The sequence below is a fragment of the Grampus griseus genome (assembly GCF_964374135.1).
Source record: "Grampus griseus genome assembly, chromosome: 8".
Taxonomy (NCBI): domain Eukaryota; kingdom Metazoa; phylum Chordata; class Mammalia; order Artiodactyla; family Delphinidae; genus Grampus; species Grampus griseus.
In genome coordinates, this window is record NC_139002.1 from 21,745,141 (window position 1) to 21,889,319 (window position 144,179).

Genomic DNA, 144,179 nt, shown 5'->3' on the forward strand with positions numbered 1-144,179 from the left:
AGGATGATCCAACCATAACACATTCCTGCAAAGGAAGAGCAAAGTCCTGCAGTGGAAAGTCCTTGGCCTTGGAACAGACTTGTGTCTCTCAAATAAGCAAAAGCTGTAAAATTAACATTAAACATAATTCCAACCAGTAGAAACTGGGCTGATATCTAGAAATAAAACCAAGCCTCAGGCAGCAGCTAAGCCAGAATAGAAAACCAGGGTGGCTGCAAAGAGGGGCCGATTCCGGACTTGCCTTTTTGGCTGCTCGTCACGGACATCTAGGGTGGGTCAGACTTAGTGCGCAGCTGACAGATAGCTGTTGTTGCACTGAATTGGATACAGTTTCTCTTCATTGTCTGCATCTTGTTTAGTATTTCTTGGGCTAAAGCTTTTTCATCTCAGCTTGAGATGCATTACATAATTTTCACCGATGCAAATGATTTCACAATTTTCTATGGGAAAACTCTGTTGTTTTTCTTTTGTTGTTTTCTTTTCCCCCCATTCTTTTAATCAAAGTTACATGCATACATGGTTTGAAGAGTCAAATAAGTCTATAAAGTTTCTTATAAGAAACAACCATCCTCCATGAGCAGCTTCCTCACACTCACATCCACCTATCCCAGAAGCACTTGAACCTCTTTTACTTGATTATTTGGCCTTTTGCCTTCATGTCTTTAAATAACAGACATTGCTACTTCTTGATTTGCCATTTTTGGATATTTTATATTGATTCCTCACAACTGACTATGAGAATTTAATTTTCTTTCTTCCCTCCTCTCCCATGAAATACATATATCTATTCTATCACCTTTTCCTCTCAGTATAATGCTATGGTAATTCTACTTACATCAGCTTTCAGTATTTACATTATCATTTATAGAAATGCTTTTAACAGGTAAATCATACAATAAAAAGTAATTACTTTTCTTTTCTGCCTCTAAGATGGTCCCCAATGATCCCTGCCTACTAGTATTCAAGGCTTTACATATTCCCCTCCCTTGAGTGAGAGCTGGGCTTATATTTGTTGCTTCTAACAAATAGAAGATGGCAGAAGCAATGAGATGTCACTTATGAGATGAGGTGACATAAAGACAGCTTCCATTTGGGGCACTGTCTTTTGTTCACACACTCTAAGTGTGATAAAGATCTAAAGATGTCCCCCCAAATTCCCATTCCCTAGTTATTCAATCAAACACTAATCTCAGTACTGCTGTGAAGGGATTTTACAGATGGAATTAAGGTTCCTAATTAGCTAACCCTAAAATAGGAAGTATTATGAACTAAGTGTTTGTGTTCCCCCAGATTCATATGTTGAAATCCTAATACCCAATGTGATTGTATTAAGAGGTAGGCCTTTGGGAAGTAATTAGGTCTTGAGGGTGAAACGCTCATGAATGGGATTAGTAGTGTTATGAAAGGGACCCCAGACAGCTTTCTCAGCCCTTCTGTCATGTGAGCACCCAGTGAGAAGACTGCTGTCTATGAAGAAGGAAGCAGGTCCTCCTCATATACAGAATCTCTCAATGTCTTGATCTTGAACTTCCTAGCCTCCAGAAATGTGAGAAATAAATGTCTGTCGTTCAAGCCAGCCAGTTTATGGGAGTTTTGTTATAGCAGCCCAAACAGATTGCAACAGGGAAATTATTCTGGGTCATCCAAATAGGCCACTGTAATCACATGAACCCTTGAAGGCAGAAGAGCCAGGTAGAGATGAGGCAAAAGAAACAGGAGATATGTGACAGAAGGGGAAACCAAAGAGATTCAAAATGTTAGAAGGACTCAGTTCCCCATCACTGGCTCTGAAGATGAAGGGGGTCATGAGCCAGGGAATGTGGGCTTTAGAAGCTGAGTGTGACTCCTGGTCAACAGCCAAAAGGAAATGACAGCCCAGTCCTACTACCACATGGGACTGAATTCTGCCAACCACATGAAGAGTCTGGAAGTGGATTCTCCCCCAGAGCTCCAGACAAGACCCCGGTCTGGCTGACAGATTTTATTCAGCTTTTGAGACTCAGATCAGAGGCTCTGAGCCTACCTGGACTTCTGACCCACAGAGCTTCAGATAATAAGTGGGTGTATTTTTTTTGGGTTTTTTTTTGCTGTACGCGGGCCTCTCACTGTTGTGGCCTCTCCCATTGCGGAGCAACAGGCTCCAGACACGCAGGCTTAGCGGCCATGGCTCACGGGCCCAGCCACTCCACAGCATGTGGGATCTTCCTGGACCCGGGCACGAATCCGTGTCCCCTGCATCGGCAGGCGGACTCTCGACAACTGCACCACCAGGGAAGCCCTAAGTGGGTGTTTTTTAAGTTGCTAAATTTGTAGTAATTGTTACAGCATCAATAGAAAACAAAAACACGGCAGAAACCACTGGTCAAGTTGTGAGCATACAAAGGGAATTGGGGAAGTGGTAGTGTCAAGGATCCATCATGATAAGGCTACTTTATTAAATAAAATTTTCTCAAAAGATTACTCGAGAGAGGTCATGCATTTACTCAACAAATGCTTATTGAGTGCATGCTGGCAACACTACCATGAATAAGACAACGGTTCTGTTTTTGTGACTTTCACAATTCTAATCAGAAAAAAGGGTGTGTGGCTATTGATTACTTTTGTGTTCTGTTCTTCCAAGTCTACTCATAACCAGGGGAGAATTCATCATACTTATTTTGATACTTTTTAGGAAAATCTAAAATTATTTGACAAACATTTAATAAACACTGACTAAACTCTCAGATTGTTCCAGGTCCCATGTGGTAAAAAATGATTCCTGGCCTCACAACTCTTATGTAAGGAGAAGGCAGATGTGGAAGTGTATTGCTACTGCACAGTGCAATGCTCTTAAGAGGAGAAGGGAAGGGGGCCCAAGGAGGAGCAAGGTTAGGTTTCTAGAGCACTGATCGAGATGCACACTAGTTAGATATTTTTAATTTAGCAAGAACTGACTTTTTCACTTTGTCTTTCAGAATAACAAGGAAGACAGCATTTCCTTCTCATCCTCTTATTTCTGATTCTAGTACAGATCCCAGAGAAAGGTAAGAATGCATTGCCCTTGAGCATTGCCTAAATTTTTACTTCTGCTCATAAAAAGTAGGGGTCTATTAGATATTTGGCCTTGAGCTAGACAGATGTGTTTGTGCAATAGCAGATTAGGATTTCCTGAAAGGCTTGGTTGCTTGTTTCATGCTCATGAGCACTACGATGTTTTGACATGTGCTTTTCCCAGAGTAATCTCATTACCATTACTCATTTACTAATTTAGTAAGAGACTGTTTGCTTGGGGGAGCCCTGTGTGTATTTAAAAAATAGTTACACTTTCAGGTTTCCTTGATCTTGTAAAAAGAACAAAAAGAAGCTGTTGGTTTTCCACACAGAAATAACTGATTTGAAATCAATCTGTTTTCTTCTATATACAAACATGGGTACAGATGTGTGTAACCTGCACTGAAAGAGTTTTATATAAGTTTGCATATATAGGTCTCTGTGTTCTTTTTATTGAATATTGCTCTGTTTGGTTTTCTCATTAAGAACCAAAGAGATCAGAGGCACAGCTTTACATTTGTAACCCTCCTCTATTGTTTACTAATTCCACCAATAATTACCTGCTATGTGCCTAGCACTGTGATAGGTCTTAGGGATATAAACATGAGCAGGAAAGAGTCCCAGGCTTTAAGTAACTCAGTTTGACTGAGGAGCTGACATCTAAATTAATTTCTGGAGAAGAAGAATAAGTAAGAAATGCTCTCCCCTTGAGAGAAGTTGGACCAGTGACAAGATGATACACCAACCTTGGTGACAAAAATAATTCAAGGTAGAAGAAAAGCTTTCTGCCTAGGAGAGTCCCTCCCTAGGAGATAGAATTGTGGGAAATAGAATTCCATTAGAATGAATCAGGTAGGAATTAGAAGTGAAAATTTGATGGGGAGCCCTATTTTAAAAAAACTGTATTAGTTAAGACAATGTTAACTATTACTAAAAAAAATAAAAGCAAAATGTGTAATTGTTTAAATAGGATAAAAACATATTTCCCAATCATGTGAAGTCCAAAATAAACATGCCTAATTGGTGGAAACTTTCCTCCATGTAGTGACTCAGGGATCAAGGCTCCCTCCATCTTGCGGCTTTACTACATTGAGCCCTGGTTTCCAAGGTCACTGCAATCTGCACCAAGTCCAAAGATAGTGAAAGAGTACAGATGCATGGGGAGGTTGTTTATGGTCCAGGCTTCAAAGTGGCACACAGAGTTCCATGCTATTGGCTAGAATTTAGTCATGTGAACTCACCCAACTAGAAGAAAAGTTGAGAAATAATAGTTTAGCTATGTAGATAGAGGGAAGAAAGAGACAAACAGTTAATTTCTGTCACAAAATCCTTAAGCTGAATCATAATACTTTAGGGTTGGAAAGTACTAGAGGGTTTTGCATCTATTTATTCTCTTCTTCCCTGGCTGGAGAACCCTTCAACTATTTCTTAAATGATGTATGTTCTAGGCTACTTTACATTTTTTGTCGCCTGAATCTGAACTCTCTGTAATTTGTCAACATCCAACTTTAAATAGTGGTGTCCAGAAAGATCATATTATTCCAGATATGGTTAGCCAGAAAGAAGCTTAGTGGGGCAACATTTTTCCTCATCAACTTGAAGACTGATGAAGAAAAATGTTGCCCAAGACAACCAAATAGCCCAAGATTAGATAACCAGATAGTTCTTCTTACTTTTTATCATATAATTTATTCACTTAATTTGTAGGTGTCATGGATTAGAAACGTATGAACCACATTTTGGTGAAGTCACAATAAATGGCTTGAGTAAATGTTACTCTTTCTTGTTCACTATTGTGTTCCCATGTCTAGCATAATACCTGGTACATAGTAAGTATTTAACAAATATTTAATGAATGAAAAGAGTTTACCAGCATCTTACAAGTTTCCTTGAATTTAATAGACAAATTTCATATTTTCCATTTCTTATCTTTCTGGGCTGCATTCCAGGTGATTTCTGCATATCAGTTTTCTAATTTAGTCCTTATTCTCTTTAACTGTGTGTTGTTGAGTGGGTCATCAGTTGAATCACTTTTTTTTTTTTTAATTTCGGTGTCTGTACTTTTAATTTCTAGAATTAATTTTGCTCAGTTTGCTTTTTGGATTTTGTCCCTTCCTTTATTTCTCTGACTAACATCTTTATCTTAAAGTCTCTTTCAGTATGCTCCAAGTTTGTAAGGCTCTGGCATTTGGAAGTTCTTATCTTGATCATCCTCACTGCGCATGAGCGCCATCTCTGGCTGATACTGCTGACCACAGGCACCTCAGGTACACCAAGCCGGGGACAACAGTGGTGTGTTTTTGGATGTGCCTCGGTTGAGGTTCTGTCCATAAAGTGACTTTTGGATCAATTTTTATGTTAATATCTCATTTTAGGGTTCTTTCATCTTGATGATAGTACAGATTTCGGCCACACGCTCCAGACAGGAGTTCACAGTTCTTGTTTCTGGTGGATGACTGGGAATGGAGCCCAAAGCCTTCATTTCCTCCTCGCTGGGCTTAAAACCATATTCCCCTAGGGCATATATCTGGTTCTTATGCTTTGCCTGTCAGTTCCTTCTTCACTTTTGGCACTGTTTCTTGCTGTTTTATGCTTGACCATGTATTAAAAACATTAAAAGAATACATTCTCTCCAGCATTTCTATGGGCTTGGAGCAGGCACTGGGGTTTCCCACTGCGGTGGACACTGTGATACATGGCCCAGAAACCCCCTCCCTGAAGGATTTGTTGACCCAGCTGCTGGCAGTGCTGTCCGTGGAGAGTCTTCAGCTGTCAGCCCCTTCAGGGATTGCCTCAGCTGTGGAGAGTCGCCTCGTCCAAGGTCATGTCCTTTTCCCTGGGCGGCCCACATCCAGTGATGGATTCATGTGGGAGTATAAGGCTGGACCATCATGGCCCAACTTGGCACTCTTCAAAGAGCCATTCTAGTTTTAAAGCTCCCCATGAGTTTTGTCAAGGCAGTTACTGGACCTGCCTCAGGTCAGCTGTTCCCTTTGCCAGCTCCTGCTCCCTTCCTTGCCCCTCCACAGGTGTTGATCACAAGGTCACTGCTGGTACACAACCTGTCCTCTAAATGCCACTTCACTGTCTGCTTCCTGGGAGCCAACCTGTGACACCACATCCGGCCACTGTATATGGACCACAAGTCTCACATCTGAAGGCATCTAGAGAATGTTGTTGTGATGGTGTTGATGATAAACAGCTGCCAAGCCAGTGGCCTCTTCTCCCATACTAGGTAATAGGATCTCACCCATTTTTCTGAGATTTAAAATTCTCTTTAAAGAGTTTTACCTTATGTTTCAAGCCATCAAGATTGTTTAATATTTTGATTTCGTTTTTTCGCCATTTGATTTCTTCTGTTTTGCAGCTTTATAACATATTGTAGTGTGATATGCATACCCCTTATATCGTCATCTGAATAACTGATAAAAATATTTAATAGGAAGGATTAAGAACCTTTCCTGATAATTCCTCCTAGGAGCACAGATCACTATTCAGACTCTAATTTCAAATAGCTGCAAATCTACACTACAATCTGTCTTTCATCATCTTTCCTAGAAGAACATCTAGAGAGGCTCGACTAAATAAATGAATTCATGAAATCCAGGTTTACTCTCTCTACTGAGTACCCCTCATTTAATAACTTTATAAAACATATAATCTGACATGTCTTATTCTCAGTGAATATATATTGGCTGTTGCTGATGCCTTGTTTTTTCCTAAATGTTCACAAGTGCTGAAAATGTTAGCTGTGATTACTATGATTATGGAATTTAAAAAAATCGATCATGTCTCCTATTCTAAAAACTGAACATATATACAACTGTAGTGATTAGGAGTTTTATTGGTCCATTTATTAGTTCTATATGTGCCTTAAAAATCTGTAAGATCTGACAATATTTTATATCTTTATTTCTGGCAAAACATAAGCATGTAGACTTAATTCATAATATAAAGTTTAAATTATGCATAAATAAGAGTGTTTAAACACTGGAAAGAGCTGCTACTTGGGGTGTTGAAATGTCTTTCACTGGAGGCCTTTAAATATCTTTAACTGAAGGTCTTTAAAAAAAAGTTTAGATATCCGTTCTTGACCTAATTTTTATAAAACTAGGAGTAACATTTTAATTCCTTAACACACAAAGGACATCTTTCTAAAGACAATAGCCAGCATCATTCTCAAGATTGCATAAGCTACTTTGGTAACAGAAAAGATTCCAGTTAAAATAAAGAACAAGACCTACCCAATGTATATCACCATTGATGACGCAGTAGAACACAGCAGTAGAACACAAAGCAGAAACAAAAGCAATAAAATGCGGAAACATACATATGATTATTTGCAGATAGTTTAACTGCAAACCTATGAAATGGGAAGATAACTGACTACAGTTTTTCTTAAAATTAATAAAAAATTTAGTAGAGTGGTTGATTACAATTTAAAAACACAAATTCCTATATTTAATTTAAAACTCAATAACCAGTTTTAAGACACAAAAGAAAAAATATTGCATTCATAGTAGCAATAATAGAAACATCAATTAAACAAATCATAAAATTTATTGAATTGAAACCAACAATAATTGTGTAGAATATAATGAGGATGACTATTATTAAACTTTATTTGTATCCAAAAATAGTTGGATAAAAGGAGAGGCACCATATTCTAGATGGTAACATGTATATTGGAGAAAAGTAAATTCCCTCCAAATTGAAGGTCCAGGACTATTCCAATAAAAATCCTAATTAGGAATTTTATAAGAAATTTAAAGTTAGTCTAGAAAAAGAAACAGATTAGAACAGCTAAGAGCTTTTTTTTAAAAAAAAAAAGAGGAGAGAAATAACTGGGGTCCTTCTTCTGCCAGATATTTGACTGAGTTCAACTTGATAAGGTATAGGCAGAAAATAACCTTGTTCTTCCTCACTGTTGACCCTTGACCCCTGGCTTTGTGGACTATTTCTTTCTCATCAGATGAAAACATGGGAGACTTTTGTAAGTTTCCAGTTACTTGAATGATAAGAACAGTCTCATTTCAGTGATTATAATGTCCAGTCTAGGTTAAAACTCTAAATTTCATTTAAAATTATATCTTCTCGGCCATAGGATTCATGACTGTTAAGGATACTGCTCATCTGCTCTTTGATTTACTGCAGGCTCTGGCTCTTCCAGTGGTGAAGAGAGAGATGGAGGAGAGATGAGGGACCGAAAATGTCTTGCTGGCTGGCACAGGGACGATTACCCATCATGACGCCATCTAGATGTACTGGTTCTTTGTCTCTACTGCTGATTGTTCCTTTCAGGGGGCTCTCAGATGGTAAGTTCTTAACATGCACTGTGGTTTTCCTCTATGAACCACTTCTAATTCTTCCATCAGCTCCCAGGCATCTGGCCACCACCCCCACCACCTTCCACTGGCTGCACCACCTCTCCAAGTGCGCATCTTTGGCAGGAGTCAGGACATCTTCCAGTGGTCCCATCTGATTGGTGAGATTCACTGTCCCTCCCAATAGGGGGTAGTGTGGTCAAGCTGAGGGTGTTCCCCTCTCTTCTGTCTCCTCAGGCAGCTTGTAGGCTCAGCTTCTCATAATCTGTTCCCCAAATTTCAGGGGACAGATTTAAACTCTCTGAGTGGTGTTCATGGAACCCTCACTCTCGGTTAAAAGTGAGAAAACTTTTTCTGTCCCCATCCCTCCACAGGGGTGGTGGGATGGGGAGAACAAAGTGTCTTGACAACTCTCTAAAAAGAAATCCTCCTTCTGGGCTTTTAAAATTTCAGTACTTTTATGCCCTTGAGCCAGGTGAGACTAAAGTCTCAAAGTCATTTTGAGCTGGTTGTGACAGACAGACTTGAAGGTGGACCCAGGACCCCTGCTTCCTGGTGTCCATGCCTTTGTGTAGTCCTCTCCTGCATAGGAAAAAAAATCAGCAAAAGCCATTAATTCACAAAAGAATAAATGTAAATGACCACTAAATGTAAGTATATATATATATAAGAACAAAATAAGATATTAATTTCCAACAACAAATTATACTTAAAAAAATAAAATGTCAACAAAAATGACAATACACTATATTAATTAAGATGCAGTGTGACAGATATTGCCATAACCTACTATGGAAATGTAAATTATTACCAATGTTTGTGAAAGCACTTTGATAATAACTATTAAGAAATTTAATGGAATTCATAACTTTTGGTTAAATAACTCTGCTTTTAGGAATCTATCTTAAAGAAATCTGAAAAATGAGCAAAGCATTATGTAAAAGCATTTCCCAACAGCATTGTTTAAACTAGCTAAAAATTAGGAAAGAATTAAATCCTTAATAATGGTAGACTAGATAAAAATAGACAAATGATTTAATAATACATATATGTGATGAAATAGTAATCAAACATTAAAACATTTTTAACAACGTGAAAATACTCATATGAAATATTCATTGAAAAACTGGATATAAAATGGAATATGCTCATCCACTCATTAAAATTCTTTATTAAGTGTAAATGTCTACTATTTTTTAGGCATTGCGTTAAATCCTGAGTATGCAGTGATCCTAATTTTGTTATATATCTCTATAGAAATAAATATCATCATAGTTACCATTGTTTTGAGTCATGGAATTATATTTTTTTATTAATTGCCTAATATTTCTCTTTATTTTCCAAAATTTCTCCATGTAGATGGAAAGCAATAAATGAAAAGCTTTAATATGTCATTTCTTGTAGTACTTTCACCGAGGCTCTGCCTGAAGATTAGGCGGCCTCAAGCCCTCAGTGAGGCAGGAAATTTGGTAACACAAATCTTCTCCTGGTTTATCACTGGTTAATGGGGTGTGGGAGTGGTGGGTAGTTAAAAACAAACAAACAAGAGAAGCTTACATTTCTGGATGCAGTAGAAGATCGCAAGAGTTGCATAAGGAGAGCTTTTTAAAGAGGACAGTGGCTTCCTGCTGAGATTCTGCAAAGCTTCATGAGTGTTTGAGCTCCCTGAGAGCCTGGCTGCCTAGCAACCACCACATAAAGTCATCTTTCTCTACTTTACAAAAAATTCCAGGCTATGCATGACTTATATGAAGATGTTCTAATTCACTGGAGCTTGGAGAGCAATTACTTGTAGCTGTCTTTGGCATTTGTGCCAGGCACATCAGAAAATAAAATGAAGATGCTGTGCACGCCCCGTGTCTTCATCTCCAGCATGCAGAAAGGGGTGAAATGAAAGGGCCAGCTGTTCTCCCGAGGCCTTATTTCTTCTCTCCTGCAGACTGAAACTCTCAGAAAGTGCAGAGCCGCAGTTTTAGACCCAGTGGGCCTGGCAAACTTTGCGTTCTAAAGGCAAAGAGTGGGGGGGAGGGTGGGGGCAGAGTGGGGCGCACTTGAGTTTACTAAGAGACCCTTCAGCTCCAGGCTCATTTTTCTGCCTTCTTCAAGGGCAATACCCTAGAGACACTTTCTAAGAGCGAGATTAAATAAGGCATTCTTTTCCCTGAAGTCACTCCATCCCTCTTATCCATGTCCTATAGAAACTTAACATGGCCCTAGAGCCTTCCCCATTCAAATTTTGCCCTGCTGTCCACACACCCACACATGTTATGTTTTAAAACTCTTCACTGGACATTCCTGGATGATCCTGATCAACACCTTCTCCAAAGTGACTGATGTACTTCTTCCCGTGTCACTCAGGTCTCCAAGGCCCCTTCATTTGCTGACTCCACTCTTGCTTCTGGGTTGTCTGCAGAATAGCACCTCAGTTATGAAGCCATCTTTTCTGTTACCAAAGTAGCTTATGCAATAGGGTGTTTAAAAACAGCAACAGTGATGGCAAGGAGGGACAGATGAGGGAGAGGAATGGCCTCTGTGACAAATTGGCTCTCCTCTTTTCTTTGTGAAGGTAACAAGTATTAATGACTTCATATGCCTGCACTGCCTCTCTATGTAAAATTAAAATTAATTTTAATTAGTGACTGTCTATTATTTGTAAGGGGTATTTAAAAAGAATTACGATATCCTGCTCTCCAAATTGCTTACAGGCTAACGCGAAAGACATACTAGTAAACAAATAATACAAAGGACAAAGAAAGAAGGGATGGAGGGGAGAGTGTTTAATGCAAACAGTGGCCTGGGGAGAACCGCCTCTGTGTCTCAGGCAGGGAGGCTGATATCATGGCACAGAAGGGTTCTGGTGGAACAGCTAAATGAAATGTTCCCCCTGGAGCTGGGGGCTGAGGAACAGGCCACACGGAGGGCTGAGAAGCTGAAGACCAGAAGAAAGATTCTTCAGGGATCAGAAATGGATGGTACTAAACATAATGGTAGGACATCTAACATGTGAAGCCTGAAAACCTACTGGAGGGCAAGGATCCTGCAGAGTGGAGGAAACTTGAGGGATCAAAGAAGCAGAAGCCTTCCTTAACTAGAAGAACCCAAAGGACCAGCCTGCAGAGCAGGGAGGAGAGAAACGGACCACACTGAGAGGCCACCTAGGATGTGGGCCCTAGAAACAACAGACCCTGCTGCTGCTTGCAGGAGGGCGACCTATGTGAGGAAACCAACATTTACTCAGCAACCTCTGTATACCAGCCACTGTGCTGTTGCCAAGAATTGTGAAAGGTCTGAGATTTTACCCTAACAAGTTAGCCTGCCAGTTTCAGGGATGCCTGCCAGAAGACATGGAACTCCTGGGTTAGAGAAGACACAGCCTGTGGCCTGAGCATCTGCATATTTGCATCAGTTCCCTGCTCAAGTTCCATGAGAATGATGCAGATGGGACCAAACGGCCACCTGTGCATGTAGTAGGTTTCATTACAGGGGAGGAACCTGGAGCTAAGGGGCCATATCTGTTTTTTTTTCTTTTCAATAATATAAGTGCTTTAAAGATACAGCATGTGAATTACAAAAAATTGCAAAATGCAGGCTCAGAAAAAAGCCCCCCCTCCTTGTGTTATGACTCTTTCATGCCCTCACTCCACTGGGGTCACGTGGAGCTCTAACGGTTCTTCTGAAGAGTTTTTCTCAACTAACCTCCTAGAGGATTTTCTTTTTGAGGTATAATTGACATAAACATCATGTTAGTTTCAGGTGTACAACATAATTATTAGGTATTTGTATATATTGCAAAATGATCATCAAATAAATCTAGTTAATATTTTTCACCATACAGAGGTACAAAAATGTATATTTTTAAATGAACAGTATCTTTTTTTTTTATTTTAACATCTTTATTGGAGTATAATTGCTTTACAATGGTATGTTACTTTCAGCTTCACAACAAAATGAATCAGTTATATATATACATATGTTCCCATATCTCTTCCCGCTTGCGTGGCCCTCCCTCCCACCCTCCCTATCCCACCCCTCCAGGCGGTCACACAGCACCGAGCTGATCTCCCTGTGCTATGCGGCTGCTTCCCACTAGCTATCTACCTTACGTTTGGTAGTGTATACATGTCCATGCCTCTTTATTGCTTTGTCACCATTTACCCTTCCCCCTCCCCATAGCCTCAAGTCCATTCTCTAGTAAGTCTGTGTCTTTATTCCTGTTTCACCCCTAGGTTTTTCATGACATTTTTTTTTCTTAAATTCCATATATATGTGTTAGCATACGGTATTTGTCTCTCTCTTTCTGACTTACTTCACTCTGTATGACAGACTCTAGGTCTATCCACCTCATTACAAATAGCTCAATTTCGTCTCTTTTTATGGCTGAGTAATATTCCATTGTGTATATGTGCCACATCTTCTTTATCCATTCATCCGATGATGGACACTTAGGTTGTTTCCATCTCTGGGCTATTGTAAATAGAGCTGCAACGAACATTTTGGTACATGACTCTTTTTGAATTTTGGTTTTCTCAGGGTATATGCCCAGTAGTGGGATTGCTGGGTCATATGGTAGTTCTATTTGTAGCTTTTTAAGGAACCTCCATACTGTTCTCCACAGTGGCTGTATCAATTTACATTCCCACCAACAGTGTAAGAGGGTTCCCTTTTCTCCACACCCTCTCCAGCATTTATTGTTTCTAGATTTTTTGATGATGGCCATTCTGACTGGTGTGAGATGATATCTCATTGTAGTTTTGATTTGCATTTCTCTAATGATTAGTGATGTTGAGCATTCTTTCATGTGTTTGTTGGCACTCTGTATATCTTCTTTGGAGAAATGTCTATTTAGGTCTTCTGTCCATTTTTGGATTGGGTTGTTTGTTTTTTTGTTATTAAGCTGCATGAGCTGCTTATAAAGTTTGGAGATTAATCCTTTGTCAGTTGCTTCATTTGCAAATATTTTCTCCCATTCTGAGGGTTGTCTTTTAGTCTTCTTTATGGTTTCCTTTGCTGTGCAAAAGCTTTGAAGTTTCATTAGGTCCCATTTGTTTACTTTTGTTTTTATTTCCATTTCTCTAGGAGGTGGGTCAAAAAGGACCTTGCTGTGATTTATGTCATAGAGTGTTCTGCCTATGTTTTCCTCTAAGAGTTGGATAGTTTCTGGCCTTACATTTAGGTCTTTAATCCATTTTGAGCTTATTTTTGTGTATGGCGTTAGGGAGTGATCTAATCTCATACTTTTACATGTAGCTGTCCAGTTTTCCCAGCACCACTTATTGAAGAGGCTGTCCTTTCTCCACTGTACATTTCTGCCTCCTTTGTCAAAGATAAGGTGACCATATGTGCGTGGGTTTATCTCTGGGCTTTCTATCCTGTTCCATTGATCTATATTTCTGTTTTTGTGCCAGTACCATACTGTCTTGATTACTGTAGCTTTGTAGTATAGTCTGAAGTCAGGAAGCCTGATTCCTCCAGTTCCATTTTTCGTTCTCAAGATTGCTTTGGCTATTCGGGGTCTTTTGTGTTTCCATACAAATTGTGAAATTTTTTGTTCTAGTTCTGTGAAAAATGCCAGTGGTAGTTTCATAGGGATTGCATTGAATCTGTAGATTGCTTTGGGTAGTAGAGTCATTTTCACAATGTTGATTCTTCCAATCCAAGAACATGGTATATTTCTCCATCTATTTGTATCATCTTTAATTTCTTTCATCAGTGTCTTATAATTTTCTGCATACAGGTCTTTTGTCTCCTTAGGTAGGTTTATTCCTAGGTATTTTATTCTTTTTGTTGCAATGGTAAATGGGAGTGTTTTCTTGATTTCACTTTCAGATTTTTCATCCTTAGTGTATAGGAATGCCAGAGATTTCTGTGCATTAATTTTGTATCCTGCTACTTTACCAAATTCATTGATTAGCTCTAGTAGTTTTCTGGTAGCATCTTTAGGATTCTCTATGTATAGTATCATGTCATCTGCAAACAGTGACAGCTTTACTTCTTCTTTTCCGATTTGGATTCCTTTTATTTCCTTTTCTTCTCTGATTGCTGTGGCTAAAACTTCCAAAACTATGTTGAATAAGAGTGGTGAGAGTGGGCAACCTTGTCTTGTTCCTGATCTTAGTGGAAATGCTTTCAGTTTTTCACCATTGAGGACGATGTTGGCTGTGGGTTTGTCATATATGGCCTTTATTATGTTGAGGAAAGTTCCCTCTATGCCTACTTTCTGCAGGGTTTTTATCATAAATTGGTGTTGAATTTTGTTGAAAGCTTTCTCTGCATCTATTTAGATGATCATATGGTTTTTCTCCTTCAATTTGTTAATATGGTGTATCACGTTGATTGATTTGCGTATATTGAAGAATCCTTGCATTCCTGGGATACACCCCACTTGATCATGGTGTATGATCCGTTTAATGTGCTGTTGGATTCTGTTTGCTAGTATTTTGTTGAGGATCTTTGCATCTATGTTCATCAGTGATATTGGCCTGTAGTTTTCTTTCTTTGTGACATCCTTGTCTGGTTTTGGTATCAGGGTGATGGTGGCCTCGTAGAATGAGTTGGGGAGTGGTCCTCCCTCTGCTATATTTTGGAAGAGTTTGAGAAGGATAGGTGATAGCTCTTCTCTAAATGTTTGATAGAATTCGCCTGTGAAGCCATCTGGTCCTGGGCTTTTGCTTGTTGGAAGATTTTTAATCACAGTTTCAATTTCAGTGCTTGTGATTGGTCTGTTCATATTTTCTATTTCTTCCTGATTCAGTCTTGGTAGTTTGTGCCTTTCTAAGAATTTGTCCATTTCTTCCAGGTTGTCCATTTTATTGGCATAGAGTTGCTTGTAGTAATGTCTCATGATCTTTTGTATTTCTGCAGTGTCAGTTGTTACTTCTCCTTTTTCATTTCTAATTCTATTGATTTGAGTCTTCTCCCTTTTTTTCTTGATGAGTCTGGCTAATGGTTTATCAATTTTGTTTATCCTTTCAAAGAACCAGCTTTTAGTTTTATTGATCTTTGCTATCGTTTCCTTCATTTCTTTTTCATTTATTTCTGATCTGATTTTTATGATTTCTTTCCTCCTGCTAACTTTGGGGTTTTTTTGTTCTTCTTTCTCTAATTGCTTTAGGTGCAAGGTTAGGTTGTTTATTCGAGATGTTTCCTGTTTCTTAAGGTAAGATTGTATTGCTATAAACTTCCCTCTTAGAACTGCTTTTGCTGCATCCCATAGATTTTGAGTCGTCGTGTCTCCATTGTCTTTGTTTCTAGGTATTTTTTGATTTCCTCTTTGATTTCTTCAGTGATCACTTCGTTATTAAGTAGTGTATTGTTTAGCCTCCATGTGTTTGTATTTTTTACAGATCTTCTCCTGTAATTGATATCGAGTCTCATAGCGTTGTGGTCGGAAAAGATACTTGATACAATTTCAATTTTGTTAAATTTACCAAGGCTTGATTTGTGACCCAAGATATGATCTATCCTGGAGAATGTTCCATGAGCACTTGAGAAAAATGTGTATTCTGTTGTTTTTGGATGGAATGTCCTATAAATATCAATTAACTCCATCTCGTTTAACGTATCATTTAAAGCTTGTGTTTCCTTATTTATTTTCATTTTGGATGATCTGTCCATTGGTGAAAGTGGGGTGTTAAAGTCCCCTACTATGAATGTGTTACTGTCGATTTCCCCTTTTATGGTTGTCAGTATTTGCCTTATGTATTGAGGTGCACCTATGTTGGGTGCATAAATATTTACAATTGTTATATCTTCCTCTTGGATCGTTCCCTCGATCATTATGTAGTGTCCTTCTTTGTCTCTTCTAATAGTCTTTGTTTTAAAGTCTATTTTGTCTGATATGAGAATTGCTACTCCAGTTTTCTTTTGGTTTCCATTTGCATGAAATACCTTTTTCCATCCCCTTACTTTCAGTCTGTATGTGTCTCTAGGTCTGAAGTGGGTCTCTTGTAGACAGCAAATATATGGGGCTTGTTTTTGTATCCATTCAGCCAATCTGTGTCTTTTGGTGGGAGCATTTAGTCCATTTACATTTAAGGTAATTATCGATATGTGTGTTCCCATTCCCATTTTCTTAATTGTTTTGGGTTCGTTATTGTAGGTCTTTTCCTTCTTTTGTGTTTCTTGCCTAGAGAAGTTCCTTTAGCAGTTGTTGTAGAGCTGGTTTGGTGGTGCTGAACTCTCTCAGCTTTTGCTTGTCTGTAAAGGTTTTAATTTCTCCATCAAATCTGAATGAGATCCTTGCTGGGTAGAGTAATCTTGGTTGCAGGTTTTTCTCCTTCAACACTTTCAATATGTCCTGCCACTCCCTTCTGGCTTGCAGAGTTTCTGATGAAAGATCAGCTGTTAACCTTATGGGGATTCCCTTGTGTGTTATTTGTTGTTTTTCCCTTGCTGCTTTTAATATGTTTTCTTTGTATTTAACTTTTGACAGTTTGATTAATATGTGTCTTGGCGTATTTCTCCTTGGATTTATCCTGTATGGGACTCTCTGTGCTTCCTGGACTTGATTAACTATTTCCTTTCCCATATTAGGGAAGTTTTCAACTATAATCTCTTCAAATATTTTCTCAGTCCCTTTCTTTTTCTCCTCTTCTTCTGGAACCCCTATAATTCGAATGTTGGTGCGTTTAATGTTGTCCCAGAGGTCTCTGAGACTGTCCTCAGTTCTTTTCATTCTTTTTTCTTTATTCTGCTCTGCAGTAGTTATTTCCACTATTTTATCTTCCAGGTCACTTATCTGTTCTTCTGCCTCAGTTATTCTGCTATTGATCCCATCTAGAGTACTTTTAATTTCATTTATTGTGTTGTTCATCGTTGCTTGTTTCATCTTTAGTTCTTCTAGGTCCTTGTTAACTGATTCTTGCATTTTGTCCATTCTATTGTCCATTCTATCTCCAAGATTTCGGATCAGGCTTACTATCATTATTCTGAATTCTTTTTCAGGTAGACTGCCTATTTCCTCTTCATTTGTTAGGTTTGGTGGGTTTTTATCTTGCTCCTTCATCTGTTGTGTGTTTTTCTGTCTTTTCATTTTGCTTATCTTACTGTGTTTGGGGTCTCCTTTTTTGCAGGCTGAAGGTTCGTAGTTCCTGTTGTTTTTTGTGTCAGTCCCCAGTGGCTAAGGTTGGTTCAGTGGGTTGTGTAGGCTTCCTGGTGGCGGGTACTAGTGCCTGTGTTCTGGTGGATGAGGCTGGATCTTGTCTTTCTGGTGGGCAGGTCCACGTCTGGTGGTGTGTTTTGGGGTGTCTGTAGACTTATTATGATTTTGGGCAGCCTCTCTGCTAATGGGTGGGGTTGTGTTTCTGTCTTGCTAGTTGTTTGGCATGGGATGTCCAGCACTGTAGCTTGCTGGTCGTTGAGTGAAGCTGGGTGCTGGCGTTGAGATGGAGATCTCTCGGAGATTTTTGCTGTTTGATATTATGTGCAGCTGGGAGGCCTCTTGTGGACCAGTGTCCTGAAGTTGGCTCTCCCACCTCAGAGGCACAGCACTGACTCCTGGCTGCAGCACCAAGAGCCTTTCATCCACAGGGCTCCTTAATTTGGGATGATTCGTTGTCTATTCAGGTATTCCACAGATGCAGGGTATATCAAGTTGATTGTGGAGCTTTAATCCGCTGCTTCTGAGGTTGCTGGGATAGATTTCCCTTTCTCTTCTTTGTTCTCACAGTTCCCAGGGGCTCAGCTTTGGATTTGGCCCCACCTGTGCGTGTAGGTCACCGGAGGGCGTCTGTTCTTTGCTCAGATAGGACGGGGTTAAAGGAGCCGCTGATTCGGAGGCTCTGGCTCACTCAGGCCGGCGGGTAGGGAGGGTCACGGAGTGTGGGGCGGGCCTGCGGCGGCAGAGGCCGGCGTGACGCTGCAGCCTGAGGCGCGCCGTGCGTTCTCCCGGGGGAGTTGTCCCTGGATCCCGGGACCCTGGCAGTGGCGGGCTGCACAGGCTCCCCGGAAGGGCGTGTGACTAGTGACCTGTGTTCGCACACAGGCCTCCTGGTGGCGGCAGCAGCGGCCCTAGCGTCTCTTGTCTGTCTCTGGGCTCCGCACTTTTAGCCGCGGCTCGCGCCCGTCCCTGGAGCTCTCCCAAGCAGTGCTCTTAATCCCCTCTCCTCGTGCACCAGGAAACAAAGAGGGACGTAAAAGTCTCTTGCCTCTTCGGCAGGTCCAGACCCCTCCCCGGACTCTCTTCCGGCTAGCGGTGGTGCACCAACGCCCTGCAGGCTGTGTTCACGCCGCCAACCTCAGTCCTCTCCCGGCGCTCCGATAAAAGCCGGAGCCTCAGCTCCCAGTCCCGCCCACCCCGGCGGGCGAGCAGACAAGCCTCTCGGCTGGTGAGTGCCGGTCGGCCCGATCCTCTGCGCTGGAATCTGTCCGCTTTGCCCTCCGCACCCCTGTTGCTGTGCTCTCCTCCGCGGCTCCCAAGCTCCCCCACTCCGCCTCCCGAAGTCTCCACCCGCGAAGGGGCTTCCTAGTGTGTGGACACTTTTCCTCCTTCACAGCTCTCTCCCGCTGGTGCAGGACCCGTCCCTATCCTTTTGTCTCTGTTTAGTTTTTTCTTTTGCCCTAACCAGGTACGTGGGGGGTTCCTTGCCTTTTGGGAGGTCTGAGGTCTTCTGCCAGTGTTCAGTAGGTGCTCCGTAGGAGTTGTTCCACGCGTAGATGTATTTCTGGTGTATCTGTGGGGAGGAAGGTGATCTCCGCGTCTTACTCTTCCGCCATCTTCCTCCTGTCAGCAGTATCTTTTTTAATGAGCAGTAAGCATGTTTGCTCTTTTCTCTGGAGGGAGACATTTTTCCAAGGCTATTTGCTGTACACATACCCTTTAAAATATAGTCTGAAAGAAAGGATAGTCAATGCTTCTGCCTGCAAGGTGTTCAGACATGCCACAGACTCCGGAGAATTGTCTCCTAATAGCTGTGTGCTTAATAACTGTACCTGTACTAGTATTTAAAATGGTGTGAAAAAGGTTACTGAGCATACTTTCAAGATGGAAGTTGAGAATTTTAAAAAAGGAAATTTATAAAATTTCTAGAATGTTTATAATTTTCCTCATGTTTCTTAATTTTGTACATGATGTCTTTTTTTTTTTTTCCCTAGGAGATGGACAGTGATAGTTAGATAAAAGGATTCAGCAAGGAAGGAGAGAAATAGAAAGACAGTTGAGATCTTCTAGCATCCTACATGAAACAGACAGGGGTAATCAGCCTTCCAGCAGGGCATCCGTTTGCCTATTTCTCCAATGCCTTCATGATGGGCTCACCTCCTTGGGCTCTGCACCACTGGGCAGCCTCTGTTTCATTTCAGGTCCTGCCTCCCACCAGTATTGAGAAAGAGGGCAAATAATTGTACCCAGAAATCTAGCCTCAGGCTACAGCTGCATGTGGATACTGTCTGGACAGGCAGTTTCCTGGATATTATACAACAATGCATTTAAGAAAGAATTAATCTAGGCAGCAATGACAGTGCTAATTTTAGGCTCTTTAACATTGATCGTAACTCTCACACTCAAGGATTTCTAGAAAGATTAATTTGATCTATAAGATTCAGTCTTAACCCTTTCAGAAGAGCTGAGGCTTCTGTGGATTTCCAAAGCGTTGCACTCCAATATTCAATTCCTGTTGTTTTGTGCCAGTCAATTATCACATTGTTCTGCTTTGCTAAGATTCCAGTTCCTTTTTTTCCATCTCTTTTTTTAAATGGCCTGCTTAAGACATTTTATTATCCATCAGCTTCTAGACCAGAATTAATTTCATTAAGGAAAGTGACAGGATAGGAAGTTGTAGACTTCTTGATTGCTAGTAGTTGGCTCTTAGCAAAGAAAAATTGGTTGGAGAAAATGGAAAACACCTGACGTCACCTATGATTTCTCACTTCTCTATGCAAAATTAACTAATTCTCTGTCTAAATTCTAGAATTTATCACATCCAGAGAAATAATTAATCAATGATGAAAGCAATGCTATATGATAGCAGTTAAGTTTAATCAACGTTGTCTACTTATAATGCTGAGGGGGAAAAAAACATTACAGAAAGTTTTCTTAAGGCTTTCCTTAGATGACACCTGGAAATTCATCTGGAACTTCTTATTTGGTATGGGATCAAGCAAGAATGTAATATTGAAACTCACCACATTAAAATTTATGATGCCCTTCAGAGAGACAACATTGATTCATTGTTTTTCTGCAGAACCTTTGTTCAAATTTCTTGAATATTTTTCAGAATTAATCAATAATGGCTTTAGACTAGCATATATCCTTGGCAATGGGGTTTGGTAATTGTTTTAGAAGATATAGTTCTTAGGGTTAGACAAACTGGTGACCATTACTGAAGAACCTTTAGTATCTGAGTTAACATATAACTCAGGTTTATGGGGTAGGATTACATTCATCCTAATAAATGAACATGGACCATGAATCAGAATGGAGCTCAGACTAAGAAGTATAAATGGCTTGGCCATAGGCCATACTTGCTATTAAATAATTATACTGAAAGTATTGGTCTTTGGAGGGTGGGTCTATACAGCATATACTTCATATGCACAGGACATTGTGTCCTGTGAACCTATATTTTTTCCTGTTACTGGGGTGGGTTTAGCACAATGAACAGGAGCTTAAGCTTTGGAGTCAGAGAGACAGAGACAGAGACAGAGAGAGAAGCAGAGAGAGAGAGAGAGAGAGAGAGAGAGAGAGAGAGAGAAACTCAATGGTTTATTTGGTTTATTCACTTGCTAGCCAGTAATTTAACACGTTGTCTCTTAAGATTAAGAAGGAGAATATAAGAGCACCTATCTTCTAGAACTTATGAAGGATAAAGTAAAATAATACATGTAAGGTGGTTAGCATAGTGTCTGGCACACAGTGTCTGGTACTAGCATTCATTAAATGCTAGCTCTTATAGTTACCACCATGGGATTTATACCCAGCAGTCCTAAAACAAATTAGTAGTGTCAACCACTAAACACACTCAGCAACAGTTTAAGACTGGGAAACCCAGAGTGAAGAGATTGGTCTTGCTGATGAATCTACCAGGGAAATGCTAAACGCTGTAGTTCAGAATAGTTGACCTACTAAATTAGAAAATTTCTGATACACATGAAATTAGAGGGAGATTATAAAAACAAAATCAACTTAACAAAATTCAACAATCCATTAATTTTTTCATTTAATAGATAGTTTCTGAAGACCTAGTGCCTACATGAAAGATATATATGCTTCATCCTTGCCCTCCACTCCAGGTATTGTTAAGGGCAAAAGGACAGAATTAATATTTTTTTATTTAAAATCAATGACAATTTATCTATGTAAACTTCAAGCTACTTTTACATTTTTTTTCCCATAAGTACAGTAAATAGAGTTCTTGGCAAACAGAAATAGTTTTCAAAATTTCAAATGTTAGATTTCACTTCCCTCAGTTCTTTTTCTAGCAAGTCTATTTAACCTCCAAGAGTGTGACCTATTTAGTTTTCTATTTGCTTCTAGGCTAAATATTCTGACAGCTTGGTCTCAAGGATAACCTCCACCAAAGACAATGCCAGTCTTTCAGTCTTTCTTGTCAGAAAGATATGAATTTATCAGAAATTTTAACTTTTCCTAATCTAGGACAGAAAATAAAATGCCAAGTTCTTTTTCCCAATAAAGTTCACTTTATGTTTAGTTGCCCAGAAAACCTTCTCCCAGGCAACACCCACCAAAATCTGCACTCACACTTTCAGGCAATGATTCCAGAACACCGTATAGCATTTCCTAAGGTAAAGTTTCATGGCTATAAGTAGGCCCCAGGGCACTCATGACTGTCACAGGGTGACCTCAAGTTGCCAGGGCTCTGTTGGTCACAACAAACTGCAGGTAGCTCATGGAATATTCTGTCCATACCACAAGCCAGCACTAGGCAATCTGGGTGGAACAGTCAGAGATGGGGCAGGGATGACAAAGCAGGGCTTCTCTACCTTCTGCCTATCTTGGCACACCTAGAATTTAGGGAAATGGGTGAGATTGTTAAATACCCTGAGGTGACTGGCTTTCCCTAGTGTTCACAAGATCTAAACAGTCCATATTTTCTCATATCTGTGACCCTTCAGAAGTTCTGACTATGAAGAAGGTCCACTAAAGGGCTCACCTGCCACATCCTGAGCTAAGGCTCCTTCTGCCCCATATTGAACCTCTTCTACTGTAGCCCTAGAGATGTCATCCTGCCTTCAAGTGTCCCAGAAATCTCCCTTCCCTTGGAAGCCCCCACCCCAGTTTATTTTTTGTCAGTATGCAAGTATGTGTGCATGCGTGTCTGTCTACCTCTCTGTGTGTGAGTGTGTATGTGTGTGTGTTGGAGGATGAAGAGCTAGATTTGGATCTATGTCTCCCTGACTTAGGACCTGTTCTGAAAAATGAGTCATGGAGCAATCAGTGTAAAAGCAAGAGTAAGAGCCAAGAAAAGTTGGGCCAAACATAACTCTAGAGAAGTGAGGTGTTGGCATGGATTGGCGCAATCAGAAGAGGCTCCATGAAGGATCTGGGACTTGCTCTAGTCCTGAAACAATGACTAGAACTTGGATAAGTGGAAGATCACTGGGTTAGATGTCAGTGTGTGCTTTAGTTCTGTGTCTTCTACTTGACTAGCCATGTGACTTTGGATAAATTTCTTCACTTTGTTTAATTTTCTTCCTTTACAAATGAAGATGCTTGCTCCAGGATCTAAGGTCACTTTTAGTTCCTAACATATATACTTGATAATCATAAAAGTATTTGACAAGCAGTTAAATGCTATATCAATGTAATGGCAAGCAAAAAGATGTATTTTTGTGTTGTCTCACATCAGAGTTTGCTATGGAGAAAATGCTTGTTAAAATGTGAATTTATTTGATGATAACCTATTCAATTATTTGTTCAATTCAATAAGCACTTATTGAGTACTTGCTGTGTGCTAGGATCTGTGCTAGGTGCTGGAATCATGATGCTAGGTGCTACAGAGATGAACCAGACATAGTCTATAAAAGAGGTCAGTGTTTAGGAAAGTGAAATATCACTATAAGTTCAATAACATAATTATTTTCAGAATATAGAGGAGGACATGATCTAAGTATTGGATAGAGAAGGCCAGGGAAGCCTGCTCAGAGGTTGTGCTTCTGATCTGAGGTTTGAAGAATTACAAGGAACTCCTAAAATAAATAAGAGAGCATAAGAACATTCTAGGCAAAGGAGAAGGTATAGAAACAGACATAAGGTAATGAATCTTCTTGTGAGTGTGGAGAGTGAAACGTGAAGTGGGAAAGTAGGGAGGGCTGCTGGGGTGGGAAGTAGGGAAGGACTGTAAAAGATGAAGCCCAGGGAGGTGATTAGGTATAAAATATTGATGGTTTTTGCATAAGGATGTATAGTAAAAATGCTAATCTAGGAGGCATTATGAGTCTAAGATCAGTAAACTATTACAGTGAATGATTAAGTTTCCTAAGGCTGCCATAATGAAATATCACAGACTGGGTGACTTAAAAAAGAAAAATGTATTTCCTTACAGGTCTGGAGACTAGAAGTCCAATATCAAGGTTTCACAGGGTTAATTTCTTCCGATGCCTCTTTCCTTGGTTGTAGATGACCTTCTTTGTTACGAGTCCAAGCTTGTACTGCTCACCACACGAAAGGCCAATACAGTTGTTGGGGCAAGGAGTAGTGACTTTATTTGGAAGACCAGCAGACCCCAAAGATGGTGAACTAGTGTCCCAAATAACCAGCTTACCTGAGTTAATATTCAGCCTTCTTTTATACTGAAAGGGGTGTATGGCTAGTTGTTGCAAACTTCTTGATGCTGGAATCCTTTGTTCTTGCAGCTGTCCACATAGGTCAGGTCACAATGTTCCTGTAAACCTCCAACAAGACAAATATTATTCTCTGTTCTGCAACTTTTTATCTCTATGTGAATGGAAAAGTGTTACACCTTTAAAGGTCAGAGCCTTGAGAATGGGCTATCCTGTATATTTAAGGCTATAGGCAACATTCTTTTACAAAAGGTTTAGAACCAATATGACTAAGCACAGGAAACAGATCACAAATGTTAGAGCTAAAGGAATAGATCCAATATGGAGTCAGGTTTGTTCTTCTCTGTTACATCTTCTCTACTATGTCTTCACGTGGTCTGTATCCTAATCTCCTCTTCTTATAAGGACACCAGTCAGACTTGATTGGGGCCTACTGATATGACCTCATTTTACCTTAATTACATCTTGAAAGACTAGGTCTCTGAATACAGTCACATTCTAAGGTACTGAGGGTTAGGGCTTCAACATATGAATTTGAGAGGGACACAGTTCTACATGTAAGAGGAAAAGTCATTCACTCAGATTGACTGGAAACTGAATTTTTGTGACCAGCACCCACAGTCAGGAGGCTTGTAAACTGTCTTGTCTGGTAAGAGGAGTGTGCCTTTTACCTTCTTTCAAAGATTCCTTCACATATCCTCTGTTGAAAAACCTTCGCTGATTAAGTGAAAGCAAAGTGGCTATTTCCCCAAAATTCTAATTTCTGGACCCAAAGCACAAACGTTATAGCCAGCATGGGATTTAAAGAATATCCAAATCTCCCTGTCTTTTGAGGCTCAACTCAAATACTGCTTCTTTTGTAAGCCTACCCAGATCTCACCTAGATGGAGGACCATTTTCCTGTCTCTGAACTCCTATGACACTTCATCTGTGCCTCTCACGGAGTTTATCTTATTTAGGTTTCTGTGCCTCGCAACTCTGAAATAAGCTCAAAAACACCCCCACCTTATTTCTTTCACTCCCTTGAGGCCAGAGTTTTAAATTTTTGCCTCCCATTACCTGGCACGTGGTGTGCATCAGTATGTGGTAAAATAATGAATGTGGTTTATTGCTAAGTTCTTTACAGAACTTTGGGATCTTGTTGACCTAAGATTCTCTTTCAAGCCTCATTACTATGTTTCTTCTTGTGTTAAGTCCAGATAACTCTGGTCCTTCCTGAAATCCCAAAGGAGAAACTACAGTACTAGATACTAAGTATGGAGCCACAGACCTTAAAACAAGATTACCCAATGATAAAATAAATGATAAAAGAGACATTCAAAGTTTCCTACACTTTGAGGAAATATTTCAAACAGGAGGAAGGCAGACAGAGAGCACAATGTGACAGGACTTTCACCAAATCCCAATAGTTTTCTACAGATATCACAGTGAATTCTGTTCTTTGACAAAACAAAAAACAAACCTAAAAGAAACACAAAACACTGCACCCTTGCTGTTTCTTCTGAGTCACGGTGATTTTCAATCTGTGAGTGGAGGACTCCTGTTGGGGATGGAGTGTGGGAAAGAAAATTCTTGCAAAGGCCTCCATGATCAAAATGCTTTCCAAGAAATTGTTGGCAACACCTCAGACTGAACAGAAGAGAGATGCTTTATATGTATATATATTGTCATTTTCAATGGTCAGATAAATATACTGTTATAATTAATAGAATTAAAATTCCTCTAAATACTTTTATGGAATTACTATTATTCTCAACTGCCTGATATTGACAGTGAGTGTTCTGGAGAGTTCTTGAAAGTATTGGAAGCTAAAAAGGGGATCCTCTTAAATGAAAAGTTTGAGAGTCAAATACTCTTGATATAAATGCTTGTCTTTCCAAAATGCAAAAATCAAAATTTCTGCTCCAAGAAGTGAAGTTAGCAGCTACTGAGATCTTTAAGGTTTTGTTTCCATCTTTTTGGTTCAGTTTGATGACACTTTGTTTTCAGTGTAATTCCCTAGGACAGCTCGAGGGTAGGGCTGGGAGCCAGCGGTTTGTTTATCTTTCAGCCAGCAGGGAGAAACTCTGGGATTCCTCTACAGGACACATGAGGACTAGTGCAGAGTGCAGACAAAACAGGATATTACTTTCTGATTTAGTTACATGCGAGAATTTCCCAAAGGGCTCTCGTGTTGCTTCTCCTAAATAATCTGCATGGCAAAGTGGCCCCAGACCTGCCCTGTGACCCCTTTGCATATTAGTGTGAATGAGTGTTGCCAAAGAAAAAGTGATTCACAAAGAAGGATTTAACAGAAAATAGAGAAAATGCTAGAAGGAGCAGTGATGAAAGCATATATTTATGAAAGGTATTTTAAACATGGTTTTGAGTGGAGAGATGTATGTTCATAGACATTTACAAAGACTCAAACATCTGTTCTGACGGGGGAGGAGTATGATCAACTCAAGAGAGAGGGAGATGAATCACACTGGGTTTCAAATGCACTGTCAGTATGTTTGGCACCAGCTTCACTTTCCTTATCATTTTGGGCTTGGACTAATATACATGGAACTTAGAATTCCCTGAACATATTCTATAGGAGAGTTGGGTGAGGGGTGGTGGGGACAAGACTAGGCTAATTTACACCAGCATTCTTTCCCAAAGGTCCAGACAGAGTAGTGGCTCCATCCCTCTGCCCCTTCTCCTTTTCAGGATCCTTGATCCATTACCTCTATCTAAGCCTGCCCTCAGGAAGGGCCATAGAGGAGCTGGTTAAAATTTGGATGCCTTCTCACTGGTTGTAACATAGAGTTCAGGTTCCCTCTAGTCCCAGACTAAGTTTGTAGCCCCTTCTCTTATCCTATGCTGTTTTCCTTTGTTCACTGAACCTGCTAGGCTTGTTCACAATCCTTTGAATATTCAATTTTGTCTGAAATACCTTTCTCTAGCTGACAATTTTCTTATTTTGGAAGGGAAACCTTCCTGCAAAGCCATTCCTGATTCCTCAATCAGGCAAAATGCTTGGCATATAGTAAGCACTCAGTAGATGATAGCTGATATTATTGTTAGGTAATTAGTCTTTCCCACCTCTGGATTCCCATAGTTCTTTGTCTATGTCTGTTAGAGCTCCTGGGTTCCATTGTCATTGTTTGTGTATCTCACTAGTCTGTTTTGTACATCTGGTGTCCAGCACAGTACCTGGCACAAGATTTGTTAAATGAATCAGGTTCCAACTCAGGTCCCTGGAAGAGTCATTGAGTGTCACATTAAGAAGATGAGTTATAACTACAGGGAAGAGTAGAGGCTAGGGAGAGAGCTTCTAGCCTAGAGGGCCTGCATCTACTCCACCCTGGGCAATTGCTGCTATGCAGAAATATTCAGATTAAAAAAAAGGAAAAGAAACTGTAAACCCGAATTTTGATGTGTACTCTATGAATTTTTAAATCTTGGCAACTAATATGATTTTTCAAAACCACTGTGTGGGCCAAGTGAAACGAGGGCTGCAGGTTTCCATGGTTTAGAGACTGGAGGAGGCAAATGAGTGTTGACTGGTCTCCAGATGATGCTCCATTTCCCCCAGAGCAGGATGGCCCCTGCAGGTCTTTGTGCCAACATCAGAAATAAGAGTGCTTCCCTTTCCACTCCCCAGAGCACACCACAATCTTCCGTTTCCAGGGTCTTTCTGGGTTTTCACACTACTGACAAGCTGCCTACCACAGAACTTCCTGTCTATGTTAATGATTGGGTATCAATGCAGTTCAAAATCTGGCTTGGAATCCTTGAATGGGCATGTCTGTCTGAGTCTGGATAGCACCACCTCTGAGTAGGAAGTGAAGACAGGGGGACCCTGATTAGAAAGGAAGGGTCGACCCCATCTTCAGATGGGGAAAGAGGACATGGTTGGTAATCAGGGGACTTAGATTTCAGTTCTGATAGTTCTTAGAATTGTCTGAGTGGTTGTAAGCCCTTTATTTGTGTTTTTCATAGTTATTCTTCAAACAACCTTGCAAGGCAGATATTTTTATTTTTATTCCATTGGTAAGGATACAGAGCTTAGAGAGAAAATTCACCCAATATCTCACAAGTACAAGGCTGAGAACTGAACTTTGTCTATATGCCTTCAAATTCTTTGATCTTGTTTACTTTTTAATGATGTCCCCAACAGCACAAGTGGGGCTTAGCCTGGGAGGAGAGATGGAGAAATGTGTCTCCCTCACTTTTTTCTTCTATTTGCAAGGGTCAGATAACTCTGCAGGGAGGGGGCAGTTCCTCTGCCCCTGATTACCTGATTTCATAGTCCCAACAGCTCTATCAGGAGAGAAAGAGAGGGACAGGTTTCTGATAATAAATAGGCTCAAGTTTTATGAAAACCACAGTTAATGATATAGAAAGGTTGCCATGAAGAGAATGTTCAAGAAAGCACCTCGCTTATGAGAAAGCTTGTCAACTCCAGGAGTGTCTATGGACAGAAGGCCAGGAAGGGAGAGGCTAGGAAACATTTCTCTCTGTAGGAATTTTAAACAGAATAGTTTCCCCTTGGCAAGGCTCAGGTGTGGTTGTTTCTAGAGTCGGAGGATAGATTTGATTATCTCAAAATCCTTAGAGATCACCTAATTTAGCCATAATTTAAAAAACCACATTTGAAAAATGAGGACCAGAGAAGTAAAGGGACCACACAAATTTGCAAGCAGGTTGATTGCAGAGCTGAGCCCTGCAGCCTCATCTTAGAAACTTGCTTTCTGCCATAATGCCCTCTCCCTATAAATCTTCTGAACAGATACAAATGACCAGTGATTGCAACAGACTTCTTCTTGCTGCAGCCAAGCAAACATGAGATGTGTGATGACCACAAATGGTCGGCCCGGCTGGGGAGCATGCCTAATAAGAAGACTCACCCAAAATAAACAAAATACTACAGGATTTGGGATTCCTGAATGTCACCGCAAGGCAAATTCCAACTTCTTGTAACTTTATGAGATGTCATAATTAAAAATAAATATGCAAGCCCGGGAACCCACCCCTAGGTAAAGATTTCACAGTCTCTCGTGCTGTGACAGGCCATTAGTTAGGGTAATTAGGCTATGTGTGCATCTCTCCTTGCATTGCCTTCTCACTGCGGGCAGGGTGCTGGTTGGAAGTGGCACTGGGGACTCTAAGCTCTGAGACGTGCTCATACTGGGAGGGGAGGATGGGACTCCCCCTGGCACTAATGAGAGAGGGTCCCTGGACCATCTCCAAGTGCTTCAGGCTGCAGTCAGCAAGGCTCATTAGTTAGCCCTGACAGGTGATGAGTTATCCTTCCAACTTGAATGAGGCTCATTATTCACAACGAGGTGCCACAGTGCCAGTTGGCATGGCTGAAAATAAATATATCCGAGTGTTGTCAGCAATGTCATCTCAACTCCTACTCTGAAAAATTTCAGATGCGTCCCACCTCCCTGTTGTTGGTGTGCACTGTGTAGCATAAAGTAGAAGGCTTGGCTCAGCTGTTTGAGAAAAGAAGTAGAGGTGGTGTTGTCCTCATTCTGTGGACCGAGAGATCTGGAAACATTGTATAAAGGAAAGCACTCAGCAGAGTGCCCGCCCAGCCCAGCCATGCAGAGGAGAGCCGCAGTTTATTCTGAAACAATAACCTCAGGTCTCTGAAGCTTAGATGGGCTTGGGTTTGAACTGGGGTTCTGTCACCGTATAGATTTGGACAACTTACTCGAACTTCACTTTCCTCATCTGCAAATGAGCAGAGTAGTAATATCTTACTATCCACCTTGAAGGACTGTTGAGAACATCAAAGACCATGAGGTGTCCAGTACAGTGTCTGTACATCACAGAGCATCAAATACCCATGATTGCTCATCTAAATACTACTCAGATATAATCAGAATTCCCTTTCATAATCTAGATAACACTGTTTGCCTGATCCTTCCTTCTGCCCCACCTTGAATGTTTCCTCAAGTTAAGTCTATGTACCTCTGCTTGTATGAAAAAGAAGAATACATATAGATAATACCTGCTGAGTACTTAGTACATACCACATTCTATTCTAACACTTTATAATGCAAACTTGTCTGATCTTGACAACCACCCTATGGGGTTTTACAGATGACACAGCTGAGGCACAGAGGAGGGTAATGATCTCCCCGATCATGTCACGTGTCCAGTGAGTAGCTGTGCTAGTATTTATACCCAGGCAGCTCTCCCCAGGAGCTATACCCCACTATGCCTCTACCTCTTACAAGACCCAGATACCTTTCCTTTTCTCTCCCTCAATTCACTGCAGGGGATTTCATGGACAGGTATCTTGTAACCATAAATGTAACCTTTTGAATAGACCTTATGAAATAGTTGACGGACTTCTGTGCTTTTAGATTTGTATGCTGGCTCCATTTTGTGGATGGGACAACTAAAGACCAGAGAGAAAGGCTCCTGGACCTTGGTTTAGCCCCAGTTGCTCAATCTCAGTGCTGTTTCTGTGATGCTGAGCACTTGAAACTCCCTTTCCCAAGCAGTTTAGTCCATTTTTTCCAGCTTATGTGTCTTGGGCTTGAATCAGCTCCCTGAATATCTGTGTGATCAAACTACTCCTTAATTTATTTTTACTTGGAGGTGTTTTAAAAATGATTCTGCTTCCAGGCAGCTAAAACTGAAAAACAAAGTGTCTCACATATAGTCATATAATTAATTCCCTTCTTCTAATTGGAATTAAATTAGATATAAAAAATAGGCTTTTTACTAATAAAACACAAGTAGTGCAATCATGATAAAGTAGTTAGAATTGCTGTCGTTTCAGCTAACGATCCCTGCTTGTTACTCTCCTGAACTGGGGTGTGACAACCAATAAAGGATCTGTTACCAAATACAAGTTCATGTGCCCAACCCACAGTGAGGCCAAACAGTGCCAAAACATTGGCGTTTGGAGTAGAGAAAGGTTTATTGCAGGGTCATTCAAGGAGAATGGGTGGCTCACACTCAGAAAAAACCCTGAACTCCTTGAAGGTTTTCAGTGAAGCATTTTCAACGGTCAGGTGAGGGAGGGGCATCCCAGGATATGTGATCAGCTCATGCACAATTGTCTGGTTGATGGTGATCGATCCTTAGGTGCCAGAAGATCTGGGAGCTATGTGCTCATGATCATCAGGTAGTTAATTTCTTCCATTTGGTGGTGGTTTTTAGCATCTGAAAAACTCAGGAAATATGCATAAAATACTATTATCTATGTACTTCAGAGAGGAGCTACAGCAGAGGATATGGAGGAGGGGTCTGTCCCGGGAAGGCCCCGTAGGGTCCTGCTTGTTACAGATCCATGCTGAATAGGCTAGTAGTGACAGTCCTGAAGTCTGTCTTATACATTGTGTTGATGGGTCCTCTGAGAAAATTCATTTACTAGAGACACATCTGGGAGCCAAGTAGTCTCATCCCACACTGTTGATACCATCCTGAACTCTCTCGCTCACTCTTTTGAGAGGTCATTTATTTCTTCCAAATTGCTGTAGCTGTCAGGGACACTACCATAAGCAGTCACAAGATTTGGGGGCCACAAAATTCAAGGAAATATTTTAATTTGCTTTGAAAATTAACATGTGATAAATCACAAACTTATTCAAAACCTTTGTCCAATCCAACTCGGAGTACTGTCCATCTGGAGCCTTTTAGTTAGTGTTCCTTCCTTATTAGACCAATATTTTCTGAGACTTATCTCCAACCTTGGAGCTAGAACACCAAACATGACAAACATGTTCCTAGAAAACCATATATCTAAGATATTCTGTAATATACAGTCCCAAATATATATGTAATTAATGTAATTACTTAGTGGGACTTCTTAATTTGAATGATGGTGGTTTCTAGCAGGATTATTCAGCCTCCTTTTTTTTTTTTTTTTGCAGTACGCAGGCCTCTCCCTGTTGTGGCCTCTCCCGTTGAGGAGCACAGGCTCCGGACACGCAGGCTCAGCGGCCATGGCTCATGAGCTCATGGCTCACAGCCACGGATGTGAGATTTTCCTGGACCAGGACACGAACCCGTGTCCGCTGCATTGGCAGGTGGACTCTCAACCACTGCGCCACCAGGGAAGCCCCAGCCTCCTTTTTTTTTGAAATGTTGCCTTTTGAAAATCTACTTCATCTCAACTTGCTGGTAAGAAGAAGGTAAAACTGTGGGCCTCACATGCAGACAGTCTAGGGTATGGTGTCCTAGAGAGAAGGCAGGAGTTCAAGTTCCTCTGTGCTGTAAACCAGCTGCATAACCTTAAACAAGAATTCGGTTTTCTGAGTTTCCATATACTACTCTGTAAAAAGAAATTGGGATAATAACACAGACTCAGAGTGGTCACCATGAGTATGAAATGAAACAAAAGAAGAAAGCAGTTTGTAAATTCACAATGCTAACCAATTGTTCAAAATTTGAGGAAAATTTGACTGGATCTTCTCTTGCCTCCAGATGATCTCCCTTCCCTGCTGCCACAGATTCCTGGCATCGCAACACTGATGCCTTGGGGTTAAAGTGGGATTACTGTGCAGATGTACAATGTATGTTTCTAGAAGTGGAGACTCATCAAGGCAAAGATACCCTTCTAGATGTATTTGTCCCATTGCTTAATAACAATGTTGGTCATGTCACAAATTGTTAAAATGCCCTCTTTCTGGCTTCAAAGGCCCAGAACAATAGGCCAACTACCCCAGATCCCAAAACAGTGTTTAGACCACCTATGCAAGACTTTCAAAGAGAGTGGCACAAAACTCATTCGGGTACCCTTAGCCCATCATCATTTAGAGAGATCAAGTTAGAGGATAAGGCAATAGAAGAAGTCTGTGTAGAGAGATGGCAGAGAGCTGTGTATTTCACTCCCCTGTCCCTACCCCACCTCTGGGAGTGGAGAAGGGGAGTGATTCTGCTCTGTTTCTTCTTAAGCCATAAAGAGGGTGCCCCAAGGAAAGAACTCAAGTACATTGAAATAGCCCTGTTAGAACTGGGGAGCATAAGGACTGGAGTGAATCTGTGCCTGGATCAGACTGGCAGTTACAACCCAAGGATCCCATTTGGATTGTCTCTGAGGAAGCCTCAAATTGCCCTAAGAGAGGAGTAGCTAGCAAGACATCTGCCATGCCCAGAGTACCATCTCCAGGTTAGGTCTGTGCAGGTGAGAGGTTTCCTGCTCCTTATCTCTCCTCCTCCTGTATCCCTTCCATCCAATCCCCAACTCTACAGGCTCAGAGACAACCTGAGAGGGAGGCAGAGATAGTAGAGAGCAAGACGCAGAAGGAGAAAAAAATCAGCTATCCCCTTCTCCTCTAGTAATTTCCTGGGTGAAGCAGGCTGTAGCCAGAGAAGGGAAAAGTTTTAAACTGGGTAAGAATATGGAGTTATATGATTATGACTTAGGAATAGATATTTAATTTGTTAAAATCACTCTTCTTGTGGATGACAGTGACTTGAAGACTAATTTCCTGACAATGGTGAGAAAAGCTATGTGATTTTCTTTTCTCTTTATGGAATGTTTTACTTAAAAACATTTTTAATGCTTCTTGTTTAATTGCAGTATCAGGGAAAATGTTCTAAATGATATTGATTCTTTGGTAAACGTTGATACTTACTTTGTGAGGCTTCATTTATGAGTCTGTGTTCCCTTCAAATGACCTATATGAGCAGCCTTGGATGTTTGAATTTGACCTACCCTGGTCCTATTCAAAAGTAGATATTGTGTAATCACAGAATCAGTATTCTAAAGTCTAATATGTTTTGAGCAGAAAAAAACAATTACCAATATGTAGCCTTTTTTTGTAATTGATTCACGTCTTTTTGAAAAATAAAAACATATTCTTTATTTAAAGTACAGGGTCCTCTCTCTATATATCCATCAGGTTAAATATGTTAATTATATTGTTCAAATTTATTCATTCTTACAATTTTCTTGTCTGCTTGCTCTTTCTAAAATAGTGTGTTGTAGATTTATTAATTTCTTTTTGTAATTAGGTTAATTTTTGCTTTACGTATTTTAAGGTTAAGTTGATAGGTACATACACATATATTTGTTACACCATGTTTATTATTGTATAGTGTCCCTCTTAGATTAAATTATGTTTTGTGAATTAAAGTTGTTAATTTTGTTAATTCTATTAAATTCTACTTTAATACTCTACTTTACTTTTTAAATTCTATTTTTCCTGATCACCACATCAAATATTTTTGGTTAGTTTTGTTTGTTTGTTTTTACCAACATGTTGTTTTCAACCTTTCTGTGTAAAATTTTCTTTAGTAGATTCTTTTGTAAACAGTAAAGAACTTTATTTTGATTTTGTATCTAATATAGAAACCTCTGTCTTACAGCAGACTTCAGAACAAGGACAATCATCAAGGGGTTAAGAAGGGCATTACATAATGACAAAAGGGTAAATTTCCAAGGAGACATAATAATCCTTAATGCATATGCACGAATAAAACATCAACGTGCCTCGGTAAAAACTAAGAGAACTGCAAAGATAAATAGACAAATGTATAGTTGGAGACATCAATATCCTTCTGTCAGTAAATGACAGATACAGAAGTCATAAAATCAATAAGGATATAGTTGAAATAAATAGCATCATCAATCAACTGGATCTAGTTGACGTTTATAGATTACTAAATTCAACAACAGCAGAATACACCTCCTTCTTAAATTCACATTCACCAAGACAGACCAAAATTTGAGCCATAAGAATACGCCTTAACAAACTTAAAAGAATAGAAATCACAAAGTATGCTCTCAGACCACAGTGAAATTAAATTAGAAATCAATAACAGAAAGAAAGCTGGCAAAATCCAAAATACTAGAGATTAAACAACACACATCTAAATAATACATGGGTCAAAGAAAGAAGTCTCAGAGAAGTTAAAAAAATATTTTGAATTAAATGAAAATACAACTTTTCAAAATTTGCAGGATGCAGCAAAAACAGTACTTAGAGGGAAATTTATAGTATTGAATATATATGTTAGAAAAGAAGAAAGACCTAAAAGAAATAACCTAAGCTTCCATTTTAGGAAACAAGAAAAAGGAGAAGTTAAATACAAAGTATGCAGAAGAAAAGAAATAATAAAAACAAGAACAGAAACCAATAAAATGGAAAACAAGAACATAATAAAGTCAATAAACCCAAAGCTATTTCTTTGAAAAAGATCAATAAAATTGATAAACTTCTAGCCAGACTAACTAAGAAAAAAGACACAAATCACTAATATCAGAAATGAAATAAGGGCCATTATTATTGATCCCATGGACATTAAAATGATAGTAAAAGGGAAGTTATGAACAACTCTTTGTCCACAAATTTGATAACTTAGATGAAATGCACCAATTACATGAAAGAATTTCTGTTTTAATGGTTATGTTTTTATTCCTCTCTCTTTCTGTTCTCTGTTTATCAAAATTTTTCTTTTTCTTTTCTTTTTTATCTTCTACTGAACTGATCTAATGTTTTTCTTTTAAAACCACCCTCCCCAAATTTGGAGGCTACACATTTCATTTCCAGTGTTCAAATGGTTTACCCTTAAGGAGACTGCCAGAGACTGCTAGTTATTCCTTATTATTAATTTCCTCCTTCTCTTTTAGTAATAAAAAGGCTGATTTTAGTTGAGATGTGGCTGCCTGGAATAAAGACCACACTTTACAGCTTTCCTTGCAGCTACGTGTATCTACAAGTGATCATGCTATTTAGTATCCTGGAGGTCATGATGACCATAACAATAGCAGTTTGGGTGGAGTGATGGAGGTGAAAGCCCAATTTGTGTGACGTTCAGAGAAATTGAGAGATGAACAATTAGAGTAGAAACAACTCTTTTCAGGAAGGTTTTTTTTTAAAGTAATTTATTGAGGTGAAATTTATATAAAATTAACCGTTTTAGAGAGAAAATTCAATAGCACTTCATACATTCACAATATTGTGCAAACACCACCTCTAGCTACTTCTAAAAATATTTCCATCACCTCAAACCCCATACCCATTAAGTGGATTTTCCCTATTCTCCACTCTCCCTGATCCCTGGAGCAAACACCAATCTACTTATATCTCTATGGATTTATCTCTTCTGGATATTTCATATAAATGAAATTGGAAAGTTTGTTTGCTTGTTTGTAAAGAGAACACAGAAATGAGGCAATAGCAGAGAAGGATATGGAACCACATAACTAAAAGTCAAGCCCCTTGCTCTTTGCATTCTCTGAAGTTGAAATCTCTGCACTTCTTATAGTGGTTTGACTCTATCTCTTGTGGCCACTTTAAGTGCCATCTCTGCAGCTTTCTATTTAAACAGTTCCAGCCCTTTCCCAGTGACTACTTCCAAGGGGGTTGGGGTGGGGGTGGTAAAGAGAAGGGGCCTCTGTTCTTTCTGGTTCCTAGCAGCCCTCATTTAAGCTGTAGTTGAGATTATACTTGCAATGTCTTCAAAGGCATTTTAACTGCCCTTATTGTCCAGAAATGGATGAGAACAGACCAGTGGAGAGGTGAAAACTTCAAAGCTTTAACTCACTTCTCCTGTCTCAATGACAAAGTGGGAGAACAATCAGGATGGGCTCAAGGGGAATATTGTGCATCTTCAGCTGGAGGGACTGAGATCTTCCAAGGCCATGCATGGATTTGGTTCTTCACTGAAAAGCAGTGCTTATGTTAATTACAGCCACTATTTATTGGCACATTTTCCAGCCAGTGTTATGCTGAGTGCTCTTCATGCTTATTCTCATATATCCTCACCAACCATTTTGTGAGGTAGGTGCTATTACTGCTAGTATTCCCGTTTTATAGGTGAGCAGCCATTTCACAGCAGGAAAGTAACTAGCTCAAGATAATACAGCTGGAATAGATGGGGATTTAAGGCCTGGTTTAGCCACTACCCGATGTTGCCAGAATTCTAGCTGAACTTAAAAAGCATCTAAGAGATGATGGCAGAGCAGTGGTGCCAGGGGAGCTTGCAAGAGAACTCTGAAAAGTCTTTCTGAGGATGCCACTCATATTCTGTATTCTCCTATTCAAATCAACTTGACTGACTCAATGCTTCCTTATATTTTATGAATTTTACCTTGCAGTTAGAAATTGGTTGGATGTTACCTTTGACACAGAGCCAGTATTTTTTCATTTTTCTCATGTTTGCATTCAGCCATTTGAGGGTTGCATTCTGTCCCTGTTTGCTCCCAAGATCTACTTTGGCTGCCATAACCCATCCATTGCTATTGACTTACTCTTTCCTCACTTGAAATTTCATCAGCCTCATTTCTCACTTCCCACCCTTGGGATGAATGTTCAAGTGCAGCTTTTCACACCCTCATTCACACTTGCTCTCTTGCCTCCTACTTCTGAAGGCTGGTGAGCACAGCTCAGATGTCAGTTATGAGCTCAGGAGACCCTCTCCCGCTTGGGCCCCTCAGCCTGAGGCTGTGCTCTGCAGCCTATGGTGCATCTGGCCACAGGGCTGTACCTTCCTGAGGGACATTTTGAAGGAGGCTGGGCATACAATGGCAATACTTACATTTTATGGGCATTGGAGACAAACTCAGGAATTTCAAGCAGTATTTGTTTAGTCTGTGGTATTGATGGTGAAGGAGGTTTTGTCCTGTTTTGGCAAACTTGGAGGCAGGGAAAAAACAGATGGAAGACTCTCAAACACAAAGAAATGTGTCACAAAGAACAGGAGAAGAACACTAGGAGATGATTTAAAAACTTGTTTCTATAACATATATGGTTATATGAGATATTATCATTGGAAGAAGCTGGGAGAAGAGTATATGGTACTATTCCTGAAACTTTTTGTGAGTCAAACTATTTCAGTATAGAAGGTAATAATAATTTAAAACATTTTAAAAGCCTGTGTTTACTTTTGTAGCTATATCCATATCCCTATCTATACCAATTTTACTACAGATCTTACTATTGATCTACAGTGGAGACTGGGAGGAGCCAACCTGGTTATGCCACTAAGTACTCTGTGGCTTTGAATTGCTCACATGTCACATTCTCTACGATTAAAATTATATTTTTTAAACAACTCTTTGAGATATAATTTGCATGCCATGCAATTCATTCATTTTAAGTGTACTATTCAATGATATAACCATATTCGCAAGATTTGTATGAATATCACACCCAAGAGAAATCCTGATCCATTAGCATTCACTCCCTTTTCTTCCACACACACCTTCCCGAAGTCCTGAACAACTACCAATCTTTCTGTCCCTATGGATTTGATTATCCTAGATATCTCATATAAATGGAATCATATAATAAGTGATCTTTTGTGAGTGGCTTCTTTCTCTTAGCATACTGTTTTCAAGGTTCAACCATGTTGTACTATGTGTCAGTATTTCATTCCTTTTTATTGCTGAATAATATTCCATTGTGTGGATGTATTTCATTTTTTTTTAACATCTTTATTAGAGTATAGTTGCTTTAAAATGGTGTGTGAGTTTCTGCTTTATAGCAAAGTGAATCAGCTATATATATACATATATCCCCATATCTCTTCCCTCTTGCATCTCCCTCCCTCCTACCCTCCCTATCCCACCCCTCTAGGTGGTCACAAAGCACTGAGCTGATCTCCCTGTGCTATGAGGCTGCTTCCCACTAGCTATCTAGTTCACATTTGGTAGTGTATATATGTCCATGCCACTCTCTCACTTTGTCTCAGCTTACCATTCCCTCTCCCCATGTCCTAAAGTCCATTCTCCAGTAAGTCTGCATCTTTATTTCCATCTTGCCCCTAGGTTCTTCATGACCATTTTTTTAAATATATATACCAGAGATATGTGTTAGCATATGGTATTTGTTTTTCTCCTTCTGACTTACTTCACTCTGTATGACAGACTCTAGGTCCATCCACCTCGTTACAAATAACTCAGTTTCATTTCTTTTTATGGCTGAGTAATATTTCATTGTATATATGTGCCACATCTTCTTTATCCATCATCTGTTGATGGACACTTAGGTTGCTTCCATGTCCTGGCTATTGTATATAGAGCTGCAATGAACACTGTGGTACATGACTCTTTTTGCATTGTGGATTTCTCAGGGTATATGCCCAGTAATGGGATTGCTGGCTCATATGGTAGTTCTATTTTTAGTTTTTTAAAGAAGCACCACACTGTTATTCATAGTGTCTGTATCAATTTACATTCCCACCAACAGTGCAAGAGGGTTCCCTTTTCTCCAAACCCTCTCCAGCATTTATTGTTTGTAGATATTTTGATGATGGGCATTCTGACCAGTGAGAGATGATATCTCATTGTAGTTTTGATTTGCATTTCTCTAATGATTAATGATGTTGAGCATTCTTTCATGTGTTTGTTGGCAATCTGTATATCTTCTTTGGAGAAATGTCTATTTAGGTCTTCTGCCCATTTTTGGATTGTGTTGTTTGTTTTTTGTTATATTGAGCTGCATGAGCTGCTTGTAAACTTTGGAGATTAATCCTTTGTCAGTTGCTTCATTTGCAAATATTTTTTCCCATTCTGAGGGTTGTATTTTCATCTTGTTTATGGTTTCCTTCACTGTGCTAAAGCTTTTAAGTTTCATTAGGTCCCATTTGTTTATTTTTGGTTTTATTTCCATTTCTCTAGGAGGTGGGTCAAAAAGGATCTTGCTGTGATTTATGTCATAGAGTGTTCTGCCTATGTTTTCCTCTAAGAGTTTTATACTGTCTGGCCTTACATTTAGGTCTTTAATCCATTTGGAGTTTATTTTTGTGTATGGTGTTAGGGAGTGTTCTAATTTCATTCTTTTTCATGTAGCTCTCCAGTTTTTCCAGCACCACTTATTGAAGAGGCTATCTTTCCACCACTGTATATTCTTGCCTCCTTTATCAAAGATAAGGTGACCATACGTGCATGGGTTTATCTCTGGGCTTTCTATCCTGTTCCATTGATCTATATTTCTGTTTATGTGCCACTACCATACTGTCTTCCTTTTTATAGCTTTGTAGTATAGTTTGAAGTCAGGGAGCCTGATTCCTCCAACTCTGTTTTTCTTTCTCAATGTTGCTTTGGCTATTCAGGGTCTTTTGTGTTTCTGTACAAATTGTGAAATTGTTTGTTCTAGTTTTATAAAAAATGCCATTGGTAGTTTGATAGGGATTGCATTGCATCTGTAGATTGCTTTGGGTAGTAGAGTCATTTTCACAATGTTGATACTTCAAATCCAAGAATATGGTATAGCTCTCCATCTGTTTGTATCATCTTTAATTTCTTTCATCAGTGTCTTATAATTTTCTGCATAGAGGTCTTTTGTCTCCTTAGGTAGGTTTATTCCTAGATATTTTATTCTTTTTGTTGCAATGGTAAATGGGAGTGTTTTATTAATTTCACTTTCAGATTTTTCATCATTAGTGTATAGGAATGCAAGAGATTTCTGTGCATTAATTTTGTATCCTACTACTTTACCAAATTCATTGATTAGCTCTAGTAGTTTTCTGGTAGCATATTTAGGATTCTCTATCTATAGTATCGTGTCATCTGTAAACAGTGACAGCTTTACTTCTCTTTTCCAATTTAGATTGCTTTTACTTCTTTTTCTTCTCCGATTGCTGTGGCTAAAACTTCCAAAACTATGTAGAATAAAAGTAGTGAGAGTGGGCAACCTTGACTTGTTCCTGATCTTAGTGGAAATGGTTTCAGTTTTTCACCACTGAGGACGATGCTGGCTGTAGGTTTGTCATATATGGCCTTTATTATGTTGAGGTAAGTTCCCTCTATGCCTACTTTCTGGAGAGTTTTTATTATAAATTGGTGTTGAATTTTGTTGAAAGCTTTCTCTGCATCTATTTAGATGATCAAATGGTGTTTCTCCTTCAATTTGTTAATATGGTTTATCACATCGATTGATTTGTGTATGTTGAAGAATCCTTGCATTCCTGGGATACACCCCACTTGATCATGGTATATGATCCTTTTAATGTGCTGTTGGATTCTGTTTGCTAGCATTTTGTTGTGGATTTTTGCATCTATGTTCATCAGTGATATTGACCTGTAGTTTTCTTTCTTTGTGACATCTTTGTCTGAATTTGTTATCAGGGTGATTTTGGCCTTGTAGAATGAGTTTGGGAGTGTTCCTCCCTCTGCTATATTTTGGAAGAGTTTGAGAAGGATAGGTGTTAGCTCTTCTCTAAACGTTTGATAGAATTTGCCTGTGAAGCCATCTGGTCCTGGGTTTTTGTTTTTTGGAAGATTTTTAACCACAGTTCAATTTCAGTGCTTGTGATTGGTCTGTTCATATATTCTATTTCTTCCTGGTTCAGTCTCGGAATGTTTTGCATTTCTAAGAATTTGTCCATTTCTTCCAGGTTGTCCATTTTATTGGCATATAGTTGCTTGTAGTAATCTCTCATGGTCCTTTGTATTTCTGCAGTGCCAGTTGTTACTTCTCCTTTTTCATTTCTAATTCTATTGATTTGAGTCTTCTTTTTTTTTCTTGATGAGTCTGGCTAATGGTTTATCTGTTTTGTCTATCTTCTCAAAGAACAAGATTTTAGTTTTATTGATTTTTGCTATCATTTCCTTCATTTCTTTTTCATTTATTTCTGATCTGATCTGTATGATTTCCTTCCTTCTGCTAACTTTGGGGGCTTTTGTTCTTCTTCCTGTAATTTGGATGTATCTCATTTTATTTATCCATTCCTTAGCTGATAGGCATTTGGATTGTTTCCACTTTTTGGCTCTTATGATAAATGCTTCTATGAATATTCTTGCACATGTTTTTGTGTGGCATATGTTCTCATTTCTCTTGGGTAAATAGTTAAGAGTAGAATTATTGGATCATATGGTAACTCTATGTTTAACATTTTGAGGAGCTGCCAAACTGTTTTCTAAAGTGGCTGCACCATTTGATATTTCCACCAGCAGTATATGAGAGTACCAATTCTTCCACATCCTCACTGATATTTGTTATTATTTGCCTCTTTGATTATAGCCATCCTAGTGGGTTTGAAATGGTATTTCACTCTGGCTATTATTTGAATTTCCCATTATCACTAATGACACTGAGCATATTTTCATGTGCTTATTGGCCATTTGGCTCTCTTCATTGGAATAAGTCTGGTCAGACCTTTTGTCCATTTTTAAATTGGGTTAGTTATCTTTTTATCATTGAGTTGCAAGACTCCTTGGTATGTTCTAGATAGAAGTCCTTTATCAGATATATCATTTACAACTATTTTCTCTCATTCTGTGGGTTGTCTTTTCACTCTCTTGGTGGTATCATTTGCAGACACATCTCCTGAAGTCTCAGTATCTTCATGGATATATATCAAAAAATGTGAATTAAGATTTTTTAAAGGTATTATGGGTAGAAGCTGAAACATTTCAGTTGAGACTTGCCAGAATTTGTCTGTCTTGCTGAAGATTAGACCCAATTCTTCCTAGAGAAGCCTATTCCTTTGGTCTGGCAAGATCAATTAAATAGGCCCTTGAACTGCACAGGTATAAACCAAATCCTGACTCACTGCACTGACTTGACAGTTTTCTTAATGCTGAGGCTTTAAACAGAGAAGCTGGGTTCTTTTAGTTAATGTAAGCTCCTGTGTTTTAGTCAAAGCAATGCCTTTGCAGATTTGCTATTGTTTATTTGGTAGTGGGGTGGGTGGGGAAAAATGTCTCCTGGCACTGTTTGCACTGTGCCTGTACTGTGACTCTTTCTGACAGAGATGGATGGTGTTTGTGTATTTGTCTTAGAGTTAAGCATGAGAGATGCACACAGAGAAAAAAAGTCATAGAGGCTGTTTTCACAGGAGGCCTTCTGCTCTTCTGGGCTCACCCAGTGTGGCTTTGGGATCCAGGTGCCAGTGCAGCACTGAATTGGACAGAAAAAGATTCTCTCCTCTCTGTAGCCTGGGAAATGGTGGCATTGAAGGCACTGAGGTAGCATCCTTGGAACGTACATTGGTGTTTCCACAAAGGCACATTCAATATTAGCCATAGTAACATTTCTTCACCAGCTTTGAGATCAGCAGCCCAAGAGGAGATAGAGAGGTGAGAAAGGGAGAGAGCAGAGCAGACAGCACGTGTTGACTGAAGATACAAAGTTGTGATGCATCCCAGGAACAACTGGGCTTTCCTTGGAGGGGGAGGAGTTTGAAGTTTAACAGTCAGCTGAGCCATTGTAACTTGTGTCTTATGTACTCATGTGACTGCAGTCATACCCTCAGGTCACCTTTAAAACAAGAGAGTTGGGTCAGGAGTCACTGACTGACAGCTGGGGCCAAATGCGGTCACTCTGTGGACGTGGTTTGATCAACACAACTTTTAATTAGATTTGAATTTAAATGCTATAAGGCACATTCATTTTCTCTTTATTTTGCCACAGACCCTACCACTCCCTATTGTTTCATACCACCTGATTCACATATTCATGTTACCTATTTAACCCCTGGGGAAATTTGAGTTACTGAGCCCTTCATTATAGTCTCTCAAGTGACTTTCTATTTCTGACATTCTGTGATTCAGAATGATCTTGGTAAGAGAGTTTTGAGTATCCCTTCCCAGCTTGTGGACATACAAACTCAACCAGCAGTCCCCTGTGTTAGGGTGGGGATACTTACGGTGGCTGATGGTAAACTTTGATCATGGGAGGTAATTGCTGCTTTACCACTTTTTCCTGCCATTTTAATGATGAACTAATGGACCAAGAAATGAGATACGGCCCAGAGAAAGCCAGTATACATAAATCCTTTAGAAGACTGGTATACCAAGCAAGGATCAGTCCACTCCCTAACATCCAAACCTACCTCTAGGACAGGTTCCAGAACCAGTTTTTAATTTACACCATAGTTTTGAATCCATGTCAGTTTCTCTGTTTCAGAAGTTTCTCTTTGCCAGCCTCTCATCTCTAACAAATGTGTCCTTGGTGATTGATTGCATTTTCAAATATCAGTGAGTAGGTGGCAAAGGCATCTTTGCGTCAGAGATGCTTTCTAAGTCTCTTGGAATTTCACCACACAGGAACTGTTTATTCTGTTTATCCAAAGGCCAACACTGAGAATTAAGAGGACATCACTTAATGAGAAAATAACTTCTTCTTGCAATGTTATGTCTACCCCTCTAATGACAGTATTATCAAATTATGGGTGGAATTCTATACATTTTGAACTCATTTTCATGCAATCATCTCTTATGATTCGAACCCCTAAGAGATTATACAGCAAACAGTATCATTCTGATTTTACAGAAGGAAGCTGAAGCACAGAAAAATTAAGAGCCTGCTCAAAGACACTAATTGAGTGGTTGAAATATAAAACATCATGAGTTCTCACACATAATACACTCAAATAAAATTTTTTTGGAAAACTGAATTTACCTTAAACTCTTACTCATAAACAATATTTATATAAGACTCTTAATTCCTAGTTTTGTGCTTTTCCCCCTTCTATTTGTCCTCTTGATTTGGATGTCTGCAGACTGGGGCAGCAATTATGATAAGGAGAAAGCTGAACTAAGATACCCAAGCACAGTTCCTGTGCCATCTTATGATAAATTACTGAAGGGATGTCCTCAGAGGAGAGGTTAAGTGTGGTGGTGTTGAGAACTGCTGGCACATAAAAAGTGTAATAAAATCAGTGTAGCACAGAAGGAGAAGACGGTTTACTGTGAACTTGATCTAATAGAATCAAATCAAATAATATCCAAAGTTACACAAGCAGGATATAAGAACTGCAATCTTTGATCAAGATATTCCTGTGCAGATAAAACCTAGCCAAAGGTGCTGGTCATGGTTTGCATTAGGAATGCTACACTCCTAGGACAGAAGGGATTTACAGAGTGCATCAGCTGAAAGTGTGTGAAGTTAAAAGCCAAGAGTAAGAAAACAATTAGAAACAGACATCTTCTGCTTTACACAGCTTGACCAAAGAAAAGTGAAGATGGTTTACATAAGCAACAGGGCTCCCCGAAAGAAAGAAATGTAGCTTTTGAGAAAATCTTCAGGGGAAATTATTTTTCCTAGGAAAGAGAGAATGCAGTATTTGTATGAGCATGGTAGGTAAGCACCTTGGAAGAATCCCAGAACCCCGAAGGAGCTGCACACCACAGAGGGGTTTGTCTCTCCTGAGAGAATGGGCATGAGGAAGTTGGTTTGTATCTTGAGCTTGTGGTGCTGTTGTGAAGCTCAGTTGTTAACTTTAAATAAGCCTCTAACCAACATTGAGAACTTTGATTCTGTGGCAATATTGACTGTTTACAATCATGAGACAGTGAATTCTAAGAAATTGTGCAATAATAGTCACTACGAACTATAATTAAGGGATAAAGCTCTTATTCAAAAGAAACAAATGGCTGGAAGAACAAACAGGATTCTCATTAGTGACTTTTCTAATTTATTTTCTTCTGCAGCAGCTCATCAGTTGAGAATCACTGTGTTAGGCAAAATGCATCTGAAAGGTGTTATCAGGGCATGTCCTTTTATGGACTCATGTTCTGATTCTTGGTCATTCATTCATATCTAGGTTTTCTCCTGCACTTTTTTTTTTTTTTGCGGTACCCAGGCCTCTCACTCTCGTGGCCTCTCCCACTGTGGAGCACAGGCTCCGGACGTGCAGGCTCAGTGGCCATGGCTCACGGGCCCAGCCGCTTCGCGGCATGTGGGATCTTCCCACATGCAGACTGGGGCATGAACCCGTGTCCCCTGCATCAGCAGGCGGACTCTCAACCACTGCGCCACCAGGGAAGCCCTCTCCTGCACTTTTTAGTGGACTTTTTGTATTTCATTTAGACATGGTGCAAGGACTGGCAGGACAGGCCTGCTAAAGGTCTGTTTATGTGAGAAGCAGAACTCGCTCTAAGGAAAAAGAGAACTGAGCAGCAAGTGTTTAGCTAAAGGTGGTGCTGGGCAAGTACAGAAATGGAAGAGAAGTTCTTAATTCAAATGTTTACCACTCAATTGTCCAATGACCCAACAACTATGGATTCACATCTTAGTCCTAGGTTTAGGGAGCTGCAATAAAAAATCAATAACAACCAAAAAAACTGGTTTTCTAGAATCTCCATGGGCTATTGAGAGCCCAAGGTGTCAGCAAAACAGTGCCAGCAGAAACAGAGGATAGCACCCTTGTTGCTGACGTAAGTGTCCCTGAAGTAGTGGGAGTGTGTTGTGGGGAGGAGACAGTAAGCAGATACAGTGGGGATGTTGATGAGAATCAGCTCTCTCCTGGCATCAGCAACAGTCAGAGATGGAGCACCCGGGCCTTGGGCACAGAGACCAGCCCTGCCCAGTTTGTGGCTGAGGCAGAGGCCCTGACAGTGATGGCATAAACCATCAGCATAGCTGCTCCTTTATCATTGGCAGCAATGCAAATCATCATTACTATGGTCCAGGGCAGAGGGAAAAGTGGGGAAGGGCAGAGACAGGCATGAGCTAGCCAAAGCTTGTGCTTTCCCAGAGCTGTATGGGAAGAATTTCAAGGGACTTGGCCTTCTTGAAGGTTGACAGTGAGCATATCCTAAGAAACTCTGTTTTGTCACTGTAATCTCACTGTAGTCACAGGTAGGTGAGGGCTGAGGGAACTCAGATGATACAACAGAGAAAGAGAGAATGAAGAATGGGTGCTTCCCCTTGGCTGACTCTTGCCCCTAAAATGGTTTGATTTTGTTTGGAAGTATTTGTTTTTCAAATCATTTGGCAAGGAGAAGGGATCTCTCTTGGATTCAGGTGGTGAGCAATTCCTTCCTTCTGCTCACTGCAGGGAAGAGACTTTGAAGCGAGAGGAAAAAATGTCTGGAAGACAAGGAGTATGCTGTAATTCCAAACTTTGGTAGCACAGAAGGGAAGAGTCAGCTTTGAGAGTGGAAAAAGAAAAGCAGACCACTTAGCACATTAGCTTTATGTTCACAGAAATAGTGGAGAAGAGAAGAAGAGGGTGAATTATGATAGGGGAGAGTATTTGGATCCAGGAGAAAGCAGCCATGACTAGAGGGAAGTCTGGTGGAGAGCCACAGAAAAGTTTGGGGAGTAAAGAGAAGACACAGTCAACACATTAGGCAAAGTATACACAATCTTTTTAAATTTCAATCAAGAGGAAAGAGCTTCTTAGCCTGGTGAGAGTAGCTAGTTACAATTTCTCCCCCTCCCCAAATAACTGAGGCTTAATATGACAGGATATAGGAGGGATTAGAGGAAGAAATGGTTATTGGCTTTAATGAGACCTAAGAGTAGGAAGAAAAGGGGGAGTCCTTGTGGGAGCTTTCTGAGAGCAGAGGTCCCATCTTAGTCATCTTTCTGGTCTTGGGGCCTGGCACAATCCCAGCGTGTAGTTGGCACTTAAGAAAATAGTCATTTCTAAGGTTATATGCTTGGAAATAGAATCAGCAAATGGTGTTTGCATATTTCTTGTTCTTCCTCTTTTTTTCTGAGTCAGTTTTTTAAAAATTTGTTTTTAGTTCCAAGGTATATTTTTCTCATTGCAACTTGAACAGATAAGCATTTTTTTTTCTATATCCTCTCCCTTTCTTCTTTGGTAACCATAAGTTCATTTCCTATGTCTGTGGATTTATTTCTGTTTTGTATATAAGTTCATTTGTATCATATTTTAGATTCCACATTTAAGTGATAACATATGATATTTGTCTTTCTCTGTCTGACTTACTTCACTTAGTATGATAATCTCTAGGTCCATCCATGTTGCTGCAAATAGCATTCTTTCATTCTTTTTTATGGCTGAGTAATATTTCACTATATATATATGTGTGTGTATATATATATATATATCACATCTTTATCCATTTATCTGTTTATAGACACTTACCTTGCTTCCATGTCTTGGTTATTACAAATAGTGTTGTTATGAACATTAATAATAAATGCTAGAGAGGGTGTGGAGAAAAGAGAACCCTCCTACACTGTTGGTGGGAATGTAAATTGGTGTAGCCACCATGGAAAACAATATGGAGATTCCTCAAGACACTAAAAATAGAGCTACCATATGATCCAGGAATCCTACTCCTGGGCATGCATCCAGAAAAATGAAAACTCCAAGTCGAAAAGACACAGGCACACCAATATTCACAGCAGCACCATTTACAAGAGTCTTTCTTTCTTTTTTCTTTTCAGCATATTTAGTGTCATAGTGTGGAAAATAATTGCAGTTTCTTACATTCTCCATAGAATATTGATATTTACTTTAATTTGTATGAGATTTTCAGGCACTATTGACTTTTGATTATACTCAGAACAAACTTAGGTCTGTTCTTTGTGAATGCAATAAATGCAAATGCAATAAATTTTAGTCTTTGATAAGATAAAACTAGCCTTGTTCTATTTTTAGGCACATCATAGGTTTTGTCAGCAAAGGGAAGGAACAACTCTTGCTAAAGGATAAAATGCCTGGAAAGATTTTGTTAAGATTCAATGAAAACCACCTTGGAGGAATAACTTTCTCCTGGGTGGACCATTCTGAAAATGATATACAGTCACTATTATTTATTCATGTGAAATTAGTATTGAGTTTGGTTATTGGTATTTCCATCTTTAAAAGTGAGTGGCCTGCTGGAGAGGGTGTGGAGAAAAGGGAACCCTCTTGCACTGTTGGCAGGAATGTAAATTGATACAGCCACTATGGAGAACAGTATGGAGGTTTCTTAAAAAACTAAAAATAGAACTACCATATGACCCAGCAATCCCATTACTGAGCATATACCCTGAGAAAACCATAATTCAAAAAGAGTCATGTACCACAATGTTCATTGCAGCTCTATTTACAATAGCCAGGACATGGAAGCAACCTAAGTGTCCATCAACATATAAATGGATAAAGAAGATGTGACACATATATACAATAGAATATTACTCAGCCATAAGAAGAAATGAAACTGAGTTATTTGTAGTGAGGTGGATGGACCTAGTGTCTGTCATACAGAATGAAGTAAGTCAGAAACAGAAAAACAAATACCGTATGCTAGCACATATATATGGAATCTAAAAAAAACAGAAACAAAAAAAAACGGTCATGAAGAACCTAGAGGCAAAATGGGAATAAAGACACAGACCTACTAGAGAATGGACTTGAGGATATGGGGAGGGGGAAGGGTAAGCTGTGACAAAGTGAGAGAGTGGCATGGACATATATACACTACTAATTATAAACTAGATAGCTAGTGGGAAGCAGCCGCATAGCACAGGGAGATCAGCTCGGTGCTTTGTGACCATCTAGAGGGGTGGGATAGGGAGGGTGAGAGGGAGGGAGACGCAAGAGGGAAGAGATATGGGGACATATGTATATGTATAACTGATTCACTTTGTTATAAAGCAGAAACTAACACACCATTATAAAGCAATTATAGTCCAATAAAGATGTCAAAAACAAAAAATTCAAAAAAAACACAGAAAACAAAAAAAACAAACAAAAAAAGTGAGTGTCCTGTTGTTCTGTTTTTCATGTGTTCAGTGGGTTTGAATATTGGTTGTTACAATTGTTCCAGACGAGGGTGGCATGCATTTCTCACAGCCTATATGGGCTTCCTCTATCACGTGGCAATCTGTGCTGTCCACACTGCAGAGAAGGGCTGACATCATTTTATAACCAGTGACAGGAAGAGAATGTGGGCAGGAAGAATGGCCACAAAGAATGCCTTCAGGAACCTGAATATTCCCCTGCTTTCTGCTTTTGCAGAAGTGAGATTCCACTCCACAGAACCCTAAAACAAAGGCCTGTTTTCTGCTCTTCCGTTTGCTGACATCTTTCGGGACTATGAGGTCATTATGGCTGAAAACATTCCTGAAAACCCTGTGAAGTACCTCTATCCTGACATCTCAAAGACGAAGACTTCAGTAAACACTACAGCTCCCAGTCATGCAAAGGTTGGGTGTTTTCTGTTTACTTTCTTCTTCAAGATTTTGGAAAATAACTTCCCATTGCAGTAAGGTAAATGAAGTACCTCTTTTTATATTTACTTTGATCCTTATAAGATCTAAGGGGTACGTAAAGGTCAAAGCCTTAGAAATGAAGCGATGTGTCAGCAGTTTCTGAAAATGTTTGGTGTTGAGGGGTGGGTATCCAGCTCTACTACTACTAGCAGAGTAGTTAGTAATCAGTACCTGTAACCAGATTTCACCATGGCCATGGGAACCTCTCAGCCACGGTAGTTTCGGTTTTCTCCTTCTTAAAGCAGGAGTGGTACTGACTTCACTTCTATACCCTGTTATCTCTTTAAGCTGAAGTGATTAATCTGATCCACGTTCCTCATCAGACCTTCTTCCCATGTCTCCAGGTGTATATGCAGTGCTGAGAGTTTCACAGCAATTGAAACTGCAGTATGTTTCCTTTCTTTCCATTGCTGTCAAGGGCATTTCTGGTGAAGCAAAGATGGTGTGTGAATCAAAGGGGGTGAAGGTCTGCCTTAGGCTTGACAGTCATCCCCTTAGATATCTCACAGGATGTTTCAGATAGAAAGAAACTTAGACGCCATCCAAACGAGGTGGAGATGGGGGAGAGGTTAGAGGAGTATGATAACATTTTGATTCCCAATGCTTCTCTGGTTTTTAAAAAGTATAAGCTGAAGTAGTTCAGCTTCCTAGTTAAATAGGTATTCCAGACCATTAGGACCTCAATGCATAATTTGGGCCATTGAATGAAGCAAATAGTTCTTTTTTAAAAATTGAAGTATACATACAATATTATATTAGTTTCAAGTGAACAACATAGTGGTTCAATATCTATATACATTACAAATCAATCACCATGATACGTCTAGTAACCATCTGCCCCTATAGAAAGTTACTGCAGTATTACTGACTATATTCCCCTATGCTATGCATTATAACCCCATGACTTATTTATAAAATTGAAAATTTGTACCTTTTGACCCTTTACCTATTTTGCCCACTTCTCTGCCCCCTCCCTTTTGGTGACCACCAGTTTGTTCTTTGTATCTATGACTCTGTTTCTGTTTTGTTTGTGTATTTTGTTTTTTAGATTCCACATATAAGTGAAATCATACAATAATTGTCTTTCTCTGTCTGACTTATTTCACTTAGGATAATACCCTCTAGGTCCATCCATGTTGTCACAAATTGCAAGATTTTATTATTTTAATGGCTGAGTAATGTTCCATTGTGTGTGTGTGTATATATATATATATATATATATATATATATATATATATACCTCATCTATTGATGAACGCTTAGGTTGCTTTCATATCTTATCTATTGAAAATAATTCTGTAGTGAACAGAAGGTAAGGGTGCATACATATTTCAAATTAGTCTTTTCATTTTCTTTGGATAAATATCCAGAAGAAGAATTGCTGAATTTTTGGTAGTTCTATTTTTAATGTTTTGAGGAATCTCCCTACTGTTTTCCATAGTGGCTGTAGCAATTTACATTCCCACCAACACTACCAACAGGGCACAAGAGTTCCCTTTTCTCCACATCCTCATCAATGCTTGTTATTTGTTGTCTTTTTGATAATAGCCATTCTGACAGTTGTAATATCTCGTTGTGGTTTTAATTTGCATTTCCCTGATGATTAGTGGTATTGAGCATCTTTTCATGTATCTGTTGGCCATCTGTATGACTCCTAGGAAAAAGTTCTATTCAGGACTTCTGCCTATTTTTTAAATTGAATTGTTTCTTTTTTTGATATTGAGTTGTGAGTTCTTTATATACTTTGGTTGTTAACCCCTTCTCAGATATATCATCAGCAAATATCTTCTCCCTTTCACTACGTCATCTTTTCATTTTGTTGATAGTTTCCTTCACTGTGTAAAAGCTATTTAGTTTGATGTAAGCACATTTGTTTATTATTGCTTTTGTTGCCCATGAGGAGGCAGATCCAAAAAGATATTACTAAGACTAATGTCAAAGAGCATACTGCCTATATTTTCTTCTAATAGTCTTATGGTTCCAGATTTTAAATTAGGTCTTTAATCCATTTTGAGTTTATTTTTGTATATGTTGTGAGAAATGTTCTAGTTTAGTTCTTTTACATGTAGCTGTCCAATTTTCCCAAAACCATTTATTGAAGAAACTGTCTTTTCCACACTGTGTATTTTTGGCTGCTTTATCATAAATTAATTGACCATATAACTGTGGGTTTATTTCTTGGTTCTCTATTCTGTTCCACTGAACTATGTGTATGCTTTTGTGACAGTACCATACTGTTTTGATTACTATGGCTTTGTAGGATAGTTTGAAACCAGGAAACATGAGATATCCAGCTTTGTTTTCCTTTCTTCAGATTGCTTTGGCTATTTGGGTTCTTTTGTGGTTCAATACAAATTTTAGGATTATTTGTTCCAGTTCTGTAAAAAATGTCATTGATAGGAATTGCTTTGAACCTGTGGATTGTTCTGGGTAGTATGGCGATTTTAGCAATATCAATTCTTCCAACTGGTGAACAGGGTATATCTTTCTATTTATTTGTGTTTTCTTCACGTTCTTTCACTGATATCTTAAAGTCTTCAGAGTACAGGTCTTTCACCTAACTGGTTAAATTTATTCCTAGATATTTCATTCATTTTGATCCAATTGTAAATGGAATTATTTTCTTAATTTCTCTTTCTCAAAGTTTGTTATTATTGTATAGAAACATAACAAATTTCTGTATATTGGTTTTATATCCTGCAACTTTACTGAATTCACTTGTTCTAACAGTTTTTTGGTGAAGTCTTTAGACTTTTCTATATGTAGTATCATGCTGTCTGAAAATGCTGATTTACTTCTTCCTTTCCAATTTGGATGCATTTTATTTCTCTTTTCTTGTTTAATTGTTGTGGGTAGAACTTCTAATATGATACTGAATAAACGTGGTGAGAGTGGACATCTTTGTTGTGTTCCTGATCTTAGAGGGAAAGCTTACAGCTTCTTACCATTGAGTATTATGCTAGCTCCAGGCTTGTCATATATGCCCTCTATTATATTGAGGTATGTTCCCTCTGTTCCCACTTTGTTGAGCATTTAGTCATAAATGGATGTTGAATTTTGTCAAAAATTTTTCTACATCTACTGAGATGGTCATATGATTTTTATTGTTCACTGTGTTGATGTGGTGTATCACATTGATTGTTCTGTGGATATTGAACCATCCCTGGAATAAATTCCACTTGCTCATGGTGTATGAACCCTTTAATGATCCTTTGAATTCGATATGCTAATTTTTTTTGGATTTTTAAATCTATGTTCATCAGGGATATTGTCTTGTAATTTTTTTCTTTCTTTCTTTCTTTTTTGTTTTGTTATGTCTTTACTTGGTTTTGGTATCAGAGTAATGTTGGACTCATAGAGTGAGTTTGGAAGCATTATTCCTCTTCAATTTTCAGGAATAATTTGAGAAGAATAGGTAGAATTTAATAGGTGAAGCTCTTTGGTCTTTCTTGGACTTTTGTTTTGGAGGAATTTTTTTTTTTTTTTTTTTTTTTTTGCAGTACGCGGGCCTCTCACTGTTGTGGCCTCTCCCATTGCAGAGCACAGGCTCTGGACATGCAGGCTCAGTAGCCATGGCTCACGGGCCCAGCCGCTCTGTGGCATGTGGGATCCTCCCAGACCGGGGCATGAACCTGCGTCCCCTGCATCAGCAGGCGGACCCTCAACCACTGCGCCACCAGGGAAGCCCTTTGGGGAATTTTTTGATTACTTATTCAATTCCACCACTAGGTATTCGTCTGTTCAAATTTTCTATTTCTTCCTGATTTAGTCTTGGAAGATTGTTTCTAGGAATTTATTCACTTCTTCTAAGTTGTCCAATTTGTTGGTGTACAATTGTTTGTGGTGATTTCTTATGATCATTTCTATTTCTGTGGTGTCTCTTGTAACTTCTCTTTCATTTCTGATTTTACTTCTTTGGGCTCTCTCTCTCTTTTTTCTTGATGAGTCTGCCTAAGGTTTAACAGTTTTGTTTATCATTTCAAAGAACCAGCTCTTAGTTTCATTAATCCATTCTTTATTTTTCTATATTTTGTTTATTTCTGCTCTGATCTTTATTTTTTATTTTTTCCAATTAACTTTGGGCTGCATTCTTTTTTCCTTAGTTCCTTAAGCTGTAAGGTTGGATTGTTTATTTGAGATTTTTCTTGTTTCCTGAGGTAGGCTTGTATTGCTATAAACGTTTTTCTTATAACTGCTTTTGCTGCATCTCATAGATTTTGAATCATTCTGCTTCCATTTTCATTTGTCTCCAGGTATTTTTTATTTCCTCTTATTTCTTCAGTAACCCATTGGTTGTTTATAGCATAATTTTTAGCCTCCATGTGTTTGTGTTTTTCTTGTAGATTTTTTGTTTGTTTGTTTTTTAGTTGATTTCTAGTTTCATACTGTTGTGGTCAGAAAAGATGCTTGATATGACCCCAATATTTTTCAGTTTGTGAGACTTATTTTATGACATAGCATGTGATCTATCCTAGAGAATATTCCATATGCACTTGAAAAGAATGTGTATTCTGCAGTTTGGGGTGTAATGTTTTGTATATATCCATTAAGTTCATCTGATATAATGTGTCCTTTAAGGCCACTGTTTCTTTATTATCTGTCCAGATGATTACCCATTGATGTAAATGAGGTGTTATGGTCCCCTACTAGTATTGTATTACTGTAAATTTCTCGCTTTATGTCTGTTACTATTTGTTTTATGTATTTAGATGCTCCTCTGTTGTGAGCATAGATATTTACAAATGTTATATCCTCTTGTTGGATTGATCCCTGTATCATTGTGCAATGTCCTTCTTCATCTGTTACATTCTTTGTTTTAAAGTCTATTTTGTCTGCTATATGTATTACTACCCTTGCTTTCTTTTTTCCCATTTGCATAGATTTATTTTTCCATCCTTTCACTTTCAGTGTGTGTGTCTTTAGATCTGAAGTGAGTCTCTTGTAGGCAGCATATATATGGGTTTTTCTTTTAAAAAATCCATTCAGCCACCCTATATCTTTTGTTCAGGGCATGTAGTCCATGTACATTTAAAGTAATTGATAGATATGTATTTGTTTCTTCTCTCTTCCTTTCTTCATCTCCTGTTCTCTTCAAGTGTGATTTGATGACTTTCTTTAGTGTTGTTTTTGTATTCTTTTCTCTTTTTTTTTTATTCTTTATATTTTGTATATTTTTTGTGTTATTTTTTGATTTTTGGTTACTATAAGGTTCATATATAACAACATATATATATATATATATATATATATATATATATATATATATATAGTGGTCTATTTTCAGTTGGTTGCTTAAGTTTGAGTGTATTCTAAAAGCACTACATTTTTACTCCCCCTTCCCAAGTTTTATGTTTTGACATTATTATTTTATATCTTTTTATTTTGTGTATCACTTAACTAATTATTTTAGAGATATAATTTTACTACTCATGTATTTTAACTCTCAAACTAACTTTGTAGGTGGTTAATCCAATACCTTTACTATATGTTTGCCTTTACCAGTGAGGTTTTTTCTTTCAAAATTTTCTTGTTTCTAGTAATGGTCTCTTCTGTTGAAAAAGGTCCCTTTAACATTTCTTGTAAGGCCAGTTTAGTAGTGGGGATCTATTCCTTTAGCTTTTGCTTGTCTGGGAAACTGTATCTCTCCCTCAATTCTGAATGATAATCTTGCTGGGTAGTGTATTTTTGATTATAACTGTTTTCTTTTCAGTACTTTGATTATATCATTCCAGTCCCTTTTGTTCTGTAAAGTTTCTCTTGAAAAGTCAGCTGATAGTCTTATGGGGGGTACCCTAGTATGTAACTGCAGGCATACCTGATCTGACAGCAAAGATGGCTACTAAGAGACTAATGAGTACATAGCATACAGGTACACCTTGAAGATATTGTGTGTTTGGTTCCAGACCACCACAGTAAAGTGAATATTGCAAGAAAGCAACTCACAGGAAATTTTTCGTTTCTCAGTACATATGAAAGTTAGATTACAGTTATACTTAATAGACTACTGTAGTCTATTAAGTGTGCAATAGCATTATGTCTAAAACAAACAATGTACATACCTTGATTAAAAATACTTTATTGCTAAAAATGCTAACTATCATCTGAGCCTCCAGCGAGTTGTAATCTTTTTGCTGCTGAAGGGTCTTGTCTTGATGTTCACGACAGCTGACTGATCAGGGTGATGATAGCTGAAGGCTGGGGTGGTTGTGGAAATTTCTGAAAAAAATACAACAATGAAGTTTGCTGTATTAATTGACTCTTCCTTTCATCAACAGTTTCTTGGTAGCATGCAATGCTGTGTGATAGAATTTTACCCACAGTAGAACTTCTTTCAAAATTGGAGTCAATCCTCTCAAACCCTGAAGCTGCTTTATTAACTAAGTTTATGTAACATTCTCAATCCTTTGTTGTCATGTCAACAATCTTCATAACTTCTTCACCAGGAGTAGATTTCATCTCAAGAAACCACCTTCTTTGCTCATCAGTGGAAAACAACTCTTCATCCATGAAAGTTTTATCATGATATTGCAGCTAATTCAGTCACATTTTCAGGCTCCACTTCTAATTCTAGTTCTCTTGCTATTTGTACCACATCTGCAATTACTTCCTCCACTAAAGTTTTGAACCCCTGAAAGTTATCCATGAGGGTTGGAATCAACTTCTTCCAAACTCCTGTTGATGTTGATATTTTGACCTCTTCCCATGAATCATGAATGTTTTTAATGACATCTAGAATCGTGACTTCTTTACAGAAGTTTTTCAATTGACTTTGCCCAGATCCATTGGAGGAATCACTATCTATGGCAGCTATAGCCTTACAAAATATATTTCTTGAATTTCTTAAGATAAGACTTGAAAGTTGCAGAATGGATGTTGTGTTATCAGCCATAAAAACAACATTAATCTCATTGTACATCTCTATCAGAGCTCTTGGATGATCAGGTATATTGTCAATGAGCAGTGATGTTTTGAAAAGAATACTTTTTTTCTGAGCAGTATGTCTCAACAGTGGGCTTAAAAGATTTATTTACTAAACCATCTTGTAAACAGATGTGCTGTCATCCAGGCTTTGTCATCCATTTATAGAGAGCAAAGGCAGAGTAGATTTACCATAATTCTTAAGTGCCCTAGGATTCTTGGAATGGTAAATGAGCATTGGCTTCAACTTAATGTCACCCGCTGCATTAACCCTTGACAAGAAAGTCAGCCTTTCCTTTGAAGATTGGAAGCCAGGTATTGACTTCTCCTCTCTAGCTGTGAAAATCCTAGATGGCATCCTCTTCCAATATAAGGCTATTTCATCTATATTGAAAATCTGTTGTTTAGTGTAGCCACCTTCATTGAGTATCTTAGTTAGACCTTCTAGAAACTTGCTGCAGCTTTTGCATCAGCACTTGCTGCTTCAACTTGCAGTTTTATATTATGGAAACAGCTTCTTTCCTTAAACCTTATGAATCAAACTCTGCTAGCTTCAAACTTTTCTTCTGAAGCTTTTTCACCTATTATAGCCTTCACAGAATTTAAGAGAATTAGGGCCTAGCTCTGGATTAGGCTTTGGCTTAAGGGAATGTTGAGGCTGATTTGATCTTCCAACCAGATCACGAAAACTTACTTCATGTCAGCAATAAGTTTGTTTCACTTTCTTATCATTTATCTGTTCACTTGGAGTATCACTTTTAATTTTCTTCAATAACTTTTTCTTTGCATTCACAGCTTGACTAATTGGCACAAGAGGCTTAGTCTTTGGCCTATTTCAGTTTTTGACATGCCTTCCTCACCAAGCTTAATCATTTCTAATTTTTTATTTAACGTGAGAAACATGCAAATTTTCTTTTCACTCTAATACTTAGAGGTCATTGTAGGGTTATTAACTGACTTAATTTCAATACTGTTGTGCCTCAGGGAATAGTGAGACTCAAGGAGAGGAAGAGAGACAGGGAAACAGCTGGTATGTGGTACAGTCAGAACAATCATTATATTTATCAATTAAGTTCACTGTTTTTTATGAATGTAGTTCTTGGCACCCCAAAACAAAATAGAAACATCAAAGATCACTGATTACAGATCACCATAAAAAATACCAGTGAAAAAGTTTGAAACATTGTGAGAATTACCAAAATGTAAAAGGGAGATGTGAAGTGAGCAAATGCTGTTGGAAAAATGGTGCTGATAGACTTGCTCAATGCAGGGTTGCCATACACCTTCAGTTTGTAAAAAATGCAATATCTGTGGAGTGCAATAAAGTGATGCATAGTAAAATGAGGTTGTCTTCCTCTTTATCTTTTGACATTTAATTATAATGTGTCCTGGTGTGGGTCTCTTAGGGGTCATCTTCTTTGGGATTCTCTGTGCGTCCTAGACTTGAATGTCTGTTTCCCTCCCCAGGTTAGGGAAGTTTTCAGCCATTATTTCTTCAAATAAGTTTTCTGTCCCTTTCTCTGTCTCTTCTATTTCTGGAATCCCTATAATGCAAATGTTAGTATGCTTGATGTTGTCTCTGAGGTCTCTTAAACTATCCTTATTTTGTAAAATTATTATTTTAATATTATTATTATTATTTTACTGTTTCAATTGGGAGATTTACACTATGCTGCCTTCCAGACTGCAGATCCATTCTTCTGTACCATCCAATCTGCTCTTCATTCCCTCTAGTGTGTTTTCCATTATAGTTATTGTATTCTTCAGTTCTGATTTGTTCTTTTTTATATTTTTCTATTTCTTTGTTGAAGTTGTCACCAAGTTCCATGAACATCTTTATAACTATTACTTCAAACTCTTTATCGGATAAATTGCTTACTTCTGTATCATTTAGTTCTTTTTTTCTGAGTTTTTGTCCTGTTTTTTCATTTGTAAGGTATTCCTTTGTCTCCTCATTTTGCATAATTCTTTGTTTTTTTCTCTGTGTTAGGTGTATCAGATATGTTTCCCAGTCTTGAAAAAATATATCAGGCTACATTTACCTTATATAAAAGGTATGCTGTGAGGCCCAGTGACACAATCTTCCCAGTCACTACAGCCAGGTTCTCCAGAGGTATCACCAGTGTGGGCTGCATGTGTCCTCCTGTTGTGGTTTAGCCACAATTGCTGCAAGTGCACTTGTAGGTGGAGTTGGCCCCCAGACTGGCTGGCTGTGAGGCCTGGCACCAAGTGCTGTAGATGCCCTGGTGGGTGGGGCTGACCCCTGGCCCAGCTGGCTGAGAGGTCCAGCTGCTGATGTGTGGTGCTAAACCCCCAGAGGTGGGGTTGCTTTGAAGGAGTACCAGTGCTGGTCAAGGTCACCTGCCCAAACTTTTATTTTAGATTTGTCATTTAGAGTTGGGAGTCTGTGATGCCCACTGAAATGGGCAGGAGAAATAAACTTCATTAATCAACTAAGTTCCTCATCACTGGTCCTTCTAATTGTTACCTGATGTCAAACTTAAGTAGCCTAATAACTGTAAACAGATGTGCTGAACTGGGTCGAGCACAATGAAAAACTTTTGTAGCCAGGATCAAAGAAAACACCATTTTTCTGTATCCTCTATCTCCTGATGTACATGGATCCTGAGTGGGCAAATGACTAAGAGGAAGGGTAAGCAAACTGTCCAGGCCCATAAGAACATACTGGATGTTAGGTCATCATGAAAGAAGTAGTGATATCATGCGAAAACCCCTGGAGTGGAACTTGAATTCCAGCTATGCCAGGTGACCTTGAGAATGTCATCTAACTTCCCTAAGTATCGGTTTCTTCATCTTCAGTGAACTTGGAGTAGTTGAATCCTGTGATCCTGATTAGCACTAAGTAACTACTATGCTTATGGGTGCTCTCCAAAGTTAGAAGAATTAGTGCACTTTTGGTTGTTGATTATTTACTGTAGTATTTAACCTTATTTTGAAATATGGGTAGCCTCTAACATGTGCTCTCAGCCAGAGATTAGGATGCATCAGGAAAGGCATAAAGATGGAGAGAAAGGCTTTTTATTAAGAAGAGCCCTCTCTGTGGTCAGTTTAATGAGGAGGGGAAAAAAGAGAAAATGCTTTCATATGTATTTCTTATCTATATGCAAAAGTTACTTGAGACAGTTTAATGAAGAACATGTACATATATGTTTATATGTGTTTACACATATATAAATACATATATATATATATATATATCCACAGATAGATCTATTTCTAGATGGATTATATTTTGATGAAAGAAAGACTTATTCATTCATTCAACAAATATTTACTGAGTATTAGCAGCATACCAGATGCTGTACTAGGTCTTGGGTTATAAAATAAAGTTCATAGAGCTTCTAAGATATAAGGGAGAAAGAGAGTCTTCTTTTAGTAACATTTATAGAGTACCACTACAATTGTTAGTAATCATGTTAACCCTTATAAATGCAAGAACAGGAAAAATAAAGACTTAGATTTGGTTAATGGGTCAGCAAGTAAGTCTTTTGGTGACTATAAAGAGGAGAGAATAATGTAGATGTTTGAGGAGAGTAGTGAAAGATGGAAACAATCATTTATAGGAGAGAAAAGTGACTATGGTATGAACAATGATTGTGAGGTGGTGTTGAGAAGAGTACTGGAGACCATGCATTAAAAGCAAGATATTCATTAACTATGCTGGAAGCAGAGAAGTTAAATGGTAAGAATGGTCCAGGAGAATTATCAATAATTAGGAAATAATTAATCTGATTGCAAGTGCAAAACAACCCAACCCAACCTGGCTTAAACAGTGGCTGCATCAGCTAAAAAACTGAAAATACAAATGTAAGGCTGTCTGCAATAAAATTTGATACTGGGGATCAAATGATGTCACTAGGGTCTGATGTTTCTCAGATCTGCTTCCTCTGGGTTGGCTCCATTCTGAAATAGACTATTCTAACTCTAGCAGAAACTCCTCCCTATTCCTGACCCCTCAAACAAAAGCCCTGGCATTCACTCTGATTGGGCCTGATGGGTTGAGTCATGTATCTATTCCTGAATCTGTCATTGGGGCCAGAATGAATAAAGTACATGGATTGACTTGAGTACTAGTAAAATGTTCTACCTGCAGCATCATGGACCAAGTGGTGGCAGGGGTAGCTCACCAGAGGAAAATTGGGAAATTTTCATTTAGAGAAAGATAAATTGATACTAGGCAGCAAAAACAAGTGTTTTTTTCTGAGATTTTTCAAAGTAAGCATGGTTGAAGGACAGACCCAGAGGTGAGGGTTTCAAAGGAAAACATGGGTAAATGATTAAAGATTGATGGGCTATGGGTCTGTGTCAGATAGGAAACAAAGTGGAAGAAAGTAGAGCCATATCAAGATGGGAGATCCTGGTGAGGCTGAAGAATATCTGCATTGGAATTAAGGGAGTAAGAACTGTGTGGTCACTGGAGGCAAATCTATAAAGGAGAGGAAATTCCAGTCCAGAATATAGCTGTGGGAGAATTTTAGATGGTCTTGTCATGGAAATCAGTTCCTGAAGCAAGAGCTTGTGTTTAAATGGTTTATTTTTGGATTATTTTATTCAGTCCTAGGGAACAGGAGTGAGAGACTGGGGAGAGCACATAGGGAAGGTGGGAAATGAATGCCAGAGTATGTTAGTGAATAAATTAGTTCTTACTATGGTGCTTCATCCTGCTTTTTTTTTTTCTTTAAGGATTATATACAGTATGTCCAAAAAACAATCTATCTAGAGGAAAAATGGGAGAAGAATTTATCCAATAGCCACCACCGACGACTTGTTGAGGGGTGCCTCTTGAACCCTTGTTAACTCCTGTTAACTCCTCTCTATTTATTGGTTGTGCATGAAAGGAGCCAATAGTGTTTCCTTGGGCATCCCTCAATAAAGCCCACGGTACACATCTGAGGAGGGGCATTGTCAGTGCAAAGTGGGTCAAAGCCTGCCTGGAACTGATTATCATACCTCTGTCTAGAGTCAAAGGTAAGGCCAAAAACAGGTTAGCAAACAAAAAGCAAAGGATAAAAGCCCATGCTTTATACCATTCATCATTCAGATCTGGGGCAACTCAGATCTTTATGCCCAAGATGTCTAAGTCCTTAAGTCACCTTGCCATTTTTGAGTTTTGGATGTTACAGTTCTCTATCTACTATCATTATTGTGTATGGACCACTGGTCATAGATTCACCACAAAGAATCTCTTGAGTTCCCTGTCCCCATTGTGCTTATCAAGGTAATCAGGGTTGACTATACTCACTAATATTTTTTTCTTTGCCCATTGGTCCACCAGTATGAGGAACCCAATGAGAGCAGTTGGAGGTCAAAACTTGAGATCCTTTAACATCCCTTAGTGGGAGTGTCCCTTCCCACTCCCATCTCAACAACTAGGACATGTAATCTGGGAGAATCCAAGTGTGTGGGGATGGGAAGCAGTAACCATATGTGGGTCTCTGGGAGTAATGATTAGAGGGGCTGATCTTAAATTCTCTCCTTGATTTCAGGTGATGTGCATTGTACATTCCAGCAGTTGGGTACCCAACACCATATATCAACTGGTGGTTCAGTGCATATACTACATCTTGGGGGATAGCACCCAAACACTGTGGAGAGTTGTCCTGGAGTCAGTGCCTTAGCTAAGCCTTTAATAGGCCATTTCATGATTCTAGGTCAGCTGAATTCACATGATAAAGGTTTGTGGTAAAAACCAGAGTATCCTGCAATCATGCACCCACTGTTACAACTTCTTTGCTAAAAATTTGTTCTGAAGTAAGGTCCAACATCCCATACTGGTAAATTAGACATCCTATTAATTCCTTGGGTGTGGTACTAGCAGAGGTATTGAGGGGAACAGTGTAAACCTATACCCAGCGTAGTATGATCAGCTCCATAAGGATGTTTGATTGTCCTCTTCAGGGTAAAAGTGCTGTGATATAATCAACCTGCCTCCAGTGACTGGTTTCATCATGGGATGATACCATGTAGAAGGTTTAGTGTCGTCTCTGCTGCTGGCAGTTTGGGCACTCAGTTGTGACAGTAGCTAGATCACCCTTGGTAATGGGGAGTCTGTTCTTGGGCATAGCCTCCATCCACACATGCCCATTTTGCAAGCCCCAGGGTGGCTGATATTCACAGGACAAGAGTCCTGTTCAGCTGGTTGTTAAGTACCTCCTCTCTGGTGGGCATTAATGTGAGGCAGCAACAAAGATCTACATGCTTTGTGCTCACTCCCATTGGTCCATTCACAAGTCTCTTTCCCAGAATTCCTTATCTCTCATCTTTCAATCCCACTCCTTCCAGACTCTAATCAACCAAAGAAGTCATTTACCATGTACATCCCAACCTCAGGCCACTTTTCCCTCCACACAAAGTAAATGAACAACTTTACTACTTGAAACTCTACCCAGTGATAGGATTTCCATTTGCTATTGATCATGTAAGTCATCTCTGAGTGCAACTAAATGCAGGGGCAGTCCCCTTTTGGCTAGCACCAATGTAATAATCTCATTCATGTACACATCAGCCCAAATAGTTTTCCTCCTTGGTCAGTTGGTCATAGGGACCCCATGTGAGGACATAGGTAGGTGACATGGAAATATGAGTCTACTTGCTCAAGATTCTTACCTGGGCTCCTTGGACCTGCCGAGGTCCAATCCTGACTTTACCATTCCCATTGTGTGATATGTTACTGTTGTGTTCACTCAACATTATGACATAGTGGATCTGTTAATACTAGATCATGATGAATAGCTCCAAATATACTAGGGCCCTGTGGCTTGGCAGAATCTGCTAGCTCTCTGACCCAGAAGGATGGCCCTTCTCCAGAACTCTAGGGCTTTTTGGTTCTCCACTGGGGTGTGACAGAGATTCCAACAGCATCTCTGTGTACCACAGAATCCTTAGCATCGTGGGATCTGCTGGCTCATAGGCCCAAATCACAAGTATGCAACTTAACAAATTCGTACAAGCAAATACTCCTGTGAAACCAGCACCAAGATCAAGGAATAAAACATCATCTGAGGGCTTCCCTGGTGGCACAGTGGTTGGGAGTCCGCCTGCCGATGCAGGAGACATGGGTTCGTGACCCGGTCCGGGAAGATCCCACATGCTGCGCGGAGCGGCTGGGCCCGTGAGCCATGGCCGCTGAGCCTGCGCGTCCGGAGCCTGTGGTCCGCAACGGGAGAGGCCACAGCAGTGAGAGGCCCGCGTACCACAAAAAAAAAAAAAAAAAAAATCAGCTGACACTAAATTTTAAGAGAATTTGTCAGGTGACATTTTACACTGAGGAATATAAGAGCCATCATATGCTGAAGAAATCACAGAAACTCTCTTTATATGGTTGTTCTTTATATTCATTCTGAATAAACACTAAGAGTGTAGTGTTGCATTCTGAGGCTCTTTTATGGTGAGTAAATGAACAAAGCACAGTGCCTGCCTTTATGGAGCTTGTAGTCTAATAGGGGAGATAGGTATTAATCATTAATCATTATGCAAATGAATATTAGATTGTTTCTTCTCCCTCAGGTTCTCAGCCTTCTGTCAGCTTGATGTCATCTTCTCAGCCCAGCCACTTAGGGTTATGACCACAGATTTGTCCCATACTTCTGGTTCCTTTGGTCTTGGCATCCAGCCTTTCTCTTCATGGTAAATGGACTTCTGCTTTCTTATACAAGCTCTGGCTAACTTCCCACCTCTTGCTCCCAGGTCTTCTAAAGTCTTGGGAAAAAACAACCTGCTCCAGCTTAGTTCCTGGTGGAGCCCAATACCCACTTCTAGCCACTGGACTCTTATAGGTGGATTGGAGGCAGCAGGAACAGCAATGTCCCAGTGGCTGTCCTGACACAAGAGTGACCTCACTCTCAGAGGCTGTAGTTTAGTTGATCTACAGCATTTAGAGTTCAGCAGAGCAGCAGATGCAGTGTCCTTCCCAAGCTGGTCCTGCTGTATGGTTTGGGGAAGATCTCCTGGAAGATTGGTTTCAAAGCTGCTCCTTCAGCCTCTTCTTAAATTCTGGGAATTACCTAAAATCTAAAATTAATCCCTTGTCTGCTTAAAATGGAGCCTGCCATTTGCAACTAGGAACACAGAACCATATGCATGGTGGGACTATTGGTGAGTCAGAGTCATGGAATGCCAGAATCAGAAGGAACACTTAGACATTAGATAGACTAACTGCTCCACACCCAACTTGATTTCCTGATCCATTCTAGCTCCTACAATTCATTTTCCACAGAGCGGACAGGAGGATTTCTAAAGCAGTTAAATCAGATCATATAACTTACTTGTTTAAATTCTGTTTAAAATCCTAGAATAAAATCCAAACTCCTTAACACAGCTACGAAACCTCATATGCCCTAGGCCCTGCCTACCTCTTTGACTTTATTTCCTACCACTCTTACCACTCTTCCCATAGTGGTCATCCTTCCTGGCACCTGAACATGTCAAACACAGTCCTGTCTCATACCTTTATCCTTGCTCTTCCTTATAACTGCAATATTCATCCCCAAATCCTTGCATGACTGATTTCTCATCATTCAAGTATCAGTTCTTCAGAGTGAGCTTTCCTACCCTCCTAAGAAGTCCCCCTATTGCTTGCTAGCTCATCACTCTTATTTTTTTGCCCTTTCCCTTTCTATAATATGTTTACAAATATTTGCGTGTAGTCTCTCCCTATGAGAGCAGCAACCTTACCCATCATGTTTATGGCTGTATTCCTAGTGCCTAGTAATAATTGTGGAATGTATGAATAAGCTATTAGGGAAATAGTTGTGAAGGACTTGTGATGTGAATCAGAGAAATTGTATAGAAGGAATGAGAAATGGGGCCACTCAAGGGAGAGGCAACACACAGTACTACTGCACACTGTCATGCATCCACAAAGACACAAGATCTAAAGAGGCACATCTACATGGTAGAGGGCATAATTTGTATATTATTATGACACTTTTCTGGAAGATAAGAGTTAAATGTTCTAAAACAAGAGTTTTTGTTCTAACAAAATTAGTATATTCTGAACAATCATCCATCAGGTGGAAGGACGTCTTCAGGTGGGAATACTTGTTTCTAATGCTTACAAACCATAGAGGCTAGCAGTGACCTTAACATGAAAGGAAGGTACGGAAGGCTGAGAGGAGTTTGGCACACTTGTGCCACAAGGGAGGGGCTAGGCTGGTGCAGCTGAATGATGCAAGAATTGAAAGTCAGGTAAAGGAGTCTTGACTTTGTGTGTTAGTAATTAGGCACCATTGTACAGCTTGCTCCGGGTGGGTTCAAGGGTTCTGCTGCCCTCCACAGGTGCCTGGGAAGAAGTCCAGGAAGTTCTAAATGAGCAAAAGGCCATTGAGAGGCATTGCTCACAGCCACAGACTTCTGCTTTCTTCCATGGTGCTGCTGAGCAGGAAGGGATGAGAAATAATGCACAGTGCCTGCCACATGGAAGACAATCAATCAATAATTGCAAAATGATGTATGAGGCAAAAACCTACATAAGCCATAGCATGGAAAGTATCTCCTGGGATCTAGTTGGCTATAGATGACAGTGTCAGCATAGTCATGGGGACAGGTTGGCAGAAGAACTTACAGAGAAGATATGCTTGTCCTTAGGAAAATTATGACTTCCACCATCTCCTCAGTAAACACAGTCCCAGAAGACAAAGTACAACTGGCAATCAGACTCCACAAGGCCTAGTGGGTGTCTTTTTTTTTTTTGGATCTCTGTTTTGTCCAGATGAAATCTCCTGAGGTGGGCATAGCTCACAGAGAGAAAGTAAGCCAAGAATCACTGGTGAAAATGCCTCTGGGTAGAAGCAACTCCCCATCTTCATTTTTCTCTGTTCCTTGGCCGTTTTTGTGAACACAAACCATGTATTTTTATAACTGTTCTTCATTAAAATCATTAAGGACTGAAAACAGGAGAGCAGGCTGGCGCCGACATTACTATTTCTTTGCCTCGCCAGAAAGTCCAGGAACAGGGACTGATGAACTGACCCACCTGGATGTGGTACAGGATGCAGGTTTCCCTCCTGACACCCTCTCCTTCTCTGCCTCTTTCCTTTTTCCTTTCCTTCCCCATCTCTCTCCTTCCTTCCTCTTCCTTCCTTTCATCTTTCCCCTTTTCTTTCCTTCATCCACTTCAGGTCCTTCTTAAATACCACCTTTGTTGCAGATAACACACCTATGTTGAGGACAATTTGAGAAATTAGTGAGAAAACTCTTTCTTGAGGAATACACACTTGAAACTTTCCTTGCATTTTTCAGGAATTTGGCTCAAACTCAGGATTAGGGGTAAAATGTCTTGCTTTGACTGTCAAGGCTGCCGGAGCTCAAATTCCTACGTCTTTGTTGATAAAGAGAAATTCATATGTCTTTGTTGATAAAGAGAAAAGAAAATTAGTTAAATTCAGAAGTTGAGGACCGCAGATCAAGGTTCTGTTAACAGTTTAGTTACTAATAAGTTGAGTGACTTTGAAGAATTAGTTAACTAATTTATCTAAGTCTCATCCTTCTTACTATCAAATGGGTTTCATAACATTACCTACCCCACAGTATTATAAGGGTTCATTGTAAAAGGAACATAAAAGTCCTTTGCACAATGAAAATTACTGCTTAACGAGATCTATGCATGATAAACCCTGTGTCTGAGTCATGATACATGAGGATGCTGTAACACTTAGCTCAGGTGCCAGTGACTCTCCTGAGATTAGCCTGAGATTCTTCCCCCTGTCTTTGCACTTGCTGTCTCAATATTGAACTTCCTTCCTTTTTCACACATTTCACTCAAACTTGGCCCTTTAAATGAGAGTTCCTGATATTTCTCTCCATAGCAATCTGATCTGTACTAAACGAGGAAGCAGGGGTCTGATGACTTTTAACATCATCCTCTCCATGCCCCGCTGCATCTAAGAAGCCTAATTCAAATGCCCTCTGGCCACACTGAGTCCATCTACCCATGGCTATCACGTGAGCCCTCCTGGCCTCCCTCATGGGGACCCTCTCATCTCCAATCATCTTCCTGCCAGAAGGGTTGTCCCCACCTTCACAAGTGACCATCTTATTCTCAGTGGCTTTCTAGGCAAATTCCTCTGAAGTGTCTGTCTGCTGGTTAGGATTTGACAAAGTCTTTATAGCTGATTCATAAACCCCATGAGAAAGCTTATTTGTAACATATTTTAAATAGTCATTTGGCTTTGGACCAAAGTCTACCTTTCTCAGTTTAATCACTCATCTTTTTCTAGAGTTTTAGTTCTGAATGACTGTTAGGTTTCTAAAAATTAAACTCCCCACCCCCAATGTGAATTTGCCATCATTTTAAAGATGTAAAAATTATTCCATAGATATTAAAGGCAATTCCCAAAGAGGAGTCATTTTAATGTTTTGAAATATTAATCATTGAATTATGCCTTTAGCCTCTGGAGACTTCCCTTTTAAAGGGGCAGCCCTTATTTGGATTCAGGAATTCTAGTATGCTTGCATTTAAAAAAAATAACTTATTTTACAATCAGGGCTATGGTCATCCTGCAGCTAGTTACTCATCTAAGGACGCTGTATTTGTAACCTACCTGTTTCCAAAAGAATGTAAAATGGCTTACAATAAACATGTCTATAATAGAGCTCTTAAAATAGAAACTTCAAAACCATGAGCAAATTGGGAGGGGATTAAATACTCATGAATCAGAGTTACTGTGTTTGAGCATTGCATTGAATTGCTTGTGAGCCAAAGAGGGAAAAACAGAAAAGACTAGAACTCAGTCTTTCTATCATTAAAAAGGGAATATTTCAGTTCTTTAAGGGGAACAGGACAAGGCAGCTGATATTTACTCAGCACCCACTTAATAACTGCCAAGAGCTATCAGCTGCATCACCTTGGACTCCACTTGCTGGGAGATACTTACCTTCCACCTTGGGGCTGCAATCCCTTACCTCTGAGCTGGGGAGATGTTGATCTTGCACTCACTCACACGTTTGCTGTGAGAATTCAGTGAGATGCTTATTAGGCTCTAGCAGAGTGCTTTGCACATTGTAAACATCCAATAAACAGCACCTGCAATTCCTATAACACCCCCTCCAGGTAGTGTTACTATCTCCATTTAAGAAACAAAGGTACACCGTTTTTCAGTGTCAGTAGTGCATGGAAGAGCTGGAATTCCAATCAAGCTCTCCTTAGTCAAGAAGTCTATGCCCTTTCTACTGTTCCTGTCAGCTCTAAAAGGAATTTGCCAAATGGAAGTGTTTTTTTTTTGTTTTTTTTTAATTTTAAAGAATTTGAATGACATGATGAACAGTGTAGGAAACAGCCTTCCTGGAGCTATTACACTTTTAATAAGAGCCTTGAGATTAACATTAGACCACGACTCAGGGAAACCATTTCTGTAAAGGGCCAGGCTACAGTCCAGCTCTCTAGGGAGCTAACTTAGTATACATAGAGAATGGGCTCCACCATCTGCTCCCACACCCTGAACCCTGGCTGATTACATGGGTATTTTATAATATCAATGATAGCTTAATTGGCCTAATCACAGAAACAGCTCATCATAAGTATCCTTGGATGGCTCACAGATCACGTTAAAAGAAGCCTTTTTATGCCTGAGTCACATCTTCTTTATCCATTCATCTATCGATGGACACTTAGATTGCTTCCATATTCTGACTAGTGTAAATAGTGCTGCAATGAACATTGTGGTACGTGAGTGAGGTGGATGGACCTAAAATCTGTCAAACAGAGTGAAGTAAGTCAGAAAGAGAAAAACAAATACTGTACACTAACACGTATATATGGAATCTAAAAAAAAAATCGTTCTGAAGAACCTAGGGGTAGGACAGGAATACAGATACATGTAGAGAATGGACTTAAGGACACAAGGAGGTAGAAGGGTAAGCTGGGACGAAGTGAGAGAGTAGCATTGACATATATACACTACCAAATATAAAATAGATAGCTAGTGGGAAGCAGCCGCATGGCACAGGGAGATCAACTTGGTGCTCTGTGACCACCTAGAGGGGTGGGTTAGGGAGGGTGGGAGGGAGACGCAAGAGGGATACAGGGATATAATTATACGTATAGCTGATTCACTTTGTTATACAGCAGAAACTAACACAGCAATGTAAATCAATTATACTCCAATGAAGATGTTAAAAAAAAAATGGAACATCTACAGAAAAAAAAAAAAAAAAGCTTTTCTCCACACCCCAGCAGCCCATCCCCAGGCTGCCTCTTTGTTTTGCTTCTAGTTTTCACATCCTTGGCAACAGGCTCCTGCTAGGCATTGTGGGCCCTCAGCCTGCCAGGATCCTAGGATGTGTTTCTGGCAGCACAGCAGAGAAACGGTATCCTCCTCATCCTGTCTCCTTGACCAGTTTACTCTGTCAACATTCCTGGCTGGAGCTGGCACGTGGCCAGCTGTGAATCAGTGTCTCCCCCTGCCCTGGCTCCACCCCTGCTGCATCCTCCTTGGGCCTTATCTCTGGGGCAACAGAAGGAGAATGCTAATGATCCTAGGTGCCACCTCACTTCTGCTCCTTCTCGCCTTCACCAGCTTCTGTTTTAGGCTCTTTCTGATCAGAATTTCTCCTGGATAACTGGGTCTATTTGCCCTAATCAAGGTCTTTTGTTTCCTACTGAATTATGACTTTGATTAAAGTAAATGTAATTGATTGAAAACACAAGTTCAAGCTGCTATTGATTACCTAGGCTATTTTGTTTGATCCTCATAGTAAGGCCTAGGAAGTGAGTAAATCAAACCTCAGGGTATCTCAAAGCTCAGCAAGAGAAATAATTTGCCAGGGGTCATAGCACTTGTGAATGGGAAGAGGTAGGGCTTAAACCCAGTCTGAATGACTCCAACCCAACTCTCCCTCTTAACCAACTACCTCTCTCTGATCAGGTTTGTAGCTTTCTGGGCAGAAACAGAGCTTAGAAAATCTTAGTGGTCATTATCTTTGTCTTGCTGGCCCTTAGATTTAGAAAAGACTATTTCCTAGGAAACTAGTGATAAAGAACCTCTCAGTCTCTGGATATCTTACTGCAGAGATTAGTTTTATCCACTGTCTACACGTGAGCACAATTCTATTTCTTCTTTAATAATGATGAGTGATGAAAATGGGCCCAGATGCCTGATGGATGTGCAGCCTCCTGTTTTATTTGCCAGTATGTGCCAAGTCAGCGGGCCTTTTTCAGCATGGATGCACAGGACTTCCGACTCACTGTGTATTGGATTGTGATGATGGAATCACTTATTTTTAAGTCCAGGCAACTGTGGGGAGTTGAATTCTGAACTTTAGGGGATGAAAAGATGAAATGTAATTTCCAGCTTGAAATTATTTTTTAAACTCCTCAGCGGGATGGATTTTCACTCTTGGCTGGTTCTGTCTTTTCAGACATGTAGGGTTGGCAGCTCTCCTCTGAGCCTGTCCTGAGACAACACTGCAGAGAAGCTGCCTCTCCACCCTATTTCTTACTTCCTCATCCACACCGAGCTCTCTCCTCTCCTCTCGGGACCCTCAGCTCGCATGACTGGCAGCACAGTGTGGGGCAAAGAACAGTCCCTCTGGAGGGCAGGGCCTGGTTTGGATCCCAGCCCAGCCAGTTACTAGCTGAGTCCTTAGAGAGGTCTGGTATCCACTTAGGCCTTCATTTCCTCGTTTATAAGGTGGTCCTGATAAGCATATAACTTACAGCAATGCTCAGAGACTCAGTGGAGATAATGCATGTGAAGCACTTTACTAACTGTAAGAATCTCACAAGTATTGATTACATTTTTCAACTTTTGATTATCTCAAGCTACTCTCCCTCATCACCCCCACCTTCTACTAAGGCTTACACTCGAGTTTTCTTTCCCCTCCTCCATCCCTAGTGAAGTTTACAACTCCTCAGGTCACTTAAACTGGAGAGAGAGGCCAGAGGAAGAACAAGACATTTAGCCACCCTCTTCCCTCCCCACAGGGCCAAAGGAGGGGGTCAGTGCCATTGATGTCCCCTTCCAGGAAGGACATACGAGCTGAGCCACCTTGTGAAATGTTGCTCCTTCATCGCAGCTGTAGGGAGCCCGAGGAAGACTCTTATTCTAAAATTTCTTATGAAGGATACAGTGGAGATTCTCCTCCTGAAAAAATTTGCTAACCAAGGGTTATTATTATTTTTTTTATGGAATATACTGTGCTTGGAAAGAAATTCTATGGAGAGGGATCATGAGTTGTTCAGTCAAATGAAGTGTGGGCCTCTTTCTCTCCTTCTTTCAGCTTCTGATGGGAAGCATTGGTAGTTGAGAGAGAATACCTTGTCCCAGCCCCACATGGTGATCTAAGGAGCCCTTATTCTACTTTTGTGCTTTGAGCAGAGCTCAGCTATCATAACACTTATGGAATCACTTTTTAATTATTTGTTCACTTGTGTGCCTCCCCTACTAGCCTTAGAATTGCTTTCTGAGCGTGAATGTGTTTTACTATTCTCACAGCCCCACCACCTGGCACAATTTGGCTCAGGGTGGAAGCACATTCAAACTGGTCTCTCTTTGGCAACCTCAAGTATTTAATCTTAATGCTATACATGAATTTATTTCCCTAATTATTTTGTAAAGGAAAAAATCAAAGTGCTAATTTTCATAACCTGGTAAAGTGGAAAATACCTTCCTCACCCCTTCCCTCTGTCTGTGTGGCCTCCTCCAACCTTCTCCAGTCAGTGTTTTGCAAAATTCCTAATGCTGTCAAATGAGTCTATTGAGATGAACATTCATGGTGTCAGTGTCTCTCTGGGGAGCAAAACAGATGCAAGTGTGATGTACTAGCAGGAATGTACATAAAAACATTGTTTCCCTCCATAAAAATCAATTTCCTTTCTATTTCATTTTTTAGTATAGTTAAATTAAAAATGGACACTTACATATAGTACTTTTTTTTAAGTACAAAGGTCTATCCATTGAAAAGAGGCTTCCCTCCATCCCAGTTCCCAGCCCACTCACCACAGAAGAGCACTAGCAACAGTTTCTTGTGTAATTCTCCAGAAACTTCTATGCATGTGCCAACATTTAAACATAAAAATGAATATAATATATATCCTTTTTCATTTTACACAAATGAATTCATTTTATACATGCTGTTCTGCAACTCGTTTTTTAAACCTAATTGTCAATTTAGGAGATATTTGCTTCTAAGCACCTTGTTCTTTTTAACAACTGTACAAAATTCTTTTGTTTCAGTTTATCAAAATTTAACCAATCTGCTTTTACTGCACATTTAGGTTGTTTGCAACATTTTGCTATTAAGAAGACTGCTGCAAGAGCATTTTTGTGCTTGTAATGTTCTAGTGTTAATGCTGCCAAATTGGCCTCTGACATTCCCACTTAGATACTGTGGTGTGCTGTCCACTTATAACTTTGGTAACAGTTTGTATTATCTGATATTTTAATCTTTCCCATTCTGATAAGTGAAAATGGTGTCTCATAATTAAAATTTCATTTCATTTTGTTGATGGTTTTATTTCCTTCTTCAACCTCTCTTCTGAACTTTTTCTGCTCACCATCAACTAATTCTCTTGTCCCACAATTTCTTACTCTCTTTTGCCTCTTTCTTCAGCTCTTTCTTCAAAAGCCTATGTTTATTTAGTTAGTGCCCATGGAAAAGTACTTGTTTGAATTTTTCTCATTTGGTGGGATATTAGGAAATTTGTCCTTCATGTATATTTTTATTTGATCAACTTCTTCTCCCTCCCTCTCTCTCTGGTTGTTACCTAAGTATAGATCTCATGCTGGATTTTTTCTGATAATTATTCATCACTGAAGGGGGCCAATCCATCAGGGAGAGCCAGTTACTAAAGAATAGTGTTAGAAGGCATGGAAGGCAGAGGGATGGTCTGGTTGGCAACTTCAGGTCAGGTGTATTGTCTCACAATGCCTTCTTTCTCCATACGCTGCCTCCTCTGTCTAGGAATACATCTAGTCAGCTTTTGGTGTTGTTCCTTTAAGGTAAGATAGGATAAGAATGATGTATAATGAAGCCCTCTATGTAACAGGTATTCTCTGTGGTGGTTTGTCCAGATCACTACAAGAGAAAACCTGCTGTTGCTTGTTTTCTCTCCTTTTCCCACCGTCCATCCAGTAGTGTCTTTAAGAGGTGGCACATCTGTAGTGCATCCTTCCCTGTCTCTTCTGCCATCCTGGAATGTGGAATGGATTCAGGGATGCTCCTGGGGCCCTCTCACACCCATAGGCATTGAAAATTTGTGTCAGCAATCACTGGATGGACCTTTGTACCAACTACCATTTGAGAACTCTGTATTCTACACATCTATAAAGACATGTTTCTGCTTGGAAGATTTTATTTTTCTTGAACATTTTTTGGGGGGATTTACAGGTGATTTTTTCCCTAGTTTTTCTGAAGATAGCAATTTCTCTGTTTTTCATTCTTTTTGTAGTTTTTAATTGACTTCAGGGAGGGGAAGGGAGTAAAGTGTCCTTTAACATTTTAAGGTAGAAGTCCTTTAAAATCTAGCTCTGATTTTTTTTTTTTTTTTTTTTTTTTTTTTTTTTTTGCGGTACACGGGCCTCTCACTGCTGTGACCTCTCCCGTTGCGGAGCACAGGCTCCGGATGCACAGGCTCAGCGGCCATGGCTCACAGGCCCAGCCGCTCTGCGGCATGTGGGATCTTCCCGGACCGGGGCACGAACCCGTGTCCCCTGCATCGGCAGGCGGACTCTCAACCACTGCGCCACCAGGGAAGCCCCAGCTCTGCTTTCTAATGTATAAGAAAATAATATCAACCTTTACATTGTATATTGTCTTGTAGTTGGAAGAATTATTCACAGTTGATGTGATCGTCAAAACAGCAATCTTTTGAATAGGCACAATATTCCCACATCACACCACATCCCTTTTTACATGGCAGCTGAGTCTCAGAGTAGAGAATAATGATTTTTCATGCTTGCCCAGATTTCCTTTCTTCTTATGCTAACAGTAGTGTTCTGCTTTTCCTTGGGGAAAATGTTCCTTCCTCATGCCATGTGATTCTAATGTGTTGTCAGTCATAGGGACATCAAGGAACATGGTCACTTGACCCAAGGCAAGCAATCCTCTGGAGATTATAATTCAGATGACCATCATGACACAGAAAGGGGGGCCTATTGGCCAACCCTGGAGAGACTATAAGTCACTGCTACTGAGATCCCTAGAGGGCTCTTTCTTCCTGTCCTTCCCAAGGCCAGGTCACTTGACTACTTGATTCTGTGAGCTATTTGTGTCCTTTCCATGAATTTCACATACACAAGAGTAGGTTTTTGTTGCTTGTTCTCAAGTATCCTAATTAGTACATTCATGGAAATTCTGGAATCTGCCCAAGGCACGCTGCCAGGAAGTGGCAGAGCTGGGGGTTGAACCAAGATGTTTTGACCCTCAGTTTTGTGACCTTTCCTCTAAACTTGAGGTGAACTAAATATACAATAATTGTTTCACATCTTGGGACTGGAGTGGGTATAGCCTGAACATTATTTCAGGATAGCCAGACTAGGAAGGCTGAGGACCAAGAGTCTGGCTCGTTACTAGGCTGGAGCAGGTAGAGGGGGCAGTCCAAACTGCAGACACTGAGGGAAGATTCAGTAAAACTATAGTATCCAAGAAGTGAGGCAGAATTAGGATGTAGTTTAAACAAAAGTAACATTGAGGGTCAAAATACGGTATGTGTCTGTGTGTGTGTGTGTGTGTGTGTGTGTGTCTTTATGGGATGGGTAAAAAGTGAGGTGGTAAGGCCACTCCAGGTGGGCGAGTCTCTGTAGCCACAAATGTGAGTGAGGAACAGGCAGGAAGGCAGTTGTCATCAGAGCTCTGAAAAGGGCAGCAGAGGCCCCGCCACTGACCTGTGTCTCAAAGGTAGGACTACCTTCTCCATCTGTTTGTTGACCAGGAGCAGCAGGATAGCACAGGCCTGGGAGTAAGACACACACCTGGGTTCAAATTCCAGCTGCAGAAATTACTCATCATGTGACCTGGCAAGTTCCTTAACCTCTTTGTATCTCAATTTCCTCAACTGTAATTGAGAATAAATGTGTCTACCTCATAGTGCTGGGGTCAGGGATGAAACACGAAAGCTGTGTGTTCCGCCTGACGGATTACAGATGCTCTATAAAAAGTAGTTGTTACTGCTGCTAGTGACAAAATTAAATAATTATAATACAACTCCTAGTCTCCAGCCTCCCCCAACTCCAGTTCATCCTCTGCATTGGCCAGGTTTCCCTCTAAACAGAGACCTGACAGTGCCAGCTGCCAGCTCAGAATCTGTCCCCACATCCCAGGATGTCCGGCTTTCCTTCCCAGGCTCACCAGCCACCACCCACCCACCCCCTTTTTTTCTCAGTCATGTGAAACGTCCTTTTATTTCCAGAGTCTGTAAATTACTTTCGAGTTGCCTGTCTGTTCTGAGTGATGCTCCCTCTGCCTAAATGCTTTCTGCTTCTTTCCACTTGCCCCACCTCTGCTGCCCCATCAGTACCCACTCACTGTCACCTCCTGCCTGAGGCCCTTCCATCTCCTCAGAGTTAGGTGTATGCTCTTGTGTCTTCGCACATGTGCTTACTTCAGCAATTTGAAAGCATGAGAAGTAGCAATTAATTTCTTTGTTATTTGTTCAGCCAGAGGAACTATCCCTCATCAGGAGCCCCCTCTGTGACCAAAGCTCTGCTTAGGTTCTTCCACATACTCTAATTTATCTCCACAATAAATTCTATCAGCTGGGTGGCATTCTCTCTACTTTTCAGCTCAAGACATAAAGGTTCAGAGGGATTAAGTACCTTGTTCAAGATCACCCAGCCAGTTAGTGGTGAATACAGGTTCTCTCTCATTCTGAAGCCCAGGCTTCAGCCAGCACCTGAGAAGGATAAAGTGAACAGTGCTACCCAATGAAGATGCTCAAATTCCAGGCAGAAGAAAACAATCAACACTTTAGTTAGCCCACCCTAACACATAGTGTGTTAGGCACATGTGGCACATAGATGATGTTCATCATGCTTTTGGAAAATCAATCCCAGCCAAATACCATCATGCCATTGGTTTGGCACCATTGAAGGAGAACGGAGAATGCATTTACTCAGTGTGTGTCTGTCCACACACATTTCTTTTTGAGGAAGTGCTCAAGCCAAATATGTCTAATATCCCCACCATCCTGACAGTGTCCTGCATGGTCTCACCCCTACCCGGGTTGTGCAAAATAGAGTCCACACTCCCGCCTCTGTCTCTTTCTCCATGCTCTGCTACTGGAGCCTGTGTATCATCCAAACACCCCAGTGAAGCTGAACTTACCCTGTCCTCGTCTCTCCCTTCACCCTTTCGGATGTATGGAGCACCTACTGTGTGCTGAGCTTTGCCGGCTGCCCACAGCCTCTGACAAACAGGTATGGAGACTTAGCTCAGCACTCCTTGAACCTCTAGACTGTAAAACATGTAAGCAAACACTCAAGTAAATGTCGCCCTTCTCTGAGGCTGACTTGTCTGGATGTCTTATGCTATTACCTCCTTCACCTAAGGGCCCTGCTGGCATTACTACTTTTATGACACTTACATTTGCCAAATTATCTTTATGTCCCAGAGCTTCTTCTGGTGGAGTCACCTTATTTGTATTCAGGAAAATGTATGATGAACTCATACAAAGAAAAGAAGGGTTTCTTGGGTTTACAAAAACCAGAGATGAATGGACCCACCAACCACCCTGCAATGTAACCCAAGACTGAATTTCTTCCACACCATAACAGAGGTAAACTCTTGCTACATTTTTATTTTCACCTTTGACCCCCTCCACTCATTTCTCCCAGCTTCCACCTTCTATTGCTGTTAACATATATAGTTGCAGTCAGAGCAGGAGGGCTCTTATGACATGAAAGACACTTTCATTCAGATGTGCATGTTAACAGGCTTAGATCTGAAAGATGGGTCTGGGGTTTGTGAGTAGGATCTGGAGAGAGATAAACTCAGATTAAAAAAAATACGAGTTCCTAAGGGAAAAATGAGTTGGAGCAGAAAGAGGATGAGAGAAGGAAGAGGAGTGACAGTAGCATGAAGAGGGGTGAGGTTATTGAAAGGGGTGGTACATCCCCACAAAAAATTTCTCCAGAGCTGAGTGGCCAAATATTCCTAAGAATAGGAATGTTTAATATTCCATTTGAAATTGTTTGCTGTGCTGTGATGCAAACCACCCCATCTATCTACCCCCAAACATAAGTAAACTTTGGTATAGACAAAAGTTTTCTGGGCAAAAATAGAGAAAAGAACAAAGTTCCAGTTCTGAGTCATTGTGATGTGCTTTAGGGTCCACATGTGCATGAAAATGAGACAGTCCAGAAACTGAATCAGTTCAGGGGGTTGCCATTTTAAATTTGGGTTTGATATTCCATATGACCTAATAGTAAGGTGATAATTGGACAGACACCTAGAGAAAGTAGGTGAGTCATAGGGATATCTGCAAAGAAAGAGTTCAAGCAAAGAGTACAAAGCAAGTTCAAAGTCCCTGAGGTAGACAGAGTCCAGAGGGCAAAAGAACTAAAAGGAAGTACAAGCTACACTGGAGGAAAAGAAGGAGTCTTTGTTTCCAGAACAGCAGTCTGGAGCGGGGGAGGGTGAGGGTGGCAAGGGTGCAGCCTGGTGACCAGCTCACCTCTCAGGTGCCAGGCAGCTTCAGGTTGGATGATGCTCCTGACTGTCAAAGAAGGCACCTTCTCTGAGTGTCAGTAGTAAATTCCAAAGGTCTGAAAATCAATGTATTCTTCCTGAAAAACTTTGCTGAAGTTTCTCAGGTGCCCTGTTCTCACTTAAGTGTATGCTGCATTATAACTCTGGAAGCCATTAACTGTGGGCATTACCTTTTTAGCAGAGCCACTGAACAGCTGTTGATAAAAGGTGTACTCAGCAGCTCACACCTGGGGAGTTAGCCTTATCCATGGGATTGTGTGGCACAGAGAAAGGGTTTATTTTGATACCTACACTACAGTTCCCCTCCCCCAAACCAACAACCCACTTTGCTTAAGTCACTTGTCTGAAGATCAGATTGCAAAGAGTATAGAATTGGACATAACTGCCCTCTTGTGAAGTGAGATAGCCACATATGACCTCATGTCTGGGGTGCAGGTTCAAAGGATCCCATCCAGGTCCACCCCTTGTGGCCCTTGGTGCACATGACTTATATCAAGGCAGAGCTGAGCATGCAACCTGCCTGGAAGCTGACTACTGCTGGCTTGATTGTGGTGATCTCTGGCTCATCACTAAAAATACTTTGCTTCTGACAATATGCAGAGCCAAAGCATACCTAGATGGTTCTAACCTAGCCCTTCGAGACCTATACTTGAAATTGCCGTAAGGAGAGCCTGCTAGAAGGAGATGATTCTATGTCCCTGTGATTAATGACAATTCCACCTATGTCACAAACTAAATGGAGAACATTTCACTCTAGGTCTAGGTCTAAAGTGTCTCACATGTCTTTTTCCAGTAGTGTAAGTGATTATATAGCATTTTCCCCTCACTTCCCAAATCACCCTGGGCACTGTTCCCTACTCCCCACCCCCACTCTCATCCTTCCACCTCCTACCCCCTTCATTCCTACCTGGATATATCCAAAGAGATCCTTCTCTTTCCCAAATAACCAAATGTGATGCTCCATCTGGTCCTCCAACTGTAAGAAAGAAAGATATAAATGAGAAGAACAACTCGGTCCTCGTCTTCCTGTTCTCTGGCCATTGTTTTCAGCTTGTCTATTGTTGGCTCCTTCTCTTCCATGTGCACCCTAAGTGCTGGTGCCCTAAGTCCCAGCCTTGGTCCTCTTCTCCCTTTTTTTTTTTTTAAATGAAAACTTCTTTTTTTCTTCCTTTCTTCCTTCCTTCCTTTCTTTCTTTTGGCTGTGTTGGGTCTTCGTTTCTGTGCGAGGGCTTTCTCTAGTTGTGGCGAGCAGGGGCCACTCTTCATTGCAGTGCATAGGCCTCTCACTATCGCGGCCTCTCTTGCTGCAGAGCACAGGCTCCAGATGCTCAGGCTTGGTAGTTGTGGCTCACGGGCCTAGTTGCTCCGCGGCATGTGGGATCTTCCCAGACCAGGGCTCGAACCCCTGTCGCCTGCACTGGCAGGCAGATTCTCAACCACTGCGCCACCAGGGAAGCCCCTCTTCTCCCTTTTAACCCTACAGTTCCTCACTGGTGGTCTCATCCAAACCCATGATTTCAGAGAACATAGCTCTCAAACACGTCTTTCACCCAGACCTACCTCCTGAGCGTTAGACATGCTACATCTTACTGCCTGTCAGAAAAATCCACTTCAGGAATGAAGTGAATGGCATCACCAACCAGACATGACCAGTCCAGAATCCATGATTTCCCCATCCAAGCTGGCCCTCCACCCTGGTCTCAGTGGGTCTTCCCAGTTGGTCAGGCACCTCTCCCTCTCCTGGAATCAGTCAGCCAGCTGCTGCGTCCTGACTACTCGGTCTGCATTCTCCATGTTGGAGTACCCCCTACCTCAAGTCTCACTCTCCTTCGGGGTTACAACAGCGTCTTCTCATTGGTCTCCCTGCTTCCTGCCCGGCCCTCTTGAATATCTTCAACACTGCCATAAGAGTGAGCTTTCTAAACATCTGTATCTGTTAGTTCTCTAACTTAAAACCGTCAGTGGTTTTCTCTGGGTATATGCCCAGGAGTGGGATTGCTGGGTCATATGGTAGTTCTATTTTTAGGTTTTTAAGGAACCTCCATACTATTCTCCATAGTGGCTGTACCACTGTACACCTGAAACTAATACAACATTGTAAATCGACTATACACCAATAAAAAGTTTTTTAAAAAAACACAAAACTTTCAATCGTTCTGCTTTCCCTTAGAACACAATCCTAACTCCTTATTCACATACAGCCCTTCACCGTCTGGCCCTGCTCACTCTCCAGACTCACACTCTGTGGCTTCTCCTCGCTTACACCAGTCTTGGCTCCTGCCACACTCACAGGCCCCTGCCCACACCAGCCTGGTCACACTTCTGAGCCTTTGTTTATTCCCGCTGTCCAGAAAGCCTGCCCTGCTCATTCTTGAATACTCCCGTTCATCTTTCAAGACCTGATTCTTCCTCCTCTGGGAATCTTCTCTGACTTGCCCCCACCTCGCCTTAACCAAGGCCAGCTACTTACTCCTTTGACCCATTCCCATGCCAGCTTCTCTTCTCTCCTCTCTGAATCTTCCTGGCCCCATAAGGTTATACAATACCAGAGGGCCTTTGTTGAATCATCATCAATCATCCAACTAGTTCATTTTGTAAACACTGAGAGTAAAACCAGACGTGAAGTAACTTGTATAAAGTCACACTGCTAGAACCAGGGCTCCTGACTGCTGCCGCAGTGTGTGTTTGTGACTGAGATCTGCAAGGTCAGTATATCTCTAGAGACCAGCAATAGACCAATGTGCACTCACACCACACTGATAGTTTCCCAGAGACACAACATGGTAGAGATCAGGTAGGCAGAAATCAGGCCAAACTCAGTGTCAGTGTGCTCCTTCCCATGGATCTGAAATCTAGTGAAGGGGCCTGGAGGGCAGGGGTACAGGTGTTCATAGAGGGTATGCTCAGAGGATCCTGAGGAAACCCACAGCAAGGGCTTCTGAGAATAAAGTCAACCCAAGGGCAATAATCCCTGGGAGTCACCTAGGACTAGGCTGTCTCTGACCTGTCTGTCAAGGCATTTCCTTCTATGGATTTCTTTCCAAAAGCCTAAATTAACTGAGCAGGCCAGGGTCCAGGAACCAGGGAATGTCTCTGAAGACAACATGGAAGAGAGAGGTTCCCCCCAGGCTAAGGGTGCAAGGGGTAGCGAGGAAAGGGAAGGCTGTGTCCTCACAGCCCCGAGAGGTTGTGTTAGGACCTCAGCATGTGGCACCAGGAAAGCCATGTCCCAGGCCTGAGAACTCCAGCCTCACCAAATGCTCCTCTGCCCCATGTCTGGGGGCGGAAGAGTACCAGGGGAGAGGACTCATCACAGGCACCACAGACATACCACCAGAGGAGAGAGGACACCCCAGAACCACAGTGCTGCATGAAACCCCACAGCCGGAGCACAGTCCCAGAAAGAGCAGGAAACTTTCAGAAGGCTGATTTCAAGTTTCTCACCAGCTCATTAAATCAAGGACTTAAAATTGAACTTGGTTTATAAAATGAAAGAAATGGAATTTTCCTTGCTTTCTCTCTCTTAATTTCCTTTCTCTCTCTTAATCCTTTTAGGGGCCAACATGGACTTTCTTGGGTTTGAACTCCCCCTCTACTATTCACTTGCCTTTTGATTTGGGAAAATCACTTAACCTCTCCAAGCCTTAGTTTCCTGATTCATAAAATTGGGGTGATAAGAGGACTCACCTCATAAAATGGTGGACAAGGGGAAGTGAGGTCATGCACATGTAACACAGAGCGATGTCTGGCTCTGGAGTGATGTTTCTGGTATAAAATAATATTAGAGTCGACACCTTCCAGAACTCTGCACTGTCCATCTGGTTTAGATGTGGCTCATTTATTCCTTTCACATGGGGATGACCAGCGTTCCCATTGAGCACCCTGGGACTAGTGCTAAATCCCCACAAACTCTCTGCCTAGAGGCACACCTGTCTCTCCCTGCTCCCTACGGGTTCTCCGGGCCCATGTGCTCTTTCATTGCCTCAGATGTGCTCTGTTTTATTGTTTACTCAGGGCCTTTCAGACATGCTGGTTTCTCTGCTGAGAATTTTCTTCCCTCCCTTTGCCCTGAATTCTCTTCCCTCCTCTATGTGTGGCCAAATTTACTCAGCCTCAGGTCTTAGCTTAAATATTACTCACCCAGAGAAGCCTTTTATGTGCACCTAGACTGGGTTCAATCCTTTTATGTGCTCCTGTCACACGTGAAGTTTTGAACTGTTCTTCTCTGACAATCCTCATACTTACATAATTACTTACCTAACTTCTGTTTTCTCCAGTGGATGAAAAACTACATGAGGTAGGGGGTGCACATCACTCTCATTCTTGGCTGGATAATGGTACAGTGCCCAGGACATGGTTCATATTTATGAATATTTGATGAATAAATGGAGGGACACTCTTCTCAAATATCTCTAATCATTCTCCCCCTGCTGTACATCTATTAACTTGTGTATAGCTCTCTTTTTAGATCTTATTTGCATATGGTCATTAGGGAGCAAGAGAAAAGGTAAAAGTGATGTTGATTCTAAACTAACTGATGGGACAACTTTGCTTTATGTATTTAAAATTTATTATGTAAATAATGCATACTTGTAGAAAAATTGTAAAACGTGAATAAGTAAAAAGAAAATGAAAATCACTTGTCATCCCACAACTATTAATATTTGGTTGTATATTCTTTTAAACGTTTTCCCCTGTAAATTTACAAAAATGTAAATCATTCTTTACATACTGTTTTATAACCTGGTTTTTATTTTTATTTATTTATTTTTAAATTTTTCTAAACATCTTTATTGGAGTATAATTGCTTTACAATGGTGTGTTAGTTTCTGCTTTATAACAAAGTGAATCAGTTATACATGTACATATATCCCCATATCTCCTCCCTCTAGCGTCTCCCTCCCACCTTCCCTTTCCCATGCCTCTAGGTGCTCACAAAGCACCGAGCTGATCTCCCTGTGCTATGTGGCTGCTTCCCACTAGCTATCTCTTTTGGTAGTATATATAAGTCCATGCCACTCTCTCACTTCATCCCAGCTTACCCTTCCCCCTCCGAGTGTCCTCAAGTCCATTCTCTACAACTGCCTCTTTATCCCTGTCCTGCCCCTACGTTCTTTTTTTTTTCAGCTTTAAAAAGGAATCAAATTCTGATACATGCTACAACATGGATCCATCGTGAAAACATTATGCTAAGGGAAATAAGCCAGACACAAAAGCACAAATATTGTATGTTTCACCTTAAACGAGGTACCTAGGATAGTCAAATTCATAGAGACAGAAAGTAGAATAGTAATTATCAGGGGTGAGGGGGAGAAGGGAATGAAGAATCATTGTTTTTTCTTTTCTTTAAAATGAAAAGCAATGATTTTTATTATTGAGGTATAATTGACATATTATATTAGTTTCAGGTGTACAACATAATGATTTAATACTTGTATATATTGCAAAATGATCATCACAATAAGACTAGTTAACATCTGTCACCACAGTTAGATACATAATTTCTTTTTCTGACAGGAAATTTTCAGATCTACTCTCTTAGCAACTTTCAAATATATAATACAGTATTACTAGCTGTCGTCACCATGCCATGCATTATATTCCCAGGACTTATTAATCTCTTTCTTAAAAAATTTTATTTATTTTTTTATACAGCAGGTTCTTATTAGTCATCAATATTATGAACATCAGTGTATACATGTCAATCCTAATCACCCAATTCATCACACAACCACCCATACCACTCTGCTGCTTTCCCTGCTTGGTGTCCATATGTTTGTTCTCTATATCTGTGTCTCAATTTCTGCCCTGCAAACCAGTTCATCTGTAGCATTTTTCTAGGTTCCACATATATGCATGAATATATGATATTTGTTTTTCTCTTTCTGACTTACTTCACTCTGTATGACAGTCTCTGGATCCATCAACATCTCAAAAAATTACCCAATTTTGTTCCTTTTTATGGCTGAGTAATATTCCATTGTATATATGTACCACAAATTCTTTATCCATTTGTCTGTTGATGGGCATTTAGGTTGCTTCCATGACCTGGCTAATGTAAATAGTGCTGCAATGAACATTGGGGTGCATGTGTCTTTTTGAATTATGGTTTTCTCTGGGTATATGCCCAGTAGTGGGATTGCTGGATCATATGGTAATTCTATTTTTAGTTTTTTAAGGAACCTCCATACTGTTCTCCATAGTGGCTGTATCAATTTACATTCCCACTAACAGTGCAAGAGGGTTCCATTTTCTCCACATCCACTCCAGTATTTGTTGTTTGTAGATTTTCTGATGGTGCCCATTCTAACTGGTGTGAGGTGATACCTCATTTTAGTTTTGATTTGCATTTCTCTAATAATTAGTGATGTTGAGCAGCTTTTCATATGCTTCTTGGCGATCTGTATGTCTTCTTTGGAGAAATGTCTATTTAGGTCTTCTGCCCATTTTTGGATTGGGTTGTTTGTTTTTTTAATATTGAGATGCATGAGCTGTTTATATATTTTGGAGATGAATGCTTTGTCTGTTGATTCGTTGGCAAATATTTTCTCCCATTCTTAGGGCTGTCTTTTTGTCTTATTTATGGTTCCCTTTGCTGTGCAAAAGGTTTTAAGTTTCATTAGGTCCCATTTGTTTATTTTTGTTTTTATTTCCATTACTCTAGGAGGTGGATCAAAAAAGACGTTGCTGTGATTTATGTCAAAGAGTGTTCTTCCTATGTTTTCCTCTGAGAGTTTTATACTGTCCGGTCTTACATTTAGGTCTCTAATCCATTTTGAGTTCCCTTGTATGTTATTTGTCATTTTTCTCTTGCTGCTTTCAATAATTTTTATTTGTCTTTAATTTTTGCCAATTTGATTACTATGTGTCTTGACATGTGTCTCCTTGGCTTTATCCTGTGTGGGACTGTCTGTGCTCCCTAAACTTGGGTAGCTATTTCCTTTCCTATGTTAAGGAAGTTTTCAACTATAATCTCTTCAAGTATTTTCTCAGATCTTTTCTCTCTCTCTTCTCCTTCTGGGTCCCCTATGATAAGAATGTTGCTGTGTTTAATGTTGTCCCAGAGGTCTCTTAGGCTGTCTTCATTTCTTTTCATTATTTTTTCTTTATTCTCTTCCACAGCAGTGAATTCCACCATTCCCTCTTTCAGATCACTTATCCATTCTGTTGCTTCAGTTATTCTGCTATTGGTTCCTTCTAGTGTAGTTTTCATTTCAGTTATTGTATTGTACATCTCTGTTTGTTTGTTCTTTAATTCATCTAGGTCTTTGTTAAACATTTCTTGTATCTTCTTGATCTTTGCCTCCATTCTTTTTCCGAGGTGCTGGCTCATCTTCACTATCATTATTCTGAATTCCTTTTCTGGAAGGTTGCCTATCTCCACTTCATTTAGTTGTTTTTCTGGGGTCTTATCTTGTTCCTTCATCTGGTACATAGCCCTTTGTCTTTCATCTTGTCTATCTTTCTATGAATGTGGTTTTTGTTCCACAGGCTGCAGGATTGTATTTCTTCCTGCTTCTGCTGTCTGCCCTCTCCCCTAGGTTCTTCATAACCATTTATTTCCCTTTAGATTACATATATATGTGTCAGCATATGGTATTTGCTTTTCCTCTTTCTGACTTACTTTACTCTGTATGAAAGACTCTAGGTCCATCCATCTCAATACAAATAACTCAATTTCCTTTCTTTTTATGGTTGAATAATATTCCATTGTATATATGTCCCACCTGTTCTTTATCCATTCATCTGTTGATGGGCACTTAGGTTGCTTCCATGTCCTGGCTATTGTAAATAGAGCTGCAATGAACATTGTGGTACATGACTCTTTTTGAATTATGGTTTTCTCAGGGTATATTCCCTGTAGTGTGATTGATGGGTCACATGGTAGTTCTATTTTTTGTTTTTAAGGAACCTCCATACTGTTATCCATAATTGCTGTATCAATTTACATTCCCATCAACAGTGCAAGAGGATTCCCTTTTCTCCCTCTCCAGCATTTACTGTTTTTAGATTTTTTGATGATGGCCATTCTGACTGTTGTGAGGTGATACCTCATTGTAGTTTTGATTTGCATTTCTCTAATGATTAATGATGTTGAGCATTCTTTCATGTGTTTGGTGGCAATCTGTATATCTTCTTTGGAGAAATGTCTATTTAGGTCTTCTGCCCATTTTTGGATTAGATTGTTTGTTTTTTTGATATTGAGCTGCATGACCTTGTAAACTTTGGAGATTAATCTTTTGTCAGTTACTTCATTTGCAAATATTTTCTCCCATTCTGAAGACTGTCTTTTCATCTTGTTTATGGTTTCCTTTGTTGTGCAAAAGCTTTTAAGTTTCATTAGGTTCCATTTGTTTATTTTTTATAACTTGGTTTTTAACTTAACAACAGGTTATGAACATATTTCAACATCAAGAAATATAATCTCCAGCATATTTTTTTAATGGCTGCATTGAATGCCATTATACAGAATAATTTACTTAACCAATTCCTTACTGGGAGACGCTGAGACTTTTTTTAATACACAATGGACTTGTGTTGTAGGAAACTGCCTTGTAACTAAATCTCTGTGTACATCCATTTTTATTCCTTAGGATACGTTCCTAGAAACTGAGTGACTAGATCAAAAGACATGTTTGTTTCAAACTTTTTTTTTTAATAAATTTATTTATTTATATATTTTTGGCTGTGTTTGGTCTTTGTTGCAGTGTGCAGTCTTCTCATTGTGGTGGCTTCTCATGTTGTGGAGCACAGGCTCTAGGTGTGCAGGCTTCAGTAGTTGTGGCTCTCGGGCTCAGTAATTGTGGCTTTCTGGCTCTAGAGTGCAGTCTCAGTAGTTGTGGCTCACGGGCATAGTTGCTCTGCGGCATGTGAGATCTTCCCAGACCAGGGCTTGAACCCGTGTCTGCTGCATTGCCAGGCAGATTCTTAACCACTGTGCCACCAGGGAAGTCCCTGTTTCAAACTTTTAAAATACACATTGCCAAATTGCCCTCCAAGTTTTCAGAAATGTATATTTCCTCCAAAAGGGTATAATGGGATTCTTGTAGAGAAACACTGAATCCCCTAGAATGCTTTCCCTGCCTCATCTACTTGCCTGTGGATTGGCTTGGCCAGCCCATCCTTTTAATGACTCCAACCAAACAGCTGCAGCTCAGTTCTTGGTCACCTCTCTTTGCCTTTCTATTTCTTTCTTTCTTTTTTTCTCTTCTTTGTTCCTTTCTCTCCTTCCTTCCTTCCTTCCTTCCTTCTTTCCTTCCTTCCTTCCTTCCTTCTTTTCTCTCTCTCTCTCTCTCTCCCCAGATTTCACTTATTCTCAAATGGTTTCACACATGTTCTGCATATTCTGGGATGTATTTCATGAACAAACTCAATGTGCTGATATCTCTTTTACCCAGATCCTGACTCTTGCCCTCTTTGAAAAGAAGTCCCACAATCTCATTAACAAACAATATAAATTCTCATCTTTCAGTATACCAGTGAAGAGAAACATTTAATATCCAAGTTGGAAAATGAAATTCCTCCTCTTTATAGGAACTGGAAGAAACCTTTCCATTAAGGCCAGGGGTGGTTACCTTATATGATCAATACCTTTCCTTTTTGGTTCAGCATTGAAGGAGGCTTTGCAGGAAATATTTATAATATTTCCTCTCAGAATGTAGAAAAATTCCTTTGCTCATCATATAACTTAGCACTTACACTGCTAAATCCTTTGCCTATGGAATGTTGATTAATCCTCATAACAATACCTCAAAAGTATGTATTATTTTTTTAACAATGGTTAAATTTTATTTAATACATGTTATATGTGTTAGATCCCATTTTATATTTTTATGTAAATTTTCACATTTAATCTTCAGAACAACTCTATGAAATAGATAGCATTATTTAACCTATTTTTTAGATGTGGAAATTAATACCTAGAGGGGTTCAGTAAGTTGCCAATTATCAGAGGTTATTTATTTTAATTTTTTAACATCTTTATTGGAGTATAATTGCTTTACAATGGTGTGTTAGTTTCTTTTGTATCATAAAGTAATCAGCTATATGTATATATATATCCCCATATCTCCTCCCTCAAAAGTACGTATTATTTTTTATCATTATTATTGTATTTTTTTGCGGTACACGGGCCTCTCACTGTTGTGGCCTCTCCCGTTGTGAAGCACAGACTCTGGACGCGCAGGCTCAGCAGCCATGGCTCACGGGCCCAGCCACTCCGCAGCATGTGGGATCTTCCTGGACCAGGGCACGAACCCGTGTCCCCTGCATAGGCAGGCGGACTCTCAACCACTGCGCCACCAGGGAAGCCCAAAAGTATGTATTATTGTCTCATTTTACATATGAAGAAAATGAGGCTTAGAATGTTTCATTCATCCACTCTGTAAATATCTGCTGAGGGTCTATCACTGATTTCAACAACATAGGAGTTGCCAGTGGTCTTAATAAGAGCCCTTTCCTTGGAGCAAAAATTTGATTGGTGTGAATTCAAAAAAGAACAGAAAAAATTATTTGGAAATAGTGATTATTGCACAGGCCAGTATTTTAAAGAGTTTTGTGTAAAGGTAAAAAGAGAAATGGGGCTATACCTATAGAGGAAACTGGGATGTCAAAAGAGGGTTTTTTTTAGTAAGATGGGATAACAGCATCCTGGAATTTCCTTAGCTGAGAGTGGAGAGGTTTTATCCATAGTAGCAGAAATCAGATATAGGAAGATGGGTGGGTGTGGAGGTGGGAATTTATGGTGCATTTCTTCTGATTCCTTCATTTTCTCAGGAAAGTAGGAAGCAAGGCCAGTAACTGAGAGAAAAGATCAGTGAGGATGTTTGAAGAGTGTAGAAAAAGCATGAGATAGTCGGGAAAGTAGACCATGAATGGACCAGGGAAGTATGGTCCAGTTGAAGGTGGTAGTCATAAATTTAATGAGGTTAGTCAGTAAGATGATGTGTTTTTCTCCAATAATATCTAACTGTATAGATGCAGGTGAGGAGAAGGCAAAGAAGTGACCATAACTACATTTGTGGTTTAGCCAAACAAGTATGTTAAAGCAAGAGAGGGACAGGAAATGAGGGATATTTGCAAGGGATTAATGACTGAATGACCATGGAATTTTAAGATGGATAATGAGTGAGAAGAGGCCATGAAAGTGATGAGGGATGGTGAAACACTTGTAGATCAACAGACGGGAGGCCCTGATGAGGGGTCAAAGTGCTGATGGAGTTGAAGTATCGATGGAGGCAGCATATTGGAAGGGTAGAAGATGGTGGTCAGAGTGGGAGAGTCGAAACTGGAAAATGGAAGTAAATTATGTTCCCAAGATCACACAATAGTATGCTGCAAATTCAGGATTTGAACCAAGTCTCTCTTCTCCCAGAGCCCACCCAGCAGTACCCTGAGGGCAAAGTGGGAGTTGCATCAGCTCAGAGAGTCACATTGGCTTTTGTGGTATCTTTCATGCAAATGAGAAGCCAGAGCTTTCTAAGGGCAACTATTTATAGCTCCTCACAGGCCTGCCATGCAACGTTTCTCCTCCCTTTCTCCTCCCTTCCACTTCTTACAGAAATACCAACTGGTTGAAACGGGCTTTTGGCTGGTTCCATGGTGAACATATGTTTGCTGATGACAGGAAACAGACAAGGCCAGCTAATGTGAAAATATGGGGGTCCCTTATGAATTGGGAGTTTAAATACCAGTTTCTGGTGTTTGTGCCTGTGTCATTTTCTCCATGAAACTGATCCTTATCTTTCCAGCTCCATATCTCCCCTGGGGGTGCTTGGTAAGGGCACCCACCCTCTTCAGATATTAACCATCCTCTAACAGCAAAACCGTGACGGGTTTCACGTGGTGTCAGATGTTGGGCAGAGTTAAACACGAAACAGACACCAAGGCACATTGAGATCCTGAGGCAGACTGACGGCAGCCCAGGAATGCAGAGATTGAGGCCCGGTTTCCTATGTGAATGCCGACATATGAAGGTTAACTCTAAACTTCCTGACTGTTGTCTGATCACAGCAGGGTGTCATGTATTCTCCCTCTAACACTCTCTCTCTCTCTCATTCTCTCTCACACACAAATGCATGCATACACCAGAAAACCTGGAGGAGTGTGCTCAGGCTTTTTGAAAGCTGTGTGTCTGGAGGCCACATACCGTGAATTTCAAAAGTAGTGAAAAATATATAATCTCTAAATATACATATACCCACTCTTTCAGATTCTTTTCCCATATAGGTTATTACAGAATATTGATAAGAGTTCCCTGTGCTACACAGTAGGTCCTTATTAGTTATCTATTTTATGTATAGTAGTATGTATGTGTCAATCCCAATCTCCCAGTTTATCCCTCTCCTCCCCTTTCCCCCTGTTAACCATAAGTTTGTTTTCTACATCTGTGACTCAATTTCTGTTTTCACTTTGCTGTACAGCAGAAACTACCACAACATTTTAAATCAACTATACCCCAATAAAAATTTAAAAATAAAAATATGAACACTGTAAAAAATATGTGTATATAATCTCTAGTCCTCAGAGATGACAATAATCATTTAGATGAGAATGATCAAAGAAACAACAGGATTTATTGCTATTGTGAATTTGGGATATTTTGGAGTTGTGGCCTTTCAAATGATCCCATAATCTGGCAAAGGCTCCCTCTCTCCCCTGGGGGTCTCAGAGAAGAAGGCCTGTGTCTGCCACAGCCTCCCCGGTGTGGGTGTGCCCTCAGTGAGAGATGCAGCTTCCCCCTCGAGGACGTAGAGAAGCTTGGCTTCTGTCCAAGAGGAATTGTATACCTCATTTATTTCATAGAAAAACATGACTCAAGCAGAGATGCTGGATTTATCTAGAAACGGAGGAGCAGAAAGAATAGTGCTGATGTGTGTGTGCGCATGCGCACGTTGTGGGGTGGGGAGAGCAGGGAGCCAGGGTGCCGCGGGGGAGATTCCTGAGAATTAGATGTGACTGACAGTGATAATGAAATAGAATATAAGGGTGGGGTTGGCAGGGAGCTCTAGAAACATCTAATCCAGTCTTTTCATTTATAAGGGGGAAAAACCGAGTTTGTAGAACGGAAGTGATTTGCCCACGTTTAAGGCTTTTGGCTCGATAGTGACATTTTATCTTTAGGAGCAATCCAGCCAAGATAAGTCAAGGAGAGGGCTGGCCCCAGGGGAAATTATAGTTCATAATAAGAATGTGACAATAATAATCATTTATCGAGCAACCTATACCCTTGGTACTATACTTAGGTGCTTTATATACATATTCATATCATTTAACCCTCTCAATAACCATATGAAGAAGGAAATGTTTTTCCATTTTATAAGTGAGAAAACTGAGGCTCTGAAGTGTAAGTCACGTGCTTCAGCACATCCTGCTAAGAGATGGCAAGATGGGATTTGAACCAGGTCTGTCTAGTCCCAGAACCAAACTCCTGTTTTCCACCTCCCTTGTTCCTGTTCTTTTGCTGTTTTTCATTATTCTGGGTCATAATCTTTTTTCCTCTCCATGCTAGCCTGAATCTCCTCCTGCAATATCACAGCCAGACCCAGTCTTCGGATGGCAAGTCATACACCAGAAGCTTTCAATCTCTTCTCTACCTTCCCCCAAAACTCCGTGTCTGTGTTCTCTCTCTCTCTCTCTCCACCCCCCTTTCTCAGACATATGTACATACACACACACACACACACACACACACACACACACACACACACCTCTTTGAATTAGAATAAAACTTCAAATACCCCTACTCAATACCTTAGTTATGATAAGAATTCTCTCTACACCATCTTTTTTTAAAAAAATTATTTATTTATTTTTGGCTGCGTTGGGTCTTCGTTGCTGCGTGTGGGCTTTCTCTAGTTGTGGCGAGCGGGGCCTACTCACATAATGTGGTGCGCGGGCTTCTCATTGTGGTGGCTTCTCTTGTTGTGGAGCACGGGCTCTAGGTGCATGGGCTTCAGCAGTTGTGGCACACAGGCTCAGTAGTTGTGGCACACGGGCTTAGTTGCTCCGCGGCATGTGGGATCTTCCCGGACCAGAGCTCGAACGTCCCCTGCACTGGCAGGCAGATTCTTAACCACTGCGCCACCAGGGAAGTCTGTCTCTACACCATCTTGAGGAATTCTACCTCTGTCTGAAACCCTCAGTGACAGAAGGACTATGAAGTGCCCACACCATATTTGAGTAACTCTGATGTCTAGAAAGTGATTCTTTGCAGAGGATCTTCATATAATGTCTGTTTTTTAGTTTTGATCCCTTTTTCTAGAGTTGAGTTTCATCCTTCTTCTATATTACATTCCTTCTAATACTACATACCACCATACCTCTAATGACCAGCCTATAGCCTGGCACTTGATAGCTTCTTACAAAAGGCTTTTGGATAAAATTTTCAGTGGTGGCACCAAGGGGGTAGTTGGGGGTCTTAAACTCTCCCATAAGCTCTACCAACTCTCCTCTCCAAGTCACTCCAAATAAGTTTTTTAAAATGTGAGCTTGTTATGTATTGATAAATACAGCTTCAAAGCAAATTCCCTTAATTAATACCACCTCACCTAGACTGTCATGCCAAAGACCCCCATATATAGAATGCTAGAACTGGCACCATCCCTCTTATGGGTGTTCCTTCCTTCTTGCTAAAAAATGTTGGTGGGTTTGAGATAATACATACCAACGCACTGAAGTGCTTACTCTGGCTCTTAATAGCTCTATGACATCTTGAGCCAATTTCTTAACCTCACTAGACCCTCCTTCTTCTCATCTGTAAAAGGGAATAAGAATATCTACATCTTATTGTAGTTTTGATGATTTGTTATAATGTATGTATGTAGCACTCAATAAATAAGCAGTCATAAGAAGTATCCATACTATAAAATATAGGTTCAGTGGTAATTTGGCATTATCTCTCAAGGAACATATTGTCATTTTAACAGGGACCTATGGTGTTCACAATGATTTCCTTAGATAATGACTCTAACTAAGGCCATTATAGTCATAATGATAGTCAGTGGAAGTGATGGCTTTGGTTATGGTTCTTAGGGACAGCTCTCCTTTTACACTACATTGGGACTGACCACCCCTGGAATTTTCTATGAACCTCAGAGTCACAACCAGTGTGGTCTACATAATGGCGAGCTGCTCCTCCACAGAGGCTACCAGCTTTGTACTTCCCTGGGCAATGAGTGATACTCCCATCAGGAAGCCTGTCCCAGTATATCCACAGCAGCTTTATCAAAAGGAGACCCCTCCACACTGGGCTAAGCAGAAAGAAGAGCTTACACAGGAAGCATCCTTTTCTTATATGTGCACAGCATCCTTATTCTAGAGGTTCTTGTTCAGTGACGTACCAAACCAGCACGCCCTGAATCAGGCGGCAGGGTGGAGGGAGATATGTAGCTTGAGAAATTTGTTGTGGAGATTCTGATATGTTCTCTCACCACAGCCGCCTACACATAACCCCTCCCCCTACACACAGTGGCACTTTCATCTTCCACACCCACTTGAGAATCACTGTCCCAGTTGCTTTGCATAGTACCTTTCTAAATGTACACACTCTTGTTGAGTAATTATCCAAAATAATCATCAACCATTTCATCAATGTGGATTGACTTTTTAGGGTTCTTGCTGAGTAATTGAATCTGAATGTAATGATTATGTATTTAAATAATCTTCTGTACTTTCTAGTTTAAATCCACTAAGATCACATTAGGAAGGATTCCCCAAAGAGAAAATCAATTTAGCAAAAGCCTTCAAAGCAGAGGGCCAATACCCAGCATTATGGCTACTCAGGGCTTGAAGTGGAATTAGGCCTAACCTCATTTGTCACCCCATCAAGACTGCTCCCAACTCAGGAAGATATACTGGACTTTAAAAAAATGCCTTCTTAGACACCTAATATTCAAGGAATTGGCTCTTTCCCATCCCATCTTACCTGTTTATATATCTCATTATCTCCAGAATGTCCTTTTATTAGTCCCCATCCAAGTTCCAATTGATAAGCTGACAGAAAGAGACAGGGAAAGAAGGAAGAAGAGTAGAAAGGGAGGAGGGAAGGAAGGGAGGAAGAAAGGAGTGAAAAGATGGAGAGAATATGCAGTTGTTGAGCACTTAGTATCTGCTAAGCAGCAGAAATGAGTCATAGGATTCAGCAAACATCTTCTATGAGAAGCCAGATACTGCTCAAGTGTTGATGATGTTGTCCTTGCCCTTCAGGAGATTATGTCAGTTTCTGTTGGGTAACTGAGTGCCACCAGCTGTCATACCAGCAGGATTAGATCAATTAGTGATTGAAACTCCATGTAAATAATTACATAATTTATAATTTTGTGCTGTTCTAGTTCAAAGTTACTGTAAACACATCGCAGAGTTTGAGGTGGATTCTCACCAAAGGAAACATCAATATGACTAAAGCTCTCACGTGCACTAGGCTCATGTTTGAGTCACATCCAATTCTCATATGACTCACCATTGTTAGCAATAAACCACGAATGTGACCTACTCACATCTGGATTCTGACCATTGGCTAACTATGGAAAGTGCTTACATGTCCTGCTCTGGAATAAATGAGAATAAGGGGACCAAAGCCCAGGTAGACTTCAAAAGACACTCTAGGACTCACAACTCTCTTGCTTTGGGAGGTTTGATTGAGCCAAATTTTTTACCTGGCAGGGAGCAAAAGCTAATTTGGGGAACTTTTGGAGTTGGTTCAAAGGATGAGCAGTTCTCAAGAGGAAGAGAAATTCTGTGTTGCTGGTTAGCAAATATCAAGTGCCCCATCTGTTCTGTGAGACAAAATCATCACTGTACCCATCATTTTGTGTTAGCCTCAGAAGCATGATGTGGCTGCTGCTGCTGCTGCTGCCCTGCACATATCCTCTTGGGCCTTTCATTTTGGTGCCAATGGCACTAATTTCCAATTTTTGGCATCTGCTTCTCTTTGCCTGAGGGTTTTCTCTGACCTCCAGGCATGATCTGCCCATAGGAATGGCAAATTGGGAAATGCTGAGGATTCACTGCTTCTGGAAGCAACCATCAATCAATAACTGATGGGAATGACTGGTCTCTTGCCTCTTGGGTGGGGTAACTCCAACACTCATACTTCACACTGTCTTCCAGACACAAGAATGATTAAACTCCTTCCCACAGCAGTTACCTAATTGATAATGCATTCTTTATTGGTTACCTTCTCTTCAAATCACTTCTCCACTATACTGCCACGGTTTCTTGGGATCACCTCCCAAATAAATTACTCACAGTTAAGTTCTTATCTCCAGGTCTACTTCTGAAGGATTCCAGACTAAGTCACAGGTCATCTTTTCTCACCACAGTTTATTTTTTATCACCTTGGTAGAACCAGAAGCTTAAATAATCGAAGTTCTCTTTATCCTTGATTATAAACTAGTGTTGAAAATCCAAACACCCACAGAGATGAGGCAAGTTACATAAACAGGAGAAGAGAGCTGGGTAGAAATTGTGCTAACCAGATGGTACATACTCCATCTCAAACGGCCAGCTGCTCTTCAGCCCCAGCCAATTGTTGCCATGTGGAAAAGTAGGCCCAATGTGGCCACATCAAGTTTTTCATGAGATTCCAGAAATCCATATTTTTGTGTAGAATCTCTTTATATGTAAATGTTGGCCACAAATTCAGATGCTTTCATAACATTGGACTAGCCAAATAAAACACATCTGTGAGCTATATTTGACCCAGGGACCACCAGTTTTCAATCACTATTGTAGAAATACAGCCTTTAGCTGGAAATTCATAGTTAACATTTAAAGTAACAAGAGCTGCTGCTCTTAAAATGGATTTTCACAACCATTGTCACATTTCTTCTAGCAGGTCTTATTCTCACCCCATCCCTTCATGGTTGTATCCAGCATTGCATATCTGCTCAAAAAACAAAAGAGACCCAAGTGGAAGGAGAAAGCTAATTATGGACTTGGCATCTGATTGTGGTCTGGCTTAATATGACATTCTCAGAGCCAACTGGAAAGGAAACCACCACCCAAATCCATCACGACATGTGCTATCACAGTAAGTTTAAATTGGGTGGAAATGTTGTGAGTTTAATAAAATAGAACTGCTGAGATGTACATATATATCTGGGTTTAGTTGATAGCTCTTTCAAGGGCATTGTGATGTCAAATATGTTTGGCAGGTTCAATTCTCTTAACACCACATTTGCACTGTTCTTAAGACAGGGGATGATTGAAAGCATATGTGCTAACAGTAACTATGCATAATGTGTGAAATTAATGAAAATGTAGAGGTTTCACTCTGACTTTCATGGACTTAAGCTAAGCTAGCTCTTTCTAGCTGTGTGGGGAAGAGGAGCAGAGGGTTTCATCATTTTTCCTTACTTTTCTTCTTCTTTTTTTAATTTCAGGAAACAACTTGAGGCTTTTAGCTTTCCTTTTATTTTGACATTTAGGAACCAAAGTGCATAAATAATAAGAGCTGGGACCCTGGAATCCCATCTCCTCCAGTAAGAAAAATCAGTATCCAGTGGTGCTTTTAGTTCTATGTGTCAACTAGTCACCAACTGAGAAAATGGAAAACAATGACATGCTACTGATTTAAGAGAAAATAACTTTATTTTGAGAAAAAAAGACTGTTATTAAAATAATTGAGGGCTTCCCTGGTGGCGCAGTGGTTGAGAGTCCGCCTGCAGATGCAGGGGACACGGGTTCGTGCCCCGGTCCGGGAAGATCCCACATGCCGCGGAGCGGCTGGGCCCGTGAGCCATGGCTGCTGAGCCTGTGCTCCGCAACGGGAGGGGCCACAACAGTGAGAGGCCCTCGTACCGCAAAAAAATAAATAAATAATTGAGCAGTACTCTTCAAAAGTGTCAGTCAACAAAGAGTAGGAAAGACTGAGGGACTGTCACTGATTGGAGAATACTAAGGAGACAAGACAACTAATGTAATGTGAGATCCTGGATGAGATCATGGAATTAGAAATGGATCTTAATGAAGAAAGCTGGTGAAATTTTATTAAAGTCTAGTTTAGTTATCAGTATTGTACTGAGACTAATAACTTAATTTCGATAATTGTACTATGGTTATATAAGACTTTAATGTAAGAAGAAGCTGAGCGAAGGATATATTGGAACTCTGTGTATTATTTTGGTACTTCTATTAATCTAAAACTATCTTAAGGAGATCAACCATGAAGGCAGAGTAAAAGGACATGGCACTCACCTTCCCCCTACAAAGACATAAAAAATACATCTACGAGTGGAGTAATTCTCACTGAAAACAAACTGGAAACTGGAAGAGGGGCTCCTGTACAACAAAGGCTGTAAGAAAGATACACATATAATCGGGTAGGAAGGAGAAAGAGTGATCAGGTCAGGACCTGTGCCCCTGGGAGGGAATTCAGAGGAAAAGGGGACTTACATGGGCAGACACCCATGCTGGGGAGTAAGTGGTGAGAGCCACAGATTGGGTTCCCCAGCCCTGGGGTGTTATGTGGTGGAAGATGAGCCCCCCTGGCTGGTTGGAGGACTGCTGGGAGTAACAGGAGGGCTGTGGGAAGCCTGGATACCACTTGTGAGGAGCATGCATGTGCTGGCCCACCCCCCAAGGCAGGGCAGTGAGAGGTCTGCTCTAGCAGATGGCAGATTTCCTGTGACCACCTCAGTGTGCACCCCAGCCCTAGCCGAGCGAATGCTCCAGCCCTGCTTACTTATTGTCACAGTGTAGCACTGGACCTGGGGTGGCCATGATTAGGGGGAAAACTAGACCCTGGATGCAGAGATTACGAGTCCTCAGGAAGAGCCTGGGTGGGGCAGTGGTCCTTGTTGGCACTTACTCAAACAGCACATCAGAAACAGCCCAGATCTCTGATGGAGCCTGCTCCACCACAGCTCAACCCCCAGTACACACTGAGAGTCCAAGCAGCCCTGACTGCCCTGCAGTGTGACTCCATAATAGGGCAGGGGAGGTGGAGGCTTGGGGGAGTGATTGGCTGTGAGGGACAAAGGAGACTTGCACAGGAGTCTGCATCTGAGCAGAGCAAGGGAAACAATTGCTGGCACCTGCACAGGCAGTGCATTGGAAACAGATAAGACCTCTGTCTGTGGCTGACACAAGCTGAGAGCCTGCACAGGGCACACTTGCTTCAGCACTCCCCCCACTGCTGAAGCAAGGGTCCTCGTGCAGGGAGAGGGGAAAGCACACACTTAAAGGGAACAGAGCCATCTGGGGCCCAACCCTCAGAGCTACTACTCCAGCAACTTGGAAATCAGACTCTACCCCGATAAGGCAATTATGGCCACTGAGCAGAGGGAAGTCCCATCCCATACCCAGCTCCAGCAGTAACCCCTCCATCTCCAGGCCCAGTCTCTACCCAAGTGATAGCTGTCAGCACACTCTGAGGAAAAACATGACCTGCATCCATGTCAAATCCAGCTCTCCCACCAAAGACATTGGGCACATGCAGCCTGTGTAGGAATGTTCCCACAAAAGAACAATACTTTAAGAGCATAATAGGTAACTTTTCCCTCTAAATTCACAGAGGCAGAGAAGGTTAAGCACAATGAAAAGGCCGAGGAACTAGTCTCAATTGAAAAAGCAAGAGGAGAACTCTGAAAAAATAAATATGAAATAGAAAAAAAAACTTACCAGATAAAGAATTCAAAACATTGTTAATAAAATGTTAACTGAATTAGAGAAAAGAATAGATGTACACAGTGAATATTTTAATGAGGAACTAGAAAATATAAAAAAGACCCAATCAGATATGAAGAATTCAATATCTGAGATAAAAACACATTAGAAGGAATGAATAGCAAACTGGGTGTTACAGAAGAATGTATAAGTGATCTGGAAAATAGAATAATGGAAATCACCCAATCAGAAAAACAAAAACAAAAACAAATTTTAAAAAAGAAAACAATTTAAAAGATATTTGGGATAACATAAAGTGTATCAGTGTTCACATTATAGGAGTCCCAGGAGGAGAAGAGAGAGGGAAGGGGACCAAAAATGTACTTGAGGGTGGGCTTCCCTGGTGGCACAGTGGTTGAGAGTCCGCCTGCCAATGCAGGGGACACGGGTTCATGCTCCGGTCTGGGAGGATCCCACATGCCACGGTGGCTGAGCCTATGAGCCATGGCCCCTGAGCCTGCACGTCCAGAGCCTGTGCTATGCAACAGGAGAGGCCACAACAGTGAGAGGCCCGCGTATCACCAAAAAAAAAAAAAAAAAAAAAAAGTACTTGAGGAAATTGTGGCTGAAAACTAGACAAACCTGAAAAAGGAAACAGATATCTAGGTAAAAGAAGCACAGAGGGTCCCAAACAAGATGAGTCCAAACAAACACACACCAAGACATATCACAACTAAAATGGTGAAAGTTAAAGATACACAGAGAATTCTAAAGCTAGCAAGATGAAAACAAAGAGTCATATACAAGGGAATCCCCATAGGCTATCAACTGACTTCTCTGTAGAAACTTTGTAGGCCAGAAGGGAGTGGTATGATATAACTAAAGTGTGGAAAGGGAAAAACCTGCAATGTAGGATACTCTACCCAGCAAGACTATCATTTAGAATAGCAGGAGAGATAAAGGATTCTCAGACAAGCAAAAACTAAAAGAGTTCATCGATACTAAACCTACCCTGAAATAAATGTTAAAAAGTCTTCTCTAAGTGGAAAAGAAGTCAGAATCTATAGGAAAGGGAAAATCCCACTAGAAAAAGCAAATATATAGTATGGACTGAGGATCAACCACTTAAGTAAGCCAGTATGATGATTAAGAAACAAACAAACAAAAAAATAAAAACAACTATAACTATAGTAAAAAGTTAAGAGATAAACATGAAGATTAAAATATGACATCAAAAATACAAAATGTGCGAGAGGCAAGTAAAAAATGTAGATCTTTTAGAATCTGTTTAAACTGAAATGGCTACCAGTATAAAACAAGTAGATATAGTCGTAAGTCAAGATGTATGGGCACCATGGTAACAGCAAATCAAAAATCTACATTAGATACACAAAACCTAAAAAGGAAAGGAACACAAGCATACTACTAAAGAAAATCATCAAACCACAAGGGAAGGAACAAAAAGAAAAAGATATGAACAGAGAACTACAAAAAAAGGAAAGAAAACAAGTGATAAAATGGCAATAAGTACATACTTATTAATAATTACTTTAAATGTCACTGGACTAAATGCTTCAGTCAAAAGACATAGGGTGGGATTGGATTAAAAGACCAAGATTCTGCTATATACTGTCTACAAGAGACACACTTCAGAGTTAAAGACAGCTAAAGTGAGGGGATAGAAAAAGATATTTCATGAAAATGGAAATGACAAGAAAGTAGGGGGTACCAATACTCATACCAGGCAAAATAGGCTTTAAAACAAAGGCTATAATAAGAGGCAAAGAAGGGTATTTTATAATGATAAAAGGATCAATATAATAAGAATATATTATATTTGCTAACATATATGCACCCAATACAGGAGCACTTAAATATATAAAGCAAATACAAACAGACATAAAGGGAGAAATTGACAGTAATACAATAATAGTAGGGGACTTTAACACCACACTGACATCAATGAACAGATCATACAAACAGAAAATCATTAAGGCAACAGTGGTCTCAAATGACAAAAGAGACCAGTTGAACTTAGTAGATATCTACAGGACATTCCATCCAAAGACAGCAGAATACACAATCTTTTCAAATATACATGGAATGTTATGCAGGATACATCATGTGTTCAGCCACAAAATAATTCTCAACAAGTTTAAGAGGATAGAAATTATATCAAGCATTTTTTTCTGACCTCAATGGTATGAAACTAGAAATCAATTACAGAAAGAAAAAATGGAGAAAGAACAAACATGTGCTACTAAACATGCTACTAAAAACATGCTACTAAAACACCAATGGGTCAATAAAGGAATCAAAGAGAAAATCAGAAAGTATCTCAAGACAAATGAAAATGGAAACACAATACTCTAAAATTTATGGGATGCAGCAAAAGCAGTTCTGAGATGGAAGTTTATAGCAATACAGCCTTCCTAAAAAACAAGAAAATCTCAAACAAACAGCCTAACGTACCACCTAAAAAAATTAGGAAAAAAAAGAGCAAAGCCATAAACCAGCAGAAGGGAGGAAATAATAAAGATTATAGAGGAAATAAATAAAATAGAGATTAAAAAAATAATAGAGGGTAGGAGGAGTGGCAGCGGCCAGGCAGCTCAGTTTTGCAAAGGCTCTCGGCATGCAACAGCCCACAGGCACCTGGCACGTGCCTGCCTCACCACCTTCCTGCCCAAGAGGAAGGTCAGCTCCTCCAAGGGGGTGGTGAAGGAGGAGCCCAAGAGGAGATTGGCGAGGTTGTCAGCTAAACCGGCTCCTGTAAAAGTGGAAACAAAGCCAAAAAAGGCAGCAGGAAAAAATCTTCAGACAAAAAAGTGCAAACAAAAGGGAAAAGTGGAGCAAAGGGAAAACAGGCTGAAGTGGCTAACCATGAGACTGAAGAAGACTTACCTGCAGAAAATGGAGAAACTAGAAATGAGGAGAGCCCAGCTTCTGATGAAGCTGGAAAGAAAGAAGCCAAGTCTGATTAATATCACACACCCAGTCCTATCAATGGTCCCTGTCTCCCTTCTTGTACAATCCAGAGGAATATTTTTATAAACTATTTTGTAAATGCAAGTTTTTTAGTAGCTCTAGAAACATTTTGAAAAAGGAGGGAATCCCACCTCATCCCATTTTTTAAGTGTAAATGCTTTTTTTAAAGAGGTGAAATCATTTGCTGGTTGTTTATTTTTTGGTACAATCAGAAAATAGTAGAATATTTAATATGGGAGACTTTGACTGTCTTGGGTTTCAGCTTAACATTCCACAGATGGAGAGTAGCTTTTATATCCTATAATACAAAGCATATTAAATGGCATTTTGGAGTCAGTTATGCATTTAATGTCTTAAACACTTTAAATTACTTCTCTTCCCATGTTGTTTTTGGTAAGATTGTTTCCTAAAGCAAACCACTCACCCCTTGATCTTGGCTCTCCTGGGCAGAATTTTGTGCACTCTGTAACATCTTTGGTCATGGTAGTCCAGTTCTTCTAGTAACTGTTAATGTGCTGTGAATGATTGACAATTTGAGTATGTAGTGTACATGATATTAAATTGTGAATTAGTGGGACTTACAATGTAACAGCATACCAATATTTGAAGATATTGGTACTTGATATCCTGTGAAGGAAAATTTGCTTCCAAATTTTAAACTGGAAAGTCACTGGAATAACTGTTCAGAAAAGAATCACGACTACATGATTTTTTAGATTTTTGGTATGTATGTTGAGAATTGTGTACAAATTGAAATTTCTGTGTACTGATCCTCAAAACAACCAATAAAATCTCAATTATGAAAGAATTTCTTGAAGCACACACACACAAAAAAAACATTAGAAACGATCAATGAAACCAAGAGCTGTATTTTGAAAAGATAAACAAAATTGATAAACTTTTAGGCAGGCTAAACAAGAAGGAGAGAGAGAGGACCCAAATAAACAAAATAAAAAATGAAAGAAGAAAAATAAGAACCAATATCACATAAATACAAAAAATCATAATGGAATACTACAAACAGTTATATGACAACAAATTGGACAACCTAGAGGAAATGGACAAATTTCTAGAAATATACAACCTGCCAAGACTGAATCAGGAAGAAACAGATAATTTGAACAGACAAATCACTAGTAGTGAAATTGAATTTGTAATAAAACAAAACAAAACAAAAAAACTCCCAGCAAAAAAGTTCAGAACCAGAGAGCTTCACAGGGGAATTCTACCAAACATATAGAGAAGAGCTAATTCTTATCCTTCTCAAACTATTCCAAAAAATTGACAGGATGGAACACTCCCAGATTTATTCTAAAAGGCCACAATTACCCTGATACCAAATCCAAACAAAGACACTACAAAAAAGAGAGAACATTACAGGCCAATGTCTTTGATAAATATATGCAAAAATTCTCCACAAAATATTCATGAAGCGAATTCAACAAAATGTAAAAAGGATTATACACCACGGTCAAGTTGGATTTATTCCAGGGACACAGGAAGTTTCAATATTTGTATATCAATCAATGTGATACACCACATTAACAAAAGAAAGGATAAAAATCACATGGTCATCTCAATAGACACAGAAAAAACATTTGACAAAATTCAACATCAATTCATGATAAAAAATGGGTATGGAGGAACATCTCAACATAATAAAGGCCATTTATGACAAACCAACAGCTAACATCATCATCAATGATGAAAAGTTGAAAGTCTTTCCTTTAAATTTACAAACAAGACAAGGATACTCACTCTCTCCACTTCTATTTAACGTAGTATTAGAAATCTTGGCCACAGCAATCAGACAAGAAAAAGAAAAGGTATCCAAATTGGAAGGGAAGAAGTTAAACTGTCACTATTTGCAGATGATGACATACTCTATGTAGAAAACCCTAAAGTCTCCACCAAAAAACTATTAGAACTAGTAAATGATTTTAGCAAAATTGTAGAATACAATATTAATATACAGACATCTATTGCTTTTCTATACACTATTAATGAACTATCAGAAAGAAAGTAAAAAAGATTCCATTTAAAAATCACATGAAAAACATAAAATATCTAGGAAAAAATGTTAAGCAAGGAGGTGAAAGACCTATACTCTGAAAACTATAAGACATTGATGAAGGAAATTGAAGATTATAAAGAAATGGAAAGATATCCTGTGCTCTTGGATTAGAAGAATTAATAATATTAAAATGGCCATGTTATTCAAAGCAATACACATATTTAATGCAATCTCTATCAAAATACCCATGACATTTTCCACAGAACCAGAACAAATAATCTTAAAATACATATAGAACCACAAAAAATGAGCAACCCCCCGCCCCAAAAATACCAAATCAAAAAAAAAAAAAGAGAAAAAAACCAAACTGCTGAAGCAATCTTGAGGAAAAAGAACAAAGCTGGAGGTATCACTCTTCCAGACTTCATACTATACTACAAAGCTACAGTAATCAAATAGCATACTACTGGCACAAAAACGACACTTAGGTCAAGGGAAGAGAATAGAGAGCCCAAAAGTAAACCCATGCACCTATGGTCAATTAATCTATGACAAAGGAGAAAAGAATATACAATGGAGAAAAGACAGTCTCCTCAATAAGTGGTGTTGGGAAAACTGGACAGCTACATGTAAAACAATGAGACTAGAACATTCCCTCACACTATATACAAAAGTAAACTCAAAATGGATCAAAGACCTAAATGTAAGACCTAAACCCATAAAATTCCTAGAAGAGAACATAAGAAGAGCACTTTTTGACATAAATTATAGCAATATTTTTTGGATATTTCTCAAAAGCAAAAATGAACAAATGGGACCTAATTAAACTTAAAAGCTTTTTCACAGCAAAGGAAACCAGTGTCAAAACAAAAAGATCATCTATAGAATGGGAGAAAATATTTGCAAATGATATTACAGACAGGGATTAATATCCAAAATATACAAAAACTCATGTAACTCAACATGAAACAAACAACCCAATCAAAAAGTGAGCAGAAAACCTGAATAGACATTTTTCCAAAGAAGACATACAGATGGCTATTAGGCACATGCAAACATGCTTAACAACACTAATTATTAGTGAAATGCAAATCAAAACTACAGTGCGATATCACCTCACAGCTGTCATAATGGTTATCATCAAAAAGACCAAAATAACAAATGTTGGTGAGGATGTGGAGAAAAGGGAACCCTTGTGAACCGTTGATGGGAATGTAAATTGGTGCACCACTATGGAAAACAGTATGGAGGTTCCTCAAAAATCTAAAAATAGAACTACCATATGATTCAACAATTCCACTTCTGAGTATATATCTGGAAAAGATGCAGGCAGACTCTCAACCACTGTGCCACCAGGGAAGCCCCTGGAAAAGATGAAAACAGTAATTCAAAAAGATACATGCACCCCAATGTCATAGCAGTACTATTTACAATAGCCAAGATATGGAAGTAAACCAAGTGTCCATCAATAGATAAATGGATAAAGATGTGATATATATGAATATTAATCATTAAAAAGAATGAAATTCTGCCACTGCCAGCAATGTGGATGGACCTAGAGAATATTATGCTTAGTGAAATAAGTCAGAGAAAAACGAAATCCGTATAATATCACTTATATGTGGAATCCGAAAAGTAATACAAACATTCATATATAGCAAAACAGAAACAGACTGACAGATATAGAAAACAAACTAGTGATTAACAGTGGGGAAGGGGAGGGAGCGAGGCAGGATCCCATCCCCCAATGGGATTAAGAGATGTAATCTAATATGTATAAAATAGATAATCAACAAGAATATATTTTATATAGCACAAGGAATTATAGTCATTATCTTATAACTTTTAATGTAGTATAATCTGTAAAAATACAACCATTATACTGTACACCTGAAACTAATATAATATTTTAAATCAACTACAATAAAAAAGACTATTTCAAAATAAAAAAGCTTTTTTTTTTTTTTTTTTTTTTTAGCGGTACGCGGGCCTCTCACTGTTGTGACCTTTCCCGTTGCGGAACACAGGCTCCGGACGCGCAGGCTTAGCGGCCATGGCTCACGGGCCCAGCCGCTCTGCGGCATGTGGGATCCTCCCGGACCAGGGCACGAACCCGTGTCCCCTGCATCTGCAGGCGGACTCCCAACCACTGCGCCACCAGGGAAGCCCCAAAAAAGCTTTTTTAAAGAATACTTATAAACAAGATTCTGGTGCACAAAAGGGCTAATCCAAGTAAACAGAATTTCTTACCACATCATTTATTAATAGGTTTTTGAATGAGGAGCATCTGGCATGCTATATGTAATAAAGAGAAACGTATTTTAGTTATATTTTACAGACAGAGAAACTGAAGTTCAGAGAACATCACTTGTCAAAGTTTACCCAACTGTTGATTTCATGAATAGTAAAAGTAGATGATCAGGCATTCCCACTGGAACATTTTCTGGTCCTTAAATGATTTATTATGGTGATTGTCAGGCACAGAAAAAAAGAGGTAAAATGTACAGATATAAAAATCCAGATATAGTCAGTACAAGTAAATGTAAGAATATTTTAAGTGATAAAGATGTTATTTCAAATCAGTGAGTAAAGGATACATTATTTAATAGTGTTCAGACAGTTGATTCTACATTTGGAAAAGAATCAATATGGGGCCCCATATCTCCTAATCCAATCTATAGAAAAATTGATTTAAAAGTGGAAAACAGGGGGGGAGGAGCTTCAAGATGGCAGAAGAGTAAGACGTGGAGATCACCTTACTCCCAACAAATACATCAGAAATACATCTACATGTGGAACAACTCCTACAGAACACCTACTGAACGATGGCAGAAGACCTCAGACCTCCCAAAAGGGAAGAAACTCCCCACATACCTGGGTAGGGCAAAAGAAAAAGCAGAGACAAAAGAATAGGGATGGGACCTGCACCAGTGGGAGGGAGCTGTAAAGGAGGAAAGGTTGCCACACTAAGAAGGTCCTTCGTGGGCGGAGACTGCAGGTGGTGTAGGGGGAAAGCTTCGGAGCCACGGTGGAGAGCACAGCAACAGGGGTGTGGAGGGCAAAGCGGAGAGATTCCTGCACAGAGGATCGGTGCCGACCAGCACTCACCAGCCCGAGAGGCTTGTCTGCTCACCCGCCGGGGTGGGTGGGGGCTGAGGGCTTCGGTCGGATCCCAGGGAGAGGACTGGGGTTGGCTGCGTGAACACAGCATGAAGGGGGCTAGTGCACCACAGCTAGCCGGGAGGGAGTCCGGGAAAAAGTCTGGAGCTGCTGAAGAGGCAAGAGAATTTTGCTTGCCTCTTTGTTTCCTGGTGCGCAAGGAGAGGGAATTAAGAGCACCACTTAAAGGAGCTCCAGAGATGGGTGCAAGCCGCGGCTATCAGCGCGGACCCCAGAGACGGGCATGAGACACTAAGGTTGATGCTGCTGCCACCAAGAAACCTGTGTGCAAGCACAGGTCACTATTCACACCGCCCCTCCCTGGAACCTGTGCAGCCCGCCACTGCCAGGGTCCCATGATCCAGGGACAACTTCCCCGGGAGAACACACGGCACGTCTCAGGCTGGTGCAACGTCACGCCAGAGCAGGCTGGCCCCACATTCCCTCCCCTCCCTCCCCCCGGCCAAAGACAGCCAGAGCCCCCTAATCAGCTGCTCCTTTAACCCCGTCCTCTCTGAGTGAAAAACAGACATCCTCAGGTGACCTACACACAGAGGCAGGGCCCAATACAAAGCTGAACCCCAGGAGCTGTGCGAACAAAGAAGAGAAATGGAAATTTCTTCCAGCAGCCTCAGGAGCAGTGGATTAAGTCTCCACAATCAACTTGATGTACACTGCAGCTGTGGAATACCTAAATAGACAATGAATCATCCCAAATCAAGGAGGTGGACTTTGGGAGCAACAATATATATATTTTTTCCCTTTTTCTCTTTTTGTGAGTGTGTATGTGTACACTTCTGTGTGTGATTTTGTCGGTATATCTCTGTCTTTACCATTTGTCCTAGGGTTTCTGTTTGTCCATTTTAATTTTTTTTCTTTTAGTATAGTCTTTAGCACTTGTTATCATTGGTGGATCTGTTTTCTGGTTTTGTTGCTCTCCTCTTTCGTTATTTTTATGACTTAAAAATTTTTTAATAATTATTTTTTTATTTTAACAACTTTTAATTTGATTTAATTTAATTTTATATTCTTCTTTCTTTCTTTTTTCTCTCTTTTATTCTGAGCCGTGTGGATGACAGGCTCTTCGTGCTCCAGCCAGGCATCAGGGCTATTCCTCTGAGGTGGGATAACCAAGTTCAGGGCACTGGTCCACAAGAGACGTCCCAGCTCCATGTAATAACAAATGGTGAAAATCTCCCAGAGATCTCCATCTCAACACCAAGGTCTAGCTCCACTCAATGACCAGCAAGTTACAGTGCAGGACACCCTATGCCAAACAACTAACAAGACAGGAATGCAGCCCCATCCATTAGCACAGAGGCTACCTAAAATCATAATAAGGCCACAGACACCCCAAAACAATCCACCAGACGTGGATCTGCCCACCAGAAAGACAAGATCCAGCCTCATCCACCAGAACACAGGCACTGGTTCCCTCCAACAGGAAGCCAACACAACCCACAGAACCAAAGTTAGCCACTGGGGGAAGACACCAAAAACAATGGGAACTACGAACCTGAAGCCGGGAAGAGGAGACCCCAACACAATAAGTTTGCAAAATAAGAAGACACAGAAACACACAGCAAATGAAGGAGCAAGGTAAAAACGCACCAGGCTTAACAAATGAAGAGGAAATAGGCAGTCTACTGAAAATGAATTCAGAGTAATCATAGGAAAGAGGATCCAAAATCTTGGAAATAGAATAGAGAAAATAAAAGAAACGTTTAACAAGGACCTAGAAGAACTAAAGAGCAAACAAACAGTGATGAACAACATAATAAATGAAATTAAAAATTCTCTAGAAGGAATCAATAGCAGAATAACTGAGGTAGAAGAATGGAGAAGTGACCTGGAAGATAAAATAGTGTAAATAACTACTGCAGAACAGAATAAGGAAAAAAGAATGAAAGGAATTGAGGAGAGTCTCAGAGACATCTGGGACAACATTAAACACACCAACATTTGAACTATAGGGGTCCCAGAAGATGAAGAGAAAAAGAAAGGGACTGAGAAAATATTTGAAGAGATTATAGTTGAAAACTTCCCTAATATGGGAAAGGAAATAGTTAATCAAGTCCCGGAAGCACAGAGAGCCCCATACAGCATAAATCCAAGGAGAAACATGCCAAGACACATATTAATCAAACAATCAAATATTAAATGCAAAGAAAATATTAAAAGCAAGAAGGGAAAAATAACAAATAACACACAAGGGAATCCCCATAAGGTTAACAGCTGAACTTTCAGAAGAAACTCTGCAAGCCAGAAGGGAGTGGCAGGACATATTTAAAGTGATGAAAGGGTAAAAAACTACAACTAAGATTACTCTACCTAGCAAGGATCTCATTCAGGTTTGATGGAGCAATTAAAACCTTTACAGAAAAGCAAAAGCTAAGAGAATTGAGCACTACCAAACCAGCTTTACAACAAATGCTAAAGGAACTTCTCTTGGCAGGAAACACAAGAGAAGGAAAAGACCTACAATAACAAACACAAAACAGTTAAGAAAATGGTAATAGGAACATACATATTGAAAATTACCTTAAATGTAAATGGATCAAATGCTCCAACCAAAATACATAGAATTGCTGAATGGATACAGAAACAAGACCCATATATATGCTGTCTACAAGAGACCCACTTCAGACCTAGGGACACACACAAGCTGAAAGTGACAAGATGGAAAAAATATTCCATGCAAATGAAAATAAAAAGAAAACTGCAGTAGTAATTCTCATATCAGACAAAATAGACTTTAAAACAAAGATTATTACAAGAATAAAAGAAGGGCACTATATAATGACCAAGGGATCAATCCAAGAAGAGGATATAACAATTGTATATATTTATGTATCCAACACAGGAGAACCTCAACGCATAAGGCAAATACTAACAGCCATAAAAGCAGAAATTGACAATAGTTGGGGACTTTAACACCCCACTTTCACCAATGGACAGATCATCCAAAATGAAAATAAATAAGGAAACACAAGTTTTAAATGATACATTAAACAAGATGGACTTAATTGATATTTATAGGACAATTCAATCCAAAAAAACAGAATACACTTTCTTCTCAAGTCCTCATAGAACATTCCCCAGATAGATCAAATCTTGGGTCACAAATCATGCCTTAGTAAATTTAAGAAAATTGAAATTGCATGAAGTATCTTTCCCGACCAAAATGCTATGATACTAGACATCAATTACAGGAAGAAATCTGAAAAAATACAAACACATGAAGGCTAAACCATACAGTACTTAATAACCAAGATCACTGAAGAAATCCAAGAGGAAATTTAAAAATACCTGGAAACAAATGATAATGAAAACACGATGACCCAAAACCTATGGGATGCAACAAAAGAGGGAAGTTTATAGCAATACAAGGAAGTTCTAAGAGGGAAGTTTATAGCAATACAAGCCTACCTTAAGGAACAAGAAATTTCTCCAATAAACAACCGAACCTTACACGTAAAGCAATTCGAGAAAGAAGAACAAAAAACCCTAAAGTTAGCAGAAGGAAAGAAATCATAAAGATCAGACCAGAAATAAATGAAAACTAAATGAAGAAAACGATAGCAAAGGTCAATAAAACTAAAAGGTGGTTCTTTGAGAAGATAAACAAAAGTGAAAAACCATTAGCCAGACTCATCAAGAAAAAAAGGGAGAAGACTAAAATCAATAGAATTAGAAATGAAAAAGGAGAAGTAACAACTGACACTGCAGAAATACAAAGAATCATGGGAGATTATTACAAGCAACTTTATGCCAAAAAAATGGACAACCTGAAAGAAATGAACACATTCTTAGAAATTCACAACCTTCTGAGACTGAACCAGGAAGAAATAGAAAATATGAACAGACCAATCACAAGCACTGAAATTGAAACTGTGATTAAACATCTTACAACAAACAAAAGCTCAGGACCAGATGGCTTCACAGCGAATGCTATCAAATATTTAGAGAAGAGATAAGACCTATCCTTCTCAAACTCTTCCAAAATATAGCAGAGGGAGGAACACTCCCAAACTCATTCTACGAGGCCAGCATCACCCTGATACCAAAAGCAGACAAATATGTCTCAAAGAAAGAAAACTACAGGCCAAAATCACTGATAAACATAGATGCAAAAATCGTCAACAAAATACTAGCAAACAGAATCCAACAGCACATTGAAAGGATCATACAACATGATCAACTGGGATTTATCCCAGGAATGCAAGGATTCTTCAATATACACAAATCAATCAATGTGATAAACCATGTTAACAAATTGAAGAAGAAAAACCATATGATCATCTCAATAGATGCCGAGAAATCTTTCAACAAAATTCAACACCCATTTATCATAAAAACCCTCCAGAAAGTAGGCATAGAGGGAACTTACCTTAACATAATAAAGTCCATATATGACAAACCTACAGCCAACATTGCCCTCAATAGTGAAAAACTGAAACCATTTCCACTAAGGTCAGGAACAAGACAAGTTTGCCCACTCTCACCACTTTTATTCAACATAGTTTTGGAAGTTTTAGCCACAGCAATCAGAGAAGGAAAATAAATAAAACAATCCAAATGTGAAAAGAAGAAGCAAAGATGTCACTGTTTGCAAATGACATGATATTATACATAGAGAATCCTAAAGATGCTACCAGAAAACTACTAGAGCTAATCAATGAATTTGGTAAAGTAGCAGGATACAATATTAATGCACAGAAATCTCTTGCATTCCTATACACTAATGATGAAAATCTGAAAGTGAAATTAAGATAACACTCGCATTTACCATTGCAACAAAAAGAATAAAATACCTAGGAATAAACTACCTAGGGAGACAAGAGACCTGTAAGCAGAACATTATAAGACACTGGTGAAAGAAATTAAAGATGTTACAAACAGATCGAGAGATATACCATGTTCTTGGATTGGAAGAATCAACATTGTGAAAATGACTATACTACTCAAAGCAATCTACAGATTCAATGCAATCCTTATCAAACTACCACTGGCATTTTTCACAGAACTGGAGTCAAAACTTTCACAATTTGCATGGAAACACAAAAGACCCCGAATAGCCAAAGCTATCTTGAGAAAGAAAAATGGAGCTGGAGGAATCAGGCTTCCTGGCTTCAGGCTATACTACAAATCTACAGTAAACAAGACAGTATGGTACTGGCACAAAAACAGAAATATAGATCAATGGAACAGGATAGAAAGCCCAGAGATAAACCCACGCACATATGGTCACCTTATCTTTGATAAAGGAGGCAGGAATATACAGTGTAGAAAAGAGAGCCCCTTCAATAACTGGTGCTGGGACAACTGGACAGCTACATGTAAAAGAATGAAATTAAAACACTCCCTAACACCATACACAAAAATAAACTCAAAATGGACTAAACACCTAAATGTAAGGCTAGACACTATCAAATTCTTAGAGGAAAACATAGGCAGAACACTCTATGACATAAATCACAGAAAGATCCTTTTTTGACCCAACTCCTTGAGAAATGCAAATAAAAACAAAATAAACAAATGGGACCTAAGAAACCTAAAAGCTTTTGCACACAAAAGGAAATCATAAACAAGACAAAAAGACAACCCTCAGAATGGGAGAAAATATCTGCTAATGAAGCAACTGACAAAGGATTAATCTCCAAAATTTACAAGCAGCTCATGCAGCTCAATATCAGAAAAACAAACATCCCAATCCAAAAATAGGCAGAACACCTAAATAGACATTTATCCAGAGAAGATATACGATTGCCAGCAAACACTTGAAAGAATCCTCAACATCATTAATCAGTAGAGAAATGCAAATCAAAACTACAATGAGGTATCATCTCACACCTGTCAAAATGGCCATAATCAAAAAATCTGAAAACAATAAATGCTGGAGAGGGTGTGGAGAAAAGGGAACCCTCTTGCACTGTTGGTGGGAATGTAACTTGATACAGCCACCCTGGAGAACAGTATGGAGGTTCCTTAAAAATCTACAAATAGGACTACCACATGACCCAGCAATCCCACTATGGGGCATATATCCTGAGAAAACCATAATTCGAAAAGAGTCATGTACCACAATGTTCATTGCAGCTCTATTTACAATAGCCAGGACATGGATGCAACCTAAGTGTCCATCAACAGATAAATGGATAAAAATGTGGTACATATATACAATGGAATATTACTCCACCATAAAAAGAAATGAAATTGAGTTATATGTAGTGAGGTGGTGGACCTATAGTTTGTCATACAGAGTGAAGTTAGTCAGATAGAGAAAAACAAATACCGTATGGTAACACATATATATGGAATCTAAATAACAAACAAAAAAATATGGTCATGAAGAACCTATGTGCAAGACGTGAATAAAGACGCAGACCTACTAGAGAATGGACTTGAGGATATGATGAGGGGGAAGGGTAAGCTGGGGACAAAGTGAGAGAATGGCATGGACATATATACACTACCAAATTTAAAATTTATAGCTAGTGGAAATCAGCAACATAGCACAGCGAGATCAGCTCAGTGCTTTGTGATCAGCTAGAGGGGTGGGTTAAGGAGGGTGGGAGGGAGGGAGATGCAAGAGGGAAGAGATATGGGGACATATGTATATGTATAACTGATTCACTTTGTTATAAGCAGAAACTAAGACACTATTGTGAAGCAATTATACTCCAATAAAGATGCTACAAAACAAACAAACAAACCCCCCAAAACAAAAACAAACAAACAAAAATGTGGAAAACAAAACCATAAATGTGTAAGAAGAAAATAAAGTGACTTTTTCTTTATGATCTTGCTGTGTGCAATATTTGTCTAAGAAAGACTCCAAAGGCCTAAACTATAAAAGAAAAGACATGGATTTACCTAAAGTAAAAGCTAATACATTTTTACATCCAGAAAACCTGAACAGTATACAAAACCCCTCAAGTTTCCCCTTTGTAGTCACATCCACTTCCTTTCTGCCCCCATCCCCTACTTAACCCCTGGAAAACGCTAGTATTTTATGCCTTATTATAATTTTGTCATTTCAAGATATTTATATACATGGAACTGTACAGGTTGTAATCTTTTTGAATTCGCTGTTTTTGCTCAACATCATTTTCTGGAGATTCACAAAGGCTATTGCACATATCAATAATTCATTTTTATTGCTGAGTAGTATTCCATAGTATGGATATACCATACTTTGTTCAATTATTCACCCATTAAAGACATCTGTATTGTTTTCATTTTTTGGCTATTACAAATAAAGCTACTACAAAGTTTTATGGACAGGTTTTTCTGTAGGCATATGTCTAAATTTCTCTGGAATAAATTCCCAGGAGTGCAATTTCTGGGTTGTATGGTAGTTTCATATTTAGGTTTTAAAGAAAATGCCAAGCTGTTTTCCAGGGTGTCTGTATCATTTTGCTTTCCCAGCAGTAATCCACGAGTGATCTAGTTTCTTTGCAATCTCTCCCGATTTGGTATTATCACTTTTTTTTTTAATGTCAGTCATTCTGATAGGTGTGCAGTTATATCTCATTTTAACTTTGCTTTCCCTCAATGGCTAATGATGTTAACATCTTTTCATGTGCTTATTTGTCATTTGTGTATATTCTTCAGTGAATGTCTTTTACCCATTAGGTCATTGAATTGTTTCTGGTTTTTTCACTGTTTAGTTTTGAGAATCCTTTATATATTCTAGGTACTAGTCCTTTGTTAGTTATGTGTTTTGCAAGTGTTTTCTCTCATTCTAGCTTGCCTTTCATTGTCACACAGTAAATGTTTTAATTTTGATGAAATTCAGTTTATCATTTTTTTCTTTATGGGTCATCCTTTTGGTATCAAGTCAAAGAAATCATTGCCTAGCCCTAGACCCTGAAGATGTTTTCCAAATTTTCTCCTCCACTTTGATTTTGGCATATTTATCTTTGTTTTTTTCTGTGCCTTTCTGAACTTATTTATTAGTTCTAGATGATTTCTGTAGATTCCTTGAGATTTTCATATATACAATCATGTCATTTGCAAATAGGGACAGTTTTGTTTTCTTTTTTCTTTTTTTTTAACTTTTAATTTTATATTATAGTTGATTAACAATGTTGTGTTAGTTTCAGGTGTACCGCAAACTGATTCAGTTATACATATACATGTATCTATTCTTTTTCAAATTCTTTTCCCATTTAGGTTGTTACATAATGTCAAGCAGAGTTCCCTGTGCTATACAGTAGGTCCTTGTTGGTTATCCAATTTAAATAGAGCAGTGTGGCTACCAGGCCAGAAGCATGGGGGAAAGGATTAGTTAGGGAGTTTGGGATTGATATGTACACACTGCTTTCTTCTTTTCTGAACTATATGCCTTTTATTTCCTTTTCTTGTCTTGTTGTTCTTTTCTTTTCAATATTGTTAAACTGTGTTTTCTAATATTTTATTAAGGATATTTTAATCTATACTTCTGAGGTAGATTGGTCAATCGTTTTCTTTTTACATCTACTGTTTATGTTTGGTTTTCTTATTAGGATAAGACTAGTTTCATAAGATGAAATGGGAAGTGTTTCCTCTTCTATTTTCTGTAAGAAATTGTGTAGAACTGATGTTAATTCTTTAATTATTTGGTAGAATTCTCCAGTAACATCATCTGTGCTTGAAGATTTTATTTTTGAGAATTTTAAAATTATAAATTCAATTTCCTTAATAGTAACAGAGCTATTCAAATGACCTATTTCATGCTGGGTGAACAATGATAGTTTGTATTTTTTAAGGCATTAGTCCATTTCATCTAAGTTGTCAAATTTATGGGTGTAAAGCTATTCATAATATTACTTTATTATCTTTTCAATGACTACAGAGTCTGTAGTGATATTCTTTGTTTTATTCCTGATAGCAGTAATTTGTGTATTTTTTTTCTCTTTCATTCTTTCTTTGTTAGGCTTTTTAAAAATAATTTTTACTGGAGTAGAGTTGATTTACAATGTTGTGTTAGTTTCAGGTGTATAGCAAAGTGAATCAATTCTACATATACATATGTCCACTCTTTTTTAGATTCTTTTCTTTTTTAGTCTTGCTAAAGGTTTGTCAACTTCATTGGTATTTTCAAAGAACTAGCACTTTCTTCTCATTGACTTTCTTTACTGTTTCTGTCTTCAATTCCATTGATTTCTGCTCTTCATTATTTCCTTCTGTCTGCATACATTAGGTTTATTTTGTTCTTCTTTTTTCTAGGTTCTTGAGGTGGGGGTTTAGATTGTTAATTTGAGACTTTTTCTCTTTATATGCATTTTAGTGCTATAAATTTTCTCCTTAGCACAGATTTATCTGTTTCCTACAAATTTCAATATAATTTATTTTTATTTATTTTTCTTACTTCTCTTGACACTCCCTTTTGACCTATGAATTATTTAGAAATGTATTGTTTAGTTTCCAAGTGTTTAGATATTTTCTTATTTCCTTCTGTTATTGATTTCTAGTTTGTTTAATTTGTGGACAGAGAATACTCTGATTTTAATTCTATTATATTTGTTGATATTTGTTTTATGGCTCAGGTTATGGTCTACTGTACTGCATATTTCATAGTTTTCAACTACAATTATAGACTTGTCTATTTCTCCTTTCAGTTCTATCAGTTTTCCTTCACATATTTCACAGGTCTGTTGGCTAGTGCACACACATTTTGCTGTGTCTTCTTGGTAGATTGGTAGACCATTTGCATTTAAAGTAAATATCAATATATTGGGCTTAAATCTGTCATTGTATTTTTTCTTTTGTGTTCTATCTTTTTAAAAATTTTTCTATTTTCTTTTTTCTTCCTTTCTGTGGATTTCTTGAATATTTTTATGAATTTTATTTTAATTTATATATAGTATTTTATGATATCTTTATGTATATCTTTTTAGTGGTTGTTACAGTTATTACATTAATATATCAGAGTATACTGTGTTGTCATTTTATCAGTTTGAATGTAGGACAGGAAACTTTCCTTCCCTTAGGTCCCTTTATCCTTCCTAATTTATAATATAATTGTCTTTTTCATTTAGAATTATATCAGATAGTGTTAAAATTTTTGTTTCCATCATCAAACATAACTTATAAAACTCAAGAAGAGAGGGAAAGTCTATTATGTTTACTCATATTTTATCTTACCATGTTTTTTCTTCCTTCCTGATATTCCAAAATTATTTCTTTCATTGTTTCCTTTCTGTTTAGAGAATTTCCCTTAGCCATTCTTTAGGATATATCTGCTGGCAAAAAGTTCTCTTTGATTTCTTTCATCTGAGAATATCTAGACTTCCCCTTCATTCTTTTTTTTTTTTTTCCCCTTCATTCTTGAAGGATATTTTTGGTGGAGATTGAATTATGGATTGACAGGTTTTCTGTTTAGCACTTGAAAACATATTTGGTCACTTCCTTCTGGCCTCCATGATTTGTGATGAGAAATCCACTGACATTCAAATTGTCTTCTGTGTTTTTCTGAATGCTTTTGAGGTGTTTTTTTTTTGTCTTTAATTTTTAGAAGTTTAATTATGTGTATTGGTATGGATTTTTTTAGGTTTATCATGTTTGGTGTTTGCTCAGCTTCTTAAATTTGTACACTTATATTTATTTGCCGAATTTGTGGATATTTCAGCCATACCCTCTTTCTCCTTACTTTCTGAGGATTCAGTAACATGAACATTAGATCTTTTATTATAGTTTCATAAGTCCCTGAAGCTCTGTTCACTTTTTTCCAGTCTATTTTCTTTCTGTTGTTCAGATTGGATAATTTCTACTTTTCTATTATATCTTCTAGGTCACTGATTTCTTTTCTCTGTCTCCTCCATTCTAACGTTGAATGCGTCCATTGAACATTTTACTATAGTTATTGTATTTTCCATTTGGTTCTTCTTTATATTTTCTATTACCTTGATGAGACATTCAGCTTATTTGCTGAGGCCTCCTACTTTTAAAAAATTCTTTCCCAAGAGTGTTCATAATTGCTCATAGAATCATTTTTATAATAGCTTCTTTAAATAGTTCTAAATTCTCTGTCATCTCAGTGTTGATATTTATTGATTGTCTTTTCTCATTAGTTTGAGATATTCTTCGTTCTTGGTATAAGTGATTGAAACCTGGACATTTTCATATTGTGTCATGAGACTATGAATCTTATTTAAACTTTCTGTTTTTGCTGGTTTTCTCTGACACTGCTCTAACAAAAGAAGGTTGGAGGGACACCACCTCATTACTGCTGGGTAGGGGTGGGAATTCCAATTCCCCATGTGTTCTCCACTAACACTGTGATGCAGGTGGCCTTGTTATTGCTGGGTAATAATGAAAGTGTTGGCTCCGACTTGACGTTTTCTGATATCACCCTGGAGGTGTTATTGGGACACCTCATTACAGCCTTACAAGGGTGGAGGTCTAGCCTTCCTACTCACTCTTGTCTGCTATGTGTGGAGATGATGTTTAGCTGGAGTAGTGCAGTTATTCTCAAAAAGTTTTTTTCTTGCTCAGCTGTCTTTTTCCTGGTTCTTTGGTTACAGGGATCAAGCTTTTGTCAGGGCCAATTGTCTTTGTCTGTTGCCATTTCCCAGTTTCCAGTTTCTTCAACTCCAAATCTGGAGTATATGAGGCAAAAAGAAAGCCCAGGGAACTCACCACTGTGTCTTCCTTTGTATTGCAAGATTCCTAGCTGATCAGCCTTCTTCTCTTTACCTTTTAGAGTGTTATTATGCCTGATTTACACATAATGTCCAGGGATTTTAGTTGTATTTAGTGAGAGGAATATTAAATTGACACCGTATTCCCAGATGTGGAAGTCCCAATATTGTTTTCATTCATATCTATTTTAGAGGGTGACCTTGGAAGTCTTTCAGAAACTTGAGTTGCACATGCGTTATTTCATTTATTCTTACAGTAGAACTATAATGGAGGTAATGTCTTTTAAGTGAGAGATGAAGGCTCAGAGGGATTAAGCAAATTGTCCAGGATTATACAGCTAATAACTGATAGACCAAAATTCTAACCCCGGTCTCTTTAAGAGAGGAACCAACAAAATGTCTGTAGTCTCTGTCCCTGGCACTTTGTTTATCTTTGCTAACTTTTACTAAATACTCAAATATATAATAGGAGGTTAGGTATGGGGTGTGTGTGTGTGTGTGTGTGTGTGTGTGTGTGTGTGTAAGTATGTAAAGCAAAGATACCCATCAGTTGGTAACGTGAGGGACAGCATTAGTATGTAAGAGCCTAAGAGATAGAGGTTCCAGGAGAACCTGGTCTCCCAAGAATTTACACAGACCTTGAAATTGGAAGTGGTTGGGGTGGGTTCAAGACATTTTTATTTACCTAAAGCTTAAATACACTCCACTTTACTCAGATGTACTCTGATTCTATAAAATACATGACAATGAGACTGTAAAGCTATATCTGTGGACTAGGGGAGCTAAACAATTTGGTGATCATTTCACACTCTAAAGGACAGAACAACTTGCCCCAGGTCACTCCCAGCAATGTTTAAAGTGAAGAAAAGAACTCACACCTGATTCACAGATGCTTTCACTATAAAGGATAGACTCAGTATTTCTGCTGCTCAAGGGTAAAAGATATAGAAAATATGTGGCCTGCATAAATAGAAGAAAATGTACTGCTTCCTATTAGTCAGCAACATATCTCTTTTTAACTTAAAACAAAATGATTAGGTCTGATGACCTAGACTTCTCTAGAATAGATAAATTCTATATGCTCAGGAAGAAATGTGGGTCAGGATGAATTTATTTAGATTATTCACTCACCATTTCACTGTGTATGATTTCTTCTAGAATCCTTACAACGTTTCAAGTAAGCATGACTTTGGAATCTGTCTAATCCTAGCCCACTGGGAGCAAGTTGCCTTTCTCCATTACTCAACCTACTTTTCCAGTGTGCAAATAAGTCCTATGGACATGAGTCCCATAAGCATTGGTGGTAAGTTGCCAAAGGTCAAAGGCTAAATTTTGCTCAGGAAAGCCACCTTCTGAGGGTCTTTGTCCTTTTTGAACAGAGAGTGACCTTTGGTTTCTTGCTGTTCTCAGACCATTCACAATATCATATTTTATCACTGGCTCTAACACCCCAGTGTTACTTGATAAAGTACATATTGCAAATAACAAATTAATAAGAAAGCAAAAGGAGATTTTGAATTACTGAGTTTCACATTGTAATGTAGTTGTTTTTGATATTTTCATTGAAAAGAAGCATTGGAGCTGACAGACTCAAACTTCTGGAATTTATTTAAAAGTTTTAATGATCTTGCTTTAGGATGAGATATACATTCTGATTTTCAGCTCTTGTCCCTTTCAGAGTGACTGAATTTAAAGGGAAATATCAGATGGCACAGGCCCTGCAGAAGTACTCTGTAGGTAGCACCTGAAACTATCACTCCTGTCTCAAACCTGTAATAAAGGAACAGGACATGTCCTTTTAGGAAGAGACTCAAAGAAAAGGGGGTGTGGCAGAGTCTGTGCTATGCCCAGTGTAGTAGGAAGAAATTTCTCTTTAGTTTTGAATGTGCCTTTAAAATGTCTTTTCACTTATGGCTGATTTCCTTAGCTTCTGGCCCTCAAATCTACTGAAAACCATCAACAGTATACTAGAGTAATTGTGTTCTTCATTTCCAGGCATTCACAGTGAAAAGAAAATGTCTGTTTGACTTAAGAATAATTTTAATGAAGCAGTAAAAATAATTACTTTGTAGATAATAAATTATTAAGAAATCAACTAATTATTTTATAATAAAATTGTGATTTATAAAGTAATAATGCATTGTAAAATACTTTTAATAAGTTAATAAATTATTAAAAATAATTTGACCCTGATTACCCCATCTTTATATTACTCTGTGTTGTGAAATAGGAAGTGTATGTAAAGGAATTTTGATGCACACCAGAGTAAAATAGTTGACTCAAGATAAAATACCTGTGTAATTACTTGCATAGTGAGCAAAACTGGCCTTATTTTCATGAAATACCATTTCCACTTGGAAGAATGACTGATGGACAAACTGTCATTATTCAGACTTGGGTATTTTCTCAAAATGAGCCCAATGAACCTATTATTTCAAGGAAAACAATGGGGAGCAAGCACTGCCAATGATAAAATCTGTAACTTTCAAGCAAAAATTAGAAACTCATTTTTTCTACCACAAGCTTGACAGCTTCCCAATATTTAAAGACTTTTCTCATGAGGTTGTTGATGATATGACCAAATCGAAGTTTTATATATTATATAGTGAAATGTTTTTAACTTTTTGAAGGTCTGCATAGCTCAGTGAACCAATATTATGGAAATGATCAAAGCATGATATTAAAACACCATGGGTGGTAAAAAGTCTATTTAAAATGCAAGACTGGCCAGTAAATATTAACATAACAAGGTAAGGAAATTTCATTGACATGGTTCAGATTCCACACTGCAACCAAGAAGCTACCCCATGTCGAGTGATTCTTTTTCCCACCACATATCTGTGTGAGGCCACTTTTATTCATATTAACATATCACAACCAATTGAATGCAATACCAGATATGGGGGTGGGGAGACCTCCAAAATGGTGGAGAATTAAGACGTGAAGATCATCTTCTTCCCCCCAGATACATCAGAAAAACATCTACATGTGGAACAACTCCTACAGAACACTTACTGAACGCTGGCAGAAGACTTCAGACTTCCCAAAAGGCAAGAAACTCCTCATGTACCTGGGTAGGGCAAAAGAAAAAAGAAAAAACAGAGACAAAAGAATAGGGATGGGACCTGCACCTCTGGGAGGGAGCTGTGAAGGAGGAAAAGTTTCCACACACTAGGAAGCCCCTTCACTGGTGGAGACAGTGGGTAGTGCTGGGGAAGCTTCAGAGCCACAGAGGAAAGGGCAGGAACAGGGGTGCAGAGGGCAAAGTAGAGAGATTCCTGCACAGAGGATCGGTGCCGGCCGGCACTCACCAGCCTGAGAGGCTTGTCTGCTCACCCGTCAGGGTGGGTGGGGGCTGGAAGATGAGGCTTCAGCTTCGGAGTTCAGATCCCAGGGAGAGGAGTGGGGTTGGCTGTGTGAACACAGCCTGAAGGGGGCTAGTGAGCCACAGCTAGCCGGGAGGGAGTCCAGGAAAAATTCTGGAACTGCATAAGAGGCAAGACATCGTTTTAGGGTGCATGAACAGAGGTGATTCAGAGCACCACCTAAATGATTTCCAGAGACAGGCGGGAGACGCGGCTATCAGCGTGGACACCAGAGATGGGCATGAAATGCTAAGGCTGCTGCTGCAGCCACCAAGAAGCCTGTGTGCAAGCACAGGTCACTATCCACACCTCCACTACTGGGAACCTGTTCAGCCTGCCACTGCCAGGGTCCTGTGATCCAGGGACAACTTCCCCAGGAGAACACACGGTGCGCCTCAGGCTATTGCAACATCACGCTAGCCTCTGCCGCTGCAGGCTCACCCCATGTTCCGTACCCCTCCCTCCCCCAAGCCTGAGTGAGCCAGAGCCACTTAATCAGCTGCCACTTTAACCCCATCCTGTCTGGGCAAAGCGATGCCCTCAGGTGACCTACATGCAGAGGCAAGGCCAAATCCAAAGCTGAACCCCAGGAGCTGTGTGAAAATAAAAAGGAAATTTTCCCAACAGCCTCAGAAGCAGCAGATTAAACCTCCACAATCAACTTGATGTACCCTGCATCTCTAGAATATCTGAATAGACAGCGAATCATCCTAAAATTGAGGCGGTGGACTTTGGGAGCAACTGTAGACATGGGGTTTGCTTTCTGCATGTAATTTGTTTCTAGTTTTATGTTTATCTTAGTTTAGTATTTAGAGTTTATTATCATCGTTATATTTGTTTATTGATTTGGTTGCTCTCTTCCTTTATATATATATATATTTTTTCCTTTTTCTTTTTTTGTGAGGGTGTGTGTGTATGCTTCTTTCTGTGAGTTTGTATGTATAGCTTTACTTTTACCATTTGTCCTAGGTTCTGTCTGTCCACTTTTTTGGTATATTTTTTAGTATAGTTTTTAGCTCTTGTTATCATTGGTGAATTTGCTTTTTGGTTTGGTTGCTCTCTTCTTTTTTTCTTTTTATTACTTTATAATTTTTATTTTAATATATTTTTTATTTTCTATTTTAATAACTTTAAGTCATTTTATTTATTTATTTTTTCTTTCTTTCTTTTTTCTCCATTTTATTCTTAGCCATGTGGCAGACAGGGTTTTTGTGCTCTGGCTGGGTGTCAGGACTGTGCCTCTGAGGTGGGAGAGCTGAGTTCAGGACGTTGGTCAACCAGAGACCTCCTGACTCCATGTAATATAAAATGGTAAAAGCTCTCCCAGAGATCTCCAGCTCAACCCTAAGACCCAGCTCCACTCAGCAACCAGCAAGCTACAGTGCTGGACACCCTATGGCAAGTAACTAGAAAGACAGAAACACAACCCCACCCATTAGCAGAGAGGCTGCCTCAAATCATAATAAGGCCACAGACACCATAAAGCACACCACCAGATGTGGTCCTGCCCACCAGAAAGACAAAATCCAGTCTCATCCACCAGAACACAGACACCAGTCCCCTCAACCAGGATACCTACACACCCACTGAAACAACCTTAGCCACTGAGGGCAGACAACAAATACAACGGGAACTACAAACCTATAGACCGTGAAAAGGAGACCCCAAACACAGTAAGTTAAACAAAATGAGAGGACACAGAAACACACAGCAGATGAAGGGACAAGGCAAACACCCATCAGACTGAACAAATGAAGAAAAAATAGGCAGTCAACCTGAAAAATAATTCAGAGTAATGATAGTAAAGATGATCCAAAATCTAGGAAATAGAATGGAGAAAATACAAGAAACGTTTAACAAGGGCCTAGAAGAACTAAAGAGCAAACAAACAGTGATGAACAACACAATAAATGAAATTAAAACTTCTCTAAAAGGGAACAATAGCAGAATAACTGAGGCAGAAGAACAGATAAGTGACCTGGAAGATAAAATAGTGGAAATAACTACTGCAGAGCAGAATAAGGAAAAAAGAATGAAAAGAATTGAGGACATTCTCAGAGACCTCTGGGACAATATTAAGTGCACCAACATTCAAATTATAGGGGTCCCAGAAGAAGAAGAGAAAAAGAAAGGGACTGAGAAAATATTTGAAGACATTATAGTTGAAAATTTCCCTAATATGGGAAAGGAAATAGTGAATCAAGTCCAAGAAGCACAGAGAGTCCCATACAGCATAAATCCAAGGAGAAACATGCCAAGAAACATATTAATCAAAATATCAAAAATTAAATACAAAGAAAACATATTATTAAAAGCAGCAAGGGAAAAACAACAAATAACACACAAGGGAATCCCCATAAGGTTAATAGCTGATCTGTCAGCAGAAATTCTGCAAGCCAGAAGGGAGTGGCAGGACACATATAAAGTGATGAAGTGGAAAAACTGACAACCAAGATTACTCTACCCAGCAAGGATCTCATTTCATATTTGATGGAGAAATTAAAAGCTTTACAGAAAAGCAAAAGCTAAGAGAATTGAGCACCACCAAACCAGCTTTACAACAAATGCTACAGGAACTTCTTTAGGCAGGAAACACAAGAGAAGGAAAAGACCTACAATAACAAACACAAAACAATTAAGAAAATGGTAATAGGAACATACATATCTATAATTACCTAAAATGTAAATGGATTAAATGCTCCAACCAAAAGACATAGACTGGCTGAATGGATACAGAAACAAGACCCATATTTATGCTGTCTACAAGAGACCCATCCCAGACCTGGAGGTACATACAGACTGAAAGTGAGGGTATGGAAAAAGATATTCCATGCAAATGGAAATCAAAATAAAGCTGGAGTAGCAATTCTCATATCAAACAAAATAGACTTTAAAACAGAGACTATTACAAGAGACAAAGAAGGACACGATATAATGACCAAGAGATCAATCCAAGAAGAAGATATAACAATTGTAAATATTTATGCACCCAACATAGGAGCACCTCAATACATAAGGCAAGTACTAACAGCCATAAAAGGGGAAATTGACAGTAACACAATCATAGTAGGGGACTTTAACACTCCACTTTCACCAATGGACAGATCATCCTAAATGAAAATTAATAAGGAAACAAAAGCTTTAAATGACACCATAGGCCAGATTTATTTAACTGAAAGTTATAGGACATTCCATCCAAAAACAACAGAATACACTTTCTTCTAAACTGCATATGGAACATTCTCCAGGATACATCATATCTTGGGTCACAAATCAAGACTTGGTACATTTAAGAAAATTGAAATCATGTCAAGTATCTTTTCTGACCACAACACTACAAGACTAGATATCAATTATAGGAAAAAATCTGTAAAAATGCAAACACATGTAGGCTAAACAATAAACTACTAAATAACCAAGAGATCACTGAAGAAATCCAAGAGGAAATTAAAAAATACCTAGAAACAAATGACAATGAAAACATGACAACCCAAATCCTATGGGATGCAGCAGAAGCAGTTCTAAGAGGGTAGTTTATAGCAATACAGTCCTACCTCAAGAAACAAGAAATATCTCAAATAACCTAATCTTACACCTAAAGCAATTAGAGAAAGAAGAACAAAGAAAACCCCCAAAGTTAGCAGAAGGAAAGAAATCATAAAGATCAGATCAGAAATAATTGAAAAAGCAATGAAGGAAACGAGAGCAAAGATCAATAAAACTAAAAGCTGGTTCTTTGAGAAGATAAACACAATTGATAAACCATTAGCCAGATTCATCAAGAAAAAAAGGGAGAAGACTCAAATTAATAGAATTAGGAATGAAAAAGGAGAAGTAACAACTGACACTACAGATATACAAAGGATCAAGAGAGATTACTACAAGCAACTATATGCCAATAAAATGGACAACTCGGAAGAAATGGGCAAATTCTTAGAAAAGCACAAACTGCTGGGACTGAACCAAGAAGAAATGGAAAATACAAACAGACCAATCACAAGCAGTGAAATTCAGACTGTGATTAAAAATCTCCCAACAAACAAAAGCCCAGGAACAGATGGCTTCACAGGCAAATTCTATCAAATATTAAAAGAAGAGCTAACACTTATCCTTCTCAAACTCTTCCAAAATATAGCAGAGGGAGCAACGTTCCCAAACTCAGTCTACGAGGCCACCATAACCCTGGTACCTAAACCACACAACAATGTCACAAAGAAAGAAAACTACAGGCCAAAATGAACATAGGTGTAAAAATCCTCAACAAAATACTAGCAAACAGAATCCAACAGCACATTAAAAAGATCATATACCGTGATCAAGTGGGGTTTATCCCAGGTATGAAAGGATTCTTCAATATACACAAATCAATGAATGTGATACACCATATTAACAAACTGAAGGATAAAATTCATATGATCATCTCAGTAGATGCAGAAAAACCTTTCAACAAAATTCAACATGCATTTATGATAAAAACTCTCCAGAAATTAGGCATAGAAGGAAGTTACCTCAACATAATAAAGGCCATATATGACAAACCCACAGCCAACATCATTCTCAATGGTGAAAAACTGAAGCCATTTCCTCTAGGATCAGGAACAAGACAAGGTTTTCCACTTTCACCACTTTATTCAACATAGTTTTGGAAGTTTTAACCACAGCAATTAGAGAAGAAATAGAAATAAAATGAATCCATATTGGAAAAGAAGAAGTAAAACTGTTACTTTTTGTAGATGCCATGATAGTACACATAGAGAATCTGAAAGATGCTACCAGAAAACTACTAGAGCTAATCAATGAATTTGATAAAGTAGCAGGATACAAAATTAATGAACAGAAACCTCTTGCACTCCTATACATGAATGATGAAAAATCTGAAAGAAAAATTAAGGAAACACTCCCATTTACCATTGCAACCAAAATAATAAAATAACTAGGAATAAACCTACCTAAGGAGACAAAAGACCTCTATGCAGAAAAATATGACACTGATGAAAGTAATTAAAGATGACAGAAACAGATGGAGAAATATACCATGTTCTTGGATTGGAAGAATCAACATTGTGAAGATGACTATACTACCCAAAGCAACCTACAGATTCAACACAATCCCTATCAAATTGCCAATAGCTTTTTCCACACAACTAGAACAAAAAACTTCACAATTTGTATGGAAACAAAAAACACCCCTAATATCCAAAGCCATTTTGAGAAGAAAAACGGAGCTGGGGGAATCAGGCTCCCAGATTTCGGACTATACTACAAATCTACAGTAATCAAGTCAGTATGGTACTGGCACAAAAACAGAAATATAGATCAATGAAACAGGATAGAAAGCCCAGAGATAAAAACACGCATATATGGTCACCTTATTTTTCATAAAGGAGGCAGGAATATACAATGAAGAAAAGACAGCCTCTTCAATAAGTGGAAAAAGAAGGAAAACTGGACATCTACAAGTAAAAGAATGAAATTAAAGTACTCCCTAACACCATACACAAAAATAAACTCAAAAAGGATTAAAGACCTAAATGTAAGACCAGAACCTATATAACTTAGAAGAAAACAGACAGAACACTCTATGACATAAATCACAGCAAGATCTTTTTTGACCCAACTCCTAGATAACTGGAAATAAAAATAAACAAATGGGACCTATTGAAACTTAAAAGCTTTTACACAGCAAAGGAAACCATAAACAAGATGAAAAGACAGCCCTCAGAATGGGAGAAAATATTTGCAAATGAAGCAACTGACAAAGGATTAATCTCCAAAATTTACAAGTAGCTCATGCAGGTCAATATCAAAAAAAAACAACAACAACAAACAACCCAATCCAAAAATGGGCAGAAGACTTAAATGGACATTTCTCCAAAGAAGATATACAGATCGCCAACAAACACATGAAAAGATGCTCAATATTACTAATCATTAGAGAAATGCAAATCAAAACTGCAATGAGTTATCACCTCACATCAGTCAGAATGGTCATCATCAAAAAATCTACAAACAATAAATGCTGGAGAGGGTGTGGAGAAAAGGGAACCCTCTTGCACTGCTGGTGGGAATGTCAATTGATACAGCCACTATGGAGAACAGTATGGAGGTTCCTTAAAAATCTAAAAATAGAACTACTATACGACCCAGCAATCCCACTACTGGGCATATATCCTGAGAAAACCATAATTTAAAAAGAGTCATGTACCACAATGTTCATTGCAGCTCTATTTACAATAGCCAGGACATGGAAGCAACCTAAGTGTACATCAACAGATGAATGGGTAAAGATGATGTGGCACATATATACAATGGAATATTACTCTGTCATAAAAAGAAAGGAAACTGAGTTATTTTTATTGAGGTGGGTGGACCTAGAGTCTGTCATACAGAATGAAGTAAGTCAGAAAGAGAAAAACAAATACTGTATACACACATATATATGGGTTGTAAAAAAAAAAAAAAGGTTATGAAGAACCTAGGGGCAGGACAGGAATAAAGAAGCAGACATAGAAAATGGACTTGAGGATGTGGGGAGGGGGAAGGGTAAGCTGGGACAAACTGAGAGAGTGGCATGGACATGTATACACTACCAATTGTAAAATCAATAGCTAGCGGGAAGCAGCCACATAGCACAGGGAGATCAGCACAGTGGTTTGTGACCACCAATAAGGGTGGGATAGGGAGGATGGGAGGGAGACGCAAGAGGGAGGAGATATGGGGATATACGTATAGCTGATTCACTTTGTTATAAAGCAGAAACTTAACACACTATTGTAATTATACTCCAATAAATTTGTTATATATTAAAAATAAACACAGATATGGGAATCCAGCTGTTTTCTATGAAACCAGACATTAAAGAGATTTGTAAAAATCAAAAATAAAACTACTTTTCTCGCTAATTTGTTGGTTTGTTTTAGAAAATGTAGTTATTTTCATAATGTATATTACTTATGCTAACACATAGTATATTATTTTTTAAATGTTAATAAATATTAAAAATTTTTCTGTTTTAATTTCTTCTGTAATAAAATATAGCTACATATAACCTACATAAACAAAAGCTTTTGGAAGTCATCAAAAATTTTAAGCATGTAAAGAAATCCCAATTCCAAAAGTTTGAGAACCACTGCTCTAGATCACCTGTTTACAACGTCTTTCCTGTTCAGATTTTAGGGGGAAAAAATAGTATACTTATCATTAGGGGGGCTATTTGGGATTTGTTAATCCCATTTTCTTCTTGGTTGTGAGAGTAAGCAAGCTGGTGTTTGCCTACTTTATGGACAAGGGGAGAAGGAGCAGGGCTGCTTCACCCAGCAACTCTGCCTGGAAGCCTACAGCAGTGGCCTTGAGCCAAACCAAATTTAGGAGGGGGCTCTGCACAGAGACCTAATACATTTGCATTGTTTAGTGTGATTTTCCTGACTTCATATTATGAATCTGCTCAATAAATATCTTAAGGGAAGAAAAATTATTTAGCCCCTACCAGGTGGAAATCACTGTATTTCTGAGAATACACATCAAGTAGGATATGGTCCTAATAGCACAGCCTATTGAGAGAAAGAAAATATCACAGGAAACTTGTATATGCCAGGCACTATTTTAAGACTTTCCTCCTGATAATTTTGTTTTAATCCTCACAACTCCCCTATTTTAGAATAATTCCCATTTATCAGAGGAAAAATTTGAGGTTTGGGAAAAATTAATATCTTGCTTAACGTCACAGTAAGCTGCAGAGCTGGGAGAAAAACACAGGTGTATCTGATGTAAAAGTCTGAAATTTAATTGTCCCTGGAAATCATGATATTAGAAATGCTATAACAGAGTTCAAAGAGAGTGAGAGGAAGAGACTAATTACAAGAGAGGAAAACCTGGCATTGAGCTGTACCTTGAAGGAAATATAGATCTTCCACTGGAGGTTTTCTGCAGGGAAGGAAGTACATTCCAGGCAGAGTTTACTGCTTGAGCGAAGGCCCATAGCTGCTAGGATGTCTGGCACATTTGGGATATTGTGACTTGAGATTGGAAAAGTACATAGAACAAAACTGGGGAAAGCTTGGAAAGTGAAGTTGATGATTTTAGACTTTGTTCAAGGAGGGCGGCAGCCTGAAAGTATTTTGCAAAGGGAAGAAGCACGCTTCTGGCTGTGCCTTAGGGAGATAAGGTGGTACAATCAGACATCTGCACTAGGTTAGCCAGAGAGAGCTGTAATGCTTTCTCCAAGGAATTCCCAATGATTTCGTTTGCAACAGGCTAGAGATTCTGCCCGTTTGGCATTAGGATATTGTGTGTGGCTTTGTTTTGACGAACCTTGGCCGTGACTCCCTAATACAAAGCAGAGACTGGGTCACAACTCCCTCTGCAGCAGGAGGCTCCCTGCCAACTGTCAAACCACATTCTCAAAGATAAACCTTCTTTCTGCCTTGACCTCCTTCTCTCTTGCCTTCTCCTTTCAAGCGGTGGGTGTTAACCTACTGAAATCTCCTTTGAGTGCCTGCGGGAAGTCGGTTTTTAAATGGGGGAAATCTCAAGCAAGCCCTAGGAGGGTGAGACACCAAGAAGCAGGAAGTCGTGTGGCATCCACCTGCACACAGCTGTCACCTACACCTCCCCACGGAGACAAGGTCTCCATGGAAATCTTCTAGGGGGCAGATGACTGAGATGCTATTCCCAAGTGCACATGTGACTTACCGAAAATGACGGGGTGCCTTGCGATCATAAAACTAACATGAAATTATAACATATAAAAATAAAAACAAAATGCAAATGAGGTTCTTCAAAAATCAGAATCTAAATATATAGGAACACCAGCTAATCGTTGTGCGGGAGTGGCGCGGGAGGAGTGGTGGTGAAGTACGGTTTAAATTGTAAACCACTTATAAAAAATCAGAGTCTTAGGAAGTTCTTGCAGGGGCCACATACACAAGCCAGTTCATAAAAATCCAAATTACATTCAGGGGAAGCACCCATTCTTTGGGGGATTAGGTGGGTGGGGGAAGTCAGTAACTGTACACCTGTTAGACTAAATTTCAACATTGTTTTAATTTTTTTTCTTAACTTTTTTACAAGTTGTGTTTAAAAGTCCCAGGAAGCTAACAAAGAAGTAAAATAATTTCTTACCCAGATGGAGGTAATTTTTTTTTTGTTTCTATTTATATTCCTATTTCTATTGCCTGTGGTCAGATTATATACATTTCTGTGCATTATGTACATTCCTATATATTTCTTATTTCAGACATTTTTTTTACATCATTATTGGAGTATAACTTCTTTACAATGGTGTGTTAGTTTCTGCTTTATAACAAAGTGAATCAGTTATACATATACTTATGTTCCCATAACTCTTCCCTCTGCATCTCCCTCTCTCCCATCGTCCCTATCCCACCCCTCTAGGTGGTCAAAAAGCACAGAGCTATCTCCCTGTGCTATGCGACTGATTCCCACTATCTATTTTGCATTTGGTAGTGTACATATGTCCATGCCACTCTCTCACTTTGTCACAGCTTACCCTTCCCCCTCCCCATATCCTCAAGTCCATTCTCTAGTAGGTCAGTGTCTTTATTCCTGTCTTACCCCTAGGTTCTTCATGACAATTGTTTTCTTAAATTCCATATATATGTGTTAGTATATGGTATTTGTCTTTTTCTTTCTGACTTACTTCACTCTGTATGACAGACTCTAGGTCCATCCACCTCATTACAAATAGCTCAATTTCGTTTCTTTTTATGGCTGAGTAATATTCCATTGTATATATGTGTCACATCTTCTTTATCCATTCATCTGATGATGGACACTTAGGTTGTTTCCATCTCCTGGCTATTGTAAATAGAGCTGCAATGAAAATTTTGGTACATGACTCTTTTTGAATTATGGTTTTCTCGGACTATATTCCCACTAGTGGGATTGCTGGGTCATATGGTAGTTCTACTTGTAGTTTTTTAAGGAACCTCTATACTGTTCTCCATAGTGGCTGTACCAATTCACATTCCCACCAGCAGTGCGAGAGGGTTCCCTTTTCTCCACACCCTCTCCAGCATTTATAGTTTCTAGACTTTTTGATGATGGCCATTCTGACCGGTGGGAGATGATATCTCATTGTAGATTTGATTTGCATTTCTCTAATGATTAACGATGTTGAGCATTCTTTCATGTGTTTGTTGGCAGTCTGTATATCTTCTTTGGAGAAATGTCTGTTTAGGTCTTCTGCCCATTTTTGGATTGTATTGTTTGTTTTCTTGTTATTGAGCTACATGAGTTGCTTGTAAATCTTGGAGATTAATCATTTGTCACTTGCTTCATTTGCAAATGTTTTCTCCCATTCTGAGGGTTGTCTTTTGGTCTTGTAAATGGTTTCCTTCACTGTGCAAAAGCTTTTAAGTTTCATTAGGTACCCTTTGTTTATTTTTCTTTTTATTTCCATTTCTCTAGGAGGTGGGTCAAAAAGGATCTTGCTGTGATTTATGTCATAGAGTGTTCTGCCTATGTATTCCTCTAAGAGTTTGATAGTTTCTGGCTTTACATTTAGGTCTGTAATCCATTTTGAGCTTATTTTTGTGTATGGTGTTAGGAAGTAATCTAATCTCATATTTTTACATGTACCTGTCCAGTTTTCCCAGCACCACTTATTGAAGAGGCTCTCCTTTCTCCACTGTACATTCCTGCCTCCTTTAACAAAGATAAGGTGACCATATGTGCATGGGTTTATCTCTGGGCTTTCTATACTGTTCCATTGATCTAAATTTCTGTTTTTGTGCCAGTACCATACTGTCTTGATTACTGTAGCTTTGTAATATTGTCTGAAGTCAGGGAGCCTGACTCCTCCAGCTCCATTTTTTGTTCTCAAGATTGTTTTGTCTATTCGGGGTCTTTTGTGTTTCCATACAAATTGTGAAATTTTTTGTTGTAGTTCTGTGAAAAATGACAGTGGTAGTTTGATAGGGATTGCATTGAATCTGTAGATTGCTTTGGGTAGTACAGTCATTTTCACAATATTGATTCTTCCAATCCAAGAACATGGTATATCTCTCCATCTATTTGTATCATCTTTAATTTCTTTCATCAGTGTCTTATAATTTTCTGCATAGAGGTCTTTTGTCTCTTTAGGTAGGTTTATTCCTAGATATTTTATTCTTTTTGTTGCAATGGTAAATGGGAGTGTTTTCTTGATTTTACTTTCAGATTTTTCATCATTAGTGTATAGGGTTGCCAGAGATTTCTGTGCATTAATTTTGTATCCTGCTACTTCACCAAATTCATTGATTAGCTCTAGTAATTTTCTGGTAGCATCATTAGGATTCTCTAATATAGTATCATGTCATCTGCAGACAGTGAAAGTTTTACTTCTAATTTTCCGATTTGGATTCCTTTTGTTTCCTTTTCTTCTCTGATTGCTGTGGCTAAAACTTCCAAAACTATGTTGAATAAGAGTGGTGAGTTTGGGCAACCTTGTCTTGTTCCTCATCTTAGTGGAAATGCTTTCAGTTTTTCACCATTGAAAACAATGTTGGCTGTGGGTTTGTCACATATGGCCTTTATTATGGTGAGGAAAGTTCCCTCTATGCCTACTTTCTGCAGGATTTTTATCATAAATCGGTGTTGAATTTTGTCGAAAGCTTTCTCTGCATCTATTGAGATGATCATATGGTATTTCTCCTTCAGTTTGTAAATATGGTGTATCATGTTGATTGATTTGCATATATTGAAGAATCCTTGCATTCCTGGAATAAACCACTGTTGATCATGGTGTATGATCCCTTTAATGTGTGGTTGGATTCTGTTTGCTAGTATTCTGTGGAGGAATTTTGCATCTATGTTCATCAGTGATATTGGCCTGTAGTTTTCTTTTTTGTGACATCCTTGTCTGGTATTGATATTAGGGTGATGCTGGCCTCGTAGAATGAGTTTGGGAATGTTCCTCCCTCTGCTATATTTTGGAAGAGTTTGAGAAGGATAGGTGTTAGCTCTTCTCTAAATGTTTGATAGAATACGCCTGTGAAGCCATCTGGTCCTGGGCTTTTGTTTGTTGGAAGATTTTTAATCACAGTTTCAATTTCAGTGCTTGTGATTGGTCTGTTCATATTTTCTATTTCTTCCTGATTCAGTCTTGGCAGGTTGTGCATTTCTAAGAATTTGTCCATTTATTCCAGGTTGTCCATATTATTGGCATAGAGTTGCTTGTAGTATTCTCTCATGAGTTTTTGTATTTCTGCAGTGTCAGTTGTTACTTCTCCTTTTTCATTTCTAATTCTATTGTTTTTAGTCTTCTCCCTTTTTTTCTTGATGAGTCTGGCTAATGGTTTATCAATTTTGCTTATCTTCTCAAAGAACCATCATTTACTTTTATTGATCTTTGCTATCATTTCCTTCATTTCTTTTTCATTTATTTCTGATCTGATTTTTATGATTTCTTTCCTTCTGCTAACCTTGGGTTTTTTTTTGTTCTTCTTTCTCTAATTGCTTTAGGTGCAAGGTTAGATTGTTTATTCAAGATGTTTATGTTTATTCGAGATGTTTCCTGTTTCTTAACGTAGGATTGTATTGCTATAAACTTCCCTCTTAGAACTGCTTTTCCTGCATCACGTAAGTTTTGGGTCGTCGTGTCTCCATTGTCATTTGTTTCTAGGTTTTTTTAATTTCTTCTTTGATTTCTTCAGTGATCACTTCGTTATTAAGTTGTGTATTGTTTAGCCTCCATGTGTTTGTATTTTTTACAGATCCTTTCCTGTAATTGATATCTAGTCTCATAGCATTGTGGTCAGAAAAGATACTTGATACTATTTCAATTTTCTTAAATTTACTAAGGCTTGATTTGTGACCCAAGATATGATCTATCCTGGAGAATGTTCCATGAGCACTTGAGAAAAATGTGTATTTTGCTGTTTTTGGATGGAATGTCCTATAAATATCCATTAAGTCTATCTTGTTTAATATATCATTTAAAGCTTGTGTTTCCTTATTTATTTTCATTTTGGATGATCTGCCCATTGGTGAAAGTGGGGTGTTAAAGTCCCCTACTATGAATGTGTTATTGTCAATTTCCCTTTTTATGGCCATTAGTATTTGCCTTATGTATTGAGGTGCTCCTATGTTGGGTGCATAAATATTTAAAATTGTTATATCTTCTTCCTGGATCGATCCCTTTATCATTATGTAGTGTCCTTCTTTGTCTCTTCTAATAGTCTTTATTTTAAAGTCTATATTTTCTGATATGAGAATTGCTACTCCAGCTTTCTTTTGGTTTCCATTTGCATGGAATATCTTTTTCCATCCCCTTACTTTCAGTCTGTATGTGTCTCTAGGTCTGAAGTGGGTGTCTTGTAGACAGCATATATATGGGTCTTGTTTTTGTATCCATTCAGCCAGTCTGTGTTTTTGGTGACAGCATTTAATCCATTTACATTAAAGGTAATTATTAATATGTATATTCCTATTCCCATTTTCTTAATTGTTTTGGGTTTGTTATTGTAGGTCTTTTCCTTCTCTTGTGTTTCTTGCCTAGAGAAGATCCTTTAGCTTTTGTTGTAAAGCTGGTTTGGTGGTGCTGAACTCTCTCAGCTTTTGCCTGTCTGTAAAGGTTTTAATTTCTCCTTCAAATCTGAATGAGATCCTTGCTGGGTAGAGTAATCTTGGTTGTAGGTTTTTCTCCTTCATCACTTTAAATATGTCCTGCCACTGCCTTCTGGCTTGCAGAATTTCTGCTGAAAGATCAGCTGTTAACCTTATGAGGATCTCCTTGTGTGTTATTTGTTGTTTTTCCCTTGCTGCTTTTAATATGTTTTCTTTGTATTTAATTTTTGACAGTTTGATTAATATGTCTCTTGGCATGTTTCTCCTTGGATTTATCCTGTATGGGACTCCCTGTGCTTCTTGGACTTGATTAACTATTTCCTTTCCCATATTAGGGAAGTTTTCAACTATAATCTCTTCAAATATTTTCTCAGTCCCTTTCTTTTTCTCTTCTTCTTCTGGAACCCCTATAATTCGAATGTTGGTTCGTTTAATGTTGTCCCAGGGGTCTCTGAGACTGTCCTCAGTTCTTTTCATTATTTTTCTTTATTCAGCTCTGCAGTAATTATTTCCATTATTTTACCTTCCAGGTCACTTATCCATTCTTCTGCCTCAGTTATTCTGTTATTGATCCCTTCTAGAGTATTTTAATTTTCATTTATTGTGTTGTTCATTGTTGCTTGTTTCATCTTTAGTTCTTCTAGGTCCTTATTAAATGTTTCTTGCATTTTTTCTATTCTATTTCCAAGATTTTGGATCATCTTTACTATCATTATTCTGAATTCTTTTTCAGGTAGACTGCCGATTTCCTCTTCATTTGTTAGGTCTGGTGTGTTTTTATCTTGCTCCTTCATCTGCTGTGTGTTTTTCTGTCTTCTCATTTTGCTTATCTTACTGTGTTTGGGGGTCTCCTTTCTGCAGGCTGCAGGTTCATAGTTCCTATTGTTTTTGGTGTCTGTCCCCAGGGGCTAAAGTTGGTTCAGTGGGTTGTGTAGGCTTCCTGGTGGAGGGGACTAGTGCCTGCGTTCTGGTGGATGAAGCTGGATCTTTTCTTTCTGGTGGGCAGGTCCACTTCTGGTGGTGTGTTTTGGGGTGTCTGTGGACTTATTATGATTTTAGGCAACCTCTCTACTAATGGTTGGTGTTGTGTTCCTGTCTTGCTAGCTGTTTGGCATAGGGTGTCCAGCACTGTAGCTTGCTGGTTGTTGAGTGAAGCTGGGGATTTTTGTTGAGATGGAGATGTCTGGGGGATTTTTGCCACTTGATATTACATGGAGCTGGGAGGTCTCTTCTGGACCAGTGTCCTGAAGTTGGCTCTCCCACCTCAGAGGCACAGCAATGACTCCTGGCTGTAGCACCAAGAGCCTTTCATCTGTGCGGCTTAGAATAAAAGGGAGAAAAAGTAGAAAGAAAGAAAGAAAGAAAGAAAGAAAGAAAGAAAGAAAGAAAGAAAGAAAGAAAGAAAGAAAGAAAGAAAGAAAGAAAGAAAGAAGATAAAAGAAAATAAAGTAAGGTAAAATAAAATAAAGTTATTAAAATAAAAAAATAATTATTAAGAAAAAAAATTTTAAAAAAGTAAAAAATAGAAAAAAACGGATGGATAGAACCCTAGGACAAATGGTGGAAGCAAAGCTATACAGACAAAATCTCACACAGAAGCATAGAAATACACACTCACAAAAAGAGGAAAAGGGGAAAAAATAATAAATCTTGCTCTCAAAGTCCACCTCTTCAATTTGGGATGATTCGTTGTCTCTTCAGGTATTCCACAGATGCAGGGTACATCAAGTTGATTGTGGAGATTTAATCCACTGCTCCTGAGGCTGCTGGGAGAGATTTCCCTTTCTCTTCTTTTTTTGCACAGCTCCTGGGGTTCAGCTTTGGATTTGGCCCTGCCTCTGCGTGTCGGTCACCATAGGGTGTCTGTTCTTTGCTCAGAGAGGATGGAGTTAAAGGAGCCACTGATTCGGGGGCTCTGGTTCACTCAGGCCGGGGTGAGGGAGGGGTACAGATGCGGGGCGAGCCTGTGGTGGCAGAGGCCGGTGGGACATTGCACCAGCCTGGGGTGTGCTGTGCATTCTCCCGGGGAAGTTGTCCCTGTATCCCGGGACCCTGACAGTGGTGGGCTGCACAGCCTCCCCGGAAGGGAGGTGTGGAGAGTGACCTGTGCTCACAAACAGGTTTCTTGGTGGTGGCAGCAGCAGCCTTAGCGTCTCATGCCCGTCTCTGGGATCTGTGCTGTTAGCTGCGGCTCGCTCCCCTCTCTGGAGCTCCTCTAAGCAGCACTCTTAATCCCCTCTCCTCATGTACCAGGAGACAAAGAGGGAAGAAAAAGTCTCTTGCCTCTTCGGCAGGTCCAGACTTTTCCCCGGACTCCCTCCCGGCTAGCCGTGGTGCACTAACCCCTTCAGGCTGTGTTCACGCAGCCAGTCCTCTCCCTGCGCTCGGACCGAAGCCTGAGCCACAGCTCCCAGCTCCGCCTGCCCCGGCGGGTGACCAGACAAGTCTCTCGGGCTGGTGAGTGTTGGGCGGCACTGATCCTCTGTGCGGAAATCTCTCCACTTTGCCCTCCATAGCCCCGTTGCTGCGCTCTCCTCGGTGGCTCCGAAGCTTCACCCCTCTGCCACCCGCAGTCTCTGCCTGCGAAGGGGTTTCTAGTGTGTGGAAACCTTTCCTCCTTCACGGCTCCCTCCCACTGGCACAGGTCCCATCCTTATTCTTTTGTCTCTGTTTATTCTTTTTTCTTTTGCCCTACCCAGGTACGTGGAGGAGTTTCTTGCCTTTTGGGAGGTCTGAAGTCTTCTGCCAGCATTCAGTAGGTGTTCTGTAGGAATTGTTCCACGTGTAGATGTATTTCTGATGTATCTGTGGGGAAGAAGGTGATCTCCACGTGTTACTCTTCTACCATCTTCCTCTAGATCTCCAGGTGGAGGTAATTAAAGTAAAGTGACAAGAAGAAAGTTCTCAGCACTCGTATGAGAAGATAAACATCTTTCCTTGGAAGACAAGCCAGGGAGAGTGATAGGAAATTCTGAAGTAAATACAAACCACATGACATGAGCAAAATATCTCCATTTAGGATGAATTTTCTGGGGCGAGACATTTACTTGAACTCTAAAACAACTTGAATCTCTTGAAAGCAATCCTCTTAATTGAAAAGTTTTAATTTTTTTTTTAAAAAGCATCATATCTTTTGTATCCATTTAAAATACGTGTACCCATTTCATGTCCTTCTCAGTAAACAGATTCTGATTAGATTGTCAATTGGAAATGACCGGCTTCCATTTCTTCTTCTTTCTTTTTTTTAATAGACCTTCTTTGGAAAATCATTTCTTCACAATACTGTGTTAGTTTCTGTTTCACAACAAAGCAAATCAGCCATATGCATACACATGTCCCCATATTTGCTCCCTCTTAAGCCTCCCTATCCCACCCCTCTAGGTCAACACAAAGCACCGAGCCAATCTCCCTGTGCTATGCCGCTGCTTCCCACCAACCATTTTACATTTGGTAGTATATATATGTCGATACTATTCTCACTTTTCTCCAGCTTTGCCCTCCTACCCCATGTCCTCAAGTCCATTCTCTATGTCTACCTCTTTATTCTTGCTCTGCAACTAGGTTCATCAGTACCATTTTTTGTTTTGTTTTGTTTTAGATTCCATATATATACATTAGCATATGATATTTATTTTTCTCTTTCTGACTTACTTCCCTCTGTATGACAGACTCTAGGTCCATCCACCTCACTACAAAAAACTCAATTTCATTTTTTTGGTTGAGTAATATTCCATGGTATATATGTGCCACATCTTCTTTATCCATTCATATTTCGATGGACATTTATGTTGGTTCCATGTCCTGGCTATTGTAAATAGTGCTGCAGTGAACATTGTGGTACATCTCTCTTTTAGAATTATGGTTTTCTCAGGGTATATGCCCAGTAGTGGGATTGCTGGGTCATATGGTAGTTCTACTTTTAGTTTTTTAAGGAACTTCCACACTCTTTTCATAGTGGTTGTATAAATTTACATTCCCACCAAAAGTGCAGGAGGGTTTCCTTTTCTCCACACTCTCTCCAGCATTTACCATTTCTATATTTTTTTTATAATGGCCATTCTGACTGGTGTGAGGTGATACCACACTGTAGTTTTGATTTGCATTTCTCTAATAATTAATGATGTTGCGTATCTTTTCATGTGCTTATTGGCCATCTGTATGTCTTCCTTGGTGAAATGTCTATTTAGGTCTTTTGCCCATTTTTTAACTGGCTTATTTGTTTTCTTGATATTGAGCTCCATGAGCTGTTTGTATATATTGGAGATGGATCCTTTGTTGTTTCATTTGCAAATATTTTCTCCCATTCTGAGAGTCGTCTTTTTGTCTTATAAATGGTTTCATTTGGTGTGCAGAAGCTTTTAAGTTTAATTAAATCTCATTTGTTTATTTTTGTTTTTATTTCCATTACTCAAGGAGGTGGGTCAAAAAAGATCTTGCTGTGGTTTATGTCAAAGGGTGTTTTTCCCATGTTTTGCTCAAAGCGTTTTATAGTCTCTGGTCTTACATTTAAGTCTTTAATCAATTTGGAGTTTATTTTTGTGTATGATGTTACAGAGTGTTCTAATTTCTTTCTTTTACATGTAGCTGTCCAGTTTTCCCAGCACCACTTATTGAAGAGGCTGTCTTTTCTCCACTGTATGTTCTTGACTCCTTTGTTGCAAACTAGGTGCTCATATGTACATGGGTTTATCTCTGGGCATCCTATCCTATACCATTGATCTATAGTTCTGTTTTTTTGCCAGTACCATACTGTCTTGATTACTGTAGCTTTGTGGTATAGTTTGAAATTGGGGAGCCTGATTCCTCCAACTCCATTTTTCTTTCTCAAGATCATTTTTGCTATTTGTCATCTTTTGTGTTTCCATAAATATTGTAAAATTTTTTGTTCTAATTCTGTGAAGAATTCCATTGCTAGTTCGATAGGGATTGCCTTGGATCTGTAGATTGCTTTGTGTAGTATAGTCATTTTCAGAATATTGATTCTTCCATTCCAAGAACATGGTATAGTTCTCCATCTGTTTATGTCATCTTTGATTTCTTCCATCAGTGTTTTATAGTTTTCTGAATACAAGTCTTTCGCCTCTTTAGGCAGGATTATTCCTAGGTATTTTATTCTTTTTGTTGCAGTGGTAAATGGGAGTATTTCTTTAATTTCTCTTTCTGATTTTTCATTGTTGGTGTATAGGAATGCCAGAAATTTCTGTGCATTAATTTTGTATCCTGCAACCTTACCAAATTCATTGATTAGTTCTAGTAGTTTTCTGGTGGCATAATTAGGATCTTCTATGTATAGTATCATGTCATCTGCAAACAGAGACAGTTTTACTTCTTATTTTCCTATTTGGATTCCTTTTATTTCTTTTTCTTCTCTGATTTCCATGGCTAAGACTTCCAAAACTATGTTGAATAAGAGTAGCAAGAGTGGACATACTTGTCTTGTTCCTGATCTTAGTGGAAATGCTTTCAGTTTTTCACTATTGAGTATGATGCTTGCTGTGGGCTTGTCATATATGGCCTTTATTATGTTGAGGCAGGTTCCCTCTTTGTCCATTTTCTGGAGAGTTTTTATCATGAATGGGTATTGAATTTTATCAAAAGCTTTCTCTGCATCTTTTGAGGTGATCATATGGTTTTTATTCCTTAATTTGCTAATGTGGTGTATCACATTGATTGACTTGTGTATATTGAAGAATCCTTGCATCCCTAGGGTAAATCCCACTTGATCATGGTGTATGATCCTTTTAATGCACTGCTGGATTTTCTTTGTGAGTATTTTGTTGAGAATTTTTGCAGGCATGTTCATCAGTGATATTGGTCTATAATTTTTTTGTGTGTGTGATATTGTTTTCTGATTTTGGTATCAGGGTGATGGTGGCTTCATAGAATGAATTTGGAAGAGTTTCTCCCTCTGAAAATTTTTGGAAGTGTTTAAGAAGGATAGGTGTTAACTCTTCTCTAAATATTTGATAGAATTTGATTGTAAAGCCATGTGGTCCTGGACTTTTATTTGTTGGAAGATTTTTAATTACAGTTTAAATTTCATTACTTGTGATAGGTCTGTTTATATTTTCTAATTCTTCCTGGCTCAGTCTTGGAAAATTGTACCTTTCCAATAATTTGTCCATTTCTTCGTGGTTGTCCATTTTATTGGCATATAGTTTTTTGTAGTAGTCTCTTATAATCCTTTTTATTTCTGCAATGTTAGTTGTGATTTCTCCGTTTTCATTTCTAATTTTATTGATTTGCAACCTCTCCTTTTTTTCTTGATGAGTCTGGCTAACGGTTTATCAATTTTGTTTATCTTCTCAAAGATACACGTTTTAGTTTTATTGGTCTGGAATAGAAAAGATCTATTGATCTTTTATTGTTTTTTTCATTTCTAATTCATTTATTTCTGCTCTGATCTTTATGATTTCTTTCCTTCTACTGACTTTGGATTTTCTTTGTTCTTCTTTCTCTAGTTGTTTTAAATGTAGGGTTAGATTGTTTATTTGAGATTTATCTTGTTTCTTGAGGTGAGATTGACTTGCTATAAACTTCCTTCTTAGAACTCCTTTTGCTGCGTTCCAAACGTTTTGGGTCATTTTGTTTTCATTGTCATTTTTTTTCTATGCATTTTTTTATTCTTTGATTTCTTCAGTGATCCCTTGGTTATATAGTAGCACACTGTTTAGTCTCATGTATTTGTGTTTTTTACAGTTTGTTTTCCTGTAATTGATTTCCAATCTCATAGTGAAGTGGTCTGAAAAGATGCTTAATGTGATTTCAATCTTCTTAAATTTACTGAGGCTTGATTTGTGACCCAATATGTGATCTATCCTGGAGAATGTTCTGTGTGCACTTGAGAAGAAAGTGTGTTCTGCCAATTTGGGGTGGAATGTTCTATAAATATCAATTAGATCTATCTGTTCTATTGTTCATTTTAAGCTTCTGTTTCCTTATTTATTTTCTGTTTGGATGATCTCTTCATTGGTGTAAGTTGGGTGTTAAAGTTCCCTAGTATTACTGTGTTACTGTCAATTTCCCCTTTCATCGTTGTTAGCATTTGCCTTATGTATGAGGTGCTTCTATGTCGGGTGTATAAACATTTATAATTGTTATATCTTCTTCTTGGATTGATCCTTTGATCATTATGTAGTGTCCCTCCTTATCTCTTGTAACAATCTTTATTTTAAAGTCTATTTTATCTGATACAATTATAGTTACTCCAGCTTTCTTTTGCTTTCCATTTGCATGGAATATCTTTTTCCATCCCTTCACTTTCAGTCTGTATGTGTCCCTAGGTCTGAAGTGTTTCTGTTGTAGACAACATATATATATATATATGGGTTTTTTTTTTTTTTTTTTTTTTTTGTATTCATTCAGCCACACTCTGTCTTTTGGTTGGGGCATTTAATCCATGTACATTCAAGTTTATTATAGATACATATGTTCCTACTACCATTTTCTTAATTGTTTTGGGGTTTGCTTTTGTGGGTCTTTTTGTTCTCTTCCGTTTCCCACTTAGAAAAGTTTCTTTAGCATTTATTGTAAAGCTGGTTTAGTGGTGCTGAATTCTCTTAGCTTTTGCTTGTCTGAAAAGCTTTTGACTTCTCCATCGAATTGGAATGAGGTGGGTAGAGTAATCTTGGTTGTAGGTTTTTCTCTTTTATCACTTTAAGTATATCTTGCCACTCCCTTCTGGTCTGCAGAGTTTCCACTGAAAAATCAGCTGATAACCTTATGGGGATTCCTTTGTATGTTATTTTTTTGTTTTTCCCTTGCTGTTTTTAATTTTTTTCTTTGAATTTAATTTTTGTTAGTTTGATTAATATGTGTCTTGATGTGTTTTTCCTAGGGTTTATCCTGAATGGGACCCTCTGTGCTTCCAGGACTTGGGTGACTATTTCCTTTGCCATGTTAGGGAAGTTTGCCACTATAATCTCTTCAAATGTTTTCTCAGACCCTTTCTTTTTCTCTTCTTCTTCTGGGACCCCTATAATTTAAATGTTGGTGTGTTTAGTGTTGCCCCAGAGGTCTCTGAGATTGTCTTCAATTCTTTTAATTCTTTTATCTTTATTCTGCTCCTCAGCAGTTATTTCCACCATTTTGTCTTCCAGCTCACTTATTCATCCTTCTGCCTCAGTTATCCTGTTATTGTTTCCTTTTACTGTATTTTTAATTTCAGTTGTTGTGTTGTTCATCTCTGTTTTTTTGCTCTTTAGTTCTTCTAGATCTTTGTTAAACATTTCTTGTATTTTCTCAATCTGTGCCTCCATTCTATTACCAAGATTCTGGATCATCTTTACTATCATTACTCTGAATTCTTTTTCAGGTAGATTGCCTATTACCTCTTCATT

The 144,179-nt window shown here is 39.1% G+C and overlaps 1 pseudogene across 1 annotated transcript; it reads left to right on the plus strand.

Annotated features, from left to right (window-relative positions):
• Window positions 1–8,275: 8,275 nt before the first annotated feature.
• Window positions 8,276–102,105, plus strand: LOC309825659 (non-histone chromosomal protein HMG-14-like; annotated as a pseudogene). Its single transcript has 2 exons — window positions 8,276–8,345; window positions 101,703–102,105. The product of its transcript is annotated as a non-histone chromosomal protein HMG-14-like (transcript).
• The last annotated feature ends 42,074 nt before the right edge of the window (window positions 102,106–144,179 follow it).